Source organism: Sylvia atricapilla, chromosome 10 (assembly GCF_009819655.1).
Source record: "Sylvia atricapilla isolate bSylAtr1 chromosome 10, bSylAtr1.pri, whole genome shotgun sequence".
Lineage (NCBI taxonomy): Eukaryota > Metazoa > Chordata > Aves > Passeriformes > Sylviidae > Sylvia > Sylvia atricapilla.
The window spans coordinates 6180157-6324335 of record NC_089149.1 but is presented as its reverse complement, the minus strand read 5'-3'; the positions used below and the strand labels follow the sequence as shown (position 1 = coordinate 6324335).

Below are 144179 nucleotides of genomic sequence, written 5' to 3'. Positions count from 1 at the left end.
AAGCGCTGTTGGTGTCAATTACCTAAACTCTGTGAACGTAACTCTTCTAATTTCCTGTTAAATCAGTAATGTTACCAATCTCAGTCTATTATTTTAATTAGGACTGTGACTGCAGTTGCTAGGAGCTGAGCGAGCGCAGACAAATGCGAATGTGTAATTAGTCCCACAAACGAGTGGCAAGTTGAATGTGTCAACATCCTGGATAGAGACAACATGGGGTGCAGCAGGAGGCCAGGCCATTTGGGCCAGATCCTGATCGCACTGGCCTCAGCGCCAGCCCAGCAGACTCCACAGAGGTCAGCAATATCCCAGACATGAGCTGGGCTCAGGGAATCCAGATCTGGCCCCTGGTCATTGCATCTTCTTGGAATTCACCCTGGGTTATTTTTAAAATGTCTGATGTCCCACCTTGTTTGATTTATTTTATTTTTTTCCCCCTTGCTGTAACGCCTCCTCAGAGCCAATTACCGTGCAGTGAGCACTGCAGTCAGGTTAGCTGAACGTGGGTGTTCCCAGCGCCAGCCGGCATCAGATTCCAGCCCTCCCAGGGGACCGGAGCTCCTAGGGTGGGTATGGAAGTGTTTGGCTCCCTCCTCTCCCTTCCTAGCTGTGAAAGAAACCTCTCAGCTTCTGTCACATCTGACTGCCTCATGCATCCCCAAAACAGCCGCGCTTTGACAAGGGAGACAGGCGTTCCGACAGCAGAGCAGCGCTTGCTACCAACCTCACCAGAAAACACAAGCTGAGCACAGAACCCCTGGCTAAATATAGAGCCCAGCTGGGAGAGAAAACAATGTGGCGTTGCAGCTCCATCAAAATTAAGAATGAAATGCTGAAGGCGCTGCTCAGTGACGACCCCCGGCTGCTCCCAGCCAGCGCCGTGTGCCCAGAGGTCCAGCCCGCCGCCAGCATCCAGCAAGGAATGGCACAGGAGGGAGAGCCCTGCTTTTATTAGCACTTGGCCATCAGTCAGCACTCCACACTCCACAAATAAATGAACGGGCTGGGTGCATGTCATCCCAGTTCACGTGTTACAGAAATAACGCTGGACTGGAACCAGAGTTAACACAGCTGAGATTTGGGATGTGGCTGATTTGGAGAGAGGGCAGGTGGCAGGGCCTCGCTGGGCTATACCTGCTCTTGGAGGCAGACCTGATTTACAGCTCCATCCATCTTCTACACTCTTAATTTCCCTGCTTTAGTAGGTCGTTCTCCTGCTTCACATGGTACTTCTTTTGGAACAAATAGATTAGGAAAAAGTCAAGGGTTTGGTATATATTGGACTGATTTAGTCACCTTTCCAAGACAAAACCATTACAGAAATAATATGAAAAGGTAAGAGAACCCTGAGAGTGTTGTGTGAAGGTTATTCCCAGGGGACCTGAGGACCAGGCAGTGATGCTGTGCCAACATGAGCACTGCAATGCCTTAGGTCCTGGTACCTTATCTGGCTGTGGCTTCATGCTCTCACTCATGGCTTGTGTTGGATTGGATTTTTCCTCCTGTCTCGTGACATTCAAGCAGAAGTCAGGCCCTGTTAATTGATGCATTAAGCATTGAGCCCAGTTCCTCAGTGATGAAGCCTCTGCTACTGCCTTGCAAGAGCTGCTGTGACCTTGCAGAAGGTGCCTGATGCCCTTGTTTTCTTCCCACTTACTTTCCTTTAGTCTTCCAGGAAACAGCTTTAACCAAACCACATTGCATGTACATTTTATAACAACAATCCACCGTTACTGTCACTGGTGGGTTTTCAGACCCTGTCCTGACATGTGTCCTTGCAGCAGAAAAGCCAATATCCCTCCTGGGACAGAGCCAGGGCTCACCAGTCCTGATGACTGGGTGCCTCCTCCATCCCTGAGACAGCCCTGGGCAGGGTGGCTGTCACCTCCAAGTTGTTGCAGGTTAATACACTCGTCTGAAGAGCCCAGGGGCTGGCAGAGCTCCCCACTGCCTCCACTTGAGATGCCTGTTTTGTGCAGGAAATGGGGAGAAGTGCCATTCTCATGCCCTCGTGTTCTGATTCTGCAGCAGCCCTCATGCTCTGTTGATCCTTACTCCAGCTTTCTGCAGGAAGAGAGGTGTAAAGCACCTGTACCATGCCAGCTCCAGGCTGGCCAGGCAGGTTCCTCATCCCACCATGTAGCCTCTGAGGTGAACCCCTGGATTAAAGTCTGTGTGATATCACAGATGTGCACAGATACCCTTAGCTGTAGGATTGTGCAACTGGCTGGTAATGTGCATGTTAATAAGGCTATTAAGGTTTACAAATATTCTGCTCTTCCTTACAGTTTATAATTTAATTAATTGCCAGTTAATTGTCTTATTTTCCCCCTGTGATTGATGTCAGTGAGTGGGATTAGGCAGAATCAGATGACAGAGGAAGGAAGAATGAATGCAGCATCCTATGATGGTATGAGAGGAGATGTTTTTATGGACAAATCCTTTCTGACATGGATGAATACCTCAATGAGATATCACAGAGTATCAGCTCAATACATATTGTAATGGGATCATTAGTGGAGGTACCAGCTGTGTGAGGTTTGTATTCACAAGCCACAAGTAAGTAACGGGGGAATATTGGCTCCTTGGAAATGTTTGCCAAGCATAAATCTTTCCTGTTTTTACTGAGCTGGTGCTCAGTTTACATAAACTGGGAAATAATTCTCTAAGGCTTGTGGGACTGCTCCAGCTGCCCCTGAAGTCGGTCACGGCAGGGCAGCTTTGGTGAAGGAAGAGAATCCAAACACAGCCCTGCTGAAGCAATATTTTTCCATGGGGAAAAATTAAAGAGGAGGGTTTGAGGAGGGTCTCCCACCAGGGTGTGCAAGGCAGGCTGTGGCTCTGTCCCTAAAACAAGAGGCATCTTTACTTCTAAGCAGGGAAGGGAGGATGGCTGAGCAGACACTGCATCTCTTTCTCTCTCAGGATTTTGAGTCTCTCACCAGGCTTGTTCACACCCTGCCCACCCCCGATTGCCTGCTTGATGGACAGGTCTGTGCATCACAGACGTGCTGGGAATATCATTCCTTCAAGATCCCGTTGTGCCTGCAGACATGGGCAATGTGCAGCCACAAGGGCCAAGTGGGTCACTGAGCTCAGGCTGATTCTCCACCTGGAGATGGTGCAGAAGGAACTTCAGGGCTTTTGCCTTCCCCGAGTCTTTCTGGGTGACCAAAGGCAGCCAGCTCTGTGGGGGAATTGCATTCCTTCAGCTCCAAAGCCTGCAGCGGTGCCAAGCAAGGGGATCTGGGGTAAACAAAAACTCAGGCGACTTTTGACCAGACTTTGATCACATTTCAGCAGAATAAACCTGGAGTGATTCCAGTGGCTTTGGTGTGAGTGGGATCAGACTGTGAAACTGGGCTGCACGGCAGAAAGCCTGAATGTTCCTGCTGGGGTGGGTGTGCAGTGTGGTTGAACCTCTGCTTCAATCGGCACAAACTAACAAGGTCATTTCTGAGGCTGCAGCCCGAACACGGAGCTGGCCAAACCACATCTGTCTCCTTCAATTCATTCCTTCCATTTTGGGGACTTAGCCTTTAGGAACAGCTATCGGTGATTACATAAAAGAGATTAGCCAACAGTTGTGCATAAATCAAGGCCAGTGCAAGATGTGTCCTAAGTGCATTGCGAAACCTGGGGCTGGTGGAGGACAAGTTCCTCCTCCCGGGGAATGAGGCTCCCCAGCACGGGGTCAAGGACTAAACCTTCCTGCTTCTCCAAATGGCCCTTCACACAAAAACCTCTCCAAGCAGGGATGTGCATGGTGGGGCATGGTCTGCCCCAGGGCTGTCTGGTGTGGATTTTTTCACCAAAGGAGATTTCCTATCCTAGATCCACAATGGAAACAATGAAAGAAAGGAAAGGGCTGGAGAACCTTATTGTAAACCAGATCCTCATGTGTGAATGCAAATAAATCTTGCTGCTGAAGGAAAAGCCAAACCAGAATGTGTTACATTTTCTCTTTTAGCACAGTTGCTAAGAAAATATCTTGTTTCAAACACTGTTGGATGACTCAACAAATCTTTTTTTTTTTTTTTTTTTTTTTTTTTTTTTTTTTTTTGGTTGGTTTTATTTTTTCATTTTGAGGCAATTTCATCATTTTTCCCTTTTATTTTTGTCTGTTAACATACAGGGTGAGGTTGCCCCAAGGTCAGGGAGTTGGAATTTCCCTTCCAGTGTTGTCTTACTGCTCCTCTCCTTTTTTTCTTGCTTTTTTTGTTGCAGGTCACAGCAGATCTATGGTGAGGTTGGTGGGGGAAGGCTCAGCCCTTCTCTCCCACTCCATCTGCCCTGGATATTGCCAGTCCCTTGACAGGAGAGCACCTGGCTGGGCATTGTCCTTCCACCTCACCATCAACATGTCTGCATCACAGCTTCCCTCGTGAGCTTTTAGGGCAAAATTACCAAAAGCACTCTGGAGTTTTTGATGTCTTCATTTTTGAGGAGCTGAACATGAGACACAGCAGCTGAATTTCAACAGAGCTGAACAGTAGCTCCCATTACTGGCTGAGCACCCACTGCTGCTTGAAAGCAGGCTTGGAGTGTCTTTAATTGTAATTATTGTTTAGAGGAGAATTGTGCCTAAAACCTGAGCAAGACCTGGGGGAAATTGAAGAAAAGGGGATTTACACTCCTCTGGTAGGAAACTGAAACAATGTGCAATTTAAGATCTGCCATTTAAATGTATGTTGGCTCCTCATGATGAAACCACCTACCCAAAGGCATTTACAATTATTTTTTTAAAAAGCACAAAAATGCTTATTTCCTATTGAAATGTTCAGCAAACACATGCTCAGGAATAGAGCTGAAAATGAAGCTGGTTATCTTTCTACATCCTTTGATCTCTAACATCTTTCAAAATCTGGCCTCCAGGTAAAGTGCCCAAGGATGCACGAAATCAAGGGCTGAATCTTTATCTCCTGCACTTGATCATCTCTGCACTGCAGTTCACAACACAGCTACATTGCTCCTCAGAACTAGCCCTGGCTGAGGCAGCCAACAAGACTAATCCCAGAAACACAGGTCGTGGATGGGAATTCACAAGTGCCCTGCACAGGCCCCCTCTCTGTTTCCTCCCATCCAGGTCGCAGCTGCATTTGGCCCATGGTTCTCCCCAGATGTGTGGTGAATTTAAATATCTATCCCAGTCCTTGACCTACATGGAGGAGCACAGAGTCAGTCATTTCTGAACCAACAGCCATAGAGAGTCTGAGGCCTTTTCATGCTGGAAATACCACGGGGAGGAAGGAGAGTGCCTGCAGACAGCAACTGCCTCTGTAGTGAAGGGAAGTCTGAAGTTCCCCCTCTGCTTTTTCGTGCATAACAGCATCTGTATGCCTCATTTCCATCTTCACAGCTCCTGTAATTTACATAATGAACATTTGCAAAGCCTGAGATCTGGGTTCACTTTGTACCACATTTACTGTAGATGACCTTCAGCTTATCATCAGAAAAGTTTCCCAGGCAATTTTCCCAAAGGGTGTGAATGTGAAACCTAAGATCATCGGGGAAGGAGGAAAGGGGAATGAAAGCAGATTTCTGAGATATGTCATTCAAAGATATGTTTTCACTTCTACAGCAGAACAAAAATATTTGAATTTAAAAAGAAGGGAGTTTTGTCTTTATAGCAGGTGTTAGTACCAGGTCCCTCAATAAAGTGACTTTAATTAGGTTTGCCTTCCTAGATCTGCAGAAAGACTATTTCCTTGATAAAAATGCATTTAAAAAATATTAAGTAGAGGGGGGAAAAAACCCTCAGAGAGACAATTTTATTTGCATTTCTTCCTAAGCAATGGCTGTAAAATAGGCTTAACCACTTTGGCCCCCTGATCAGGTAATGAATCTGAAAAACAAAAATCTGGTGACAAATAACTGGCAATCTAGCAGAGACTCAGGACTGAGGAGGAATTCTGACCTCGAAGGATAGGAATAGGACATCGGGGTGAGAACAAGCAGCTGAAGCCACTTATGGCTCCTCTGAAGGTGTCAGCTGCAGCTCTGATTGCACCTCCTGATAGTGCTCCAGCAATCACAAAGTGATAAAGCAGGAACTGACCCATTTTTGCCTCTGACACCCATCCTCAATGAAGTGTCCTTTTCAGCCCCAAGTTCCTGCAGAGATCATCTGACAGACAGTCCTGGGAAGCTGCATCTCCAAGATTATATTGAACTTTATGTTACATTTACATGGGGCAACAGGGTAGACACTTTTATAGGTGTTGGCTGGCTTCTGGATACGCACAAGTTAGGGATTCTCTCTCCTCTGAGAGGTGCTTGTGAGCCCATGTTTTGTTTGCTGTTTGGGCAACAACACGGGTTATTGCTCACTGCAGCAATTGGAGGATGCTTTGAAAGAAGAGATTCATTTCATAACTGACTCAGGACTCGTGTTTGTACAGAAAATGAGCTGAAGGCTGGAATGCAGAGCCTTATTCTGATGATGAAGAAGGGTTCTCATATCAGCTGTCATAAGACTCTTCAGACAGAATGAATCACAAGCCCACCATGATAGGCATGCTGGAAATGCTCACGTAGATAAACCTGACACCGTTCCTGTTGCTGTAGGCCAGGCATATATGAAGTGTTGCTTTACATAATAATCTTGAGAAGGCAAGCAAGGTTTTTAGATTCCTTTGTGCTTTGAAAACAGTGTCCTGTATGCCCCCCTCTTGCACACTGCCAGGCAATTACAATGTGATGGGAATTAGCCTGTACCTTCCTACTTCTGGTTTGTTGCCACTGGTTTATCCATATATCCTTTGGGATTGATGTTACAGCTGTAGGGCCAGTGTATGGGTGAGAACTGGAACTGGGGTGAATCTTCACCAGCTCGTTTCTTTTAGTGTGGTCTGGCTCTTGGACTCCAGTCATTACCTTGGCCTGCAGGCAGATAATTGTATAATTAATTATTTGGAAGATGGGCTGCACGTTGCAAACTTTCCACCATGGGACCAAAAAGGAAGGGGGGTGGTTTGGAGGGAGAGGAGAAATGCTGCTGTTTGACAGGCCCTGGAAGGGAGCTCTGGTCCTCAGTGGTGCTGTGTGAGGCGCAGCAGACAGGGCTGGAACAGATGAGGTGTCCAGCATAACGACATCCTGAGCCAAATATGGGATCTGTGCAGCTCCCCTATGCATTGTCCTAAAGTGACATGAATCTGCCATAGTCACAGTTCAGGGCTGCTGGACCTTCCTTCTGGATTGGGAGGGCTCTTGCTTTTAGCCCTAAAGAAAGAGCATGCATTTTTTAGGCACATGCTGGGGCTGTGAACAAATGGTTAATGTAGCTGCAAGGCAGCCAGAGAAGCTGTTCTTTGGGCTTAGGAATGTTTCCTCCTTTCAGCCTGCCCTTTTTCTATCTTTCTTTCCTCTTTTTTTTCTTTTTTTTCCTATAGTACCATATAGTGTTTAATAATTCAATACATACATAATCCAAAATAAACACACTAATTAACCTTTGTTTTGAGAAATTTAATTAGTTAATGCTTAGTCTCTGTTCAGCTTCCAAACAGTTTGGAGTGGGAAAGGTGCCATGGGGAAAGCATGGCAAAATATGTTTAATGCTGAGCACCTTCAATTATTTAAACAGTAACGTGGGCTGGACCAATTAAAAAACGTAGTTGTTATACAGGCATATACATGCTGAAATATCTTGATGTAGTGTTCCCAAACTCCAGCCTTGCTGCAGAATATGTGGTGAAATATATCTGTGCATAAAGTAACTGTATGGAGGAGGGAATCTGGTGGCTGAGGAGTGATTCAGCTGCCTGCCAGGAACCCCAGGACTTCCCTGCTGGGCTCAGGGTGCAGCAGGGGAAAGGGAGGTGCTAAAGCTGTTGTGGTGGTGACTGCCCATCCTGGCTGGGGGAAGCTGGAGGACAAATCTTGCCCTGTGTCCCAAATAGATGATGAATTTTTGGAAAGGTCAAATGCTGTGCTCTGACTCACTAGTACTAGTCATCCACGGCCCAAGTGCCTTCCTTCAAAATGTTACTGTAGGGTAATAATTTTAGCCAAATCCTCAAGCTTTAATATTCTTCCCCAGCTGAACTGTAAATAAAATTATTTCCTAAGAGCACTTATTTGAGCTTGATTATTAAATACATTGCCAAAATCTGGTCGGTTAATATACTGCCTGCTACTTGAGCTGAAGTATCTGAAAGACAAAGAACGAAGTAAACGAAAAGGAAATCAACATTTTGCTAAATTGCATGTTTTTAAAAATCCTATAATTGAGGCTGCTACTTCATTTCCATTTGTAAAACAGATTGAGTTCCCCTTCCATCTACTAATGGATCTGGTTTATCTCGGATACTAATTGCAGCATTTGCATGGTTTGCACAGGCTGCCGGTGACAGGACGTTGGGTAGGGAAAGTCAAACAGCTCCTGCTGAGCTCTGGGCTGTCACTGAGGAGTGATACTTGGCACCGAGCTCTCGAACTTCAAGCCCTTGTTCTTTTCTCCTATGGCTCCAAAGTCTGGGTCAATCAACCAAAATAAACTTGTTAATTCGTTTTCAGGATTCTGTGCCTCAGGTCTCACTTGAGAAGCAGTGGGAAGGCTCAGGTGATAATAAAGCAACACCAGACAGTCTGGATGTTTAATTAAACTTGTCCATGCTCTCTCTGACCTAGTGACTGGACTGGAAATGGCACCAGGACAAAGGTTGCTCGTAAGGTTGCACTTGGTCTTTCCTGCTGCACAAAAATGTGGGGAGACGTGGGGGGTTGCAGCTCTTTTCTCATTCTTTCAGGTTATTGGTGGAAAGGGAATTATGCTCCGAAGATCTCAGGGAAAAGAAAACAAGTTTGGGTTACTTTAGATGAATGAGCCTTTTCTTGGGCCCTGCTCTAGCGGATGTGTTGGCACACACCTGAATTAAGCATTTCTGGGTGCTGGGTCTGGTGAAAACATGCCTGGCTCCTAGTTAGGAGCTGTTCAAGAGCTCAAGTATTAATCTCTTACTGCTGGGGTGAGGAGAAAGCAGCTTTTCAGAGGATTGTACCCAGGAATGTATGCTGGAGACCTCTGCTCCCCCCTACCTATTGGTCTCTGCAGCCCAGACACTTTTCCTGGTACCCCTGTGCACAGATCTATGATGAATGTTCTGTGAGGTGTTTCAGCCTCTAACATCAGTATCCACACCTGCAGAAGCAAGCTGAGGATTCACCCTTTGCTGTCCATCCTTTCATTTTGCATTTACACAAAGAAATTTTTTTTTTTTTTTTTTTTTTTTTTTTTTTTTTTTTTTTTTTTTTTTTTTTTTTTTTTTTTTTTTTTTTTTTTTTTTTCTTTAAGGCATTCTGGAAAGTGATCCACTGGATTCCCAGCATGGCAGAGGGAGCCCTGGCTACACAGTGGCCTTTGTGGAGCAGGTCTGTGGGCTCCGTGCCACCAGCACCACGGGGGAGCTTGTAATAACCACACCAGCACAGACCAGATGTCTTGGAGAGGATTTGGTTTCAAGACACATGGCTGCAAGTTCAGGAGAACGTGGAGGGGGGAAGGGGTTCTGCTCTAATATACATAATTTGTTTAAAAAGTTTGCAGGTGTTAGAATTTTTATTGAAGGCAGGGAGCTGAGAAATCCTATCCAGTCAGTGAGGTAATGGTTTCTCTACTCGGGGAGTGCACAAAATCTGCATTAAATAAAGGGCAGCTGTGTTGCCAGCAGAGTTTTATATATATGTGAAAACTAATCTGAGCCATACCAAGCCAGACCTCCGCTCCTGCAAATCCTGGGAGAGAACAAGAAAATCCACTGATTGCTCACAGCTTTCCTCCAAAAGCTGCTGGGGACTTGTCCCGGCTGCCGTCACCCCAACCAGCTGTGGGGACCAGGGATGCTGCCATGCTGGAGACATCCCTGCAGCTCATCCCAGGCTTTGGGGGAGTGGCAGCAGCTGCTTCCCCTGTCAGCTCCCAGCTGAAATGCCTCTGACTTGTGGTCCCACGGGGGACAGGTAGAGCCGGGTCCTCACCTCAGCTCCAGCTGCAGGGTTTTGCTCTCCTAAGCCAGAAAAGGAGAGTACACACCAACAGTGGTTCCCATGGAGCTATTCAAGGGTTGTCGTTTTCTGTTTCCTCTTTCTCTGGGCTCAGTTCTGCTATATGTTGAAACCTCAGTAGAGAAGTTTTTTTCTTTTCTTTTTTTTTTTTTTTTTTATAGACAGGTTGTAATGTCAGGATATGAGGTTGAAAGGGCAGGTCTGAGTCAACTCTCAGATGAATTCTGAGCATTTCCTTTCTACGTGGATGAGTTCCAAGAATTTATCTCAGTTCAATAAACCCCACTTATTTCTGATGCTCATTCAAACAGACTTTGAATCCCTTGCGCCCACAGACCAGGGCTGGTCATTTGGGTTGTGCAAAGCTTTTTCCAGAGAGGTCAGGACATGTGGAGTCAGTGGGGGGATGTTTTGGGGTGAGACTTAAAGTAGGTTTATTTTTATATATATTATTGATATTACAGATTTTAAATATATATATGCACATGTATTTATACAATCTACTGCCTGTCAGCATACAGCCTTAAGACTCAGGTATCATCTTTTCAGGTACTGCCTGCATCCAGTGTTTGGGGCAGCAGTCACTGGTCCTGCTCTAAAGGTGTGGGTAAAGGCTTTGTCTCAGCACAGCCCCCCCAGGAGTGTAGCACCTTCCCATCACACAGCAGTTACATAAACAGGGCTAAAATTAGAGCAAATGACACTTCACAGGCACGACATCATCCCCAGGGGCTCTCAGGGTTTCTAGCAGCTGGGGCTAAGGGAGGCACAGCAGTGGTGTGGGGCTCTGATGCTGGAGCCCCCACATCCTACCACGCTGCCCCCAACATCTTCCACATCCCTGAGCCAGGACTGAGCGAGTCCCAGGGGGTCTTTTTGGCTGCCTGAAGTAAATTTTCTCTTATTTCCCTCCAGGCTGTCTTTTCCCCTGTTGCTGAATTTCGCTCAGCATGATGATTTCAAGGGCACCATTTTCAATTTCCTCTGCGGAGCCAAAATTAATACTGAGTTTTTGCCACAGCATAGCAGCACTTTAAGCATCCACCAACAGTGTGCATATTTCACAATAATGTAATGGCTCCTAAACCCAAGTACTGCTTAAACCACCACGGTACTCCCCTGTAAATATCAGTAATTCCTGCCTGAACCACGGCACCAGCAATGAGGACTCTGTAGGTGCTGCTGATGTGCCCATTAAGATCCCCCCGTGATAACCATTTTATTAGCACCAGGGGCATGTTTGGATGCTGCTGCAGGGCAGGAAGAGGTGCTGGTCCTCACCTGGGAGTATAGAAAGACTCACAGCTTTCATTTTTCTCTTTCCCTTTCAGCATTGCCTCCACAGGGCAGCCCCTCTCCTCTCACTTCCATCACTTCCTATCATCGTGGCTCTAGGCAAGGCTTAGATCCTGACGAGAAAGTTTGGCTCTGTTTTCCTCAGGCCTTGTGGGCAAATTGTTGAGGTGAATGTTTTTAGTTGAGCTACTCCTTTGGTTTATGCCCTTCTGTTTAGGCCTCACCCCTTACAAGGGAGGTGGCCATAGGATTTTTGTTTAAGTAAGATATATATGTGGGAAGATTTGTCAAACAAACAGGTTCTAAGGGATTGCCAGGCTATGTGGATTGCCTGACCATGTTTGCTGCCTTGGGATGGTGATTTTGCCCGTGTTTAGAAAGGAGCAGGGGGATTACAAGAACCCGTGTGTGCAGAAGTACACAAGCCATTAATTACGGCCACTGCTGCGCGATAGAATCTAGCCAGAGCTAATGGAGCTTGAGAAACCTGTGGAAAATGTTAGCGAGAGCTGTCAGGATGTTTGTCTTAGAGCTGCTCTGCATGATCTCATCTCTCCGACGTTTCAGAGGGCGAGGGGTGTGCCGGGTCAGCTGTGCCGGGGGCAGGCACCCCGGCCTGGGAAACAGGGATGTGGGATGGGGGCTCAGCGTCTGCCCCGGCAGGGACAGGGGCACTTTCGGGGCTCCACGGCTGGAGATGAAAAATAGGGATTGAAAGAGTAGGGCTTGAGGGCATCTGGAAAGCATCGCGTGGTGGCTTTTCTTCCCGCTCCTGTGAGACTGCCTAAATAAAATGTCACTCGGTTTGCATAGGAGGGTGATACAGGGCCTGGGGGGCAGCTCGGGGGGCAGCGCTGGAGCCCCAGGGGAGGGATGTGACAGGGATGGGGAGCTGATGTGCTGCTGCATGCAGGGCAAGAACCACCTCCCAGGGGAATTCCTGCTGCTCCCAACCCTTCTCCACGCTGTGCCTCGCACAGACTACGCCTCGAGGACCAAGCGATGACAAACGGGTCAGAAATGGTGGCTTGGCGATGCCAGAGCCGGGGGTCAGCTCGCTGTTCTGATTTGTAAGAGACATGTCTCCGTGTCCCAGGGCTGCCTGGGCTTTTCATTCATGCTGCCCATGACGAAGGGCCGTGCTCAAGCAGCATGACCGTGCTGGCACGGGCGGCTTTCGGGAGCAGGAAACCGCTCCCTTTATCCTCGCTTGATCTTTCGAGTGAAATACGTGCAGTGCCCTTGTCAGCAGTAAGAGCCTCCTAAGGAAAGAAAGAAAGGTTAGCAAGCAGAAACAGATGTTTACCTTTAACTCCTGGCTTTGTGTGGACTGGGGAGGCTGGGGGAAGGAGGTTTGCAGGGCAGGAGAAAATGTTCCCTGGAAGCCTGAGAAAGTCCTGTCGGATCGAATCTGCCTTTCCCTTGATTTTACTGTGGTTTTTATTTGGCCCAGTGTCCTTTCATCATTATTGTTATTATTATTTAAACACACCATTGTCTTAAGGGAAAGATAATTGCTTTTTCTTTCTTCTGCCTGAGCTTCTCAACATGATTAAGATATAGAAACCAAATGCCTGGACATGAGGATGATCTAATAGGCACCGACCAGGCCGAGTCACTGTGGCCCAGTGTAAAAACATGGCACTTTTCCAGAATCTATTTGTTTCTCTTAATATGGTGATTTGTTTTTCTATATTGCTCTCTATAATTATCACCGTGCTGTGTATTCACTGGCTCTAGGCTCAGTGTAATATAAATCTGGAATTAGTCTATTGAAGTCAGTGTCAGATACATTTCCTTTAACATCCAAACCAGGTCTTAGGCCCATTTATCCTACTGTAGCTGCAAACTAACTACACTGAAATAAATACACACCAGTGTTTTTCAAAAAGCCTTTGCCATGGTCCTTGGCTACACCTTCTACCCTAAGGCCAAGCCTTGGGCTGGAGATTAGAAAAATAATTTGTCAGAGAAGGTAGTTCAGATTAAGTATTACTGCCATTTTTTAATTAAAAATGTGGTGAAACATTGAAATAAGTTGCCCAGGGAGGTGGTGGAGTCACTGTCTCTGAAGAGTTCAAGAGGCCTCTGGATGTGGCCATTTGGGGGACATGGCTTAGGGTTGTTGTGGTTGGCTGGGTTGATGGTTGGACTTGATGATCTTGAAGGTCTCTTCCAACCTTGATGAGCCTGTGATTCTGTGAAGGTCACAGCTGGGGCATCTTGCTGTGCCTTCAGAATGTGCCTCCTTTAACCCCCCACTGAAATCTGGCTGCGCTTGCCCTTGATGGAGAAGGGAGGGCTGGGAGCCAGTGCCTGCCCCTGCACTACTGGTGGTGGGGTTGGTGTTCCTTCACCACTTGAGTTCAGCCTCCCTCCAAAATGCGGGATAACCCTGGGCTCAGGCTGCTCTTAAATCTGCTGCTTGAACCTTTTGTCTTTCTGTGGGCTGCCAGGGCTCGAAACTCCTTTTACAGGACCATGAGATCCTGTGGCTTGTCCCCACACATAACATCTCCCTGGTCAGAGCTGAATTAGGTCCAGTATTTATCCTTCCCAAGGTTGTGTTCAGTAGCTCAGGCCTTGGCACAGGCTGCCCAGAGAAGCTGTGGCTGCCCCTGGATCCCTGGAATTGTTCTGGACAGGACTTGGAGCAACCTGGGATAGTGGAAGTGGGGTTGGAATGAGATAGTCTTTAAGGCCCCTTGATGTTCTAAGAGGCCTTTTCCAGCCTAAATGATTCTATAATTCTATATATATGGAAATTATCAGGGAAAATATTATCAGGGTTGCTGTGCTGCACACACACATGGAGCTGACCTGCCTTGAGTAGAGGGACCACAGCTGGTCCTTGCTCATTCTTCAGAAGCAGCCAAGTGCTTTTCTGCAGACACTGGCAGACATTTCTTTAAAATAAAATTTAAAAAAGAAAAAAAAAACACCCAAAAAAACAACCAAACAAAAAAAAAAAAACCCAAAAGAACCTTTCTTCCAATTTTAGATTCTGATAATCTGGAGAGATCCTGATATATCTGAGGGATTAAGGGCTTTTTTTTTTTTTCTTTCTTAGATGAAGGCTGTGCACATCAATGGGTGCCCAAAAATACACCTTGTGTTTCCCAGTGTTTTCCCCAATTTTTTTCTTCAGTTGCTGCACAGTGAATGCACTTCACAGGGCTGTGCTGCTGCTTGATAACACAGCTGGAGAGAAGCTATTTTCTGATTTTCAGATACCATGGTTTATCTCTAATGTTGGTTTTCACTGGCAGTTTAAGAAGTTCTTAGAAAACTCTTCAACTTCCCCCTTAGTACTGAGATGGTAAGAGCAGATAAAACTTGTCGTTTAATAATAACCATCAAAAAATTTAGAGGTTTCTTTGAGATAAATTCAGGAGCTATTATTTGGTTTTTAGAGACAACACATGGCTCACCTCTACCCCAAGAGAAAGGGAAGTTATTAACTCTCCTTTCTACTGGACCTAAACAAACAACCACCACCACCCCCACAAAAAAGAATGTAGATTTTTTAAATTGAAAAGTTGAAATGTGAAGATCTGGAGGCAAACCTTTCATTTCAAAGCCAAAAGTTGTGAGTGGGAGATTTTCTTTCTGGGCAGTTTTGTGGGCCAAGACACACGCCCTGTGTCACCATGTGATGCCCTTCCAAATGGGAATCAAGATGTTCCTGGTCATGGTGCCTCACTGGGGATAAGGTTGGGCTGGGAGTCTCCCCAGCAGGAAAAAAAAGAAGCATGTTTTGTTAGGAAAAAAATTACTATTTTCCACAGGACAGCAGACCTGTTTGTGAAGATTTCTGTTACAAACCCACCATTTTTCCAGAAAACATTGTTCCTGCTGGCTATGTGAATCGCTTCAGAGCACAGAGAACCTTCTGGTCCTTTCCTAAAGCATCCCCCCAAATCAGCAACATCCAACCAGCTCCTGCTCCCTGTCAGAATTCAAACCACAGCCTTCCTCTCACTCCTTTTCTCAGATGACATTTAAACCTGTCAGCAGTTACAAACTGGTGTCACGAAATCTTTGCAACCAGAGTAAAAATTGCACTCTGGCTTCTAAAAAGAGAAAAAGGAAGGGGATGGCTAAGAATGGACATTAATACTCCAAAATGCCTGTGTGCTGCTGTCCTTGCTGATGGCCTTACAGTGTTTCCGTCACTCCTCTCCTTGGAAAGCAAAATAAATCAGGGCACTGGTAAGTAATAACATGTAATAAGCAGAAATGAGAAATACATTTATCAGTGGCCAAATGACACGGATAGTGTGTCACCCCTGTCCCCATGCCACATTTGATGGCACCTGAGGGTCTTTAGGGATAAGGAAAGAGTGCTGGGACATGTCTGCTGAGAAGCTGGAATACAATTCCCATACAGCAGCTGGAAGGGGATCCCCAAAGGGATCCTCAAAAGACTCCTAAAGGGATTCATAGAATCGTTAAGGTTGGAAAAGACCTCTAAGGTGCTGAAGTCCAGCCATCAGCTCAGCACCATCTCCATGTTCACCACTAAAGCAAGTCTTCAAGTTCTGTATCCACGTGTTTTTAACACTTCCAGGGATGGTGACTTCACAGCTTCCTTGGGCAGCTTGCTCCAATGCTTGACAACCCTTTCTGTGAGGAATTTTTTCCTAATATCTAATCTAAACCTCCCTGAATTCTGTCATGGGCTCTGGCATTTCAGTGCTGAGCTGGTCAGAACACAGCCATGCCTCGATGCTGCCTTGAGTCTTGAACACACATGTGAACCATCCTAATTGCTTTCATCTGGCCCAAAATGTGGCCACTGGTAAGCAAAGACCTGCTGTTTATGTAAAGTACAAAGCAGGCCAGACAGTCCTCTCGAGCTGTTTCCGTTTCCCCATGATTAATATATTCAAGTCTATAGTCATTTGTTTTTACAAACTTCACAAACAAAACCTTGATGTTTTGGTACCAAGCTCAAATATGGGAACAATTTGGTTCCCAGTGCCAGCATTTCTGATGCAAGAACTGAAAGGCGTCCAGAAATGCCGTGTTTTCACTGAATAGTCTTCAGTCCCAAGATATAGCATTTTTAAAGCATTACAGAAGCAAAAACAATCCCAGTGCCTTGAAAGCTTTTTACACTGACTCTGCTTCATGGAAACACTGACTCAGGGCCAAATGGCTGATTATGTCGTGTGATGTAAGAAGGAGTTAGAAAGCTTAGCAGGGCATTAGAATAATGCAGTGTGTGTGTCTGTGTCTGTGTGCAGTGAAGGGGGGACATGGCATTTATTAGAAAGCTTTAAATCTTTTGCAGCTCCACGTTAGTCACTTGCAAAACAGTCTCAGACCCAGCTGAAAGCGATGGGGATGTGATGTGTGACAAGCTCTAAGCTGCTGAGCTGAGCTCCTGCTCCAGATCTTTTCAGTTCAAGGCTGCAAAACCTTCCTGGCTGGGGTGTGGGGGAAGCAAACGCTGCTGCTGTGCAGCCAGGGCAGAAAAGGACTCTGATATACTTCTGGAAGGGGGGAGGTAAACTGTGGCTTGGCTTCTGTTGACACACTGAACTAAGGGTGGAGATTTGGGGATGCTGCAGCTCTCCCCAGTTCAGATGCTGGCAAAGAGAGGGTTGTGATGTGAGGGGAGTCCCAGACCTGCCTGTTCCCTGCTCTGTGCTGGTGGGAGCCACTTCATTGGGGAGGATTTTATCATTTACTTTATCTCACTGTCCAGAGAAGCCATTCATTGCAAACGTGAACTTTGAGACAAGTAAAAACCAGAGATGACCCAAGTGCCTGGAGGCATAAAACCAGCTGCTGAATTGTTCAGCTTGTTGAATGAAATGGAGCAGTACAAAGACACAGTTCAAGTACAGATCTGTATATACAACACTGGCACTCAAACAATTTATGGAGCTCGCTGCAAATTTAAGATTGGGAAACCTGGCTGGTGTCAGCTGTTAGGAAGAGATTTGGAATAGAAAGTCCTATCAGAAAAGCTGCTCTCGCTGTAGTGCTGTGACGGCAGAACAGGAAGGAGTTGGGGATGTGCCAGCTCAGAGCTGCTGTGGGATGTCAAGGGGAGCTGCTGCTTAAACCTCAGGTCTGGCTGCAGCAAAGTGCTGTTGTCACCTTGCCCTTAAGCGGTGACTCCCTGCAGAGCCAGAGGTAAGTCACTGTCCCCCCTGCACCTGCAGGACAGACTGAGCAACGAGGCAGATGTGCTGCAGTACACTCCTGTTTTCTGTTTCCACTTTACACACACACACACACAGAGAGACATACCACAGCCATCCACGCTCTTTCCTTCCCAGCTACTCCAGTTCCCAGCACTCTGACTGTGAGTGTGCAGCTGTCTGTACCTACTGCCCTCTCTGCCCTCTATGCTTATATTGCCCTCTCTGCTCTCTCTGCCCATACTGCCCTCTCTGCCCTCACTGCCCATACTGCCCTCTCTGCTCATATTGCCCATACTGGCCTCTCTGCCCTCTCTGCTCATACTGCCCTCTCTGCCCTCTCTGCCCATATTGCCCTCTCTGCCCTCACTGCCCATACTGCCCTCTCTGCTCTCTCTGCCCATACTGCTCATATTGCCCTCTCTGCCCTCTCTGCCCTGTTTGCCCATACTGCCCTCTCTGCCCTCACTGCCCATACTGCCCTCTCTGCCCTCTATGCCCATACTGCCCTCTCTGCCCTCTATGCCCTCACTGCCCATATTGCCTTCACTGCCCTCTCTGCCCATACTGCCCTCTCTGCCCTCTCTGCCCTCTCTGCCCTCACTGCCCATATTGCCCTCTATGCCCTCACTGCTCTCTCTGTCCCCTGTGCCCTCACCCTGCTCCCTGTGTGCCCATGGCACAGCCCCGTGGCCTCTCCTGCCCGGGGGCAGCTGTGATGGCTCCACACCGTGAGCACTCCCAGCCTGTTCCCGGTGTGCAGGGTGAGTAAGGCTGTCTCATCACGCTGCTCCCACCTCCAGTGAGTCATCGGCCAAGAGGAGATGCAGGCACCAAACTATATTTGATGCCTGTTTCTGAAACACTGGGTTCGAATGACTCTGCAGGTCATTAGATCCCTAATTTCTTCTTTAATGGATTTTCTAATGCATCTGATGAATAAAGAGATGCTCAATAGTAAACAGAAATACCATTTGCAACCTTGGATGAGAATGGGGCCATAATGTTGCGTGTATTATGTTTGCCCAAGGGCTGTGGACCTCACAGAGGTGGAACAGTGTGAACGCTGCAGTGACAGGGGCTGGGAGTGCACGGCAGTGCCACTCAGGGCTACTGCCAAAGGAACAACTTGCGTGTGCGCAGGGCTTTGGGGACATGAATGATCCCTTTGACTCCTGATCCACTGCGGGTACGACCTGGCCTGAATGGCTCTTGTGTTTGCAGGGAGAGATGGCCCAGAAGGACCCAAGAACGATTCCAAACAGACATTGCTCAATGCTGTTTTGTGTGTGCACGGTGTGTCCTACCCCTGGCTGTGACCCCTGATGGGGGTCCTGGGTGCCAGCCTGCCTGAGGTAGTGCTCAGGGAGGAGGTGGCATGAGCAGGGTCCTGCCTGCAGCCTGAGCAGCTCTGTAGGCTGGACTGACCCCTCAGAAAGGCTCACAGTCCCTGCCATCCCTCCTGCTTGGGAGGGAGCTCTGTGCCCCACTGGGTGCAGCGATTTGAGCCTCTTGTTTCACAAGTGCCACGTTGGTGCGGAATAATGTGATTATACGTCCACATCCATTTGTGTAAAGCTGGCAGCCTCCTCTGCCAATATTTCTGTACCTCCAGTTTCTAAATGGCATTTCTGCTAACAGCCATGTATCATCATTACGAGCAAGGCTTCGGAGGATGCACGAGCAAAGTGTGATATTACTTAAACCTCTGCAAGTACTGTCTGATAATTAATCAGGCGTGGGTTGGTTATGCTTTCACCTTACTCAGTGAGGAATAATGCAATGCAAGGGAGCAGAATTTTGGTTAAAATTCTGTGGTGAGCCGCTCCCCCAGGTCAGGACAGCTGTCTCCCTGTGTGTGTGTATGAGGGCACCACGGGCCAGAACACTTGTCCAAAGCTTCTCCTTCCTCCTGAAGCACCAGATAGCCACTGAGTCAGTGCCAGAGGTGAGAGCTGAGCCCAGAGGAGCCAAGGGTCCTATCCAAGACTGCAGACCCCCAGCCCTTGCTGGCCCAGACATCATTTGATTTTTGGGGTCTCATCCTGCAGCTATTTCTGCTGTGGTGTTTTCTCCAGTCGTGCCATTATGTATTAATAGGGGATGGAGCTGGCAGCAGGAAAGGGCAGCAGAAGCACACATTTGTCTTGCTGTCCAGTAAGCCACATAACAAATAGCGATGCCAAGTGTAATCCTGCTTCAGTTAAAACTGTTGCTTTGGTTTGCCATCATTCATTGTTTGCACTACAGCTGCTTAATGACAAGATGTGGGAAATGAAAAGTTTTTTATGTCCTAGGAGACTTTTTAAAATAAAAATTCCTGAGTGATGAAGGGGAAGAAGGTGCTTGCATGGAAACTCTGGGTCTCAGCACCGAGAAACTGCCTGGATGGAGTGAGCCTTCCCCCAACAAGGCTCAGGAGACGGAGGTTTTGCTCTCAGCTTTAAAAATAACCTGCTGTGTGAATCCAGGCAGTATCTGTGCCTCAGCTTGCTTTGCTTACATTATACATCTGGTGCAGCTGCCTCTGCCTGATGCCTTGCAGAGCAGACCCGTGTTTGAAAGGAAGAAATTAAAAATAAAAGACAAATGCCATGGATCTGTGTGGGGCCACATCTTTGCAAAACGCCCCATGGCCAATTAAGTTAGCAAATGTTACATATTGAACCTAAATACAGAGGAATGGTGAGAATTTATCCATATGGACCATGAGGAAAGAGATGAAATCTGAGGTGGAGAGGGCACTTGTAGAGGAGACTTCATTAAGCCAGTAAGGAAAGAGACAACCCCAACTATGCCAAGACCAGGGGTGCATGGAGATTACTTTTTTAATTTCTTTTTTATTTTTGGGTACGTTTTAGTGATCTTATTTTCATACAGGTCACCATGGGGCCACAGTGGGGCTCCACTCTTTCTGCATGTTAATCACTTTTACCTGACAGTGCAGAATTAGCAGTGAGTGCATGACCTTTGCTTCCAGTGGGAACTCTCCTAGATGGATGCACTGCACATCAGTAAGCAAATAGGGAAAGTGATGGGTTTGGTGGGAGATGCATTTCATTTGGGCTTTAAACTCATTTCTGGCAAGTACAGCCGTTAATAATTGCTAGCCCATCCCCTGCTAGCCCACCCCCTGCTTTACTCTTCCTCTATTAATAATTGCTAGCCCATCCCCTGCTTTACTCTTCCTCTAGAAATACTCTCCCTCCTCTTCTATGTATATTTATTGAGTCATGTCCTGAACCATGTGGAATCAGTGTGGAATTTGCCTGAGGTTCCTCTCTGCTGGCCCAGGAATTTGCCTGAGGTTCCTCTGCTGTTCCTCTCAGCAGTGTGAGCAAAATTAAAGGAGGTGCTGGGGTTGGGATGAAACCACTCTTGCTTATCAAAGAGAGAGAAAGAGACAAGTCCGGGAGCTGTGCTCTCTGCCCTCAGTGCTGCAGGAGGATTGGGGAGTGGCTGAAATCCCTGTGGTGGGCTTCCCACATACCTGGGATTCTTCACGTTTTACAATCTCGGATAAATGTCACTTTTTTTTAGGATTATTTGATATATTCTTACAGGAATCTATTACCAGCAGATCACCACTATGCTCATCACCACTCTCTAGGTCCAAAAGTTGGTTTTTTTTTCTGTGTGTTTGCTTGTATCCCTTGAAAATTTCTATTTCCAACAAGCCTACTGTTATCTCACTTTTGCTATTTTAAGTTCCGTGGCACAAAAAGGCTGACTCACAGAAAGCCATGTTGTAGGAAATATTGGCTCAGCTGAGGAAATAATTCTCAGTTCATTCTTCCACTGTGAGATTTGGGGAGGTTTTTCTGCCTTTTTTTTTCTTTTTGTGTGCGTGTGTGTTGGTCTCACATTGTGACACACATCGAGCACTGTGAAATATTGACAGCTATTCCTAAATGCACTGCTCTACCCAGTCGGATCTCTCTCTTTGTACATACCCCAAAGTGTTTTATGTACCTGCTAGGAACGTTACACAGGGATGCTCACACAGCTCATAAAATTTGGTCTCGTACTGGAAATGTTTTGTGGGAATGTGGTGCTTAATCTACTGCAGCCACTCACAGTTACTGTCGGGAGGGGGTGAAGATTACAGCCGGCTGGGGGAAGTTTGATACCTTATCAGAACTCCTCAAGAATAAAACTGAAAAGAAGTGGATGTTCAACAAAATGTAGGTAATTGACTAAAAAAAGGGGAAATATGGCAGGCCCCAGTGAAGTCATTCTTCTGGCTGGATTTGTGCTGCTGTCAGTTCCCTCTGAGTACCTGCAGTCACCCTCTCGCTAAGGGATTGAGTGGGATAAATCCTGCGTGTGCTTTAATTGAGTGTTAAGCACATCAGTGATGTGCAGTGAAAGACAAGGCTGGAGATCCAGGATGGAATCCTTGCCCAGCGGGGTGGGGAAACAAAAACCACCCAACAACTACAAAACCTCTGTTGACTTCAAGGGCTTTAATCACTGGAGCAAGTTTTCTAATAACATAGTGCAGGGTGTGCTTTGGCACTGCCATCTTCATCATGCATTTTATACCTAATATGCTAGAAAACAATGTTTAACATCTGCTTTAAGTGGATATAGCATATCTGTCTACGAGAAAGCAGCTGATGCAAATAATTTAAGAAATAAAACCAGGGGCCTTCAAGTGTACCTATTGATTGTTTTTTCCTACACTTTTTTGACACCATCATTAGCAAAACCTAATTAGAAGGTGGTTTTCAACAATTGGTGCCCTCAAGACATAAAATATAGCCCTCACATAAATAATATTATCATCTAAAAAATACTTCATAAACCCTAATTTACCCTCCCAATTTTCTTGTGAGATAGATAATTATGTGTTAACAATAATATAATCACCATTAGTAGCCGTGTTAGTCCTCTCTTTTTATAGATAGAAGCTCATGCCCTCATAATAAACAGCTTGCTGAAGGCCACATGAGGAGCCTTTCAGGACTCTGATTAGGGATAGAATCAGTCCTGGCTCTGTCCTTCCCTCACATAAAACCCAGAACAATGTTGGTAAAATGAAAGAAAAGAAGGGCTTAAGTATGGGCAAGAAAGAGAAATCTTTTTCAGGCTGGCTGGATTCTTAGACTGACAGGAAATACTTTAAAAGTATGTGACAGAGATCAAGGTAAATAACAAATATTATACCTTTTGTACTTGTGCCTTTATTTACTCTGCAGTAATTACACCAAGTAATGTAGATTACATTATGAATCACTATGACGCTTACAAGACTGAATTTTTTGCAACCACATCCTGAGCCTGTGAGATAATCTGTTTGATGTGCTACGAGGACCAGATACATCTTGCTTGAAACTTCAGAGGTGTGCAAGAGCAGCTGGGACACACCCTTTTTTGTAACTGTATTAAAATAAAACAAGTTTGGATTTGCTCAGCCACTGTGGGACGTAACATCTGACTTACAAGCCCGCTCTGAAGGGAGCTTTGCCATAACCTCAGAGTTAACAGGGGACTCTTCAGTGTTTCTGTCTGAGAAGTAATGTTTCCTTAACATCTTAAAAAATGTGAGTATTTACATATGCAAAAAAATCCACCAAAACGAAACAAAAAACCCAATACTTAGCAAATTATTAAAGCCAAAACACAGATTTGTTCCCATGCCTGCAACAACCCCACTTCACACTGAAGCTGCACCTGCAATAACTAAACCCGCTGAGGTCAGCCTGTGTCGCTTCCCAGAGTGAGGTCTGTATCAGCATCTTTCCATGCTCTTCACTCATTTTTCTCCTCTGCTTGTGTGAAAACTCCACCAATCCTCCTGGGGTTGGATTGTGGATAGCAAGGGATGATATTCAGCTTTTATTTTGTCCTCTCTCATGTGCAAGGAGCCACAGTGGAAACTCAGGTGGGCAGGGACATTCTCTGCCCCAAACAACAGCCCTCCGTGGGACTGGGACCGCAGCAACAAATCCAGTGGTTTTTCTCTCAAAGAAAAGGAAAAAAAAAAAAAGGACCATGTAGCCCAGTAGAAGCCAAGGTGCAGGAAAATAGTGCAGGGGGCTTGAAGGGGCTCAAGCAGAGGACATATCTTATTTTCCTTTAAAAATCCGTTCCTCTGGCACTGATCTGGAAGCTCTCCTTGGTGTGACATGTTCACACACATCTGTGTTTCTCTTACAGCCTTTAGGGAATGATGGGCCTCTGGGTGGGAGGTGGGCAGCAACAAAACAGTGAGGCCAGACTCTGGTAGGTATCCCCATCCTGCAGCAGTCCTGACCTTGGTCACCTGTACATTTTTGGGGTCCTGTGGTAGATTTTGAAAATAGCAAGGTGAAATTGCCCCTGTGCAGAAGGGCTAGGGCCAGCAGAAGCTCTGTGCACCAGGGAGGTGCTGAGCAGTTCACATGCCTGGACATCAAGTTAGAGCTGAACATCCTCTGAGCAGCACAACTCGCGTCCTGAAACTTCTGAAAGAACCACATCATGGCTTTGGATCACACAGTTCATCAACTGCCTGCGAATGAGGGGCTGTTCACCTGGCCGTGCTGTTCCTCTGCTCTTTATTCTGGGAAGCAGGAGCCTCTCAAATCGATCTGGTAAGTGTCTCAACGAGATGATTGTTTTTGGATTGACTCCTCCCTGGCTTACCGAGATCTACAAGGCGATCTGTGTATGTATGCTTTAAAGCAAGTGACGAAACTAGTGGTACTGGGATGTTGATCTCCAGTGTTGGACACTTTTTACCATATATGATCAGTAAATGATGAATCACCAATAAATTTAAGGTGGGGCAGAGGATGCTCCCTACTCAGCAAGAAGCCCTTTTCCAGCATGTCCTCTCCTGCAAAGAGTCATTGTCAGCAGCCTCAAAAAGAATAAAACCAGTGCCTTCTAACCACTGAACTTCTATTTCCTTTCTCAGTCTGCACAATATAAAGTCAAGTAATTTAGAAGGGTTTTTTTGTTTGTTTTTGTGGGGGTTTTTTTTGTTTTTTTTTTATTTTTAGGGGGTGTTGTTTATTTGAGTTTGTTTGTTTGTTTCAACGTTGATATCTCCCTCAAATTAAGGGGAAAAAAAGCGTTTTTAAGAGTATGAAGGTCTCCAGGCCTAACTGTTCAGTGCTGCTGATCCTGAGCTCGCTGTCACAGGGAAGTCACGGGGAAGTCTTGGTGGAATTGTTCCAGTGTGGGTGTACACCTGCTCATTAGGATTAAAGCGCCCTTGTGGTTCTCGTTAATCCATTTTGGGATGCAAACTGACAAAAGCATCTTTGTGGGGGTCGGTCGGTGCTCCCGGTGCCTCCCCTGCCCTGCCGAGCCCGGAGCTCCCCCGTGGGAGCCTGATGGTTCTTCTGTTTAAAAATCAACAGGGTTTTTAAGTCCCGCTGGTTTAAATATCAGGTTTGACTGGGGCTCGCCTGCATATCAAAGGCACTATGGTAATTTTTACGAGGGAAAGTGTGGAGGGAAAGTGTTCGCCTGGCGCTGCCCAGGCTGCTCCCTGCCCTCCCCGCTGCCCAACGCGGCGCTGAGTCCCTGCCCCGGCTCACCTTCCTTGGGCAGCGTGGAGGAGCCCCCGCAACCAACCAAAATCTGAACAAACAGAAACCTTCCTGCTTCGCTGGTATTTATTTACTCGCTGCCGTGCGTGGCGAGCTCCATTCTGGCACCTGAGCTTGAGCTTTCCTGGAGCCGGCCACCAGCTTCCTGCTGATGTGCCTCGCTGTGCCTGCAGTCTCGCTCGGATCTGCGCAAGATTTATGGATGGATATTATATAGATTTAACACAATAGCGTGGGTTTTATTATTTGCTGGAAAACGTTAATAAACCCCAAGTATTACAGATGCATTTTAATCCCTGAAGTGATTTTTGAGTAGAACGCATGAATTATTAATTGTTGTTATTGTTATTATTGCAGTGCATACCTACCTCACAGGGCATTGCGAGGATTAATTAATTCTTGTAAAGATGTAAAAGGCCGTATAGGTGTCAAGGGTTATGGCTAAAGTGCTTTGAAAATGGAAACCACTCTGCAAGTGCCAAGTATTATTATTTATGGAGTCCAGGCAGTGTGCTTGGTGCTGTGCAAACACTGGCCCAGTTATTGCAAATATTTGCTTATATGTGCTTGGTAGGCCGAGCACTCCCTGTTACGAGTTATTCCAACTATTTTAAGGATGCACCTTTAAAATATGGGTGTGAGAAGACTTTCCAGTCATTGGGATGACAGAGCCACTGGCCATGAGCAGCTGTGTCACTGAAGAACTTCAGAAGCGTGAACCAAGACCTCAGAGCTGCTCCAGCTGTACATCTGAAAGTTAGGGTTTTGTCCAATCCTCCTCGCTGCTTTGGGAACAGAAATGTAACAAGAGTTATTGTTTAGAAGTGGCTCTCCCAGCAGGCAAAGCCAACTCCCTGAGCTCAGCTCACTCACTGAACAATCTGCTGCAAACCACAACCTGCTCAACTGCCCTGTGTTACCCAACATCCGTTCTTGGAAACCTCTGAAAGCGAGAGCCTCCTTCCCATATGCTCTGAAAGTGTCCCCTGTAGCTCTGAGTCCAGCTGCACATTTGGGCAACACAACTGCAAAGGCTAAAGGTCATGACAGAGTGAGAGAGAGAGGCCTTTGTGCAGTCCTGCGGGGTGTTTGCCTTCGTGAAAAAAGGGAAACCAGAACAAAATGGATGGGGAATAACTCTTAAAGCACAGATCTGCTAGGATGCACTTTGTAGATCCTGCAGAGCAGAACTTCTCCTTGGGAAATAGCCCAGTTGAGCACGTCATCGTGTTCAAAAAGAGAGCCTGGCATCCCAGAGCTGCGACTGAACATTTGGAGAACACCAGACCACGGAACCCTTCAGCCAGATGACTTCAGCTCAGCACGTTGTCGCTGCTCGGCAGATGGATGGGAAGACAGTGTTTGTAGTTCCTGAGGGCCAAACAACGCACACTTCAGGGATTCTCCCTCCCCCGTTTCTCACACACGCTTTCTGAACCTCACACCTCTCACTCCCATTTCATGGACTTCTCACATATCCTTCTTTAGGCCCCTGCTGCCCCCCAGAAGAGTTCCCTTTCCTCTTGCCTTAGGCTATGTGCATATTCCCATTCCCCTTCCTCCACACAGTTACTGCTTATCTTCTTTCACCTGGGAAATAAATCATAGTATCAAGAGGTCAAACTCCGTTAGAAGCACGGACAGAGCTAAGATTATAATGCGTGAACGTGTTAATGAGTGCCTTGCCACTTTCCCTTCCCCTCTTCAATTTCTTGACTTTCAGCAAATTTGGAGCTGGACTGCATATAGTCTTCAAAATTATCCCCTTTACATACCTAAAGCAGACAGCTTACACACCATCCGTGAGAAGACAAAGATACCCACTTGGGCCACCAAAATCACCTGACAAATAAATGCTGGACACCAAGTGATTTGCAATTACAAATATGCTTCCTGGCTTTTCTAGAGAGATTTAGGTTTCCTTACATAACTCTGGCCTCTTCAAGCGAATGGTGTGAAGGCCTAGGATAATAATATAAAATAATTTTGCAACGCAATGCAGTGCAAAAAAAAAAAAAAAAAATCTGCTTTCTGCAAGCATTAAAATCTTTTTCTCATAAAGGAAGGGAAAATGCATGGGTTTGACCCTGAAGAAAATTAGTGCTATGAGGGGATCCTACACCCAGGGACTCATTCTCTGGCAATGTCAAGTTCTATCCACAAAAAAACCCCCAAACAACAGAAACAAAACAAACAAACAAAAAAACCCCCAAAAAACCCACAACCAACCAACCAAAAAAACCCAACACCACATGCATGTCCATTTCTTTATCCGCTGCCAGCTGCAGTGAAATCGAGTTCTGAAATTGAGTGTGGGGATGTGGATGCCCTGTTTGAGCAGCAGCAGAGCTGGGCTGGGGTGCACGGAGAGCCTTGGAATGAGCTGGGATTACATCAGATGTTGCCACCGGATCCATGCAGAGTTTGTGGTCATTGGGACTCTGCACGGGTGCCAATGTCCGGACATGAGAGCGCTGGACCATCGCCCAAGAGTGCGAAATGCTGTTGCAAAACCATTTTAAGATGGAAAGGGCTGCCTGGTGACGAATGTGGTTTTGATTAACAAAGCTCGCTTTCAAAAAACAAACAACGCGGCCATATAGATGACAAACAGCATTTCAATTGTAGAAACGAGCAGCGCCCAGGTAGGACATTGCATCGGCGCTGCGGAGGATTATTGTCATTCACTGGAAGCAGAGGGCAGCGGCGGTGGCGGGGCGGCCGCACAGGGCCGGGTCCCGGTGCCAGGTGCCATCGGACCCGCGACGGGCTGCGAGCAGAGAGGCAAACCCACCATGTTACATCCTGCATTTACATAAGCTCCGTTGGCAGCGCAGTTTAATGTCTTTCCTAGAAAAGCTCCGCGGCCTGGGGCCTGCCGTGCCCGGGCGGCCTCCCCTCCCTCACCGCCGGGCGGGGAAGGGTCAGGGAGCGGGTCCCCCTCCTCGACCCCCGCGCTGGGCTCGTGTGGCCGGCCCGGGCCGCTCCTCCTCGCCTGGCCTCGCCTCCCGGCTCCGCTGCTTCCCTTCCTCCTTCCCTTCCCTCCCTTCCCTTCCCTCCGCCGGCGCCCATTTCGGCGCGGCCGGGCACCCGGAGTGTCTGCGGGCCGCCGGCTGCTCCGCGCCGCTTGGCTCCTTCCCCCAGTAACAGCTCCCACATTCCGCCCCGATCCCTCCTCAATCTCAATCACACACACACATATTACTTTTTTTTTTTTTTTTTTTTTTCCCCTCCTTCCTCGGGACTTAATCTCCAGTCCCCCCCACCCGCCCTCCCCACCCTCCCCTCCCCCGGCCCCTGGCTCGGATATAATTGAATATCACAGCGCTACGCGCTGGGTATTTTTTTTCCTTCCTCCTCCTGTGTGTGTGTGGTGGTTTTGTTTTTTTTTTTTTTTTTTTTCCCCCCTGGTGTTTTTTTTTTTCCTCCTCCTCCTCTCGGTGTGGACACCTTAAAAATACATATATTATATATATATATCTCTATAATCGATAACTCTACGCGTGTACACACACACACACACACACACTCACACAGGCAGGGATGTGCGCGTATATACACGCGGCGGTATAAAACACACGGGAGGAGAGGAGAGACAATCCAGGGTGAATTCCTCGTGCCTCCATTCCCCGGGAAAGGGGGGAGCAGCCGCTGGCAAGGTAAGAACCGGGGGGCTCGGAGCGCCGGGGGCGGCAGCGGCCGGGGATGGGGGTGGGGGCGGCCGCGCTGTTTGTGTCGGTGGAGGCGGGAGGGGGATGGGGCCGCGGCGCCCCTCTGACCCCCGCTTTTTATATATATGTGTGTATATGTATATACACACACAGACACGCATATATGTACATATTGACCCTCTTCCCCTCCCCCACCCCGCGCGCGCGCCGGCTTCCCCTCCCCCACCCGCCTTCATTTTTTTTTTTTAATTTTTTTTTTTTAATTAAAAAAATAAAAAAAAGGTTTAATGGAGCGGGGGATGGGGGGACACCGGCCTCGGCAGCGAATGGCACACGGGGAGCCATGGCGAGAGGCCTATTTTTAGCCCGATTTGTGGGGAAGAGCGGCTTCCCCTCCCCCCCTTCCCGCATATTTACTTTGGGGGGAGGGGAAGGGGGGGGAGGGGAGGCGCTGCCCCTCCCCCACTGCCCGGGGTTCTCCCCCACGCCGCTCCCGGGGCGCCCCCGGCCCATTCCCGCTGCTTCTCCCCCGGAGCCAAGTTATTGATCAGTTTTCCGCCCAAGTTCGGGGCCGAACAGGCGATACCCCGCCGTGGCAGCCGGCGGGCCCGGGTCGGGCCGTGAAATAAGCTTTTATTTCCCCATTTCACAGCGGCTCTCCTTCCCAGGGCATATCCCTGTCCGAAAACCTGGTGTAAATTGTGTGTTGCATCAATTAGAGGGGCTCGCACGGTTGATGCAATGTGTGCTGTTTTCTCGGTGGAGCGTTTAAGACCTAAAATAGGTGGCTTGTTATTGTGGTACCCTCCAAAGGGTTAAAATTTATCGTGTTGTTCTAGGTGAATTTAATCTTTCATCACCGAATTTCCTTTTAAGGCAGCTTGACAGAATAAAAGTCTCTTCCTCGCTTGTCTTTATCCCCAGAACAGCAAAACTTTGTGCTTTATGGCAGGGGCTGGTTGCTGCAGATGACACGTGAGTCTGGAGGAAAGTTTGGTTTGTAGGTCGCTGTGTAGGAAAGTGAAGTTTGCTGGTGAAGTTTTTACTACTCTCCAGTGTGCTCGACTTCCTCGTTTTCCTGTCTGTGTAAATCAAATTCCTAACTGATTTATGGGGGAGGGGATCACAAAACATATTCCTTCCTTATGGTTAAGGCATGGGAGGCATGATCAGGAGAACCAGGTCTTTGTTGCATAAAAAAAGAGAGTGGTGTGGGCTTGTCTGACTCGCTTTGCCGTCCTTTCGTGCTAAAATAAATGTCTGAGCACGTTGTGTGCATTAAGAAGGTTTTTGCTGTCGGTGGTCTCTACCCTTTGGGTGTTTGAGTTGTGCTCCTTTAGCAGCGAGGGCACCATGTGCCAGATTGGTGTTTGGGCTTTGGTTGTACCTGGGCTTTGGGGCAGTTTGGTGCCCCCGTGTTGCTCTGAGTAACCCAAAGGCTTGTCCATGTGAGGTTCACACTGGGTTTGGGGCCTTCCTTCGGGCATGTGTGTTTACAGGCTTTTTGGAATACATTCCAAAGGAGGACTGGACCTGCAAGCTCCTGTGTGTGTCCTTAAATTTAAGGGAGTGGGTATGTGCTTGTGGATCAGCTGTGAAGGGTTTTTTTTCCATTATCCATTGAAAAAAAGGGGCAGGTGACAGTGTTTAGGGCACAGGTGGTGCCCTGTGATTGATTGAAAAAAACTTTCTGTGGTTTCCTCTGGTGTTTTTTTTTTATTCCTTTGTTTTTGTTTAAAGGTCTAATGGAATGGTGTCATTTTGTGTTATTTACCTAAGGTCACTTGAGCCTGTGCACTGTCACTGTCTTAAGTTTTCTTGGGAAAAGTTGGATTTTTCTCCATGAGAACCTTGTTTTCTGGTACTGTGTCTGGGGAGTGTGGTGGCCTGCCTCCCAAACTGTTGTTGGGAACACCTGGAGAACACTTAACTCTCATTCCTTGAGGATAGCAGAAGGAAATGTAATTTAAATGTATGAAAGGAGTTGGGGTTTGGCTTTTGGGCTTTATAATTTATTTTTAAGGCTGTGCAAGAGTGTATAGTTTTTGTTTGTTTGCATGTGCACAGCCATAAATGTGTGTGTAGCATAAAGAACACAGTAATTACAGAAGATTCTTTTGCTTAAGCTTTTTTCCCCCTTCAAACAGGTAGTTAGGAGTTTTTTTTTTTTTCCTGTGAGTTTCTTTTTTAATATGAATACTTCTTTCAGTTTTACTCTATATATGGTAATTATTGATGTTTGTGTAATGCTTTGAAGTTGTAAGGCAGGGTATAAGCGCTAAATACCCAACAGCAATACTTCATAGTCATTTTCCCAGCATGAAAGAGTTTGATGCTAAAAAGTGCTACAGCCCTAAGCATCAAGAGGCTCTGGATGGATTAGGGGAAATGGCCAAAATTGCTGATGATGTTGTTTTCAGATAATAGTTTTAAGTTAGGAAGCGCAGATCTGAATAACGTAAAGCAAACTGAGTTATTTTACGTAACTTTGTTTTCATCTGGAATCTAATAGAACGGGGACTTCTCGTTTGAGTCAGATTGTGTTTGCTGTTTCAAGTTTTGTAGTGGCAGTAAAGACCCACATCCTACGAGGATGTAGTGGTGCAGAAGTCAGGAAGTCCTGTGAAACACAGAGCTTTGTGAACATCAGCGCTCTCGTTCAGCTGAATGAGCTCTGCAGCTGTCTGTGAAGCTGCTCCCAGAAGTTGGGTGTGTTTTGTATTAGCGGTGGGCAGTAGGATGTGAATCTTTGGGAAGGCTGTGGCAGGTGTGGCACCTTTTCATCACTAGTTCCTCTGCTCATTGGGAGTCCCAGGTGATAGACACCTCTCCAGTTTTTGCTTGCTTTGCCTGTCTCTTCTGTCCCCCTGGTCCCACAGCTGCTGAGGATGGTGGTGCCTGTGTGAATTCTGACACCTTGCTGGCGAGGACACTGCTGGCAAGCGGAGGGGACACAGACACAAACCTCCTGCCATCTCTTCCCCATCCCAGCTGGGATAGGGTGGTGGTGAAGTGGTCTGGATTGTGCTTTGGAGAGGAGGGCAAGGACAGGGTGTGCTGTAGGTCGGTGTTGTGTCGATACTGAAATATTGTGGTACTGAGATGTATCATACTCTAGTGTGATTCATTCATAACCTAATTCACATTGTTCACATTCAGTGATGTGGTGCTGGTCTGTGTGCTGGCCATCCTCACTGGGTGTGTGTTTGCACATGTGTGCACCCGGAGTTCAGGCCGTAATAATGACTGTATTTAATGCCCTAAACATCTCATGCAAGTAGCTGCAGGTTGGGAGAGAAGTAAAAGTGTTATGTGTGCACACTCTGTAATTATGCATGTTTGGCTCCTGCAAAAAGTAGCTGCTCTGAGAATATACTCATTGCATGCTCATTTTTAAATACAAATTTAAGTGTTTGTGTTAGGTGAAGAAGTGTCAGTAGCTTCCCATTAAGGAACTATGATTGACAGCTCTTCTCTCTTTTTGAGTTGCATTGCTGCATTAATGTAGTAGCTTCAAATTAACAGGTGATGAAGAAGCCATTTCTGTGTTCCTTCTGCTGATTTAGCTACCCCTGTCCCAAATGTGCTCAGTTTTTTAAGTGCTTAAGTATGAAGTTAGATGGTCTTAATTTCTGTAAAGTCACTTAATGACAACTGACTTTACTAGAAAAAGGTTCACCCAGTGATCCCGAGCAGAGTAGATGGAGACCGCTTTATTCAGTTCATAATTGGTTTCTTCTGAGATAAAGTGTGACAATGAAATGAGGAATAAGGAGTATCTTTTGATAGGAAATTGTAGGGGAATATATTGGCTTTCCTTTAATTTTGCAAAATTGAATTAGCTAACTGGAGGTAAGAAGCAGTAAAAATGAGGCAGCATAGCTGTCACTTTTGGAGAGTTGATTGCTTGACTGAAAAGGTTTGGAAGTCTGGTCTTTAAATTGCCAATTTGTATGAAAAGCGGCTAAGTTCTTAGGGTTCTGTCTTGTGGTATCTAATCCAAGATGAGAAGGCCTTTTCCTTCCTTCTCGTAAAACAAGACTGAACTTGTTTGTGCAGAATGCCCTAGAGTTGTAGTGGCCTTGTTTGAGTTCAGGTTAAATGTTCCTTTGATTTTGAAGGATCTACAAGAACTGTAACTCAGCTTACACTCTGAAACCTTTGTCTTTAATACCTTACCACTTACCTTTCTGTGACATCCTTTAGGCTTAACTTTTTATATGGATAAGGAGCCTTAAAAATAATTCTGCCTTGATAAGAAGTAAGTGGTCGTTCCAAGCTGGAGGTTGTGTAGGGGAAAATGCTGTTGGGTTGGGTGTTTAGGATTTTGATGACTTGGCTGGCCAAGGAGTGAAATTACTGCTGTTGCAGCTCACCCCTACTCGCTCGCTTCTTGGATGGGCTGATTCTAGGGAAGAATTCCGAGTATATTTCCTTACCTGTAGAAATAGTAATCAGAAGGTCTGGTGAATTGGTGTAGCTTTCTGAAAAACTGACTGAAAGAAGCTCCTAAGTGATGCTGGGGAGCGTTATGGAATGGTCTTGGCCAAAATATGCAACATCTTCCAAAGAGCGTCCTTTTACTTTGGATGTGGTTGTGCATGGCCAAACTCAGTGCGAAGTGGAGATGCTGAGGTCCTTTGGAATATGTGTGTTAGCTGGAATGCTATAAGCAACATCCCTAGGTATGCTATCAGCCTAACACGCCATTTTTTGAGGATGAGTAATGCAGGCAGGTTGGGTGTCAACCTGGTTGTGTGGTTCAGTGTCTGCCCGTGGCCGTTCATGGTGCTCTGTGTATCCTGCTTGTCTCCAGGAGCTGGAGGTGTGCTGGCAGTGGGGATCTGGTTCCTGAATTTGTGCTGTAGTTGTGCTTGGTGGAAGCATGACTCCTCTTAAGAAGAGTATAAGCTGGCATCTGTGTCTCTAAAGTAAGATATTAATAGTCTTATTTTCAAAGATGCTGAGTCCCTGCAGTTGCATGTGAAGTTGGCAGTCTCTGTGTGTGCTTAGCATTTCTAAAAATCAACTCTTGTGTGTGGTTTGCCGGCTTCTGCAAACTCCCGTGAGGGTGTAGTTTCTGTTCCTGGGAGCAGTATTAGTAAAAGGCTATGTTGTGTGCTCTGACTTGTGTTTATTGTTGTAATTCTGAAGTCTCCATGTTGCAGAGGAGCAATCTTGCTTACTAGTAATGTCTAGCGGTAAAAAATCGGAATCATCCAGAGAAAACAATTGTGTGGGTTTTTTTTTGTTTTATGATCTGAGGCTCTGTTCAGTGTCAGTGTGTTACAGACACTCTCTACAGCCGTGTGCCATAGGCAGACACGCTGGGTGTCATTTCAGGTGGCTGGAGGTGCATTTGCTGGAAGTTTTGGCTGGTGGGATGTGGGTAGCAGACCTTCCCTTCCACTTCAGCGGGGCAATAGTTTTGCCAGCCTGGCAGGGCAGGCCAGCAGCTGTCCCTGCAGTAATGCTGGTGCTCCTTTTAACCTGTTGGGGGTTTGGGGAATGATTCAGTCACTTCTCTGGCTGTGTGCAGAGCTCCCTTTCACCCCACTGACGTCAGGCCTATGGTAGATTTTTGTGAATTGAGGCTGTGAAAGTGGAAGCTTTTCTCTGTACGCAGCTCTATGTGCCTATTGGTGGCGACCAGAGAGCTGCAGAAAAGATCTCTGTGCAACCTATTCCTGGAGCATTTTTCCAAGGTTATGAGTTAAGGGTCAAATATTTACTGTTTGTGAAAATGTAGTGCTAAATTCGGTGCCTGGTGCCAAAACCACAGAAATTGTCAAGGTCTAGAGCCCTAAATAGAACCTGTCCTAAAAGTCCCATCCATTTGACATGAACGATGTTAAAAGTTCAGGCTCTTCACTTGGGTGACTTATAGCCAGCAGACTGAGTGGGGAGTCATGGATGGTGAGCACATGTGAAGCAGATTTCAGTCCCCTGATGGTTCCCTAAAAGTACCAGGCAAAGAGGAGACAGTTTGATTTCCTGGAATAAGTTGCCCAGGCTGGCTGAGGAGTGGAATAACAAGTTTCATAGCTCTTTAGTGGTTTTTGGACAGACTGATTCATGCTCGAGTGTCAGCATGACTTCTGAAAATACAATTTTGCTTTGTAAAAACAGTATTAAAGAGATGCCATTATTTTTCATTTATTATTGATATGGGTCTAACTTACAGCCTTCTTGGAGAAATGAGCATTTTGCCATTAATTTCAGCAGTTGAGAAAGGAGCTTACCTTAAATACTGATTGATCTTAAGAGAGATGAGTGAGTCTGACCCTCCCCCACTGCTTCCTGGTCTCTCTAGCTCACAGTAAGCATGAGAACTTTTCCTCTTTTAGGTTACGTCTAAATTTGTGGGGAAAAAAATAGTTTTGATATTACATAGACCTATGGGGGAAATAACACGAGATCTGGGTCAAAAAAGTAGGACGTGCAAGATTTAGAAGCTGTTGAAGTGTATTTATTTGTCCTATATTAGGTTAAAGGAAATATTGGTGCTCTCAGTTTGGCAACGCGTCCTTCAGTCTGCGGTGTGCTGTAAAGGGAAGACAACTGTTAAACAATGATTCACCACTAATTTTTGTCTGGATGTCCACATTCTTCTCTAGTGCAGAAATTTCTGTTTGTGTATCAACACAAACACACTTTCCTAAATACAGACTCTTGGAGATAATTTTAACTGGGAAGTGCTTTGTAAAAATACAGATTTTTGTCATGATGATGTTTGTGATTTTGTAATGTATTTACTTTGGGGTTACATTCAGATTTTATACTTTTTAACGCACTTATAAAGTGAAGTTAGCATGAACGTGGATGGAGGAAAATGAAGGACAGTGTTATCAAATCATCTATTAATGTTGACATCAAACAAATTGTGCTAGAAACATATCTTGTGTAGCAATGGGTTCGTTGTTTCCCATTGCTAGAGCAACAGATCTGGGGTTTATAGAATGGGGTCTGTACTTGCTGAACAGCATAAATGTTTTCCTGATGCCGACACGGTACCTGATTTTCCACTTTATTTTGAATGCACAACTAAATTTCACAATCTGGTCTCTTGTTTAGACTGTGAGTATCTAGCATTGTGGGCATGAAAAAAGTCAGCAATTTGAATCTTCAATATGTTGAGTTGTGACAAAACTTGAACACAAATACAATGAAACAACCTACTAAGCAGTTTTGGTGAGCTTGATCTGATAGCAGGAACGGATATCTAAATGCAGCTGATTAATAGAAACCAACTTATTTTTCTTTTTTTTCTTTTTTAACAACTTTTGCCTTTATTGTAAATATTTATCACAGTTATTTGAGTTGTAAGAAAAATGCTTTGTATTTCTGTGAATGTCTTCCAGGGCAGATTGTGAATGGCCTTTGATTACGTTAGAAATATCAATGTTATCTTGCTGTTGGCGAAATCCATATTAGTTGGTTCTTCTGCTGTCTACACATGCAAGGTTATTTTGATATGGATTAGTTATTCCTAGTTCATCAAGTGCCTTTGTAAGATTCTTTCTTACGGTACATATAATACACATTAAATACGTTAGCAATTAAGTTTTAAGAGTCTCTCCTATTAAAAGAAAATAAAAAAGCCCTATTGACCACTGGGTCATCCTGTTGAGGTGCCTGGGCACCACAACCCTCCCAGGTGTATTATTTTCTGGTAAGATGGGCATTGCTTTTGTCTTGAAAAATAGACCCTCTCTCTGTGTGGTTCTGTGGGCTGCTTGTGAAAACACCAGATTCAATTTTCCTATCAGTCTGCTGTTGTCCCAGTGCCTGGAGCACAGCTGGGGTCTCACGTTAGAGAGATACTCACTGCTTGCATGTACTGAGGGCTTTTAGAGATCCTGTGCGTATCGACAGAAATGATGGGGAAAGAATTAAAAAAAAAAACCAACCAACAAGAAAGATAAAGGCATGGAAAGTTTCAGAGGTAGCCAGGGAGAAAACACAATGGATGTGTTTTGACTCGCTCTTTGACGCTACGGGTGACTTCATACGCGAGGCTCGGAGAGTATGTGAAATGCAGTGTCAGACTCCGGCTAGGAGAGCGTGCCTTACGTAGGCTGAGGTTTGTCTGTTGTGCCAGCAGCAAGGCTCGTGTGTGTTGGACACTGCTGCCGAGCTCCAGAAAGCTCCATTGATGGTGTTCGAATATGTGAAATTTCATTTGCGTGCTTAATGTGCCTCCCGCTTTCCCAGCGGTGGCCTGTAACTGCCTGCTTGCGGAACGGAGCTTTTTCAAGGTGAAATTAAAGAAATGCGCAGGTTTTAAAAGCACATTCAGAGATCAGGTTAGTCAGATTTCATTTGTGTTAATGTTCCTGTAAATGGTGAAAGTTTGGAACTGCAATACACTTCTGTGTTCCTGTTGCTGCCTACTTGTATTTGTTAGTCTGGTGCTGCTGGGCTTAGTGCCGTTCTGTGTAATTTAAATAACCCCCCAAGCTTCCCCCTGTGTGATAAAAAGACAAGTGGTGCAAGATTGTGCAGCATTTTCTTTCTGAATTAACCCTTTCCAGCATCAGGGTGGCTCTGTCTTCTCTTCGGTGTCCATGCTGTAGTGGGAAAGTGGCAAATAAGTGCAGTGAACTGGAGCGTTTTGTGTCCACCTTGACAGTTTGCACTATTTTATTCTTACCCCTTCTTAAGACTTTATTTGATTTTTCTAATCATTCCTCACCTGTTTTTTTTTTGTTTTTTGTTTTTTGTTTTTTGTTTTTTTTTTTTTCCCTTGGACTTTATCTCTCCTTTTTGTTATTTTAGACTTTTCTTTTGCGTTCTCCCCATCTGTTCTCTTGTCAGTCCTTTAAATCAAATTGGTACCTTTTTGTTTCTGTTCTCTGGGTTTTCTCTGCTTTCTTCCTCTTTCTCGAAATGTTGGTTAAGTTTGTATACAGAACTTGGTCCTAGTTCCACCCCTCTTGAACTGGAGGGGTTGAATGGGTTTGGATGATGTAGCCTGAGTCAGTGGTGGAGCAAAAACCTGCTGGGGGAGTCTCATTTTCCTGTGTGTTCCCCTGGCAGTGAGCAGGAGGTGAGCGAGGGGCCTGCCCACGGCACATGGGTGGTTGGGATGGGCACACAGGGCAGGAAATGCAGAGGACAAATTTTGGCAGTGCTTTTATATGATAAAAATAATCTTGGCTCTAGGCATAGCATTGATCCAACTCTTGATGAAGTCAGAGGGAGGCTTTGGAGGGAGTTGGCGTGGGCATTTAGCACAGACACGAAAAGCCAAGGAAGTTGGAGTGAAAACCTCAGCGCGAGGTGGGGTTGGCCTTGGGCTTTTCAAAATAAGGGGTTTTATGCAAGAAGTTTTTTATTGACATTGTGACTTAAAATTAGTGAAAACAAAGTCAGTCATCGTGAAATCAGTGGCAGCCTTATCTTATTGTTTTTATTGTGGGTAGTGTTGACAAGTCACATGCCCCATTGTTCTGGGTGAACAAACAGGGCTTTGAGGCTGCGAGCTGGGACGTGCGCACAGGCGCCTTTGTCCTGTGTGGAGCTGCGACTTCAGAGTTGGGAGGTTTGTCTTTAAAGAGTTCACATCCAGAATGATAAAATACTCTCTTGCTTGATATTGAAGCACTGTTTTTGTTTTGGGTCTTGTTCTCCAGAACCTAAGAAAATAAACACAGGCGACTTGATGGATCATAAACTCTCTCCTACCTCGTTGCCCAGCAAAACCTATGGATAGCAGGCTTGTGCTCTGGCTCTGGAGTGGATATGCTTGGGACAGAGAGAATGCAGAATGTGCTTTTGAGAAAGTCAGTAAAAGATTTTTGCTTGAAAGCCTTCCAGGTGTAAGTCCTTTACCACGGAGCTGGTGACACTTGAGACAATAATAGTGAACCTCATCTCTGCTGAAGTCACAGTTTTGTGGATCACCTCTAAATTACTCACACCGTTTATAAATCCTTGTAATCAGGATATGTGTAGTGTAACTAAGATGGATGCAGTAGAGACTGGCTGCAGGAGCAGACTTGGCACGTGTAGGCTGTGGATGTAGTCATCCAGCCGTATCTGGGGGAGAATTCCATTGAAATTGCTGTGAGTTTTTGCTTAAGGAAGAGCAGAAAGATTAGTCTTCCCTGCCTACGGTGATTTTTATTATGTTGTTGTTTTTAGTACATCTTAACAATGCCTGTGTAGCTCATTGTCTGGTCAAGAATAAATGTGGTGCATTTTTTTTTCCTTTTTTTAATCAGCTTATAGTCTTGCTTTTTCCTCTTGAAACCGGTTGCTTGTGTTGCGTTTCATACCTATACAGGACTGTTCACCAGAATGATCTTGAACTGTCAGAGCTCCACAGTAGATATTAGTAAGCTGCTTTCATATGTAATGGTGTGGAAGGTGGTAGAAACTTTCAAGCTGGTAGAAATTCTCATAGCAATCTTGACTGAGTGTCGACAGTGTCAGCTGTGTGTCCATCTGCTCTCTGGTATTAGAAAACTTCCCCACTTTGGGTGGTTTGCAGGCAGTCTGTAAAATACTGCTTTAATTTCGACGCAGAATGAATGGCAAACTTTTGACATCCTAATGTGGGTGTAATAGAGCAATGGAATATATTCTGTAGATTATTGCTCAGGGTTTTCAGACTTTTTTTTTTGAGCATGACTGCAGTTTGTTTATAGTTCCCTTCATGGGAACTGCTTGATAGAGGGAATTACGGAATTATTTCTGGTTATAAATTCTCTCTGTGCATTTCCACAGGCCTGTCTAGCTCTGTGGTGGATCCCCAGAGACACACCTCCACTCCCCACACCCACAGTTTTGCTTTTCTGAGTTGACCTAATATACAAGTATGTAACAGATAACTGTGTTTGCTTTATTTTTCATTTACATCACTGAAGATTTTCTGTCCCCATAATGATTGGGACAGAAAGCTGGTGTCAGGATTATCTGTTATTTCTGCCACCGTGTGACCTTAGCAGATGGATTAACAAATTTACCCATGCACCAGTGATTTAATACTTAACAGGAGCTTTTTCAGACCAGTTCAGTGCCCTGAGATCTTCTGGTGCTCTCACTGCTCTGTAGCAGTGTAAAGTGGCTTTTGTTTAATTTTTCAGTCTCTGCTTACTTGGAGTTTTCAGTTTAAGCAAGTACTCCGTCTTTATTTATAGCTTTTATGTGTGCTTTAGTTTTCTTTTCTGTTGGACAGAACATAGTCCTTAACACTGGAAATATTTTCTACCAGTGCCAGGCAGGATATGTTGGAATTAGGCTACTTGGTTCATAAAGTTAGGCATGTTGGTGTCCTTATGCATGGAAACGCAATCTTATGTGAAGTTTTAAGATGCCTGCACTTTTTCTGGATCTTGGCAGTGTTTTGGGGATGAGGAAAGGTAGAACTTTTTGGTGGAGCCACTTCAGGAATGGGTTTTGGAGGGTAGCTACACAAGCAGCCACTTACCCCAGCAGTGGAGGTGGGAAAGGGTGTGGTGGGCGCCTTGAACTGACCCTGTTCTTGATGGAACAAAGGCACAAAAAAGTTTGTCCTCTAGTGTGGTGTATTGAGTCTTCTGCCGTGCTGAGACAGAATAATGGGTCCTGAAAACATCATCTCTGGAAGGATGTGTTAAACCCAACAGCTGTTTTGGTGGGGATTAAAGTCCAGGTAGTTTTACAGTGCCAGATTACGGCCTGACTCCACAAACGCTGGCATTGCTGTTGAGAAGGCTGTGGCTGAACCATTGCAGTGAACACGGGTTAGGTAAGGGTGGGCTGTGGATTTGTTATCTCAGCTTTGCTGTCAGGCAGAATCTCCACACAGTGCAGTGGGCCAGCTGCTAGCTCAGCCACTCTGTACATACAGGCTTGTACTGACTGCTTGGGTTCACCCGTACAGAAAATAGACATAAATCTTTGTCGTGTGCGTATAATTTCATTTGGGCGAGTCTTCCTTTATAACTTCCGACATGATTCTTGTTTATAAGTTTAACTATAAACTAATTTACAAGCTTTTATGAAAATCTTTTTTTCAATGCGCTTTCCTAGGAGCCAGTGGTGTTTTCCTGGTCTGAGGACATTGATTTCTGGCTGTCAGTGTAGGTGTGTCCTAAAGCACATATTGGTCCTGGCTGTCACAGCTGTGCCTGTGGCACTGATGAGAAGACATTTGCTGTTAAATTATCTTATTTTTATATGTCGTTTGGAAATTTTTCTTCTACTGCAAAAAAAAAAAAGATATTTTAGGGAATGTTTTAATTCTAGGGAGTGTCTTCCCTTTGGAAGTAGTACTTAAAATTGTATACGTTTGAGTTTTGCTATTATAAATTGTACTTCTGTATGGTGACTTTTCTTCGTTTCACTATACTCTACCCTGAGAACTATCTAGTTAATTTGAAAAGTAAGTCTTGCTAGCATTTTAATAAATACCTTAAAATTTGCAAAAATATATTTACACACACTGGCAGCATGGGTTGAAGTTAAAAGTGGGAATTTACAGTACTCACACATTTTTTTTGGAATGACTCCAGGAAGAAAGTGTCTCATTCCTGTTTAGTGCAATATATATCTATATATCAGCTGATATAGCTGTTGGTGTAGTCAAGCCCTAATTGTTTAAAAAAATATCACTTAAGTGTGATTCTTTGGTATATTTAGAAGAGCTGAGTGAAGCCCTTTCTTGGTTGAACCACTTTCTTGTGATCTGAGGCAGTTTACGTGTTCTTCCTAGGAAATATATTATCGCTCCATTGAAGTCAGTTCAGGTTCTCTGGAAGTAATCCAACCTTCAGGAAAGAAAAATATTAGTGTGCATGTTGAGGGAAAGAGTTTCCCTTTATTTCGGAATTTGCTTGTCATGTGTAGCAAATAAGCCATTTTCAGACACATTAAGGCTCTGTGAAACTAATTTTCAGCGCTGGCAGTTTTCTAGTCCTGGGTTAAGCAGAAAGATTTAAATTTAATGTTTCCAATTTTTTTTTGTTTGTTTTAAATAGGAAAGGATATGTATATTTGCTCAGTTATAATTTGAGTGCCCTGAATGTTTCAGGATAACAGAAAAATGAGCCATTTGAAATGCTGAGGACGACGGGGTTTTTTTTTAGCCAGTCATTTGTTTCAGTGTCTGAAATGTTTTGTTGCCAGTTTAAATGTCGGAATTTACAGAAGTAGCCTTTGCTTGGAAGCCTTAAATATTTGCAATATGTTGTTTATTTGGTTTATGAAGTTTTGTGCCGTTTGAACGCTGTTTTTTGTTTCAGCAGTGAGTTTTGGCAGAGCACATTCTAGCATATGTAGTCAGTCATAAACAAACTAGAGACCACTAATGCTTTAGTCCTGTGGCTGTATCAAAGCACGTAAGGTTAAATTAAGATTATCTGTCTGACTTTGCTTCTTTGGGCCTGTGCTCCACTGAGACCTTCAGGATGCTCATGTTGTAATTCTGCGCCTTCTGTCATTAAAGCAGTGACTCTCTTTATGTTTTTGCGACTTCAATCTTTTAATCAGGGAGGCGTTTTCAGGTTTCCAGGTTGGTTTGTGAGTGAAGCCCAGCACTGCACCCGCAGCCTTGTGCGAGTTGGGCGCCTGTTCTCCAAAGCCAGTGGAGCTCCAGTGGTTCCTGCAGGATTGAATGTGCTTTCCGAGGAGGGCAGGGGCTTGGCAGAAGCTGCCCTTCGGTAGCTGTGTGCTCTTGGAACTTCCGCAAGCTGGGTCATTGATCCGGGCTGTGAAGTCTGCAGGAGGGTGGAGGTGAGGAGCAGTCCCAGCACGAAGGACTCTCCTCTGCAGGTTGGGAAGGAGGTGTGGACACTGTCACCCCAAGGGCAGGACACGGGCAGGACACTCAGGGTGTCCTCTACAGGTGTCAACAGGAGCAGAGCTTGGAGCCTTCCCCTCAACACAGGGCTTACAGAGACTGTGCTGGACCGGCCACCCTCCGCCCCGGGACCCGCCACCCTCCGCCCCGGGACCCGCCCTGGGACCTGCCCTTCATTCTGTCCTCAGATTCCGCCACCAAACCCATGGCATTCCTCCTGCACCTGTTCAAAGCACTTCTTTCAGACTTGCTTTTGAACCAAATACTGTCTTCACTTCCCTGTCATTGCAATCATAGAGCGACAGTTTAGATTTTTTTTTATTTTTTTAGTGTTTGCACATATTTCAGTCTGTTTTCCTAAATAATTTGTTTAACACCTTAATGACTCAAAATCTCAACTAGTTTTGTTCGGAGCTATTTCTTCCTCAGGCAGAAGTCAGACCTGAAATGTTTTTTTCCTAAAGTTTGTGAAGATAAAAAGCTCTCAGGTAGCATTTCTGAGTTGTTGAGATTAGCTCTGAATTTCCAGATAATGTAATTTTCTTTTTTAAAAAGAGGTCCCCTCCCCCCTCCCCAGCAGGCCCTAAAGTATTCTTTGTGTGAATGTACTATATGATCTCTAATTATATGATCACATACCATTCCACAAATAGTGCAATACAATAGCATAGAATTATTGCTAGATCTGGTAGAGGTCTATTCACTAGACTACCTTAAACCCTGAGCTTGCAAGTTGTTTTGTGTAAATTGACTCCTTCGCCTCCCAGAAGCCCTGTTTACTGTAGCTCTGCCTTAAGCCCAGGTTCAGAGCTTGTTATGGAATCAGGGTTTGGGATGTCAGCCTTGAAAGTTGCCATTTAACTGCTCTTACACAGCACATGCATATTAAGCAGGATAGCAGAATAACAGTGAAATTGCTCACCTAGGTCTGCAGATGAATTACCATAATTAACTGCTTCTTCCCATGAATTGCACCTAACGAGGGCTGTGCTGTTGGCTGAAAATAAATTGCATAATGCATTGCTGTTGACTAAATTATTTACGTACCTCAGAGAGGAGATGGTATAAAAAGGCTGCAGAACAAGTGCTGGACCATTATGAAAAAGAAATTGGGGGAGGGAATCACAGCTAGAAGGCGGTGTAGCCTGCCTTCTCCTGGGTCACCCAGGAGCTCTGTGTCCTGTTTGCAACACAGTGTGTGCCTCCATGGTTACATATTTATCACATTGCATTGCATAATGTATGTGTGGAGAAAGCAGAGTTAGGTCTGTGCACACAGCCTTGGGCCTGCTCTTAAAAAGAGTGTGTAGTTATAAATTGCTAAAAATGACTTTTTTTTTTTTTTTTTTTTTTCCTGTGTAACTGGTCCTGAAATATCTGAAGTCAAAAGCAGAATGTGGCTTTAAAAAAACCCCAATTATAAACTGATCTGGACAATTTTTGAAATGCTTGCTGTTCTTTGTTTGCCTGAGAAGTGTCCTTTGTATGCCTGTTGTGAGGTGGTTGAAGATTAAGCTATATCCATTATGTTTTTTTCTTAACAACTTATTTAGCCAAGAATTGTTTTAAAGGAGGTGTATTTGGATCTGCCAGCATTTTGTTGTCTTGTGGAACCCTGTAAAGCCCTATTTATTACAACTTACTAAAAAAGATGGCTCTACTACATTGAGATTACTTACACTAATTTACCAGAGGAGTCAGACAGTAAATTTATATCTGAGCTGCTCCATGCACACACAGTGGTAACACCAAAATAACTGCAACAACTGACCATGGGCTCCATCAGAGGTGGTGTTTTGGGTTAGAATTTTCCAAAATAAGGCTCATCACAGCTTGTGTTTTCCTTAGGTAAAGCCCAATCTGGATTCGTAGATCTCAATTCCTAATTTTCTGAGGGGTTTGCTTTGGTCTGGGACTTTGTTTTGGGCCTAATCTTGATAAAATCCTTGACAAAACCTGGAAATACTTCTTTTTTTTCCCCTGTGCACAGGATTGTCCCTCCATCACAGAGGTGGTGGCTCAGGATGGACGAAGGAAGCTGCAAGTGGGGTCGTGGCCCTCTCAGAAACTCAGTTGTTTATGTGATCCCTTCTGGTTATGATCCCAGTGGAAATGTGGTTGCAGTGGGGAAAAGCTTTGTAAAAACAACTCTGCTTAGGAAATTGGATCACAAATAATTTTTTAGAAGTAGGCCAAAACCTTGTGTGATAAGGTTTGTATTGGGTAGCCTCCCTTCTCTTGCCAAATTAGCCGGAATACGTCAGCTTTTGTGATAACAGCAACAAGAAAAACTAGTCAGTTGTTTTTTGGTTTTGTTGGGTTTTTTTAACCTATTAAAATTTTTTCTTGAAAAGCTTTATTTCCTGTTTGAGAACGTGTGCTTGAAGTTTGGCAAAGATGTGATCTTTGTGTCAGCGGGGGATATTTTTGGTTTGGTTTTGTTTTGGATTTGTTTTGTTGGCTTGGGGTTTTTTAATGTTGGTAGGGCCATTCTGTAAAACATAAATCTGACATAGGCAAACTTAGCTTTTTGCATTTCTAATAGACTGTTCAGGCTGGTGAACCACTTGCTGTGGAGAGGTTGTGTTGTAGTATTAAAAAGCAATAAATGACAAAACCCCATTAATTGGTATGCAGGAAAAAGTGTAAAGATAGCAGAACAGGCTTGGAAATAAAATGTGTCAATGCTATATAACATTTGTGGCATACCTAACAAATTATGACGAAACATTTTAACAAACACGGTTCTCCAAAATTTCAGAATGCTTTCAAACACTTCACACACAGTTCCTGCACTGTACACTTCATAGTGATAAGTGATTAACACTGCTGCAAATAAAACCTGTCCAAAAAAATGGCACAGAGGAAAATTTGGTTTGTGTGTGTAGGTTTGGGGGGTTTTTTTAATATTAAGTTTCCTATTTATATTTTTAGAGAACGATCCAAATTTAATTTATGGAAACAAATGGGAGATTTCCACAGAAAGGTTTTGAGATTTGCAGTGAGCAGAAAGGGAATCTGCTCCTGGTTATTACAGTCCTTCAGACACACGGTCGCACGGTGAATCTTGAAATCCCTGCTGAAGGATGGAGCCTTTTCTGCTGTTCTGTTGTTGTTTGTCACTGAACTTCGGAGCTGTTATGTAGGAGAGAGGGATGATCAGAAAGGACAGCAAAGACCTTGGAAAACACCCTGCCAGAATTTGAAATCTGAACTGGGGTGTTGTAAAGGCATATTTCCATTTAGAGGACTGGAAGAGACCAGGACCATAAGAGTGTAGAGGAAGGGGAGAAGTAGCATTAATTCTGTTTCTTCCTCCTCCCTTTGGAGCCCTGATTCTGTAAATGCCTGAGCTCTGTGCTTTAATGTGGTGGGAACTTCACCAGCTTCCTTGTTCTGTCTGTTAACAATCAACTGATTAAAGGTCACGAGTGTGTTACAGTAAATGGCCACCTGACGTGGCACTGCCTATTGCCTGTGGGACAGGGACCCATCACTGTTCTGGGGTTTAATTGTGCCTTATTGTGTGCAGGTAGAGCTGCAGTGAAAAAATTGTGCAGTAGGGAAGGGACATAGAGAGAGGAAAGTGTGCCCGGAATTACTGACGCTACATTGTCTGGGAGGAGAAATGGTAATTTCAGAATGTGCCTTTTTGATGTGTTGGATGAAGATTTTTGTGTGTTACTGAAAATTTTGAAGAGAAAGGTCACAAAGGGAATAAATGAACAAATTTTGTGTGAAGCCTTGAGGCAGTGAGAACCTGCTATGAAGCATGAGTGGAGGGGGAAAGACTTTACTTTCAGTGTATAATTATAGGTATGGAACAATTGTAAATTTGCAGGTGAGAAAATGCTTTGCATCAGGCTTTCCAAGTCCCAGTTGAGCAAGGATGGTATTTGTCTTGGCTAACATCTGTTCCTTTCTGGAGTAAGTGGCTTTAAAGGAAGGCATGAAACTTTAATATGATTTCTGGTTAGCTCAATCTATCTCTTTCTTTGTATTTTCAAAACATACTTTATTTTATTAGATTCAAGAATACAGGTTCCCTATACAAACTGCTGGCTCCTTACATAAATAATCATATGATAAATGCAATTAGATTGAAGTTCAGCAATATTGAAATCACTTCCATAGGAAGCTGGCTGACTGCCCAGACACCTGACGTCATCTAGGAACCACACTCTTGGTCCTGGACAAATGTCTTTGGCACAGCCCTGTGAAAGTCACTGTGTGGTTGGGATCTGGGTGGAAATAAGCTCTGAAAGGCTGTGTGTTTATGCCTGATGCCTTCCCAGGCGTCTCCCTCCCCTTGGACGCCTTCCTGCACACCTCTGAGGATCCCTGCTCTCTGCAAGGCACAGGGAGGAGAATGCCAATCCTTAACCATTAGGAATTCTTTCATGTATAGCAACAAGTTTCCACTCAGCCTTCCAAACCCTTGTTATGTGCTCTAATAATGTGGGAGCAGGACTTCGTTGTGGCCAACGTAATTCTTGGTAAACAGCAACGAGGAATGATGTCTCATTAAAAAATGTAGTGTAGCAATAGGAAAATCATGTTTATTACCAGTTCTAGAGTTGTATAAATAGAGATGTAAGACATCTGCTGAGCACTGCTGTAGTAGAAACACTGAAATCATGTTTTTTCAAGTTAATAAATCTCAGAGCTAGGAAGGAGAACAGTGGAGTGAGGGCTAAGAGCAAGGCAAATGAAATGAGCTGGGGTAGTGCAATGATGGGAGACTTTTTCAAATGTATTTTCCCAAGGAAGTGGTTGTAGAACAATGTTCACTCTTTTAGGATTTGTGTCTCCTTGTACTTGTTGAAAAGCAGGACAGCCTGGGCATAATTAGGAAAATCCTTGCATCAGACCATTAATTACCCTTGTATTTAGGTGGTGAGTGTGTATTGGGCTGCTGGAAGTGAGAGCATCTTCAGAACAAGTGTCATCATCCATCCCAATAGTGGGGAGCTCCCTGTGTTGTTGGGATTGTTGTAGGGGGATACCCGAATTTTATAAGGTTTTTGTCTCCTCCTCACAAACCTGCAGGACTTGGCCTTGAAAGATCACTAATGCTGATGATAAGTGTGGGACTTGGGGTTTTCTTGGTGGCCTTTCTTTGTTCAATTGGCTATTTACTTAATATGTCTCAATGAAATTATAAAAACTGAAAAAAAAAAAAAAACCCCAAAAAGCCCCCTCTTTTTGTGCAGTGTAGTTCTGAGCTGCTAAGGAGCAGAATCATCGTTTAGATTTAAAGCCAAAAGTAAACAAGTAATTTATTGCCTGTTAAACATCAGCAAACAAAATCCCAGTATACTGAAGAATGTTTTGAATCTGTTTTCACAGGAAAAATAGACAAGAATCTCTTAAAATTGGTCACTAGTGGCCTAAACAAAGTAATAGTGTCTGCTGTGTGGCAAGTGTGTGTTGTTGCAGGATCACTGGTTTCACCTATTGGAGCAAGAATATAAATAGAAGATGCAAGTGCCATAAAATGTAGTTCCACAAATACCTGCCAGTGTTTCTCTTTATTACAACAGAATTGGTTGAAATAAGGAGAAACTTAGAAATCACGTCAGGTGTACTTCAGACTGGTTTAGTAGAATTCTTATGTTTCATTTTGTTGTTCAGTTTTGGGGGTTTTTAATACTCTGAGGTAGACTGCTGGATGTTTTTCTGCTGTATTTATGTACTGAAATCTGCGAGCTATTCAGCTGACCACCACTTCTCATCTTATGAATGTGTTTTCAGGATTTTTTTTTTTTTTGTATCTTTAACAAAACCCCCATAAAATAATGCTGTGCTGTTTTCTACTCAAACCCCTCCTTATTGCTTGAGTGAAATTGGTTTTGATAGTTGTAATGTTACCTCAAGACTTGTCCTCTCCCTCTCGAGTGTTGACTTTCCTCGATAAAAACCCATTCTTTGTCCATTTCCAATTTAGCAACCAATTCCCCGAACCCATTCAACTTTATCCAAGTCTGATGCCAAACCAGATTCTCTGTGGTATAGAGCATCCACCAATTTCTGCATTCTGAGTGTTAGTATGATTATTTTCTTAAAGGTAATTGTTAGAAATTTTATAACAAAAATCAATTGTGAACAGCTCAGGAAGAGCAGGGCAAGACTTTCATTGATTTTTTTTTTTTTTAAATTCATTTGTACAATGTGTATTTTGAGGTGGAAAAATTATAAGATTCTGAATATTGTCCAAACAGACCTGAAAACTTGGTGACATCTTGACTGCAGGCTGGATGTCTGCTCTCACGTTCTGTGGACATTTGTGTGTGTCAATGAAATGGTTGCGTTCTGTTTAATTTGAATGGTGGAAATTACTGTAGGATTTAGTGAACCAGTATGATTGCTGGAATGGGGTGGCATGGGGAGATTGAGGGACTTCATTATTTATGGGGCAATTTTTATTTTGTGGTTCATTATATTGACTTGAAATTAATTCACTGTGAGGTTCCTGTAAAATTGCTTTGTGCGAAATAGTATTTACTTTACCTTTTAATAAAACGCCCTGACTTCTATGAAAGGCATGAAAATAATTGAAATAAATTATATGCAAATAATTATTTAAATAGTGTGGAAATATCATGTGTGGTGCAATTAAAATTCCTGGACTCCCATCAGTCTTCCTGAGTGAAGTCCTCATAATAATGGTGTTTTTGAGCTGCAGTGTGTCCACGTGAAATTCAGCAGCGGGCTTGGGTCAACCAGAGCAACCCTTTGCATTAGAAACATGACCAGGATTATCTTGGGAGTGATGACACAGTGAGGATTTTAGGAACACCTAGACAGAGCTGTTCTCTTTGCTGCCTTGATTTAAGGCCCCAGAGGTTTAAATCTATAACCCTGCTGGGCTCAGGAGCTGGACTCCTCATCAGTGCTGAGCAGGGCAGCAGCCCCAATTGCTGTGTCCAGTGGGGGGAACACCCAAATCAGGGTGTTGAGGTGGGGTCTGAGCTACACAGCAAACTCTCACTGGGATTTGATACACATAGGAGTAAGGAAAGCTCTTTAGGACCCTGGTTTTAGGCAAAAATTAAGCTATAACCAGATCTGTCCCTTTCTTGGGTGTCTCCCGGTCTAGTTTCCTCACACTGCTGTGTTTTCTGAAGCTCAAAATAATGCCTTGTTCTCAAGCGATATTAATCATCTTGCATGCATTGAAGTGTGGATCTGACTGTGACTCAGAACAATTTAAAATCAGGCTTCATGTCTTATGAAAATAAATGGCTCCCAGAGGAGAAAGGACTTCTGTTTTCATTTATTGCTTGTGATGGTGAGCTGCGCCTCAGTTTGAGACATCCCATCTTGCACTGACTTCCTCCGTGTCCCAGTTCACGCTGACAATTCCATTGGCCTTGATCCCAGCCTTTACTGGGAGAAAATCTTGTAATAGTTTGGGTGGCTTGTGGACAGATCTGATAAGAGAGGGTTTCTGATGTTTCATCAGCAGGTCAGGCAGGGATTGACAGAAATACGACTGGCGTGTGTTTTAAGCATGGAGAGGGAAAGGTACCACTGAAGGGAAGACAGCTCATGGGAGGAATTGAATTGGCTTTGAGAACAGCCCTGGAGCAAGGAACTACTGAAGTAAAGGCTGTGAAGATTGATCTTTTGGGGGTTATTGCTGGAGGGGATGTGAAACATTTTGCTAACATTAAAATAAATCGTATTTGAGCGTTTTCTAACTGGTACCTTATCTTTACCCCACAATTGAAGGAAGTTACTTTTTTGTCCTTTTGGATTGTACTGGGTGTGTGTTTCAGGGGGTTTTAGCCAGTTTCAGGGGGATTTATTTTTTTTTTTTTTACTGGGAATGAGTGGTCTAGATTGGTTACTTAAGTAACAGGTTTCAAAGTGGGAAGGGAAAGTTAAATTTCCAGCACTGTGTTTGCTCACAGTGAGCTCAGCTGAGAAGAGCATTTAATGGTTTCATTGAAAACTGTCGAGAGCTACGGGAATATTTGCCTAAATTAATTCACCACATTAATTTCTAGATGACACTGGGTAGTGTGGGTATAGAGGCTACACTGTAGTTCCACCTTTGGGCATGGGCTGGTGGATTTTTTTAAAGCATCATCTTCTCCATCAGAGGCAGCATGGAAGATTGGTTGCCCATTTGTCAGAAATTTAGATAATCTAAGACAGAGTTGCTTTTGTAGACAAGTCTATTTTTAGAGTATGTTCTGGGAACAGTAAGTCAGGGTGGCAATTTTTATTTATGTTTTGGATGGTTTCTCATTGTCCTCATCCTTGTCGAGCTGGACAGAATGGTTACATTTTAAGGCAAAAAATGTAATCTGGTTTGGGAGCTAATGCACTGCATTATTCAACAGCAGCCTCCACCCAGTTAAATGTAGTATTGACAGTTGCAGTACCACGCTTCAATGTATTGAAGATTAAAATATGTGTGTGTATTTGTGGGAGAGCATTTCTGGTGCTTTCTGTTTGATACACGCAGTCATCAGTGCCCATTTGTCATTTATCTGTCTAGCTGGAGACACGTCACACCTGTGATCCTTCAGACAACCTGTGATCAGTTATATTTACTGCAAAGGCAAGAGGCTTTTGGCAGTCTTCCCTTAAAAAGCATGGACATTGGTGCAGGTTTGGAGCCTGCAGTGGGATTTTGTGTTATCCTGTATAGCTGCCATGGAAGTTTGGCCTCCTGCTCATATTTCTTTATTTTATTATTTCACTTAGGAAACTTGTTTTATCTAACACTAGTGAAAGCAAAAATTTCAGGAAGCTGTGCTGAATGGCTGCAGTTATTTAAAAAAAAAATCAGAATGAAATTTACCTTCCTTTTTCAGCAAGCAAGAACACAAGAATTAGTACTGATTAAGAGCTCCTATGTCATCATCTTGTTAATTATAATTTTCAGTTATGGCTTAGGGGGAGGGGGTGTGTCAGTTTACCCAATGAATTAAGGAAAGAGTAGCAGGTGGAGAGCCTGAATCTTCGTGCTGTTCAGTCCAGCAAACAAAATCATGTGTTTGAATGGAGGGGACTGAATTAGTTCTCCTTGCTTGTGACATCTGGTTCATCTTGTGCAGCAGCCTGTGGTTGGTTTTGGGGCAGGTGTTGGATTTGTGATTGGATGTGTTCTTGATCAGCGACAACTTTCTGTTGCATTTCACTGAGCTGTGCATTCCTGGAAATGAAAAGCTCTTTGTGGCAGTGGGAGATTCTGGTATTTTTTTGTTGTCTTGAGCAACATCTGCAGTTAACTGTACAGTTTCAGGGGCAGGTATCTGAGAACTCCAAATCTCTACATGACAGTTCATGCTTCCAGCAACAGTAGCCTTGTACGTGGCCAAATGGAAAATGAGAATCCTCTTTGCGTTCTCTGTCCTGTTTTCAGTCTGATGGGGGGATTTAGATACTTTAGTTACCTAAACAACATAAAAACCCCAGCAAGACTGGCCCTAGGCCAGAGCTCCATCTTTGTGCCAATGGGTGAGTGTGCTTTTTGTATCTGTGAGTGTTACCAGGAAATCAGCAAGGGCACGACTGATGCCCTGCCTTTGGAGGAGCAGTAGTGTTTGATCAGACCAGGTGTGTGCCAGATCACAGCTGCTCCTTTAGGGCTTTTTATGTGCAAATCCAATCTGGCAACCTGATTTTGTACCAGCTCATCCTTCTGCCTCGTGTGGTGGTTTGATGTGGTGTTTCATTTTCAGCCCTTGACCTGGTTTAGCCAAAGTCCTTGGTGTGGTTGCAGAGAGAATGGGTAAAGGTTCACATCTGTAACAAAACCCTGAAATCCTTGCAACACAAGCAACAGTATTTGCCATCCTAAGAATTTCAAATTGTTGTAATGCAGAGTGTCTCAGAATTTGTCTCTGGTAGTCAGTACTGGAATAAGATGCATTTCTCCAGTATCCTTCTGTAGCTGTTCAGCCTTCAGACACTAAAGGGAAAAGCATTTTGAAGTTTATCCTGGCAGTTACACTATGGTGGACCCATCTGCTATTGTGGATTTGATGTGTTGTTCACAAGTGTGCTGGGAGAGGTGTATTTTAGTCACAACCATGGACCATGTGCGCTAGGAGCAGTTCCTTTGTGTTCTAAGCATGCGTGGTTCCAAGCTCCTGTGGATTTATCCGCTCTCCTCTAGAACCACAAGAGCTGAAACAACTTCCATTAAACTGGAGGATAAGTACAAGGAAGTTTGCTTAGTAAAGAAACAAACTCTGTGATGATTTCTGGATGTGAATTTCTAACATAGGAGCGTGCAGTTAACATAATTTTGAAGAAATGAAAGTTATTTTATGTGGATGGCAGACTCTCACATCTCCAAATGATTCCCTCATTGGTTCCCCTGTTGGCAGTTCACAATCTGTCCTTCAGGCTTGCACTTAATGGGCGAGTGTTTGCTGCATTTTCTGCTCCTAGCTACCACAGGTGCTTATTTGCTCCTCTCTGGTCAGTGGCACTTACAGGTATGCCTCTGGAGTGAGGAAATGAGGAGTCAATTAACCAGAGGAAACTCAAAAATAGCTTGCTTCAGGCAGCTTGTTGCAAGGTTGTTTAGTGTTATTTTTTTTTTCTTAATAGCAGAACAAAGCCACAACAGTACAAATGTTTTAAAGGCTGTTTCCTCACTGCTGTGACTTGTTTGTTTCTTTTTTTAAATTCTCTCCCCACCATGTCATATTATGAAAATTTTGGGCTGTTACCTTACCATAGCTACAGCTTTAGCAAAGATGAAAATAGTAACCTGAGTAATACCATATGCCGGGGATGGCAGCGACGCTTCCGCTGCATGGGTAGGTGAAGTTCTGGCTCTCAGGTTTAGCCTGGGATAGGTGTGGGATAGGTGATACTTTGACCTCTCCTCCAGGTTTTGGCCCTAAATCCAAGCTGGGCATTGTCCCATGGGCCAGGGCATTCAATTTCTCCCTGCAGACATGTGGTGGGCAGCAGTGGCATTACCCTGTGGCAGCTGCCAGGCTGTGCTGGGTGGGCAATGGCACTGCTGGGAGGAAAACTATGTCCAGGTTAAGAGCCAAGGCTCCTGTTCTTTGGGAGCAGCTCTTGGCAGCACAGGAGCTGGATTCCCACGTGATGGTGTTGGGGATGCTGGAAGTGAGGAGCAGTTGGTTGGAAGGGGGGACCTGAGTGCTTGGGGCTGCCAGGGAGAAGAAGGTGTCACCACTCAGGATAAAAAGCAGGGAGGTTTCAGGCATTTGGGGTGGCAGGATTTGAGAACAAAGGAGGTGGCGGCAAAGGCCGGGGAGGGAAAATGGCTGGAAAGTGTCAAGGCAGTAGACAGAGGTGGCAGAGGGTGAGTAGCTGGCAGAGGAGAAGCTTGTTTCAAAATGACTGGGACCATTTGGTTTATGTTAACACATTCTACTTCACAGTTTGGGAGGAGTGCAAATAAACTAGGTCAGCTCATGCAAGCCTTGTTAAGAGAAACATGAAGAAATGGCTAAGTGTAGTGAGAGAAACTATGGGAAACGTCAAAGATAAAATTGTTTGAATGATTTTATAATTTTAAAAATGATTATTTTTATTGGATGTGCAGTGTTAACTTAGTGAGGCAGCATGGATTTTATTTTCCCTGCTGCTGTAGTTAATGATTATCTTGCTTCTTTTGGAGAGTGAAAAATAACAGTGGTCTAGTGTGGCTGGAGCTCTGGAAATATCTGTGACTCAGTAGGCAGCAGTTCTGTAAACAGATGTGAGACATCTCAGAAAAGGATATAAAATTATTAAACCATAAAGCAGTGAAACCATAGACCCTTTCAGTGTGTTTACCGAAGTTCTTATAGGTTCATGCTCAAAGGAAATAAAACCACTGCTAGAGAATCTCATTAATTTATGTCTCAGTCAGCTTCAAATCTGTACCAAAAATGCATTTCCTGACTTAAAAATATGACTTTATTGGGACACTACTGCTGTGCTGTGGGTATCATGGGGAAGTTGCTCATCTAGTAAATTAATAGAGGCATGTGTGTTGAACTTCCTTACGCAGCCATTCCCTTTTGCTACCCAAAGCAGGAACTGATGACTTTTTTCCTGCTGTTGCAGAATAAGGAATTGGACCAGAGGCAGATTAGGCTCTAACAGCAGTTGGGTTAGAGCTGCTGCTGAAGTGCACAGAACCAGGTCTGCAGCTTCCCTGCAGGTTTCTGGTTCGTCACAGCCACCTCGTCATCCTCAGTCAAGTCCAGCCTTTGAGAGAAAATCCAATTCATTTTTCATGGCAGTGAGACGAGGCGTGGTGAGGGAATAACCGAGCAGTGGGGGAAGGATTGACAGTCCTCAGTGTCCCTCGCTGCCTTTCCCCTTCTGCTGCCATGATCTGGGTGATGTGGAGCATCTCTCTTTTCTGGCAGCAGAAATCAGTAGTGCTGACACCTTTCTTTGTACACTGGACTCAGCATCTGGTGTCCTTGAGGCAGAACAATTCCAGAAGCCTGTCCTGCTAATGAGAAAAAAACCCCAAAGTGGCTTCTTTCAAAGACTTTTCTAGAAACTTAGCGAAGTGTCTGTGTGGGTTTACAAGTTGGGTCATCCTCACAGTCAGAACTGGCAGTGGAAGAGTTTCATTAGGCAGTCGAGTAGTCTCCAGTTTGAGTGGCAGAAACCCATTAACAGCTGAGGGAGGGGATGGGAGAGATTTTAAATTGGGGAGCACTGTGGTGAAGATAATTAGGAAGTGATTGCTGTTGCTCTAATGCAAAGACTAAAGGCATCAAATGAAACTAAAAAGTGATATCCAAAATAAACACAGGTTTTTTTTTTTTTTTTCCTAGAATATTCCTGCAGAACTTTTTGCCTCAGGACATGGTAATGCTAAAAGTTGACGTGAATTCAGAAAGCCATTATATATTCATGGAAGAAAAATTGACCTAGAGCTATTGAACACTCAGTTTTTGAGCTGACATGGAAAGGGAGACTTTTGAAAAGGGATTGAAAGGAGACTTGTGAATTTAGGAACAGCTCTCATAATGAGCAGTGTGTGAGAAAGCATGCAGATGCTCATCAGAAAATACATCAAGTGCATCATTAGCCATTTGGAGGGAGCTGAAGTTGCTCTTTGGTACCAAATCAGTGATAAGCAAAGTGCAAAGGCCCTTCTTGGCTAATAAAAGAGAATCCTGGTAAGTGTTTTATGTTTGAGGCATTAGAAGGTGAAGCTGGTGCAGGACTACAAAGAGACATGGCAAGACAAAAGCCAGTCACCTTTTCAGAAGGATTTTAAGTGGTTCTGAGTGGGGTGAGACTGCCTGTGCCAGGAGCAGCGTAACCTCAAGTGTGAGATAACAAAAAACTTCAGTTGGATGTATGGATGGATGGAATAGGCCATGTTTTAGTGGTGCTAAGCAGAAAGAACTATATAGCATAGTTAGACTATATAACATAGTTAAATCTATAGTCTGTATAAAGACAGAGGCATGTACACCAGTAAGAAATGTGGGGTTTTGATGAGTGGCATTGTGCATCTTGTATATGTACTTGAGCATTTTGAAGGTGTAGATTCACAGTCTCTAAGGCTTTGGAAATGCTTTCAAAATAAGAATACCTTCGGTTTTTATTGCCATTTACTTAAAGTATAAGGAGCCCTGGAATGTACACTGAGGCTTCAAGAACTAAAACAATCTTGCTTTTCTTTGTGGTTATTTAAAGAGTAAATTCTCTGACTGTGCAGGCTTAGTTAAGAGGATTCTTTGAAGAGCAATAGAAATGGAGTGGTGGTGAATGTCAGCCTTTCAGCTAATATGCCAACTATATGCTTTAATTAATCTTTTTTTTTCCTTCCAAAATGATCGTTATGAGATTGTGGTTACTCTAATACAAAGACTAAAGGGATCACATGAAAACAGAAGGTGACGTCCAAAATAAACACAAGTATTTTTTTCATAGAATTTTCCTGGAATCTGCCAAGTATTGCTCAGATACATGTCATAAAGTCTTATTTTTTAACCTTGATTTGTGAATGTTCATTTTTTTTTCATGTTTTTATGTTAGGAGATCAAGTTTTATTGTAGGAAGAAGTTCTATACTAAGCAGATACGTGGCTAAAGGGAGGAATTTTGCAGGTATTTCAAAATTCTAGGAGCACTATAAGCATCACCCTACCAAATTAAATTTTAACCTCAGGATGTGGTTTTAAACCTTAATTTTTAAGAGAATTCCTTTTAACAACTTTTAACAATTTTTATCTACGTAAAGCTTTGATTAGAAGCCTTCTGCTCACACAATTAGAATATGTCACCATACAATTAAAATGTGTCCCATGTGTGGTGGATGTTTCATATTTGAATATTGGCAAGGTGAGATGGGATGAAGGTAGGGCTGCTGTTCAAGCTTCGGAAGACAGTCATGTTAAAGTTTCTTGCCTCTTTTTTTTCCTCCTCGATGTTAACAGTTTAATCTCAAACTTTCTCTCTGTGCAGCTGCTGTTCTTTTTCTTGGCAGAAGATAATTTGGAGGTAGCCTTGGTTACAGTGTGGGTGCACGTGTTTAGGTCCCCTGGTATTTAGGGGAAATGAAGCTGGGCTCGTTATGTCCCCACCATGCTTTGCTTTTCACATTTCAAAAATGTGCTTCTATATAAAATATTTAAGAGTGTTTGTGCCTATATACATATATATAAAATACAGTGTTTATATGAACACGCTTCTTGGATAGATTTGCCTTGGTTTAGGTTAGAAATAGCAATTATGTGCTAACAAATTGCCTATTACATATGCCCAGTATACAATTTTTCCAGTAAATTTGTAACAGTTTGCTCAGTTCCAAGCCTGTGTGAGTTTGCGCTGCCTCTCCAACCCATTCTGGTTTTTGAGTGTGGAAATAAATTAATTTGGTTTTGCATGTTAAGTACTGTATTAATGAAAACTCAAATAGTCACATGTATTTATGGGACTTTGCAATTGCTTGACTTTCAAGATGCTTGATAACGAATTAGAATTAAATACAAACTCAAGGAGCTCCTTTGGCAAATAAGCAGAGATGCTCATTGCACTCATCATGTGGCAGTTTTTCATGCACACAGTATTTACTTTAGCAGCATGAACTGTAGAATGTGCCCCTTAAAGTGCCAATTGTGGCTTAATTATAGACGCAGAATTCACAATTTTGAGTTGTTTTGCTGAAGGCTGTGCACTGGCTCTCTCTGAACCAAAGTGCACATTTTGGGAACAAAAAAATCCTCAACCAGCAGTACCTGCTGGAAATGGATGTGCTGGAATCGTGCTTTCTACCAGGGTTTATTTTATAAAAGTACTGTCGAAACCATGTTATTAAGGTTCCAAAGTCAAATATCTCAATGGTGGTGAATAGACAGAATAAACCATTGTAGGACCCACGATGTCCAAGAGTACACAACACCACTGGCTGCTGCTTGGCCAAGACCCACAGGTTCTTCCGAGCTCTGAGTCCCAGCCTGGACTGACAGAAGGGCTCTTCCCTCCCTGGAGCAATGCCCTGCATTTGTCCTTGCAGAATTCCAGTGGGTTCCTGGTCTCTGGATGCCAGCTCTGCTTTCAGGCGTAGCTGCTGGTTGTCCCCAGACTGGTGTTACCTACAGGCTTGATGAGAGTGCATTCCTGGGCTTCCTCTGAGTCATTGGTGGAGACATGGGGTAGGTCCCAGGAGAGATGGCTGCTCTATCCCAGGGGTTGCCCTCCTCCACAGAATGGTTTGTGTTGGAAGGGACATTAAAGACCATCTTGTTCCAGCTCCAACTTGGCCTGGAACAATTCCAGGGATGGGGCATCCATGTCTTCTCTGTTCAGTTCCAGTCACAGTTAACAATTCCTTCCTCATATCCAATCTAAACCTGCCCTCTGTCAGTTTAAAGCCTTTCTCCTTTTTCCTGTCACTATGTGCCCTTGTACGAAGTCCCTGTCTATTTTGTTTTAGGTCCCCTTTAGGTGTTGGAAGGTTCTCTGAGGTCTCTTTGAGGCTTTTTCTTTTTCCAGTTCTCTCAACACAGTGTCACAGCAGTGTGTTCCAGTCTTCTAAACAACTTTGTGGCTTCCTCTCAGTTGCTGAAGGACCCATTAATTGATGTGTTGTTTGGAGCCCAGCTGTGTTTCCACCCATCTGGTGGTCATTCATCCAGCTGGCCTCATCCCGGATTGGATAGGTCCATATTGTGGGACATAAATTGGGGTAATACCCTCTGCTGCTCTCCCTTTTTATTTGAGGGTGGCAGAAAACCTGCCTTTCTGTAGCCATTGAGGACCCCTCAGTCTCCACGAGCTTTCTGACATGACACTGGTGGCCTTGCTGTGACCTTGGTTTTCTGCACCCTTGGACACAGCCCATCTGGTCCCATGGGTCAAGATCAAATAATCATTGATAAGAGCCTCAGCCTTATCTCCCATCTGCTGCCACTAAATCATCCACCTCCTTCAGCAGCAGGCCCACTTTTTCCCTGTTTAGCCTTTTACTATTATTTGCAGCATTAAACGTCAAACTATTTTCTGAGCATTTCCATGAAACGTTGATTTGAAAAGTTTTGGTTTATCAGTGAAATGTAATGCAGCGTGTGTTACATCCCAATTATATGTGCATTAAGCGTTCCCATAAGAAGTCTAAACTGAATTTTGCAAATTTTTATTTAATTATAGACTTACATTTCAGGATGTATTAGGCCACCCACTAAGTGTGAGGGCGTTCTAGATTGCTCCCAAAGAGCTACCGGTTGCTTCAGGAAAACTTAGTTCTTGTCAACCTGATGAAGTTTACAGGAAATCTTCCTGCAAAAATGACAGCAGCTCTCCTCTGACTTCTCTACTGTACCAAATAATTTAATTTTAAAACCATAAAATCTAGTATTTGAAATAACTTCTTGTTAGTGACAAGTATAAATATTTTCCACTTTTATTCGATATTTGGAATAAGTGCCGTGACTGTTTGTGTATGAATGTGTGCATTTGTACACTGCATAGAAAAATACTGAACATTTATGTGTGCTTCATTCATTTTACTGTTATGAAAAAAACCCTTGTATGTCTAGCCAGAACAGAATTTTACTGTAAACTTAATGCAGTGTGCTCATTTGTATGGGTTGCTGCAACTGGAATTTTTCAAATGCATAATGTGGTGGTCATGATAATGTGTTTACAGAGTGTAAAATTTGAGCTTGAATTATGATTACTAAAATAATTGATCGTCAGCATTTGTGCTTTGCATAAGAAGAGTTCAGGAAAGCTGAATATTAAATAAACAGCATGTTGGATGAACAGCATTTCTCTTTCAACTCATCAAAGGAACAAAAACTAAAAGAAGAGCATGTATTCTTATTGCCAATTACTGTCCAAGGAGGATAATGATGCAATCTTTATGACCTGCTAGAACTGTGTTCTCAAAATAAATTTCCCATTACATTCCTCTCAGTGTTCAAATACAGTCTTTCTACCAGCAGATAAGTTGTGCCAAAAATAAAACCAGAAAGGTCTCTCATACATAGTTTCTGGTTATTAAATAATGTGCACTCTCCCTATCCCTTCCCAGCAGGATCTTCTGGTTTCTCCAAAGGCTTAAGGAGCTCCTGCAGGAACTCAAGGAGCTGGTAGATGCGGGGGGTGAATGAACAAAATTAAAGTTCTCTCCTGTACTTCTCACTTGTTTTGATCATCTTGCAAATGAGTAGAAATGTATGGAATTGCTTTTTGTTGTAAAGCAATATTTACACTGTGTCTCTGATACCTACAGAAGAGCTCTCAGACATCAAAGGGGATCTTCCTTTTGTGGGAATTTTATGTTCTGTAAGAAAATTATTAGAGAAATGGTTAGGATTTAGAGGTACATAATTAATATGTGGGAGTCAAATGCGTTGTGCATTCAGGGTGTTTGATCAGCCCGTATTCTGAGAGTGCAATCTCTCAGAGAGGCCCTGCAGTGCTGTGTGGTGTGTGTGGGCCAGGGTGAAGGATGGAATAAACATCTCTGATCAGAGCACAGGAACACGCTGATTCTCCTGCTTTGTTTGGATGCAGAGCGTTTGCTGCTCCAGGGGAAGAAAAAACAGAAATAACAGAAACAACGCTGTCTCAGGGCTGAGGCCATGGCCAGAGCAGGCAGAGGAGAAATCTTTGAGGAGATGATGTTTTAGTCTCACGGAGATGTTTACACCCCTGTGCTGTTGTTTTCCCGGAGCCCTGTGCTCTGGCAGTGTGGGAGCGATGCAGCTGCTGCAGAGCCAACAGGTTGCAGGGGTTTGGATGCAGTGGAAAAAAGGGCAGTCTGTCTGGCATAGGCAAGGGGAATACAGGAATATACACCCCCCCCGCAGCTTTTTGGGTTTTGTTCCCTTTGGCAGTCTCTACAGTCCCTGGTACATCTCTGTTTGTATGCTAAAATGATCAAATCAGTAATGATCATTTTCTTGGGGATTTTATGTTTTTTCTTGTTTCTTTTCTGCAAGGACTCCTTCAGGGCTTCTGAAGATCTCATTTCTATTCTTGTGATAGCAGGTGCCTTTGATAATCTGTTTTTCTCCAGTCTTGATTATTCTTTTTCTGTGTTGTTTGTTTCTTCCTTTTGGCAATTACATCCTCAATTTTGGATTATTTTAGATTTCTATTGCTAAAATCAAAACATAGTCACTAACCGTCTTTCTGCATTTGCTGATTTATTTTTTTGGGCAGCGAGGCCCCTGCTCCTTTGGCATCCTAGTTGTCTGCATATGGTAATTTATATTGTCTCTTAGCTGCAAGATATTTTTTGTTCGGCAAATTATTCGTGTTTGTTTGCAGTTGATCATTTTTGTTCAACAGCATTTTCTATTCCGTGGCACAGCAACGTCCTGGGAGAAAAGGATTTTCTGCGGGTGCTCTAATGAGTTGTTTTCTTAACTCTCCCAAATGGTGTCCCATTCTTAGAAACAGTCCAGCAAGTGTCCTCGTGGTGTGGATGTACAGCAGGGCTTGGCAGGTTCGTTCTGCCTTGTTTGGGAATTTCTCAGGCACTGAAGTGAATCAAAGTGAATCCGACGGGATTGATGGAGCCAGGGTGACAATTAAATGCCAGTCCAGGCTCCTAGATCCTTCTGAGCTCCACAGGGGAATGACTCGGCAGAACACGAATCTCTCATGTTTCCAAACCAGGAGTCATCTGAAACGAAAGTTTTGGTGCTATGATCAAAAGAATTTTTCGCAGTTTCCATGAGTAAAATCCCTCCAAAACTAGCAAAAGGGTTGTATCTGCTGATCAAAGGGTCCTTTGGCATTCCCCAGCCAGTGAGATTCAATGCAAAGGGAATTTTCAGAACGCTCATTAAAAATTAACAATTCTGGGGGAGAGAAAGCCCAGAGATAAATCCTTTGAGATCGTGTTCGTTTAATAGAAGTTTTTACTTGAAATGAGAAATACCTGAATGCCCACTAGAAAACAAGTTCTGTAATAAATTCTTTCCACCACATTCCCTATTTGAGGGTATGGGAGGTTTATAAATTCTGGATTTATAACCTGTTTTGTTTCTTGTATGGAGATCTCTTTGATTTATCTCAGTGTTTGCTACTGTACAATTTACCGTATTAAAAAGAAATCAAATTATGGATTTCTGCACCTTAGATTCTTATGAGTTGTATTGATCTTTCAGGGCCTTTCATGTTTTTGAAGATAGTGTGAGATAGTGAAACCTAAATTCAGAAGGTGTTTCTGAGGTTTATTTTTTTATAATATATGTAGTTTATATTATTGATTCCTTATTTCCTACTGTACAAATGGGAACAACTTTATTATTCTTCTGACATCTCTTGTAGTTAAAATCAGCCCTCTTGGTCCAGTGTTTGGTGTTTCTTACTGATGTTCCAGAAGGGATCCAGAGGAAGCACTGTCAAGAAACTTCTGGATGAGATGTACAAGTTAATTGTCAATGAGCTGAGATTTTATAATCTCCACAGTGAGCTTGTGGGGAATGCTTCCCTGCAGAAGCAAATGTGGCACTGCTGGAGTGAATTAGAGAAGTGAAGTGTAAAAAAAGCTTAGTTTTGAATGCATACTGAATACAGAAGTAATTACAGGCACAATTAAGATAGGTGACTTCCTGTGGCAACTGCCCTCTTATTCTTTCTTTCTTTCTTAGTGTAATTACCTGAAGAATACTGTAGTCTGGATACAACTTGGTGGTTTATTTCAATCTATTTGCTGGTTTCTATTCAATGGTTAAGCTAAGCTTAAAAAAACAAAACCAAAAACCAACCCACCCAGGACTGAATGATTAAATTTCCTTTATTTGTTTGTTTGGGGCTCACTGTTCTACCTCCAAAGGAGCACCAAGCACCTCAGGATGTGGTTGTGTCCAGCTGGGGTTTTCCTTGGATCTGTTTTCAATGACTTGCAGCCAGAGATAGAGGGACTACCTAGTGCTGTGTGCTTTTGCTGCCCTATTCGAAATCTTTTTCTTTTGAAAGCAGTGAATATTAAGGCTGATTATGGATGTTGTTTTAAGGGGGTCTTTTAGGCTTTAATTTACACTTTGACTATTTAATACCAGAAGAAATGTCTGCTAGGCCCAGGGTGGATCGAAGGAAAACAATTTAATCCACTGGTAGACGCCCTTGTTTGAAGTAATTGATTGTAATTTTGCTTTGGATTTAGAGAAATCAAACTTTGTCGAGAAAATAACTGTGCTGCAATCTATTTAAAATGTTTGATCTGCTACTAAGATTGAATTGTTGTGGTAGGAGTGCTATTTATTTTGCTAAACAGGCTGTTTTACTGCTTTGCTCTGCTTTTGTTAAATCACATAACCTTTATTTATCCAAATTATTTAAGTTTTTATGACTTTTTAGGAAGTTGCGTGTTGATCAATAGCATGTTTCTAATTTATTGTGTCAAACTGCATTTAGAGGAAGGCGTGTCTCTAAAGCACGAAATCTTCACTTGGTGTACCGTTGCAGTGTACTGGATAAAGAGGGAAACTTCTGCATTTCAAACTAGGGAAAAGTGCTCTTTTGACAGTAGTGGAATAACCTGATTTTCTTGTTCAGTATTTTGGAATTAGTGGGGGTTTGTAGCCTCATAACTGGCAGATAAATTTCTTATCCTTGAGTCTCTGGAGTACATACAAAGCACTGAAGCCACTTGAATGGAAAATAGTTGTGGTATTAAAAAGAATTTCTATGCCACTGTAAAAACTGGCTACTTAACACTTCTAGTCCATGAACACTCTGCTTGTGATTTCCAGCAGTTCCACTGATTGTTTAATTTTCTTCAAACTGTAATATATTGCTTGATTATTTCATTGATCAGATTTTTTTTCCTAGTGGCTTCAATCAGATTTTGGTACAGGTTGCCAAAATTTTAAACTGAATTTGAAATTAAAATCTAAGCTCAGTTTTGACGTGATATTTCTATAGCATCTATATCTGCAGTGGGTTCTGTTGTCAAAACACTGAAGAATTTCAGTTAAAAGAATTGCAAAAGGATTTTTTACTGGCTTTTTTTTTTTTTTTTTCATAGCAATTCTTTACAAATATGAAAAGAAACTTCCTGTTTTTGAAAGGAATAAACAGAACTGCTTCTGTGGTATTCTCTCTTCTGCTTCTCTGGTGCTGTGAGGCAGCAGCTCTGGGGGCCAGTGGGGATACTGCCCTCCAGTTCTCTTTGGGCACCATCATTTAGTTGTGTTTTGTGCTAGTTGGTTAAAATACTAAGCAACAGGGTTTAAAATTTACTGTGTGGTATCTGTAGGGGTTCGTATTTTAATCTTTCTTAATTCTAAACCTATTTAATAATAATATGATGGAAGTGTCCATCTTATTTACCAGAATTTTTAAGTTCGCCCTGCCTCATTTCAGGTTTTTTGGGTCTCTCTGGCCGTGAGTAACTCATCTTGGGCAGTGCCTACAGTTTTTCTTTGCAAGAGATTTGGTTAATTTAAAAGAGAAAAATGAAAGTCTCGGGAGGGTTTGGGTGGAGTGCCTGAGATGGGGCTGCTGAAATGACCTCACCAGGTCAAGTCTGCTGGTGACTAAGGATGAGCAGGAGCATTTTTCTGCTTTGTTAATCAGAAGAAAAGGAGACGTTGGCTTTAATGCTTTTGCAAGTACGCCTCTCTTCCTAAAATGTGTCACATGAGAGAAGTGACATGTGTTTGTGCGTGGAGGGTGACATGTGAAATCAGACTGCCCCCTTGGCAGTTTTCAGTGCCACCAAACCCCAAGGAGCTGCCGCAGTGTTCCATTGCACAGCGTTGCTGGAATCCAGGCTTATTTCCTTGTCCTTCCCTTTATGGCTCTGCAGCCTGTGCTGGGACAGAGGAATTCCACGCGGTGATGGGAGGCTTCCTAGATCACTTCATACATGTGTTCCTGACATTACTGACACTTGACACTGTCACTGCTTCTCCGGCGTCAATTATTTGCACTGTGTGTCTGCCTCCACGCTCATCTTTGCCCTGTGAGCCCAGGGATGGTCTCTGCCTGGTCCACCGCCTTCAAAATTTGGAAAGAATGTTTAGCAGGTGCTGTTTTGAGGACTGGCAATTGTTCAAGTCACTTAAGAATTTTGTAGTTAACTTGTTACATAATGAAGTTATAAAAATTAACTCTTCGCGTGCAGGCTAAAATAAATGAGCGTAGTTTTATTTTTACTGCTTTATGGGAAGATACTAGGAACAGAAAGATGAAACTAGTGAAGTTTTCTGAGTGACTGAATTAACAGATTAGCTAAAAATGCCCTGAGGAAATTATCTTAACTTGACCAAAGAACAAATAGTGCTAATTGCTTTTAAGCTCAGTTTGTTTAGTCTGCAGATGTTGCTAGCAAAACTGCATCCTTTTTGTTTTTGTGGCAGAGGGAGTGTCAGTGTGTAGGTGGCGAGCACACCCAGCCTGCTACAAGCCCAGGAGGGTCAACGAGACTTCTCTGAAAAGGTGTCAAAACCAAGACCAGCAATAGTATCCCTGGGAGAATATGGCAAGTGGATTCATTTCTGGGTGAAGTTGGTGTAAAAAAGAAAAGGATATGTTAAAATGGGTCACAAGTGCTAGTGTTAGAGATGTTTTTGTCATTCCAAGATTTTGCTTGTTCCTTAGGCAGTGATAAGACACAAGAAAAAGTCTGATAAATGATTGCAGCTGAACCGTGTCATAGAACAAAAAATATATATATTGAACCTTGTTTTTATCTGATCTTTTAAACAGTCTCTTCTGAAGTGCAGCAGCTTGTAAACCTGAGTTTTTATTACTTGTTGGTGATGGAAGATGCATCGTTATTGGGCTGCCAAGCCCTGTGCATTTATTACTCTGTGCTGGATAGGGTCTGTGTATTTATTAGTGCTAAATGCCTCATACTGTTCCATTTCAACATTCTGCCACTGACTTGGAAAAGTATGGCATAAAAGAATCCTCAAAAACCCAGGGAAGAAAAGCCCTTAACTAGGTGTGACTGAAATAATATGTACAGTGTTCTGTTTGGAGATGAACCAGACCCCAGTATTTGGAGTTTGACACTGAGGGGAAATACTTTTGCTCGGTGGAGTATTTTTGACAAGTGTGTTTGATACTCCTCCCCTGAGCATGTCACTTGCTTCCTTGGTTAACCAACGTATGTTAGCATGATCACAAAAGAAAGCAGCAAAATTTACACTTCAGTTCATTCTCTATCAATAAAAAAAATTAAACAGCGGTAGGTTAAAATGGAAAATTGAGGCGCCTTTTTTTTTTTTTTTTTTTTAAGTTCATAAACATTCATCACCTTTTTTTCGTTTTAAAAATGAAAACTGGGCTGGTCTGTGGATGCTTTAGTGAATCTGTGTCAGAGCAGCAAAAACCACATCAGGAGCAAATCACTGCAGTGATGGTACATACTTGGCATATTTTAATATTAAGATGTGGGTTTTTTAAAAAAATTTCTATCTTTAACAAGTTGAAAGATTAAGGAAGCTTTATTTCCCAAAGGCCAAGAACAGAGGTCTTGAGTTTGTTAATTTTCCCTGACCAGTATAGTAGATCACACTGATAAATGTGAGTTGACTTAAAAAATAAAAGAAAACTCCCAAACCCACCAGCTTCATGAGGCCCTGACAGCACTTACAGAGAATGAGAATTCCGTAGGTGACTGCAGAGGCAGAATTCTGTAAATGAAATCCCAAATGGTGAAATCCTATCCCCAGCCTATTCCAGTTTGAACAAGATTTGCAGGATGCACAGCTCAGCCAGTTTCAGATTCCTGGTGTGAAACAATCAAGATAAGAATCAAAAAGTAAAGAAAGGGAAAAGCCCTGTTAGATCAAACACTATACACTAATATTTCTCCTTAGGCAGAATTATTCCTTCCAGAGTCCTTACTGCTCTTGTTTAAAATAACAGAATCCCCATGGCACAGAGAATTTTCTCTTAACTCTTCACCTTCACAATATTGTTACGGGGAAGTTTTTTCTGGTTATTTAAAATGTATTTGCAGCTATCCAATCTTCACCAGACAAACCTCAGTCTCCTCCTGCCCTGGACATTTGCTCCTGTGAAACTGTTGATTTTTCTCCTGTCAGTGATGTTGCATAGCTGTGCTTGAGGCTGATCCCTTAACTAATACCAGCATTCTTTTTTCTGCTTTTTAAACTGTTTGTGAAGTGGTGTAGTAGGTTATCTAATCCCACTTTCCACTTGTTTGTAGGATAAACACTGCTGTGTGTTGCTCTGTATGTGGAACACATAAGTTCAAAGGTATATAAATTGAGCTGTACAGCTGCAATGACCATAGGAAATCCAGCAGAAAATATTTCCAGTGAAACAAAAATATTGACTTCATTCATTTTGGCAACAAATTAAGTTTGCTTAGGGTTTTTGTACATTCATTTTCAATAGGGGAAAAGCGTTTTCCTACAAGCAGGAAAACCAACATAATTGAAATGTTAACGTATGGAACAGTATTTATAGGAGAAAGTGGTGTGGGTTTTTTGTTTGTTTGTTTGTTCTGTTTTGGGATTTTTTGGGGGGGGGGATGTTGGGTTTTTTTGGGGTTTTTTTTGGGTTTTTTTTTGATTTTTGGTCTTTTTTTTAGTTTTAGGATAGACTACTTAGGTCTATCCTGGAGGTACACAGTTTAATAGTTCACTAAATAGTTCAGCTAAACCCTCTTTACTGCTTAAATAAGGGCACTGTTAGGTTGTTACCAATTAATCCTGCCTAGATGATCTTTGTAAGACCTCTCTGCTGTGGTTTTGCTTCCTGATGCTCATCAGTTCTTTTGAATGTGTTGTCTTTGATGAAGCAAATACATGTTTTCCTTGGTCATGCTTAAGTCTTGTTGTCAGAAAAAAAAAAAAAAAAAGGCAAAGAACAAGTGGCATGATTATATTAGTTTAATAGGCTGCTGTTGATTAATGACTTTAGTCCATTTATTTAATAGATGCTGTTCTCCTTGACCATAGTGCTAAAGTAAATATTTTGCTATGTTTCTCTGTCCTGTGAGCTCTTTATTCTTTGGAACAGGTTTTGGTATCTCTTACTCCGTGTGCAAGTCTAATATCAATGCGACTATTTTTGTATTCACTCAGTGTGACAGACAAAACAGCTCTGGTATCCTAAACGGTTTGAAAAGACAACAGAATAATAAATACATGTTTTATACAGTTAGTGTCTGTGCTGTTTCTGGTACAGCTCACATCATTCTGTGTTTGCTGAGAGCTTTTTGTCCTGGGCTCCCTTTCGCTGCCCAAGGCACCAGGCATCCTTTGGAAACCTGGATTTTGATGATGGAGCTATAGGGCAGTGCTGCTCCTGCATTTCTTCCCTTTCAGGGCTGAGTTCCCTCTTCTTTCTCGAGCCAGTGCTGTCCTCCTCTGACCCTGCAGTGGGATGCTTCAAGAGCCGAGTGGAAGAAAACTGTTAATTGTTTTTTTAGAGGAAAGGAAATGCGGAGAACACCCAGCTGGGAGAGGGTAGATGAGGGTAGACTGAGGTCTCCCCACGCAATAGCAGTTAGATCTTGGCTAGGATGTGCCTTGAGCATAAAGCTAAACCAGAGCCCTCAGGTGAGCCACACCTCTGAGCTCTTAGGGACAAGAGGCAGCTCATTTGGGAATGAGTGTGCTGTCCCTCTGCCTGCTGTGATTTCAGCCCCTGCTGCAGGGAAATCTTCCCTTCCCAGGAGGCAGGAAAGCTTGCCATGGTAATGAGAAGCACGGGCTTTTTTCCTTTTACCCTGTTCTGCAATTTGTCACAGCTCAGTAGCTGCTGTGTAAGAATAAGTTGTCCTTTTAGCAGGGATGGCTGGATAACCAGTGCATGAACAAGGGCAGCCCTCTCAGGTAGGTTTTAACTCTTTGTGGAATCAGAGCCCTCACGTGAGGTTGCAGAATTGCTCTGTTGGATAAGTGATGGGGCCATGGAAATAGCAGAGGCCAAAGGTTGTAGGAAAGATGGTGTTGTCTCTACTGGTGGCATGGTGTGAAGATTTGGAAAAAGGAAAAAAAAAAAAATCCTTGTGTTGTTTGGTCTTGGGCAGTTTGTCTGCTGCTTAGTCACAGGGTTTACCTGTGCAGGAGGAACTTCATCTGTAGGTTATTTATGTGAAAATATGACTAAGACACAGTTGTTAGGAAAGGTGATACAACTGCCTGAGTACATTGTGCTTCAGGCATCACTCGGTTTTGAAAGTTCCTGGGGAAAGGGGAAATGGTGGGGACTGTAAGCAGAAGTGCAGCAGCTTTTGTTGACCAGTATTTTGGAAAGAAAAAAAAAAAAAAAAAATTCCTTGATGCATTTAATTGATGATTTCAGGGCATTCAATGTTTCCTTTTTTTTTTTTTGGCACTGTGAGAGGCTTATGTTTTTCTCTTTGCACAAAATAATAGTAATAATAATTTTAGTAAGGATCTGGAACACATTATAAACACCTTATTTTAGTGGAGCTGTATCCCAGGAACATCTGGAGCGTATGAGCCCAAACTCCGCCTCAAACTTCGCTTTTGGTCTCTGGTATGACTTAAGGTTTTCAGAAAAATGTTTTCATACCTGTGGATTTTAAGTGCTTTTGAGATTTAAAAGCAACTCATAATCTTGAGGGCTATTTTGAAGGAATTCTTGGATCCTATGCTACTACTGTCACATACCCAATATCACAAGCAAGGTAGATTTTTAAGAACGTTTTGGAGTACCTTTGTTTTTAAACCTGACCCTTTGCTGCAAGGGCAGTTATCCTGGGAATCATTCCTGCAGTGGGCAGACAGAAGGCAAGCAGCTTTCCTACTGTGTCCTCGGACAGGGAGAGTCACTTCAGCACCGCCGGGTGTTCGCAGCGTTCGGGGTCAGTGGCCACAGCGGGACAACTGGAGCCTGTTGACGTCAAGCTGTCTGCAAACACCTCTTGCAGCAGAAACCAAGCCCCACTGCATTGTCTGAATGACCTCAGCAGCTCCTCAGCTTGGCAGAAATGCAGATCCGAGCTGTTTCTGTCAAAGAATGCTCTGTTTGACTTCTGGGTGCCCAAAGAACTAAAGGTGGTAGTGGTACTGAGGGGAACCCAGCCAGGGCTCCCATGGTGGTTACACTCCTTGAGGTTGAAAATAACATGATATTGTCAAGTCCTTTTCTTATTTCAGGGGATTTCCTTCTTTAAACATTTTGAGCCTATTTCCAAATGTGATGTCGGCGTAAAACATGTGTCCCACCTCCCTGAATCGTGGCATATTTGAGACAGAATTTTAATTAATTCAATAAATTAAGCTTGCCGTAATCTAGATAAGTTCTTCTGCAAGGCTACTGAATCCCAAAACTGAATTTCAAAACAGTTTTGAAAACACATTATCTGTCTAAAAACACAGATGAGGCAGGCACTGTTAGCAAAAGAAGGTGATTTTCCCAGGAAAGCCATTTGAGCTTTATTCCATATCCCTGCATTGGAGACCAATTTAAAAGTCCTTCTAACCTTGCAACTATCAATTCCCTGCAAACACATTTCCGTGTTGACAAAAGCAGCTGCTGCCTTCGTTCAGCTGTGAAGGCTCATGTGAGTTAACTGGGTCTGAGTGGAGAAGGGAAGGATTCTCACCCACCAGTGCAGCTGAGTTGATTTAGTGAGCTGGAGAAGGCTGAATTAATGTCATGGGAAATACCTCTGTTCTTACTTTGAGGGAAGGGAATGGGAAAAACAATTCTGATTTTTTTAAAAGTTTCTTTTCTATGTTTTTGGACATCTTGTTTATTTTTTAGGTATATATTTGAAGTCTTTAATAACAGAATGGCCCCTAAATGTTACACATCAGGTTTATTTTTTTTTGAAGGAAAAATCTTTTCCCCTTTCCTACTTGAAGTGAGTCCGCTGAGAGCACCCAGCTTGACGAACTGTTTTAGCTGATTAATATTCCAGTGATGAATTGAATTTTAAAACTCAGTTCTAGACTAAAAACACAGAAATTTTTTTTGTCAATATGCCACTGTTTTGCTCAATATGTCAGTAGTCATCACGTCCACTATTTTTGGAAGAAAAACTCCACAAATTGGAAACTACCTTGAATTTTCACAGGTGGGTCCCCATCCTGCAGGTAGCACTCTGTGAAGGTGGAGTTATTTATGAGTGTTTTAAAGTCCTTTGGCATAAGAGTGCTTTGAGTAATAGCTTTTTATTCTCCTTCCCAGCCTAGACTGGGTTTAACTTCATTCTCTAAGACCTTCTAACTTCCAGTTTGTGTGAATTGGATTACTTGCTAATGAATTTTATTTAAATGCCTTGCAAGTGAAATGGTGCTGCAGCACTGCTCACCCTCCTTCCCTTGGTAGCAGCTGATTGGTATTGACAGGATTACTGGGGTGCTTTATGGGTTCCTAATGGAGCTGGCTGAGTTGGTTTCCTCTCCAGCTATTCAGCTTCCTTCCCTTTCAGTGGGCTATGAGCTGTTTTCTGTGATTGCCTCAATTTTTGACTGTTACAGAAATTGGTTTTTAAACTCATGCACTATTCTTTTGCTCTGGTGGGACTTGTCCTGTGTTTCTCATTGCACAGTGAATCCTGTTTCTGTGGGTTTACAGTCAGTGGTTTCTGTATCTGGATGAACCTTTCTCCAGAACGCTGCTGTCTGCTTGCCCAGTTCTTATTCTTTATCCTCTCAGATACCCTTTGTTTTAGCAGTTGATTCACATGTGTCCATAGACATACAGGTGCTTGTTCTATATAAGAGTATTCCTGAAGTGTGGAAAGTTGTGCAGCTTTAATGTGATATGAATGTACAAGTTAAACGTTTCTTTGAAACATCTGCAAAGTCAACTTACATCGAGGTTTTTTGATGGAACAAAGAGCAAAGATTAGGAGATAAAAAATTCTTAATTGACAGAGAAGAGATGTTCCAGGTAGAGTTCAGGGATTTGTGTGGATATGTCTCTGGGCAGGTCTTAAATACTTTCAATGCTTCATGATGAGGTTTCTTGTAAAACATCCTCGCCCACGCCGTGCTCCCAGAGTGAAGTACTGGAGCAGTCTGTGCCTGTTATTTTGTCACTAGGAACCCTATTGCTACCTACCAGTTTCAAGTAATGACAGTTTTTAACCACGTCTTGTGTGTGGTGCTGATTCCCCCCACACACACTTGTACGTATTTGTTTCTCCTGAATTTTCTGAGTTGGTATTTGTCTCGGTTTAGCCTCTCCGTCAGATCTGAAAAGCAGATGTTGTTTTAGATGTGCTGAATTGCTTAAAAAAATTGCCATACATCGCTGTGGAACTGTGATTAAAAGAAATAACTTCGGTTTTCTCTGTTTATGTTCCAAGCACAGAAGTGGTAGAATCACCATTAGCTTTGTATGTGCCTATTAACCAAATGAAAGGAAGGATTCAATAGAGTGATTAGTTTTCAATTTAGGCTTTTAAAATTATTGTCTCATGCTTTTTGCAGCCTAGTTACTGAGGGGACTATCCAGGATTTAGTTATTTTTAATTCTATCTTGATTAGGAAACTTTTTCCAGATACTGAATCCAGATAAAAGCAGGATACTCAAGGATGATTTAGAAGAAAAGATACTGTGTCCTTAGAAGGCTTTAGTGATTCAGAAAGCACAACATCTAATGACTAAATTTATTTGTTAGAACTCAAATAGCACCAAAATCTCAGAAAGTTGTATAAACAGTGTGATCCTAAGAGGATTAGAAAAAAACCAGAAGTGCACAAGTTCACAGGGGGAACAGGAGCAATTCAAAGCTCACGCAAAAAGCACTGGTTTAGCCATAACACAAACCCAGTGTAATGTCTGGGAAGGAGAAAGTAGCACCAATAGCAGCATTTGTGGAAGGAAAGGGTTAAACACCTCTGCAAGTAGCATTTAGAGAAATCCTTGCTTTGAACCGACTGTGTTTGGAAACAGGTAAAGACTAACATCAGTGTACATCTGGTGTGTGTGTTTATAACCAGATCTGTCACTGTGTTGGTGCCAGGGTTGTTTTTATCTGTGGTTTCCTTTGTACCACACAATTATTACTTGGTTGATAGCAGCAGCCCAATCTGTGCAGGCAGCCTGGGATGGGTATTTGCTGCTTTGATGAAGGTGGTTTGGCATGGTAGTTTTAGCCCTGCAGGTGGGAACTGCCTGGTCTCTGTACACCACAGCAGGATAGGATGCTGTTCACAGGGAGTTGGGTGTTGTATTGAGTGTTTGGCCCCGAATCTCCGAGGGACACGGGTGTCAGGTGTGTCATTTTGTGCAGAAAAAGCTGGTGTGGGCAAGGCTGGTGTGTGAGCACTGGCTGTGAGCACACGTGTGTCAGTGCACACATGGCAAAATCATCTTTCTTTTCGAGTTGTGGGGAGAAGTTTTCAACTGATGTTGAACACGTCAGTCATCAGACAGTGGTGAGCTGTTCATAGCCTCCCCAAGATCAAGGATCCAAACTCAGAAGCTGCTGTGCATTCCCAAGGTGTGCCTTATCAACTTAAAGGGCATCTGGTGGATTATTTTTAAGTGTCACGTAGTATAGCTACTGCTACCTCTGCGCACCCGTTTAAATCACCGTAACATGTTGGAATATAAAGGTGAGAGGTAGTCTGAAATCAATAAATTATAACTGTCACCTGCATTGTTTCAAGGTACATGCCAAAATCCAATAAGATAAATTTGGAAAGAAAAGAAGCTGCTGATAAGGCGTTTGTACTCAGCAATTGATTCTGAAGAAGGACATTGCAGAGTTTTCTAAATGTTTACACGTCGCTTCAAGCGCCCTTATTTAAAACTGGAGCCTACAACCAATTAACATTGAGTGAGGAATGAAGTGAAGTCAGTGAACCCTTTCTTTTCTCATTCTCTGCTCTCTTGAGTCTTTGCTTCCAGCTTCTTTCCGTGTCACTGCCCTGTTTAGATGTAAAGCAAAGGACAAGAAGCCTCTTCCACGGATCAGGCAGAAAGGTTTCCCTCTCTGGCTTCGATGATAAGTACTGCACTCAAGATTGCACAAGGGCAAAGAGGTGTTGGAAGGAGAGAGTTTGGGCAGTGTGTGCTGAAGAAAGCCTTTTTTTCCTTGAAGAAAATGGCTTATGTTTGTGCAATCATCCCTTTATTTATGTTTGCAATGTTCCTTCCCAAATGGAATAACCCAAACCAAGCATTGCACTCAGAACGGGATAGCAGGGCTCTCCTCTGCCTTTCTCTGCACACAGCTTTTACCATGATTTAGACTGTTCTCAAAAGAATATTGGTTGGTTGCTGTTTTGTTCTGTTTTTAAGGAAAAGTCTTGTTATAAGCAAATAATGTTTTTATGGGGTCTGCGGAGCGGGTATTAAAGCTTTCTCTTCTCGGCTGTGGACAAAAAGCTTTCTGAGTAGCCTTGCATAGAATACTGTACCTCTTGAGAAGTGGAGTTTCACTCAGCCTATTTACATATTTTCTGCAGCACTAGTACAACTAAGCAAGGAAATAAGAGCATGTTTGCAAATTCTTTCAATTCCCAGCATTCCTGCATTCCTCAGCATCCTCTGCAGTGCCTCTTGCACTGTGAAGGTGATATTTCTGCCTGCCTTGTGGGATCTTCTAAGAATAAAATAAGCCCAAATGCTGTAGTGCTTTTTTTTTTTTTTTTTTTTTTTTTTTTTTTTTCTGGGTCCAGAAATGGCTTTATAATGAATGATTTCCTGCTGGTTGAGCTTGAAAATTGCACGTGAGAGCCTCGTGTTAATCATGAATCCCACAAGCTCTAGTTATTCTTTACTCATAGTAAAAGTTTTTTGACCACAGGTTGCAGATGCTTGGTAAAGAATTTAATCTAAAAATAGTCTGGTAATACTTCATTAGTCACCCATGTCCATCTGTCACCCTTCCTGCTCTTTGAGTGGGCGATTAGATTATGTCCTAAAGAAAAGTCGTCTGGCAAGTATTTGTATGGAGGACAACCACTCAGGAATATTAGTGTGGATAAAAATCCTTTGTCACTGCTGAATAAAAAGGAATGTTGCAGTGGATGGAGTTACCTCATATTTGGACGTCAAAAACAGTGTGCTTATACTTAGTTATTCTATTGTTGGGCACATAAAATTGTTACTGACATGTAAAGAAAATTGCTAAAATGTAGGAGAGTGTGGATTTGTTTGGATTATGTTTTTGTTTGGGTTTTAAAGGTGGGCAAGATTTCTCTTGAATTTTGTGCTGGGAAGATTTCTGTTATTTACATGTTGTCAAGTATTGCTGGCAATTAGTGTGAGCTGGTGAAGTTTTTTAATTACTGAGGTCACTGCTGGAGTTGGTAGCTCTTTGGGCTCATAGGCACACCTGTGTATATAAATTGAGTTATTTAGTGCAAGATGTGTTAGGAAAACAGATTTATTTTTCTTTCACCATTTTGGAAGTCATACCACTGGAATGTTGATTTTTGTTTGAGGCTTTTCAAAGTGTTTAGATGTCCGTAGCTGTGGCTTATTTCCAGAAGAAATTTGGCAGGGGCAGATACTGTAGGTTACCTAGTTGCCTTCCTGAAGCTTTTTGCTGAGAGCTGAAGCAAAACGCAGACATCAGGATGCTTCTACCCGGGTTGGTGTGTGTGTGTGCTCCTGCTGAATGGCTGCAGCCATCCACAGGCCTGGAGGTGCAGGTGTTCATTCAGCAGCAGTATTTGGTATTTGTTCAAAGCTCTGTGTGCCAGGCTCCCCGCAGCAGCCAGCTCTGTGATGTGGGGAGCAGAGGATATGTGCAGAGTTCCAGCGCTGTGCTGTGCCTGAGCTCTGCTCTGGGCTCTGAGCAAATGGGAGCAGTGGGAACGCTCAGCTCCAGGATCTGAGCAAGCTGGGAGAGCCAGGGAGGTTAAATGATAACATTTTACTGTGTGTTAACAACACTTAAAAATAATAAATACTAATATTGCCTATTTTGTCTCCTTATTTCCCTGTCAGCATCACCCTTCTGTGGCAAGAGGCGCCCGAAAGGAAAACTTCTGCATATCAATGCACTGCCAATGGTAAGTACCTTTTTAACTGACTAAAAGTGGTGTGGTTTCTCTCTGCACACATGCCATTAGCAGGCTTAGGCTGCAAAGAGTATTTTTAGAATAGCTACTTTTTAGTATTCAGGTGGATTATTTTCATTTTTGAAGGAACATCTAGACCATTATGCTGTTTGACAAAAATATTACAATTGCACCTGGTTTTATCCTGTGGAAAGTAGGGCAGCATGTTAATTTTGAAGTGAGAAGTGTGACTTGACAGTAACATAGCTCATCCTGTTGGTAACTGGTGTTGCTTCCTCTTTTGGCTAAGAGCCTGTTTGGGTGAGCTGTAGCCAAGCCAAGTGTTCTGTAGCCCCCACTTGGGTGCTCTCTGCAGTTTGTTTCAATACTAACAGCTTTTCCCAGAAAAAAAAAACCCCAAAACCAGCTCTGCGTTGTCAGGTGTGTTTTACTTCAGCCCATTTGTCAGTGTAAAGACCAGTGAAGTTAAAATCTTAGCTTTTGTAGAAAGGGGCAATTTTCTTATTCCATCTCTGGAATGTTAGTGTCACAGACTATTGCAAATTCATATTTTCAGGCTGTCCTTATGGTTTGCTGGTGCTTCCTGATAGCTGTGCAGATGGAAAGCAGAGCTGAAGCCTGAAGGGAAGGACTGCAGCTTACTGCTTCAGCTTTGATCAAACAACCTCTTTTTAGCAGTTTTGGTGTCTTACATTGTCACAGTTGAGTTGTACAAGAGTGGTACCTTGAGCATTATTAGCCTTAAGAAGTAAAGGCATAAAGTGCCAGCATTGAGTTCTGTGTTTGAGGCATCTCTAGATCATTGTGCTCAGTACAGAAGTTAAAGGGGTAATAGTTTGAACTGCTTGCTTTGAAAACTCGGTTTTGGATCTGAGAGCTGAGCTGGTTTCCTTTGGTTTGCACGTGGAAATGGATCTATAGAATATGTAAATCAATTACAGCCTCGCTTATACCTTTGCAACTCCATTGTCTTTGTCCTGTGAGGAAAATTATGCTTGAGAGTTTCCTTTACTTTGAGGCAGTAAGCAATCCTGTTCGCTCCCAAAGACATTGTGGAGTGAAATGTAATACATTTGTCAAAAAGTAAAGCAATTATACCTCTGAGATCAGAAGATCTGCAACAAGCATATATGTTGTTTAATAGTCTGGGTTTTAGGCTCAGAGTTGATGTGAGTAGAACTTACATTAATTTGGGATAAACTTCAGCTGGTGGGAATGGATTTGTTGAGTGAGAAAGACCAGTGTTTACCTGGTCACTCAGACTGGTGTTTTGACTTCTCAGTCCTGATATGAACAGTGCTCTCAGCCTTTTCTAGTATTGTTAAATCTTCATTGTTGTTGTTGACCTTTTTCCAGCAAAAAGCTACTCTGTTTTCTTTTTATTTCATAGTGGTTGAGTGTTATTTCAGTTATGATTTAAGATACTGATCTGTATTACTGCCTCTCTTAAAAACATGACTCATTTCATATTAACCTAGTCCTTGTACTTCATAAAATTTTAAAATACTGTAAGACTGTACTTGAAATGTTACTGCATTTTGTCCTAATTCTCCCCCTACAAATTATATTAGAAATTCAGAATTGCACAGTCTCAAGGGCATGGTAGTTGTTACAGTGATCATAAAACATACTCAACTGTTACTTGCAGTGAAGTACTCCCCACTCTTTTTTCTTTGAGGGCTGTTTTTGTGCTATAAGTTATTATACTTTAGTATTCAAGAGATTTCTAAACCATTACTCACCTGTGATTAACTTTGAAATAGTTTGAATGTAGATTTAAGAGACAAGCTGGACACATTTCATACCATCCCCAAAGTAATCATAACTAAACCTGTACAGTAAAAAATACTTCTGTAGGTTTTCATTATGTTTTTCTCTTTGCTGTGTGTAACCTAAGTGTGGGCCAGAGGTCGCTGAAGAAGGCAGGTTGTGTAAGTTTCCCAGACAGGACTGGCTTTAACCAGGTTGCCCAAGTCCAACACATATATTTGAATAAGACATTAACTTCTGATTCCTTTGAGAAATGGTTGTAGCATTTTTGGCCGTGTTTTAATCCTGATTTTCAGTTCCATTTCTTGTTATTTTGGTTTTTTTAAATACTAATTTACACATACTTCATCCTCTTCTATTGTTTTCTTAGGTTTTCAGTTTTCAAGGTAATTAAAAGAAGCTTATTTTTTGCATCATACTGTTATGATATATATACATATGTTATGTATATGTTAACTGATTAACCAAATATGGCAAAATACTTGTTATTCCTTAAAACTTATTGTAATTGTTGGCAATTCTTTGGAAAATTAAATATTTATATTGTGATATAGTGTGGCACTGTTCAGTGGGTGTAAGTTCTCCTTCCATTCTTCCAGCCAAATTTAATGTTCCTCACAATGTTAAAGGAAAGATGCAAAGGCTTAATGAAAAAGGCCTCGTAATTGCAGGAAAATAAGTGTCTACTGCTACTTTTCTAGGATTTTGAAGGTTCATTTAGAGGCTGATAACTGGGTGCTTAATCTGTGGTCATGAGAATTAATGTGTTGGAAATAAAAATGTAAAGTCCTAGATCTTTGGTCTAAGCAAAAGATGACATCAGGATTTCAGCAAGGGCTTTAGCAAATAAATTTTCTTATTGTTCATGGAACAGGTAGCTTGCCCAAGAGAGATTTTCCATTGTATCTTGGAAGGCTTTTTTGTGAGTTTTGGAAGCAAACCAGTTTGCCTTTCTGTCTTTGCAAGTCATTGAAGCAGGTTTGTGTGTGTGCACGTAAATACGTTTGGGAATATAGGAGTGTGCTTGTCTGTGCATATATTTATATACACATGAAGACATATATCTAGATTTAGAAATACAGAATGGCCCAGGAACTTACAGAAAGGTGGCAGCTACCAGCTTGTGACTCTTGTATGACAGTTGGCTGGGATGGGTTTAATTTTGCAGAGGTAAAAGGGCTGTGGAGGACTCAAGCAGAGCAGCGTGGTGGCCTTTTTACAGGCATCCTGGAAAACACTGTGTCAGGGCTCTGAGCCTTCACATGGATGGTTTGACAAAGATTGACACCCTGATCAGTTAAAAAGGTCTCAATGAAGAAGAGAATAGAGGATGTTGCTGTGAATACAAAATTACCAAGTCCCCAGGCAAGTCCTCACAGTCTTGGTGGGAGCACCAAGTAGGTGATTTATATCCAGTCCTTTCAGTGCTGCACACTTTTAGGTGAACACATTATACTGTGTTTTGAGGGTGTAACCCACCTATTGTGTGTTACATCAACTGTTCCTACACATAAGAGATGTGACAGGACAGCTCTGCAGGCACCGAGTGTCTTGGGCTGGGAAATTCCATGGATGCATCATTTCAGTGTAATTACCTATGCAAGGAATCTAGCTCAGAAAACAGCAAGGGGGCTTGGAGGAGCTGGGGAGAAGGAATAAGTCACTCCAAAATGAAGGGACTAGAAGATGTCTGCAAAAATTTCCCCAGGACTGCAGCGAGTTGTTTTTAATTTGAATGCCTTTGTGGTGCCTTTAGGTGCCTCCTGTGACCTTACCGCTCCTTAGAAGACAGATGAATGAACAAGTGGATATATCTATTAGCAGCAGCTAAATCCATCCAAATACTGATCTGCCAGGGCCATTGTGTTAAAATGCTTCCATGCAAAGGAAGACAACCAAGGGAGGGGATATGAGCTGGGGAATTTGGTTTAGTAGGGAAGCCTTGTCTCTGCTGGCACCTGCCAAGGACAGCTGGAGGTCTGTGCCTCTAGCCCCAAGGTTTTTGCAATGGAATTGCAAAACTGGATTTGTTTCGAGAGGAGCTGAATGGCATCTCTCAACTGTAGGTGTATAAAATGAATATTTTCAAATGAGCAGCTCTTTGAAAGGTGGTAGAGCTGAAGGTCAGTTGTCATTATACCAAGAACAGGGACCCCTGCTTCCCAGAGTTTATGAAACTTGACAGTACTAAAGATGTTGCCCTCAAGAGCCTGGAATAATTGATTTAAAATAAATAACCCTGCAAGACTAAGGCCCTTATTCTATGAAATACAAATGTATGTGTGTACAGGTAACTTCTAGTGTAGGAATGGTTCTGAGATACAAATAAGGAGCACTTGCATGCATAAAGCTAGCCAAGCTTAAAGCACTTTGAACAGTAGGGCCTGAAAGTGCTCATGAAATTTATTTTTCAGTCTGTTGGTTGTACAGTTTATGGGGTGCAGCCTTGAAAGAAAAAAAAATTAATATTTATTCTAGCAGGTTCTGATATAGTCTAAAATAACTGACAGCATGAAATTTTGTACTGTTTTGCTGTTTCTGAAGTTTGTGGATGCTATTATCAATGAAGGAAGGTGAAGTGCAATGTATTTTGTGTGATAATTAATTCTAGCTAAACAATTATTTTTCAGAGTATTCATACATCAATTCTTTTTACTGGATCAGCATGAATTAGCTAATCTAGTGGTTTATATGTGGAAGAGAAAATACTACTAATAATGTGATACAAAAGAAAAGTTCCATCGTGTGGTAGGGTGCAAACTGTGATAAGCATTAAAATTGTATGTACACTATTCTGAATCATTTTTGGAAGGGTTTTTTAATTCTCTGTTTCTTACAGAGAGCAAGTTAAGCAGACTAGCAAGATCCCTTTTTGACTGAGAGGGAAAACACCCCTTTTCTCCTTTTTCTGCCATTAAAGTTCACCACTGAATGAATCAACTGAAACGGAAATGAGCGTCCTTTAAAAAAATCTAACTGTTGGCTCTGTTTTGAAGTAGCATTTGTCAGAGAACTTTCTCTGCTGTTTCTCTAAGCATTTTACAGTTCAAAAATAAGCTTTGACTAAGAATTCTCGGCAAAATCATAAATATGTAATTATCTAAGCAGCCAGGATATTTAGCCCCTGGCAGGTGCCCAGTGCAGTTCAAAAGCAAAGGGAACTGGGCCAGTATCTCAAGCTAGAGAACATCTTCTGAAACAGGGTGAGGGCCATTGCTATTCCTTATCTACCGCCATTCTTAGGTTTTAAATCTTAAATGTACCTGAAAAGAGGCTGTTGCTGCTGCAGTAGGTTGTCTTCTCTTACAGCTGGTTTTTTCGTTGTTGTCTTCCTCTGCTTCACCTCCCCTGCTTTAGGTTTTTTCTGTCTTTTCTGCTTTATACTGGTGTTGGTTCAATAGATAATAGTAGTGCAGTTAGCATTAGATTATATCTTAGTTGATCAGCATGCCATCTGCTTTAGAGGAGAGGGAGATTTTGTGTTTCTGCTCTGGGTTCACTGCCATATGCCCGTGGTGAAGTTGTATAACCTGAGCTGACCCCTTTCCTGCTTCGTTATATGAAAGAATTAGAAATACAGTGTAAAGTCTTCTTGACATTGACAAAGTTTGTTGCATAGTTAAAAAATTAAACTGACTTCTGGGTGTGCATGAAGTAGGAAGTTGTAGAGAAAACCCAAGGACAGGCTCTTTTGTGTCCCAGCACATGAGTGTTGCCATCTGCAGAAGAGAAAGGCTGATTTCACAGGAGACCATGTCAACGTGTCACTTGTATCATCAGGCCTTGATCCTGGTTTCCTTCTTGTCAACAGAAAGTTGGTGTTAGCTAAAGTTAGCAAAAATAAAAGCTGCCCTTGGTTTTAGCAGCGCTGATGCTGGGAGATAATGAATGTTGCTGCAGAACAATAGGAAGTCTGTAGGCTGTGTGGAATGACACTGCTGTTGCGGGCTTTTATTTACTCAGGAGAAACAGAGACCTGCTGGCCTTCAAAATCCAGGACCCTGGCATGGGTAGCAGCCTCTATTTGCTTTCCAACTCTTTAGTTCACCCAGGGATTAGAAGCAGAAGTTGTAGTCAGTGGGTTAGTGCACCCATATTTGTAAATAAAAGTCATGTGTCGCATTCTTATTGTAATTTAGTGAACAAATATAAGAAACTATTCAAGCCAAGGGATTTGAATCCCATACTGAGCATATGTACGTAGGATTGGCATCCATGAATTTAGTATTCACACAAATGGAGAGTATTGATGTCAAATGTGAGCCATAATTGGAATCTTTGACCTCATTAATGATATTCATGGAATCTTCCCCTCTTACTTAATTTCTTTAGGCTATAGATGGACCATATTTTATTACAGTCTACAAGTGTTTAAAAAATGTCATATCGTGTTCAGATGTTTAACTACTGTTAAAAACAAAAGCTAAGTCCAGTAGCATAAGTTAAATTCAAGTCCATCATAACAATGGGAAAAGGAGAGGATTTGAATAAAGTAATAAGCTGGGCACATCGTGTGACTTGGGAATGGTTCTGTGCAGGGCAAGGAGTTGGACTCAATGACCTTTGTGGGTCTCTTCCAACTCAGCTGATTCTATGATTCTGTGAAACTGGCAAATGAGCTTTTACAAAACCAGCCGTTTCACTCTCTTGTAACTTGTTTTCTCTTTTAGCTTAGTTGACACTTTTTATGAGAACAGCCATGCACTTCTGGTAAAGAGCGTACAGTAAGCCAAATAATAGATACGTGATGGGCTGTAAGAAGTGATTTTAAGTGTGTGCTTACTGATGAGAATCCAGAGTACAGTCACTGGTGGTTAAAGTGAATAGAGGGCTGATCAACCATCAGAGCAGAGTCTTTTTTCATGAATAAAAGAAACAAATGTAAAACTATCAGGTACATAACACACAAATTAAGGGGAAAATAGATGGTCAAAGGTTAAAGAGGGAATGAAAACACAAGTTTTATGGTCACAAGATCAAATGAGGCATTAGTTAATTTTCCTTTTTTTGGTGCAGTTCAGCAGGAGTTCAAGTAATTCAACCGAGTGATTGAACTGGAACAGGAAAGAGTGCCAGAAAAACTGGTTGCTAATAACATAAACAGAAAAAATAATCAAATGAAGTTAAGACTTGATGTCAGCATTTCACATTAAAATGCATTTGAAAAGGCTGGAATTCCATCCTAGTTCATGGAACCTGATCTACATAGAAAACAAATTTGTAACAAATATTTTAACAGCTGATAAATTATTCTACTAATAAGCCGTCAGAATGGATTTAACCAAGAAGTGGCTGAAGCTCAGATGGTGTTTTCTGCAGACTGACCATCTGGGAAATTGGGAGTAACCTGAGTAGTAAGTAAGGGTATTTGAACTTTGAGGAGGTGACTTAATTATGTAAATAGCAAATGGAAACCACATTAGGGTTTTGCTCTAAATAGAAGATAAAATACAATTTAATATTTCCTACCATCGATACCCCAAGGTGATGTGCTGCTTTTTAGGCAAGATCATTGCTGCCTTTTCTTGTACACATTTCATACTTCTTATGATAAGCAAGTAACTGGTATGTGTTTGAGTTTGTGACTGCGAATGCAGCTTAGAATAGATTGTTGGCATACCTTTCCACTGGCCTAATTCCTGGCTTCTTTTATATTTAACTTTTTATAAAAACAAAAACCTTTTCTGCTGAACCATTCAATTTTGGTTATTATTAAGATTTTTCCTATGCTGCTGCAGTTTACGAGGTTCCTGTTTTAAAGTCCTCCCCAGTTGGTGAACAGACTTTTGCATGTCCCAGTTCTTGGCTCAGACTGGGAGCTGTAGTGAATAGGCTCTTGTGGAGCAAAGTTGCTTCCACTGACCCATCCAGTTTAGTTTTATCATCCTTTTTGCTGAAGCTGACGGGAATTTCTCAGCAGATTGGCCTCCTCATTGCCCACAGGAACAACTGTTGCTGTTCTGTTCTTTTGTTTAGTGGCTTGTGTTTTTCTTATTCACACGTGTCTCCATGATGGTCTGTGTATTTCAGTTGAATTTCCTTTTTATCATAATGCAAACTAAAGAAACTCCCGATTGTTTTGTCTATCAAAATGCCCATGTCAAGGCAGTTGCAGGGATTATCCTGTTGAGGTTGACTTGCACTTGGACTGTCTCTGTTAAAGCTTCCCATTTTCATCAGGTTGCTTTTCAGTCTGTCCGCAGTTGGATGTGGATTGTGGCATATTTGGAAGAGGAATGAGTGTTATATGTGATCCTGTGAAATGTCTTAGTCCTAACATCCAAGTACCTAAGATAGATATAATCTCATGGAGTTCATGGGAGCTGGGTCATGAAGGAGCTCAGACATGGATTAAAAACTGTAGCCTGAGAGAAAACAGTGTAATGATCAGAAATATAGTTTAGCAAATTCAGCAGCACATAAGCAAGTTCTGGAGTAATTTTTTGTCTGATTTGGAAGACAGTTTAATCCGTTATGTAAATCTTTAAATTTATGCTTTGAAAAAGGAGTGTTATGTGCGCAAATTCTAAATCATTCTGTAAAGAAGTAGTGGCGTCTATACATAGCAAACCTATGGGGGAAAATAGTCATTTTTAGGGTTCCTGAGGTTCTGTTGTTACCCCAAGATAGATATGGAACTTTTTGCAACTGCATGAGTGGAGAAACATCAGGGAAGGCAAATCTTGAGCAGAGTGTTACTAGAAGTGCCAAGTTACAGCTGTGATGGGTGACATCAACTTAAAAAGATGTCAGCTATGCAGCACTCATGAGTTAGGAACCTCTGGACCGGCTTTTGAAGAAAAAAGCATTGCAGCTTAAGTGAAGTCAATTGTTCCACATATTTTTGTGACTCGTAACTCATCTGGTGAAAAATCTGCAGTGGTTTGTAGGCATGGTGGTGTGAGTAGGGGAGCTTGAGGATCCCAGGAGGAGGCCTGGGGCACAGAGTAACACACTTCCTTACTTATTCTCTTTCCCTGGCAGCATGGCATTTGTGTATTTACAGTGCTGTATCCACAGGAATCTTCCACTGGAAAATTAATTCATGTCAGAGAAATCATTTAGTTAAAATAAATCCAGCCTTGCCTCATGCATCTCTCTGGCTACACCCATGAAAATTGCCAAGGGGTCAACTGAAAAATTGCCTAGAGGTCAGCTGGAAGGGCCTCTTTGGGAGGTGGGTGAATTCACAGTCCTCCTTTGGATGGTTTATGGGAGCTGAGGAGCACTTAGGACAATTGGGAATATGTTTCTGTGGCTCATTTCCACAAGCAGCTCACTGCACACTGTGTCAGGGTTGAGGAATGACAGTGCAGTCTTACCGTGTGCGTGGTTTTAGGGGGTTTGAAGAGCAGTTCTGTGGCTACCTCAACTTTAAATTCAGTGTGATACACAGTGCCTCTGCCAGCATATGTTGAAATTCTGTATGAGTGCTATAATTAGGGATGTTAGGCTTAGTTGAAGAATTGGGTGAAGGAAACACTTGCATTCCTTAAGTACAGAGGACTTGTCAAAAAGCAAAGTGTTCCCTAACTTGCTATGAATTCCTAGGAGGATTTCATGACAGACATCTTGGGTTAAATGAAAAGGAATATACTGAAAAGGAGGAGGGGGACAATTGTTTCTGTTGTAATGTGTGAATGCCATAAAATCCTCCAAAATGCAGCACTTTCAAGTAGGGGTTTTGCTTCTTTTTCCTTCTCTCATTTTATCTTAGTACAGGAGGATTGTAGGATATGGAGAGCGTGGACTTCACTGTAGGAAGTGCATCTATTTATCGCTTCGAACCAAATGGAAGCGAGCTGTATGGATTGTTTCAGTAACACCTAGGGAAAAAATAATTTGTTTTGGGAACCTTAAATTTACTAAATATTTGCTGAGTGAAGAAAGAATTGTAGCCAGGCAGAAGTGCCTGTGTAACGTTTTGCCTCACACTAGGATAATGGCTGCAGATTTCTAAAGCTTCAGCTGTTTAATAAGGCATTCCCTACCTCAGCCCAACAGCCAGAGCCAAGAACAGAAAAAAGTGCCTTTTCCTGTGATGCTTTTACCTTCCCTCTCTCAGTATGTTCCTGCAAAGCACTTCCCTGCTTGCTCAGCTCTGGTGTAGCTCAGTGCCTGTGTTTCTGCTGGCCTCACTGGGGCTGAGCAAAGGAACTGCCTGTAGGAGGCTGGTTGCTATATGGTTAGAAAATAAGAGAATCCCATTCTCTCACTGTTAGCTCTATACTGTTTGGTTTTTTCCAGACACAGTTAGACTTGTTACACAGCTCTTTATCCAGCTATTTTTCTAAAACAAACCAAGGGGGCTAGCATTTAAACCTCATTGCGTGCTACAAATATTTTATTCCACTGGCCAGAGAAGTTACTGAATTTAGATAAAGATGACTATTGTATTCATTGTATTCAACATTGTATTCAACTTAACTCAGTAACAACTGGCACTTTCAGGGATGTCTAGAAAAGCTGTGTTACATCTCAGCACTTGCATTATCATTGAAAACTCTTCAGTGTATTTTGTGTCCCACAGAAGAGGGATCTTTTTTTTTTTTTTTTTTTTTTTTTTTTTTTTTTTTTTTTTTTTTTAATGGGTGTGCTAGGAGGACAGATCTGGCAGCAGCATTGGTACTGACTCTCTGGAGGACCTCTCTCCATTAGAGAGAGTAGCAGATGGTCCAGGGGAATGTATATTAAAACAAAACAACAAAAGTCTTGGACAGGAGACTTTGTTGTTGACCTTTGGTGTTGTTTATTGACCTTGTCTGGTGAGATTATGATCTCTTCAGCACAGGAACGAAGTCCTACGTGTTTCTGCAACCTTAGCACAATGGGGGCCCCATCTTAAAAAGAGATCCTTTGGACGGTGCAGTTATTCAAATAAATGGTGGTAATAATAACGTTCATTATGTCTGGTTTTATTGTTGTGAAGGTTCCTTGAGCAAAGAGAGATGTGCCTGAAGTAGAACAGCAACATTTTAAGTGAAATGAGTAAAATCCCCCTTGCATGTGTTGCTTTTTAATTGTCTGTGTGTTTTGTAGATGTTTTTGTGCCACTCTGTTTTATCCAAGTGTATATAAAACCACATCAGAGATTTTACAAGGGTTCGTATCAGTGCATTTTGTGATTTATACTCAGTAGTAAAGATGATGACTGCCAGAGGTTTTTTGGTTTTATATAATCCTGGATTTACAGCCTTGTAATTTGCTTGCTGTCTGTTTTAGAGTGCAGAACAGTGATAAAAACTTTGCACATAGACTTGTTTGACTTTTCCTTCTCTACAAGTCATGGAATCACAGTGAGGGGTTGGCCAACCCTTCTTTGCATGGTACCTGCTCGTTTTCCTCCCAGGCACTGATTTCTGGTAGCCTTGGGTTTTGGTTGGGGTTGTTGTTGGTGGTGGTTGTTTTGGTTAGTTGGTTGGTTTTGTTGTTGTTGGGGTTTTTTTGCTTGGTTGATTTGGGTTTTTTTGTTTTTTTTCTTCTCAGATTTCAGAATTACAAACGGAATTGAGGGACAGGTAAAATAGAGATGAATTTGGTTACATATGGCTGTGCTGTGAAAAATGCAGGTCGCTTGTGTCTAGAAAATGGGTCAGGTTTTAATTGCATTGTCAAGGGTAGTTAATGCTTAAACAGTTTACTTCTCAATGTAAAAGGGAACAAAAACAAATCTGCTATTAACTTTATAAGGCATTTCTAAAATTATGGTGTGTGTGTGTATATATATATATATAAATCTAAAGCACAACAGGCCTAGAAAGCCCTACAAACCTTTAACTACTTGCAAGTAGTTAAAGTTTTCTGCAGTTTTCTCAGTTTTCTTCATGACAAAATGAGCTATTTTTGTTTTTCAATACTGTATCTTGTGTCATATCTACAGTGAGCCTCTTCTCCTCCGAGTGTTGCTATGCTGAACAGACAGACCAGTTCGCATGACCTGAGGCACAAAGTAACATTTTTGGTATATTTTGAGTAGCTTTTCTAGCAGATGAAGGAGCTGAAGTTCAAGTCCATGATCAGTTGACAGTGCTGCCTCATCCTCGTGTCTCTGCCTGCCTTCCATACCCTGTACCCCACGTTTGCCCTCCAGAGGCTGTGCTCATGAATAACCCTGTCTGCTTTTCCTGCACAGGGTCATTGGATTGTGCTCCTTTCTCAACTGCAATTCAGGTGGAGAGCACGATGGCAAAGGGTCTGTTGTTGCTGTGGTTATATAACGGGATAGTCAGTGACAATAATTTCAATTAATTAGGTTAAATTCAGCGGAAAGGCAGCTTCTGTGGCGTCTTGGAGGGAGAATCCTGTTACCAGGAGATTCACCTTAGGCTGGCCTAAGGTGGAAAATTCATTCCCTGGTGGAAATTCATTCCCTCAGCAGAGTCATGGAACCTGTGGGATATATAATAGCAGTCTGAAAATATACTATTTAAATATACTATTTACAAAAGGGTGTTCATCTGTCAGCAAAAGGGGTAAAGTGTCCATTATTTGCTTGATTTTTCTTTTTTTTTCTCCCGTGATTTGAAAAACTTTTGGTGTGGATTTTTTGAGTGATCTGTATGAGGCAGGACTTAACAGAAAACCACTTGTCTTCATCTCCATAACATACCCAAACCTCTACATTCTACCCCCATTTCTATTCTCTGAAGATTAAATGAAACCATAAAAAATAATGTTAAATGTCCTTCCCTCTGTAAAGCCAATTTTGCCTAGGGTAAGTGTAACTAAAAAAACTCAAACAACCAAACAAATAAAGAAAATGTTTTCCTACTGCTAATGGTGTTTGCAAGTTTTAATATGAGTGTTGCAAGTAAAATGATTTGGAATAGGAGAAAAATTGGAAGATATGAACTAAGTCTTGACTTGGCCCTGGTTTTATAAAAAGCAGGAAGCATGAGCGTGGTTGTGATATTGTGGTGTTAGCTACAGAGGCAAAACTACTTATTGATTGCTGGGCTCCAGTTTTTATTCATAACTGTAAGACGTGGATTCCTACTGCTGTTGCTTGAGTGAAATTTCCTGATAATAGAGACTTTTACTTAGCTGGTCAATCCCACGCTAATTTTTAAATTATCTCCTTAAGGTTTAAATATTTTTAGTATATATAAAGAAAAAAAGCCTATCAGGGGATAGATGAAACCACATTTATGTCTTCTTTTTTGCCTTCTTTTTGAGTATCTTCAGCTTTTTTGCTTACAAATGAGGCAGTTATTAAAAAAATAAAGTGTACAATGGATATAAAAATAGCCCACATGATGAAAGTGGCTTTGAATCCCAGCTAGCTTTGTATTTGTTTCTTGCACATTTTGTTTCCTTCTCCTGATTGTTTTATTCTAGTTTTTTTTTTTTTTTAATAGTTACGATGTTAGAGTGAATTTTAGGCTAAGAAGGAAATTTAGGAAATGGAAAACCATAGACAATCCTGTTTCCAGACAGCAAATGATGATCTTAACCCAGGATTCTCTTCACTCCCCTTGGATTTAAAGGTGAATTGGCAACGTGCAATATTAGTTAGAGCTACAATTGATTTCCTTGTACAAGTACTTTGATATGCATAAATACATGAGAAATTAAACAGCTGGCACAGGCCTTCTGGTTTTGTGTAAATCTTAAGGCTAGGAGGATGAATTTTTTTTATTTTATTTAAGATTCAAAGAGCTAGCTGTAGAAGGAAATTCTGTAAATGGCATTATTAGGAGTGTGCTCCTGCAAGCTGATGGGAAGTGATGTGATTTTATAGCAAGGGAAAAGCTGAGCAGCAGTGATTTCTCTGTTTCTCTTCAAGTCTATCTTTCCAACATTTCTGAGTATTCCAGATTATTTTACTGTACAAATTTCAAACTGAAATATTATTCACTAAAACATGAATACAGGTCACCTCTTGTTGATAGGGTGGTGTTCCTTAGTCTTAAGTTTGTTTCAAGGGCTATTTCTGTGTAATTTTGTCTCCATTTCTGTTTTCTCTCCACTGCACACATACCTGAAACAATGAATCCTACTTCTCTCTCAGCAGAAGGCTTGAGGCAATTTAGTGTGTGTTGGCAGGGTTTCTCCTGCCAGCTTTCCATCTTCACTGAGCATCCTCTGCAGGATGCTCTTTTTTCTGCTCTTCAGCAGATAGTGTCAGGCATCTGGAGAGATAAAGGGAGGAGAACTCCCTTTCAGGGAGTTTTCAGGGCAAATCACAAAACCTAAACTAGAAGAAAACTCAGTGAAATAGGTGATATTCTTAAAAAAGGTAACTCCTCTTCCAAAGTCCCTAATGCAGTCAAGTTTTGCCAGAGGAGTTTGGAGTTTTTCCCCTTTGGTGGTGACTCTTCCATTTAAATCCAATCTGAAGATGGAGTAGTGTGTTGTGTTTCATCTCACGGTGCACTGCTGGTGGTACTAGCAATCAAAGCTAGTCTTTCACTGGAAAATAATAAAATCAGATCCAGGAATTTCTTATTACCATCTCCTGGACACTCACTCCTCCAAGCATCACTGCGTCCACTGTCCCACCCAGCTTCGTTCTAGTGTATCACTTAACTCTACTTTCTTTTTATTTTCTTTTGCATAGACTTTAGCTGGAAAAATGTTTGCACCAGGTTATGTGATGTAATAAAGGCTATTAAAATCCAGCATGGCTTTTGTATGTATAGTTGCCTGTAATGAAAGTTAGGTATTAATTTGGGAAGGCACACAATGGGGGTATTGTAATTGAGCAGTGGCTGACATGTCGCTCAAAACTCAAAGTAGGTTGTACTATAAATATAGTCTCTTGTTTTGCAATTGACATTTTGCTAGTGGGTGGCTAATTTGAAAGGAAATAGACCAGTGATCTAATATTAATAACTAATTAATAGTTATGTGGCTATTTTAAGTCTATTTTTTCTGCTTATTTATAGGCATATATTATTCATCTATGCTGTGTATCCTTCTCTGCGTATACATTTAATACTGAAAGTTTTGCTTCAGTAACACTCAGGTTTTGCAATCAAAAGCTTGAGGGCAAAGTTGGTGTGTTCTTCAAACCCACTTTTTGAGGATGACAGTTTCAAAGTAATAACATTTCAACCACCGAGGGAAGTCTCCCTCTTGAAGCAAGGCCTAGGAGGAAAGTCAGTGATGCATTGTCTGCATCTCACCTTAATTTGGGAGTCCTAAATCAGCATCTCTCCTGTATGTTTTCCTGTGTTTGAAGTAGAATACAGAGAAGTTTTTAGGCTTCCATTGAAAGCATGTAGCTCATAGACAAACTGAAGAGGAATAAAATAAGAAGGAGCATCTCACAGGCAGCTTGGTCCTTTGGGATCAGAATAAAATATGCATTCAAGTGCTCATTGCTTCTCGCAGCATGTGTGTTACTATACCAAAGAGATGAGATGTTTTTGTTTGCTCTGGTGGGACAAACTTCAACATAGGGTTTCGTCTCTTCTACCTATTCCCCCTGTCTCCTGCCTTCTCTCTCACACTCACATTCAGCTGTACATTAATAAGCATGTGAGAGACTTGTCCTTTTAATGAATTCTTAATTGAATTGGTAATAAGGCAGGAAGACTATGTGAGAGATTCATTGTACTTTGTATATGCCTGATATTTCTAGGTCTGTTTTTTCACGTATGCAAACGTTTTTAAATGTATTCCACCAAACTCCATAGAGCAGTGCTGTGATTTCTGGGCCTTGACTGTTAGCTGTGGAATTTGTGTGTGTTGTCTTTGTGTCTCATCCCTCTTGTGTGAGTAACTGGTGTGAGTGCTCAACTCACAGGGAACAAAAATTGTTTCCCACTATCTCTAGAGTTTGCATTACTCATTTAGCTACTGTCCTAGGAGGTTTAACTTGTGTCCTAGAAAGTGTTTCCTGTTGTTGGATTAAAACCCTGCTGAGGTTACCTGTGGAACTCACCTGTTAGTGGAAGCACCCCATGCTCCTTCAACTACAGGCTGCATCTTCTGCATTAAGGTCTTCTCAGCATTTGTTGGAGATGATGAGAAACAGCCCATATTAACAGCAAATGTGTCACAACAAGCAGATACAGCATTCTGCCTTTTAATTCCCAGCCCTGCAGAGGGTGGCTGGGGGTTGCAGCTCTTTGCTTGTTGCAGGGCATGCCATTGATGATAGAGGAACCATCGTGGGGCTTTTAGCTTCTGTGCCTTTGCAAAGGTGCTGATCCCTTTTATGTTTGGTCTCTTCAAAGCTGTGTCTCTGTGTTCCAGCATAATTCTCAGTGTCATCGTTGTGAAACAAACAGCTGTGGGTACACAGATCCCTTGGAGCAAGCTTCCTCCTTCCATTTTCTTACAGATATCCAGGGATTGCAATTTCAAAGTGCTTCTGTTTGGTTGGGGTTTTTTGGGGGAAGGGAGTGTTTCTTTTTCCTGGCTCTTATGTATTTTGCTGTGCAGAGAGCTCTGGGCAGAGAACCAATCCCAAAAATTTTGAGTCTCAGATGCGGGGATCTTAGCGGGGGAGGTTGGTGTTTGGGGCATCGCTTGGGCCATTTCCAGAAGTGCTTTGAGGCTGTTGTCCATTGATAAAATGCAGCTGGCAGTGTTTGTCCAGCCCAAAGGCCAGAGCTGACCCCAGCAATGCACCCGTGTGGGCTGGGGGTTGTGTGTGGGGGTAAATGAGGCTCACATTTAAACTCTGCAGGACGCGTGAAGTTTGATTTCTCTGATTTCTCTAATTTCAGAGTCAGTTTGAGGCATGTTGGAAGTGGCTGTCAGGGGGTTGTTTTGAAGTCCCTGTGTATTTTTCTGACTTTTTTTGTGTGACAGTACATGTTTTTATTTTCAGTTCCCTGTGACTCAGGGAATCTTTTCTCTGTAGATACGCTTATTGCAGGATGTATTTAACATAGTCCTGTTGATTCTCATGTAATAATGAGAACCCATTACAAAGTGCAGTCTTAATCTGCCAAGATTTACAGACATTTTGTTACTCTATAGCAACAACAAAAAAAATCTCTTAATACTTGAAAAATTTGCAAAAATTCTCTTGTATGTCATGTCTTGACACAGTGTTAGGTTGTAGGTTGAACTTGATGATCTCAGAGACCTTTTCCAACCTAAATGATTCTGTGGCAACTTCAGTGTTTTCTCCTCTGTAAAAATCTGCGCCTGGGCAATTCTGCTTGTCCTTGTAATATTTACGTTTTAACTTTTTGTATTAAAAATTGTAAACCATGTTTGGCAAATAATGTAACAGGTCACAACACTTCAGGCATCTTAAAAATTACTTGTCAGTCCTGGTAGGGCACTGGAAGTGTCTGTCAGACACTGGGAATATGAAGCAATGGTTCCTGTGCAAGGTTTTTGTGTCTTGAGCTGCTTCTCATCTACCAGTAAATTAAAGTAACTTCACATCTGCCTTGTGAAGGGTTGTGAGCAGGCGCAATTAACAATTTGTGTGTCGGTTCTCACACACACATTGAGTTTTGAATTGTGGATTTTTTAATGGCTGGGATCCTTGTTTGGTTTGGATGTACAGAATTGACATACAGTCTTCCATCTGAATGGATTTTTGACTGGTTTTGTTTTAGTTTGTCTTACGTTCCATAAGTATCTCACTAGTGTTGCTTTGGTGTTTTGAGGTGGTGTTTTCCTACATGAGCACACAATTTTCTGAGTGGCACTACAAATAAATGTCCTTTTGCAAACATTTTTTCCCCCCCCTCATATTATTAAAGGCCCATTGAGTCTGAAAATTAAGTAATGTAGCTTCCCACAAACATGCATATTTTTCAGCATAATTGGAAGATGTTTTGGATTACAGTCTTTAGGCCTGTGGAGCCAAGAACCCAATTATAGGCATGGTTAGAACGCGATCGTGTGCGTTAGTCAGATTATAACAAGATTCCAATAATGTAAAATTGCTGCGCCACAAATGAGTTTGTATAGTTTTGACAGTTGTTGCCTTTAATAAACTAAATTATTAAGCAATACACAGCTGCAACGCTTGCAAAATTGAAGAAAAATAGACTCTTATTTCCCTGTCAGACTCTTTTCCACAGAGCAGGACCGCAGGCGTGCGTTGGTCTGGTTTGAGTTCTTCAGTTGGCTTTGTGAACCCATCTGTCCCAAGATGATTTTCTCTCTGAGTAGATGAGGGACAGGTTACAAGAGCTCCATGGAAGACTTTGTCAGGCACCTTGTTTTTACTGTTAGCGCTGGCAGACACGGTCACAGTCTTTTGGGCTGACACTTTTTCAGCTAAGATTTTTGAGGGGGTTATTTGTAATTTATGGATAAATGGTGACTAGTTTAGTGCTGCCTGCTTATTTTAACTACAAACCTGAGCCAAGAATTTACCTCAAGTCTCCTGGCAGAGTGCAAGAGCCATTACGCGGTAACTCCATGTACCGATTGAATTGGATCTCTGAAATCCAAGAACCTGTCCTTCCCTGGACTAAGGTGTTACTGCAACACAGCAAAACAAACAAAAAAATCTACAACATTCTACAATCAGGCTATTCAATCAATAGCTTTTTTAGACTTTTCTGTCCTGAGCTATGTTCCAGCTGCAGGTTTGAGAACCACTGTGCCTGCCAAGTGACATTTGTATCTCTGCTGGCAAGTCTCTATTTCAGTGATATGGACTTTAATTAGATATGACATAATTATGATACAGCCTGCTTTTGGTCCAGTTTAGGACCAAGTCCCACTATTTTTATATGCATTTCCAAGCAAATTAAATCCCACTTTGAGGTACGTGCTCCATCCCAGCCACTTGATATCTGTTCAAAAGCGACTGAGACTCCAGCAGCACACGGTCAGTGCCCTGCAGTTTGGAGCAGTAAGGGCAGACCTTATTTCTGCGTGTCCTTGGCTGCTGTCGCTTGTGGTGTTTCAGCTCTTGCACTTCTCTCCTGGGAGAACATGATGGCACTGACTTAATGGGGGTAAATGGAAAGATGAAGGCTGCTCGTTTTCTGTGCGTGGTGAGGGTGAATCTCTGGTCATGAATTCAGAGGCAGGCACAAAGCACGGAGCAGCTTTCTGCTCTCGGAGTGCTGACAGGGATATCGGCTGATGGAGTCAAATAGAGGGATTGGCAAGGATGAAAAAAGGACAGAAAAAATATACTTATTTACCAAATTCTAAAATGGTAAAATGGAGGATTTTCAGGAATGAGAATGATGACCAGCTTTCCAATGCTTTTGAATGGCTAACATTTTGAAGGGTGGGTTTTTTTGGAAAAAGAGCTGCAAGCTCCAGACATAATTTTTAATGAGTATGCAAAATAGTGACTGTAGTATTTGCAGCACCAGTAATAAAACAGTACTATTGGAGGCATTCTTTAAAAATTAAATACTTCTGCCTTCCAGTTTTGTAAAAATGATTCCTGTGTTTGATTTTTTCATTAAGCATATCCTTATAAAACTTAAATGCTTTAGGCCAAGTAGTGTGCATTATGATCCGGCCAAAGAATTGGGATATCTCTCAAATAGAAAGAATGAGAATTTCAGCATCTTGTTTCCAAAATAGTTGTACATACTTCTTGCTTCCTTCATGTGCCCTTGGCAGTCAGTCAGCTATAAGGCTTTTTGAACACCATTGATGTACTCTGAAAATATCCTCTGCACTTTGTAAATCGTTAAGAGGATGAATTATGGAAATGACAGTGGATAAGGAAGAGAAGCAAAGATGCACATTCACTTGGGACATTGCCTTGAGGCTGTGTCATTTGTTGGTTGGATGGTGTTTGAAATAGAGGCATTACAGGGAATAAGTTGTAACGAGCAGATCAAATATCTCATTTATAGTCATACTCATCGCACAGAAAGAAAACAACACCAAATATTATTAACAGGTGGTCTAGTGGGAAGACAGCAGTAAACAATACTTCCTAAAAGTGGATGATTCCTCTCTCCCTGATGGGCCACATTCAGTTTATAAAATGCACATCAGTATTTTTTTATGGCCACATAGTTTACTTTTTTGTCTAGTTTTCCCTAATTACATATGATTTAAAATCAAAACAAGCAAAACCCTAGTCAGTCATTATTTGAAAAAAATTTACTCATTTGTTGAAAAAAATCTTTTGATTTTTTTTAGCTTTTTTTTTTTTTTTTTAATTTAAAAAAAATTGAACAGTGGTAGGGATTTCATTTAAAAGAAATGGAAGAGAAGAAAAATCAAAAAACGTTGTGGAAAAAACCCCCAGCAGTGGAATGGATAAATGGGCTCCATGCTGATCAAGGAGCACGCTCTAGTGGCAGGTTAGTCCAGCATGGGCTTCTTGGGTGCCCATCCTCCACCTTCACTGATATTAATCAGCTTCTTCAAGAAAGTGACATTTTCACAGAATCTTTTTAAACTTACCATTTCTGTTGCTCTCCAGTGCCAAAGCAAGTGCAATGTGTTTACATGTGGCATCATCACATGTATTGGTGGCAGTGAGATGAAATTCTTGCTCTCTAATTAATTTTGCAGTGGGGAAGTGGATGTCTATTTTTGCAGATGGTTTTTAAATGCACAGATATTTTAAGCTGCAGAGGGAAAGATTTCATGCTCACGATGCACATATTCTTATGGAGTGTGAGCATTTTAGTAACAGACACAGTTGTTAAGCTTGCCTGTTAGCATCACGTAAAATGTTGGGTTCTTAAAACCTTGCACATTTTTGCAGTGTTTTCTTTTCTAGTCCTCTTCCTCAGGCTGGAAAATATCTTTACTCCTTCCTCTCTCGTTCAACTTTTTTTTTTTCTGTAATGAGACTGTAGGTTTACAGTTTCTCTTTGGATTTCTGAAATACACGTAGATAGAAATCTTGTATGAAAGAAAAAAAATGCTAAGTAAGTAACTGTGAAGCAATCCACAGCTGAAGAGTAGATATAGTAAGGGAAATTATGCCCTGTGATTATAGGTGAGCACCCTGAGATGTGCTTCATTTCATCAAATCTCTTGGTAGAAATATAATTAAATGTGAAGTTCTTATCCTACATCCTTCACTGTATGTATTTTTTTTTTTTTGCTACCAATTCTATTCACATCACTAACATACATTAAAACCCCCCCACAAAAACATATAATCTTCAAGTAATGTGTCTCTGCAGCACGTGCAATAATTTTTATTTATTAATATGAAACAATTAAAAATATAATTTAGAGGATTCTCTGATGGTTGTGTTATGAGCTGTAAGTGCCTGCAGAAGTAGCTGACTGCCAGCATCCATCTGAAAAATTTCTTCTGTTGCTTAGTCATTCCTAAAAGCCCTGCTGAGTTAGGCCCTGCATTTAATTCTTGCTGTTCTCTCAGCCCTCTCCATGCCATGGCTGAGGTAACTGGGAACAGGTTTCTGCTGTTGTAGGGATGCAGTGGTGAATTTCTGGTGTTCAGTGTGTTTTGTGTGTGTGCTCTGTGGGGAACTGTGGAGAGGAAAGGAATTCCTCTTAAAGCAGCTTCTGTGGAGGGTGTAGTGATTCTCTGCTCTCCTTCAGGGCCTCCGGGTTCTTTCTCTTCTTTGGCATCATTTTGGGGGTAATTTCAGTTATTTACTTGAGCAGAGTTTGTTCCAAATGAATGAAAAATCCTCAATGTAAACATGAAGTGTACAAGGTTCAAAGCATAGAAGTTGAAACTTACTGCTCTGTCTTGTTTGTTCAACCAGCAGGATCAACATCCCCTTTTAATGACCTTTTGCACTTGGAGTTAAAATTTTATAAGCTTTTTAATCTTTGCTTCTGATTATTTTTTCCAGATTAAATTTTAGCAATGCAGTTGGCGTATACAGTTAGGTTTGTAGAAATGATCAAAGCAATACATAATAACCCAGCAGAGAATTAAAATTACATTAATGGAGGGTCAAGACCTTTTCATTTAGTTCTTGTGAACTACTGTCAGTGTTACAGGGAGGACCAGGACACTTTTCCAATCCAGGGTGGTGATAGAATGGTTTTTGGAAATTATTGTCCGTTTGGCTGTTGGAGGCTTTTCAGGAGGGAAAGAGGAGAAGTTTACTTGATTCTCTTGGGAATTTAAACATGGAAAATGGTTGCTGACCAAAATACCCTGAGGTTCCCCAGTCAAAAGAGGAAAAAATATTTTCAACTCTTATTGAGCTTAGCAACAGACTAAATAGCAGAGTGTCTCTTAGAGGTCAGTGGTTGCTTTTAGGATGATGGAAAGTCTGAAATACTAAGTCCTGTTTGAGGCATGTGTTGCCTTCCTTGGTTTTAATCCTAGTATTAAGGAGGTGCTTGGGAAGTTTTAGTGTTATTTGTAATGTATTTTGTGAGCCTTTGTAGCTGAGTTTAGTACTTAGAAACTTGTCTGTTCTTTTCCAGGTCCTCTTCCAGAGGGCAGAGTTAGCTGTTTTACTATTGAGTGAACCCTGCTTCAAACAGCTTTTTTTTTTTTTTGACATGTGGATTCTTTTCTTGTGGTGCCCAGTGTTTCTGTGCTTCTGCCTTCAAGTCCTCTCCTTAATCCCTTAGTTTACATAAAATCACTTTCTAATGATTTAATCTGCAATGAATATTGGTGGTAGGAATCACCATGTTACACAAATAAAGGATCGGTAATTATTCTGATCACAGGTGCCTAATGTATTCCTTGGGACTGTTTAAATTTTGAAGTTGCCTATAGAAATTAACTTAATGAGGGTATTTTAAGGATTGTTCAGATAACTCACTCTTTAGAATCTGTTGGTGTGAAATTCAGCTCCTGAATGGTCACTTGTGAAAACACTGGATGGTTTGATCAAGGCCTGTGTTTCCTAGTTTTTATCTTCCTTTTGAATCATTTTAGTATGTATTGGTTAACACTGCAATACCTATTGCATCAATACTTACCCCTTGGTAAACTTTTTCTTGAGTCTCATCAAATTCCCCTTTGTCAATGTGGACAGACAAAAGGAACAGAAATTCCTTTGAAGCTAATGTGCTGTTCTGTGGTGGGGATTTGCTTTCAACTAAAAGAGTGACAAGAGGAGAGAGTTGAAACTGTGACTGTAATTTGTTTATTAAATAAATTCCATGTAAATAATCAAAGTCTCTAATTTTTGTTTATTTTCTTAACTAAGCGTACATATATTGTTATCAGTAGGAACTGAATGTTGTTTTAATTCTTTCAGTAAAAAGACTGGTAGAAAAAATAGCTTTTATCCTTTTTTCATCCTTTAAAATAAATATTGATAGAAACTATCATAATATGGTTTGTGTTACAGGTGGTGTAATACCAAGGGCTGTACTGCTGCCACATCACAATTTTGTGGGGTTTCAGAGAGTAGTTCTGGTAAGGACACTCAATGATTTATCTCTTTATTTGTCATAAAAGCAGACTGTAGTTCGGTACAATTTAGTATTACGTGCATTTACAGTATTTGTTAGGTATCAATTTCTGCAGTTCACTGAATCCTTACATTAAGTGTTCTTTTATTCAGTGGTTTTTAACAGCTCCTTTTGGAGCTGTTAGTGTTTCGTGTAAATCCGTATTCGATTTGTTGAGAGTTACAACGCATCAATTCACAGTATGGAAATATTAATAAATAGACCTTTTGTCAAAACACATTGTAAAAACTGTATTGTCTCCTTGAAGTGTGGAGTCACTATTGCCTCAGTGTGTATCAGTTCTTTAAAAAAGGGTGTAAAATTACTGTGTTTTGATTACAGGATGATTTTTTCAAGTGCTAAAGTCTTGTCTTCCTAAAGGAAAATACAAATGTGTGGTTCAGAGGGCAAATATCCAGACTGTGTGCTGTTATTAGTGTCTTCTTAAATGCGATGTACAGTCATGAGTTTGCAGTTGTTTTCTTTAAATGTATGTAACTGCAATCCCTGTATCATTTCTTTCGATTTTGGAAACTTCCCTTAAATATATTTTCTTATCTCTTGGCTAGAGTTTCAAGGGAGATGAGATTACCTCTACTTATTCTTAGAAAGGGAAAATTCCTTGTGCACCAGGCCACCAGCAGCCGTGCTCAAGTATTGTGCTACAGCACAACTGAGCATTTGTTCTTTCAGCAGGAGATAACTGAGACCACATTTGTATCTGTAGAATTTTTAATATATACCATAATTTAACAAATGTCTTGTGGGTGTAGCAGATGTCTTTTCTTTCCCCAGCACCTCCCTCCCTTCCCCCCCCTAATTTTATTTTTTTTTTTAATTCACAATCCCTTAAAATTTTTGGCAAGTTCTCTTTGTGCGCTGTCTTAGGTCATTAGAAGGCCCTCAAAAGATAGAGGGAATTTGTTTTAAGGAACTTTAGACCTCCACAGTGTAGAGAAGGATATTGCTGATGTTCTTTGTGGCCTTTGCAGAGTGGTGTTGTACTGGCTCTGCTCCAACACGTCACTTAAGCAGTTGAAGGCAGTGGGGCTAGAATATGTTTAAGTATTCTTCTGGAGTTATCTGTATCCATGTGTAGCTTTAAAAACAAGGTGGGCTCCACCAGAACTTCTCAATGGGATTTTCTGGTCAAGCTAAGAAACAAATAAGGTCTTTATGTGTTGGAGATATTGAGGAGAGAGAGGGGTGTCCTTGCTTGAGAAGTCTCTGGACTGATAAATGAAGGAAGCAAAAGGTGTTGGAAGTTGTGAGTGAATAAAGACTGGAGACATTTTCCCTTCTGCCATTGCATTAGGTTGGTTTATGTAAAATAATTGGGCATGGTACTACTGACACTGTGTGATTTCCAGTCCTGTAAGTAAGTACCTCAAGCATGTAGGGTTACTTTTAGAGTTTCTAAGTCTTGGAGTGGCAAGAAAATGGGCTTTCAGATTTACAGGAGAGAAATGGCTTTGGAAAGGTTTGAGTAGCATCACTCAAGAATGTTAAATGGCAATTCTGCAAAGTAAAAACATCATAGCTTTATAAATATTGTAAGAAAAGAAAGATGATGGGAGCTCTTTGGAGTCTGAGAAATACTGAAAATTTTTCAAAATGTTGTGAGCAATTTGTGCAGTACTTATTAAAGTATAATGTCATCTGGAGAAGTCATGGACTTCTTTCTCTCTATCATCTCTTTATTTTCAAATAATGCTCCCATTACTGGAAATGGGTGAGCAGAATTTTACGTGCATAGAATCTGTTTGAGGTGAGGCAAAGATAACTAAAGATGGTGAGTTTCTTTTTGTGAAAATCCATCCTATCTAATTTGTTTGACTCTGAACTAGCAGAAGTAGTTACTGTGATTGGTTGATTCTGTAAAAAGCAGAGTAGAGGTCACTTGTGGGACAAGCTGCCGACCATTTCAGTGCAGCTGCCTGTGTAATAGTGGCCTGCAGTTACAAGACAAGGGTGTATTTCCATCTCTGCTAATGTTTGAGCTTGACTCAGCAAAACTGGTTTTTCTACACAAAGCTGTGGTTGTGTTTTCAACTGCATCAGTGGAGGAGCATTTTTATTCAAAATAGCACCTTCTGCTGGAGGGGGGTCCTCATCAGACAGATGAGGTATTGTCAGGTTTTGAATAGTTTGCCTCAAAGGGGATTAATTAAAAAATTAGTGAGAACAGATGTCTGATGTTGGCCTGATCAGTCAGAAAGAAGAGGAAATGTCCTGGGTTTGAACTTTTTATCTTAATTGGATCCCTTGTGACTTTCAGCCCATTTGATAAGAGTTTCTTCAATAGACTCTCCTGCTTCCACTGTACAAAGCCAACAGCTTTAAATTTTAAGGGTTTTATGTGTGGGTATAGGCACTCAGGCAGGTTTTTGCATACAGCTTAGGAGGATGATTCCTTCACAAAACAAAAACTTTATATACCACAGGCTGCTTTAGTATAGCTTTTGTATATCCCATGTGCTATACAGAAAAGCAAAATAGTGTTCTTTTAAACTGCTTTTAAATGTGTTTTTGAATGTCATTATATATTCTTCTACAGGTGTGTTCAGGCTCCTTTTACCAGTTAGACCTTCTGTAGAGTGCCAAATTAGCAAGAGGAACATTTGGTATGCTGCTTTAATCTTCTAAGATCAACAATGCAATTACTTCTAGAGATGCAGGTGGCTTTGCAATGTGTAGGAGCCGTCTGGGGCTGTGTTATGGCAGGCACGATCATCCAATCTCTGGGAATTTTTCCTTTACGATAGTATAAATATGCCTTTAGACTTAAGCACTGATGAAGTATCAGAACTTGGCATTTATTCAAAGTTGTCCTCAGTGTGGGATAATTTGAGTTAGGCAAAATATCCCAATTTCTACAGGCAAAGAAAGAACAGTGTTTTTATTTTTCAGGACTTTCTGTAAAAGAAAAGACTTCTCTTGATGATTCAGATATTGGAACCGTTCCCAGTTTAAAAAAAAAAAAAAAGTATATTGCAGGCTATGGAAAATCTGGCTGATGACACTTGACAGTGTCGTGTGCCTTTTCCATGTATTATAGGCATATCACTTCAGCATACATGCTATTCCTAATATTCTGTCAAAAGACCCTTGGTACAGTTTCATTTTGAGGAAAAAAATAAAAAGCAGATACTGAAGGCAGGAGGGCGATCAGCTTAATGTGCAGCCAATTTTTGGAGACACGAGTGAGTTTTTCATCAGATTACATATATATATATATATATATATATATATATGCTTGAAGGGAAAAATCAATACGACTTCTTATTGAACTTTGGGTACAGCTAATATGGATGGAGATGTCTCTGCCAAAATACAGAGCACTAATACCTAGACAGTAGAGGTTTTTTTTCATGAAAACACATGAACGAAAGTTCCACAGTCAGATTTGAGGTATGGTACAGAGTAGGACGTGGGGGTGCAGAGATGAAATGTCTGCACTGAGGGTGGTTCCTGTAGCCAAAACTGAAAATTGTATAAATTAAGGGAAGAGATACTTGCAGGCTTGAAAAACAATCTATCCCTTGTTGCAGAGCTCCTGGGGGTGAGGTGTTTTTGTCAGAGCTGCCTGAGCACCCACCGGGGTCTGGTGTTGTGCAGTTGGGTGTCCAGAGTCACAGTGGGGCTGGACCAAGGGTCACTGCCCCTCCTGTCCCTTGGTTGTCACCCCGCTGCCTCCTGAGCCCTGTGCAGGAGGCAGTGGCAGCCCTGAGGGGACCATGATGGCAGAATGGTGGCCCAGGAATGCCCAGTCTTTCACTTTGTAGAAGTGAAGCAGCACTCTGCCCTAATGACTGTCCCTACCCCACCTCTGGGCCACCTTTCCCAGAGCTGTCTCAGGAGCACACTCCTCCATCCCTGGCAGCTCTGAGATGTTCTGGGGTTTCTGTGGCCTTATTCCTCCATTACTGCATGACAGATGACACCAGTATTGCAGATTGGCATACAGAGCAGTGAAAGAAGAAATGGGAATTTTTACATTGGTCTCACATTCCTGGTGTTCTGGGTTGCAAATGGAAAACAGGCTCCGTACCGTGACGATGCTGTGTCACCGCCTAGGACAGTGAATCAGAGCTGTCTGCAGCTGCAGTTGTTTGTGTTCATGAGTGGCCATGCCCAGTGTCTGTAGCAGGGCTGAGATCACAGGTATGAAACCCCTTCTGTATTATTTCATTTAAGTTTTAACAAATAGGAAGAGCTTGCCTCTATCAAAAATAACGTTTGTCAAAAAATGGGGTTTTTTTCTTAAATTTCTTCCATGGGTTTTGGGAGATGGGACTCGGTAGGAAGTAGCCAATAAAGGCAAGAGCTTCCCATCCTGTTCTTCCTTAGAAATAATTCTCATATGGCATCTAAGTGATCTAGGGGCTCCTGGGAAATTTAGCTGCCTAACTTCAAAGTTCACCTGAAATTGAATCTTGAGTTGCCAAAGTGAATACAGTCTGTTTCTGATCCACTTCATAGGCCCTTTTTCTGAAATAAATTTATAAGTGTTAAATTTAATTTGTACATTTTTTTAATGAGGAATATCTGATTTAATTTCTTCCCATGCTAATTGGTCTTTAATTATTAAAAAAAAAACTTGAGTGAAGATGGTTTACATAGGTCCCCTTTGCACCTGATGTTGTTTACACTGGCAACTGATTTCTGTCATTTGTCCTCAGACGCTGCAGATTGATTATTCCTGAACAAAAATGTGCTGTAGTTCTAAGATGGCTTCTTAAAGACTGAGAGCTGTGGTTTGCACTTGTTAATAGTGGCGTTGCTTTTGGTTTTATTTAAGAATAAGATGGTATTGTAGGTGGCATTGGTGGAGGAAAGGAGGCTTTTTCTGTAGATTAGCAGCCAGCAGGGCAGGGATAGTGCAGGAGTGTGGGAGTACACATAGCTCTTGGAGATTCACACGTATTCTGGTTTTGCATTCATGTGACCAATTGCAGAAACACGTTATCTGTGACTTTTGGGTCTGCAAAAAGTGGAGAGGTTTCTGCTTTTTTAAAGATCCTGCACTCATGATGGTTATTCACCTGCAGATTCCCACAGGCTCATTTCAGGCTGCTTTACTGAACAGAGGTGGATGTGAAACTGCTTGGGCAAAGCAAAGAGTGGAGTTTTTAATCTGAGGGTAAACTTTCTTAAGCTTTCTCTAGAACTTCATTCATGCATAATGCTGCAGTCAGTTGTGAGTTACGTGTCTTTAAATCTCTTGAGGTGAACATATTGGGGCTAGAAGAACTTGTCAGTTTACATTTAATTTATTCCAGGCTTTAGGATATGTTTCATGGCTGTGGAAAAGTTTGAACACTAAATATGATGAATGTTAGCCTATATTTTCAATACCAAATTCTGCTGGCCAACTGCATTGGATTTTTAACATGTTTAATACTGGGTCAATGGAGAAAAGCTTGTTTGAAGTGCAGTGTATTTCTGCTATTAATGTTCACAAGTACCAATCTACCTGTTTGCCATTAATCCACAGCTCATGAGTAATACTGACCTTGTCCTAAGAAGTCAGAGGTATTCAAGGCTTTTTTTTTGTTAAAAAAATGCACAATGAATCCCTGCATTGTTAGTATGACTAATTAATTGTTTTCCCTGTCTAAAGAGCACTCCCTTCTTTTTCTTCACCTCAAATTGAAAAAAATAGATAAAGAAATCTGACCTCCTCTCTTCAGTAAGTAGCAGGTTCTGATATAGCTGCTCTTGAGCTCACTCTGATTAATGACCACTAAAGCTGGAAATTATCTTTCCTTGTTAACAGTTCATATTTTCTTGACTTGAAATTTCAATAAATTGTAACTAAAGGATCTTCTCTATGTCCTGTGGGGTTGTTAGCTTGGATTTTTCCTCTTTTTTCACCCCATTATGATATTCTCTCACAGGGGTTTTGTGTTTCATTCCTAATTTTTCAGAAACCCAGGACTCTGTGCTGTTACTGTTCAACAAGACATCTGCCTCAGGAAAAGAATTGGCAGCTTTTATGCATCACAAAGGAATTTCAGAAAAATTATTTATTCCCAAACTAGATTCTGCCAGAGTACATAATTCCAAAAACTTCTTTTCTCATGGGAAAGGCATAAAAGACTAGGCTTAACAATGGGGAAATAAGCTGGGTTTATTTGCGTTTAAAATGGATCAGAGCCTCTTTAAGACCTGTTCTGTGCACTGAGCACCTCATTACTGCCTCTCTCTTTTTCATATATTTGTATCATCAACACTGCTGAAGCTGTACTGTGCCTGATAATCCCAAATCTTTTCTAAAATAATGCAGGAGTCAGGAAAGGTGCTCTCACACACACACACAGAGCATCCTTCCACTCCAGGAAATCCTTCTCCTGCTCCATTTACATGGTCTGTGTTATTTATGGAGTAGTTCTGTCAACTTCTTACACTGAAAATGATACCTGCACTTGCAAATAACTTTGTAGGTGCTTAAAAAGCTGAGGTGAGAGTGTTCAGGCTAAGATCTGAGAGGCAGGGTTAATGAGGGAGTGGATCCTTTGTTGGAAAAGGTCACATTCATGAAGCTGTCTGTGCCCAGACTGATGTGTGTTTGTTTTTTAGTTTTAATTTGGTTGTTCACTAGGAAAGAGGAACCAGTCCCAAAAGACCTGCAGAAATTTAGTATAGTTACCCAAGTAATGATACCAACCTTAATAAAACCCAAAAATACAGTGGTTTGCAAAAAGGCCTATTACAACACCATCAGGCAGGAGTGGTCAGCAAGGAGTGTTTCCAAAGCTGGACTCTGGCAGAGTTCACTGCTGGGCAAAGGCTGTAGGATCTCTGCAGGCTCAGCCTTGCAGGTCCCCAGTCACACCATGGAGCACAATTTGGAGTCTTTTTGTTTTGCTGTTGGTTGTGCAAAAATTCTAGATGCGCAGTATCACACTGACTTGAGCAAGGAGGTGCCCAGCCAACACGTTGTGCTGAGTTGTAGGCACCAGCCTGGGGCAGGGAGGAGGTGCTGGTGGGCTCTGGCAGACCTGCCCTGGTCCCAGTGTCTGCACCTGCTCAGGTGCTGGGAGCACAGAGCAGTGCTGTGCTTGGTTTCTCTGTGCAGGTGTCACTCCCAGTCACCTCGAATTTGTGTTGTTATGGCAACATTAAAAAAAAAAAAAAATCCTTCTTGAGAGTGAGGAAACCCATTCTGGTAAATAGGCTGAAGTGAGTCAGACAAAGGCCTTTCTCCTGCAGGCACCTCAGGACATGACTCAGGGCACCAGGCTAAACAAACAAGGACAAATAAAATGAACAGGGTTTACTTGGACTAGAAAACACTGTTGTTGACGATGAATTGAATTTTATTTTTTTTTTCAAACAGCAGAATTTATTTGTGCAAATTGTTAGCAGCTTATATTGTAATGGAAAAGTAATGAAAGAAGGACATAGAAATGATTGAAGGGGGTACAGATGAATGCCCAGGAGAGCAGATGGAGAGATGGGCTTCGGAGTGCAGAGTGTGTGTAGGCAGTGCACAGTGAGGAGGTGAAAAGCAGGGCAAGTGTGTGACCACAGGCTTGAGATCGGATGTCAGATCAAGAGATGAAAGCTGGAAGATGGATCACCAGCTTGGTAAAGATAGCAAGAGCAATGGACAGAAGCTGCAAAAGGGTGACACTGCATGAAAAGGGAAAAGGAGCCCATGCAGCTGTATGAAAAAAATGCCCAGTCAAGATAGGGCTGCTGTTGTAGGAGTGCAGAAATACCTTCCCACAGCTGCTTCTGGGAACTATATCTGCTGTTTTATTACCAGCAGGTAGCAATGTAAATATTTTAATCATAACAAATAGAATCCATGCCAGACTATACAGTCGCTAATCACCATTCCGCAATAAGATTTACAGAACACACAACCCGCCCCCCCAAAAAACCACAGACAACTGAAAACTGACTAATTACAAAAGTCTGCCCAAACTTCAGCGGTTTTCCATGGAGAAATAAGTAGCATTAGTTGGAAATGAGTCTTCTTTTGTAAGCCATCAGCATCCAGCTGCAGCCTAGTGAAAAACTGTGTCACTGTTAGTGCACCAGTATCCATCAGCCCAAGCAATTGATGTAGATGTAATCACTGTCTCTAATAGAAATAAAGTCAGGGTAATGGAACATTGTCACAGGATCAATGTCTCCTGTTTTGAAAATAAACCCCCTCAGCTTTGCTTTTGCATTTATGTACCAGCAGGCGACCACATCATTCAATTCAATTGACACAGTCCCTTAGAGGCCTGAATGATCTATTGTGGGAACATCAGGAAGAACATATTGGAAAAAATGGAATGTTCCTGATCAGACTTACAGGCCATGTTATTTAATAGGTTTTCTAGCAGTGAAAATGAGAATAAATCAAATGTGAGAAGAAACTTAGCACGGTATGGAGATTTTTAACCCTATTTAACTGTTAATTTCTACAGGTTCTTAATCAAAAAGATTGAACCACAGGAGTTTATTATTATTATTATTTATTTGTAGTATTTATTTATTAATTTATTAATTATTATTATTATTTATTTTCAGTGGTGGTGTTCACAAATAGAAAAGCATTTTTGGACCTTGCCACTCCCCACCTTAGTCTCAGCAGAAGCCCTTGATAGGGCTCATTTTGACTGACTCAAGGCTCTTCTCAATCTGTTATTTTTTCAGAATTTCTTACACAGTTCAGTCCAAGCGAGGTTTAATGGGTGTGCTCCCACATTCATCCATAATTAATTTCTTGCAAAGGCTTCAATGCAGCACAGGAGATCAGCAGCCATATAGTTAAAAAAACAGGTGCGTGCCAAAAAGGAGTATAGTGGATTTTAAACAACGTTGCAGGAAAGGCTTTTTCCAGTTTTCACCTTTCTTGGACTTGATTCCAGCAGCTGTTCTGTGTCTAGATCCAGGCAGCATTAGCAGGCAGCTATTTTAGCACTTAGTAAAGCCACTGAACAATTTCACAAAGCCTTCTTGAGACAGGGTCTAAAAATTTGATTGCAGAAGTCTTTATTTATTGGAATTAGGTATTCCTGGAGGACTGACTGTAGCTCTGTCTAAAGGGGCATCCTTCTAATGGCCTAAGAATGGAAGCTGCAGAGCTTGTTTGATGTTACCACTGTTCCTGAGATGCCCCTCTAATAAGGTGATTTTCCCTTTTGAGGGACAGATGGACAGATGTCTCTCCCTGGAGGAATGCCAAGCGTTTGTCTGGTGCTTCCCTCTCCATTACAGAGATATATTTAGCACACAGAGCCCGGAATTTGGAACTTGCAGGTCATCTTGAAGTAATCCATACTGGCCAGACCTACACTAGTGCTCCCTCAGGTAATTCTGCTAATTCTGGTCATCAATCAGGACCAATCACTTTCTAATCAGTTTTACAAATGCCACGTTTCCAGTTTTGCTGCCATAATCATCTGTCCAGCTTAGGACAGTCTTACCCTGAAGGTCATCTCATCAAGCCACAGGTTCTTCCTTTCTAAAAATGCCTTTGGTCTGGATTAGACAATTGACCAAGGAACATTTCATAATGTGTAGCTGTATTTCCTGCTGTGTTCTGATAATTAAGAATTGAAAGAGGGTGGTGGTTTTACCTTTGAACTACTATGTCTGGACAGTTTTCCATTTAATCCCAGTTTGTCTCCATCAGGGAGCCTGAGCTCTGTGATTAAAAATCTTTCACTAAACAAGATATTTGGGCTTGGGATCTTGTGGGGAGTCAGGGACAGATGGTTTATGGTTTTCAAGAAGTAATCAAAAGTGAGGCAGAACTTACTGCTGGAGGTTTTACTGCATGTTCTGAGCAACTGAGTTTGGCTTTTAAGTTATAAAGGAACATATTTGCATCTGCAGAAGGATGTATCAGGACTAACTCCATTTCAACTAGGTTGTAATTGTCATGCAGGAGAGTTGTGCCTTTAAAGAGACGTCACAGAATGATTTGCGTTGGAAGGGAGCTCTGGAGATCCTTTAGTCCATCTGTGTCTACTTTCATTGTTACCCAGAGAATGGAAAAGTCTTTAAAATGCTAATAAACAATATGTCTTTACTATTCTGATACAGGAAATAAGGAGAAAAATCTTCCCCAAACATCACTTCTTCTGGTTTTGCATTGTAATAATGAAAACAATAAAAGGTTTAAGAACATAAAGTGGTGAATAAAGTGTCAATACCAGAAACAGCCCTGTCTCTTTGGTCAGCCTAGGGATTTACAAAATGTGGCTGCCAAGAATCACTGCAAGATGCCCTGTAGCTGTCCAGGAAGATGCATTTTCAACTCTAGAAAGCACAGAAGTTTGCAGCTTTGTAGCCATAGCCGTGGAAATGCAACAGTGGGTATGCTGTCACTTTTGTCTGTGCTGTAACATCCGGAATTCCAGCCTCCTGGGCCACACAGCGTATGACTTTGGGGAGGAGAGTCGTAGTTCAGTAATTAAATAATACTTTGCTCTAGGCAAAATCAACAAATGGGCTTAATCTGCAGCATATTTTGTAATTGTACTCAGGACTGGGCTGCATTTTTCAGATAAGTAGACAGTAACTTACTTTTAGCCAAGGTTTTGGGTGGTTTTGTGTTTTGTTGTGGGTTTTGTTTGGTGTTTTTTTTTTTTTTTTTTTTCCTTCCCTTTCAGGGTTGTAATTCTTTTTCTTCAGAAGATTTCAGACTGGCTTTGTCATCTTGTATTCTTCATACTCTCAAATTGGCATGGAAAGGCAGAGACTGTTGCCATAAATTAGGTCACTAAAGCTGAAGTACAGAATACAAATATTTATCGCCTGAGCTAAGGAAGGCAATTCAGATGAGGAAAGGAAAAGTTACTTTTTTTCAGTGTTCAGAAATTAAGCTGTATTCCTGAGGTTAAAAGCAAAGCGATAGAGCTAAACAATGAACATGAGAAGCATCTCTTGGTTTAAATTACTAGAAGGAAAACTAGCAAAGCTTGATGATATGAGAAATCAGTAAGAAGGTTCATAAGATAGAGTTACAGATAATTTTTATGCAACTGCACATTTGACATATTAAATCTTAAACAAAAGGGCATTTAGATAATAGCAATTTAGAGGCACAGGTAAAAATGCAGAAAATGAGAACACTCTTTTGAGATACTGCAGGAAACATTGGGCATTTAACTTGAAAAAAAGTTTTTATTTTAATTCAGAATACTAGAATTCCTAACTGCAAATCATCAGATAGTGGGAAAACTTTCTAAGGGTTCAGTTGTACTGAGCCCAGTACAATATTGGCCCCATTGCTCAAGTGAAGATGTGAAAGAGCAAATAGGAGTGATTAGAGCAAGTAGCTGATAAACTAGAAGAAAGATCAACAGTTTTTTTCTTTTTCAAGTGTGACAAAATGTTCATTTTGATTGAAATTGGTGTCTAAAAAATTCTTACACAGAAGGATGTACAACACGAGTCGTAGACTGCATGCTTGGTATAAAGCAACCACTAATTAATTTTTCGAGTTTTCCTTTGTAAAGCATTTCTATAGGGCTATGCAGAACCCTTCTTTGGATGTAAACTTGGAAATTTCATCAGCCATTGGGGATGATCCCACCATATCTCGGGGAAGAGCATTTGGAGAAAGCTTTAGTTAACAAGGAATGATGTTTTGCGGTTTAAATCTCCAGTTCTGTAACCTATGGTGACTTTGGTATCTGAATGAAATCCTGTTGAAACGTCACACATCCAGGAGTTTGTCAGGTCTGAGTGGCTGGATTGAAACAACACCCTTTGCTCTTTTTCTTTTAATCATCATGGCCATTAAAAACAAGACTCTTAAGCAACAACTGATAAAATGTCTATATGCACATATGCTAGCAAAATATTTGTCTGGATTTCTTGCAAGAGAGGGAAAAATTAAAACTCTAATGGCAATATTTCTGTTGTAGGGGGTTTATTGTTTCTGTAGCCAGACTTCTGTTTTCCATGGATAAATGTAGCAGCCTGTTTATGTCTGAACATTAAGCATTCTTCAGAGCTATCCAGAGCATTAGCTGCTTCCTTTAACATATCATATTTGGTATCAAACTAATGATTGGTATGTTTTTGGGAAATTATTATTCACAGCAGCCTGTCAGGTTTTCCTGTTATCCTTTCTGTTGGGAATGTGTTGGAGCCCGCCTACAACTGCAGAAATATCACTTTATTAGGCTGTTATTTGGTGATACAATAACTCAAATTTGAGTGTAACTCCAGTATACATTATCAAATGATGATTAAGAGATATCAATTAACAATCTGATGTATAAACTTTCTCTGCCAGTTCAAGTTTGTCTGAAAAAAAAACCCTAAACAACCGAAAATCCTATTAGGCCAGGAGCCACATCGGGCAGCATCTGTTCTCCAGCATTTGGCATGAACCTGGACTAGGAGTACAAAGCTAGCCCAAACGTGTGGAGTGGAATAATGATTTGTCAGAAACACAGCCAGGTTTGCACTGTTGGGCACTTAATACCTTGCAGATCTGGTGTTGGTGAGAGTGGAATTCCATCTCCTTTTCCATGGATTTTAGTTGTAAATTTTACCCCAGGTGTGAAGTGTGTGAATGCTCCTCAAGGGACAGACTTGTCCTGTGTGCCTTGGGGCAGGCACAGAAACACAGACAACACTTCTGCCAGGTTGGGAGCAAAGCCAGGGCTGGTGTTGTCTCTGGGATAAGAAACTTTGTTTTCTTTGAGAAAAGCAGCTTCCCAATGAATTTTGGTGTGATTCCTGGCATGGAATGAGCGGGCCAGTTTCTGAAGCACGGGCGTGTGTCTTGTCTGCTCCTTTTCTGAGTAAATCAAGGCCAGCATCTCTATGGACAGTTGACTTTTATGGCTGATGTGTGTTCTGCCTGATAAATTTGGGGACTTTAGGGACTTTCTGTAACAGCATTAAAAATTACCTGGGATATCTGGATGTTGTGCTGATTCTAACTGAGCCAGTGGTGTTACAAACCTCTGGCAAGGGAAATAAAACCTGGGAAGAGGCCAGCTGAAATGGACTTTCTTTTGAGCAAGGAATAATCAATCCTGGTGTGGTCCTGTGAGCAATTTGGGCATCTTTTGTAAGCTCTCATGCCCATCCTTTTGTTACCTCTCATGGAGTATTTTGTTTATTTATTTAATCCTGGTTTTACCAGTGAGGAATCTGCTTCTCATGTGCTGCGCCTGCTCCAGGGTGCAAAACAGAGCAAGTGGGAGAGATTTACTTTAAAAGCATAATTGGATCTAAAACAGCAAGTTGGGTGCATCATACTTTGCCATGTAATTCCACAGAATGTTTTGAGGAAGACCTGGAATGTTTCTAAGGGCAAGGGGGAAAAAAAAATAAAAAAAGGGGCCTTAAGGATCTCATCACATTTTTCGAACGGGTTTGGGACATAAAGCTGTAAATATTTTAAGATGTTTTTAATAGTCCCTATAAAAATTAGGCTACAAATCTAAGACTGCTAGGAATTACATGTTAACTTCTACTTATTTTTGTCTCATTTTTATGTGTCAAGCTTTGGCGATTTAATTTCTTTATATAAAGTGAAGAGCAACATTAGTATCTATTAAAGTGGCCAAAATAAGTACTTGATTGCTTGTGGAAAGAGTGAATTTGGAGGGAATTCGGCAGCATTGATGAAGCAGTGTTTTTAGGGTGTGGGGTATATGTGTACATGCATAGCTCCATTCTCACAAGCAATTTGAGTGTTGGCAGCGTGAGCCTGGTGTTAATTCAGAGTGTGTCAAAGGGAAATTATTATTGTATCCTCTTCTGCTGTATTTCCTCTTTAACGTGACGTTTTGCTTCGGGTTAGAAGGAGGGTGGTTTGTTGTTGCTTCTTGTCCTCACATCTCTCGTGTCACTTGGCCGTGGGTCACTTGTCCCCAAGCTCTGCCTGAGCCTCGGGCTCTGGGGTGGGGGAAACACAGAAAACACCTCCCAGAAAATTTCAATGGGGGCTGTTTCGGTAAAAACACCGGGGCCTTTTGCACTCTTTGCAGTTTGGTGCCCCTCCTCGGGCAGCGTTCCTTGGGGCTGTGTGTGTTTCCCTGGTGCTGCAGTGCCACCTCCCGATGGCCGGGCATCACCGGAGCTCCTTGTGCACAGCATCCCGAGAAATACGGCTCCTTTCTATTCGAGTGGGGTGAAGAACACTTTTGACAGCCTAGAAAAACGTTAGGGATTTTTTTTTCTTTTTTTCTTTTTTTTCTTTTTTTCTTTTTTTCTTTTTTTCTTTTTTTTTTCTTTTCTTTTTTTTTTTTTTTTTTCCCCTTCAGCTACCTGGCAAACGTAACAGGTGAATTGATGTGGCATCTCCACGGTTCTGCTTTGAGTGGGGAGCCCTCTTTATATAAATAATTCAGGACCTCTCTGTGTGACAAATAGCACTTTCATCAAGATTTCTGTGGTTTCATCTGTCGTTTTTGGTGATGCAGCAGGATTTTTGAATATTGGTGGCGGACTCATGAAACAAATACTGCCATTTGTGTGTGTGTGTGTGTACGTAATGTAAAAAACCTTCTTTATGAGTCTCTTTAAAGTTAATTACCTTCTCTTCTGAAGGAAAATATTGTTCCTCTTCCTACAGCATTTTTCTGTAAAAAACAGTCTTAAAGATAATTTGCACCACGTATGGCAACAACACATAGCTGAATAAAATCAGTGATTCGTCCTGCACATGGTGGAATCAGTTGCTAATGCATGAAACAGCTAAAAATGCCATTCATTTCACATTCTGCTCAGTAAACAAGTCCTCGAAGTATATATTGGAGTTTGGCAGGGATGTGTTGTATGGCTGAGGCAGGGTTTCTATCAATGTACCTTCCTTTACCATTTGTGTTGCACTTACTAGAAGTCATTGTCTTGGGGCAGCTTTTTCCTTTACAAATGAGAAGGATTTAAGTAGAACTCCAATTTTATTTTTTTTCCTTAAGAAACTAAAGCCATCTCCCCCCACAGCATGGCTGTGATCTGGCTGGCCACATGCCTGGGGTGGGTTTGGGGATGTCCATGTGTGGTTTCAGGCAAATAAACTCCTTTTCTTACCTGAGTTCATCCTTTAGCCTCTCCTCTTCTTGAGGGATTTAATTTGCTCTTGCCTTTACAACATGATGGTTCTTGTGGGAAAGTCAGATCCTGGAGGGTTGTTCCTGCTGTCCAGTTTAGCTGCAGTTGACTGGTAAAACTCAAAGTTATGTGATAAGAAAAACAGTGTGGTCGTTTTCTCCTGTTACCTTGGGAGTTCTTGCTAGGAAAAGATGCCCAGGGAGAATACACATGGCAGCCTTATGCTGCCAGTCATAACCTTGTAGTTGTTACTTTCTGTGGTATTCTGCACTTGCCCACTGGAGCAGCAGTGGCAAGTGGCCTGACTTTTTATTTTGAACAGTGTAGGAAAACTCATTCTCTAGTACTTTTTAACATCAGATCCCAGGTCAAACTTTTTCAAATAACAGTAGGAAAGTCACTTGTTTTCTCAGACTCCCGTTCTATAGGAGCAACAGTGGTGGTGGTCAGCTGGGTAAAACCTGTGGAGGTTTGCTGATGAAAAGTGCTGGACAGATAATAGGAACAGGAGGGGGACATTATTTCATCACATGTCCTGGAAGCTGATGTTTTCACTTGTTTACTTGGAAAGGTCAGAGTTTTCAAACATTCAGACATCATGAGAATGTTCTCAAAAATGTGACTGAGTTAGAAAAAATACTGTATTCTGGCTCTTCATTTAAAGACTGTTGCCTCATATTTTTGAAGTTTATAATCAAAAGCATATGTAGTCTGATACATCATTTGTCTTTTTAAATACCTGTCATTACTAAAATCAAGGAAAAATTGTGTGTGTGTAAATATATATATATATATCCCATTAATATTTTTGAAGCAATGACTGAATGCCTAAAGAAATGTTAGGAAAAATGGACTGTTTAGTTTTTTTCTAATGTAAAGAATTCCTTTTGCAAAGCCAAAAGGTATGGCTGAGATATTTTCTAATCTTTAGCAGGATTAGCTGGGCTCGCTTTGAACAGACACCATGTTGTAGCTCATACTGTTCTGTACCTTTTCACTAGAGCAGGAGTACCTGAAAATTGGAGTAGATTAGAATGTAAAAGTGAGACCCTACCTGGATGCCAATGTGAGACCAAGTTCTTGGTCTTTGTTAACCAGGTGGAGAGAGGCCCATGTTACAGAAAATGTGTTTCATAGCAGTAATGTAGATTGCATGAAACTTACTTGATTATTTTTTAAAACCTGTGAAATGCGGCCTTTTTAGCACTGGTATTAAATAGCAGAGTTCCCCAGTCCATACCAACTTGTATCGTATGAGAATCCGGCCCTTCAATATTTAATTTACTGACCTTTATTTTGTGGTGAGACAAATGACTTCTTAATGACTCCAGCAGACTTATTTGCATTAAAAAATAAAGCCATTGACTTTGCTGCCAGGGAGCTACTTACTTTATAAATATAGCATTTGTTGTGAAATACCTATTAGGTACTAAAAATATTTAATTGACCTACTTATTTTTTTATTTGCAGGGTTGTGTCCTTTGTTGTGACCTCATGGTTTAACTGGGAATAAAGATGAGTATAAGCAGTGATGAGGTTAACTTCCTGGTATATAGATACTTGCAAGAGTCAGGTGAGTTTTTACAATTCTGGTTATTAAACAATGCATAATTTATTTGATCTTCATCTGCAACTGGCTTTAGCAAACACAGGCTCATTTAATTATTTTGCCAGTAGGCATGTGCTTCTGTCTGAGCTGTTTCTTGGTGTTTCTTCTCAACAAGAGAATGAATTCCTGCCAAGTTACCTTCTGTAGCTTAATCAGATTTAGTCATTTGGAGTCTTCAGATGGCAGTCAACCAGCCAAGGACTCACTCCATTGCTAAAATGCATTTTCCTGGAGATCACTTCTCTGCAGGGTGATGATGGCACTTTGCACCATTTTCTTCAGGGCTGCTTGAAGAAGAAAATAGAATGTTCAGCAAAATACTGTTTTTTCCTGTTGTCCTGGAGTGGTTGTGCTCCTGCCAGCCAAACTTGTGTAGCCGAACTCCTTGCTGGAACGACTGTGGGAGGGCAGATGTGGCTGTGTTTCAAAGGAAGAAGTGACAACTGTGACTATGACTTGTATCACTCGACTCTAAATAGAGATGAACAGATTTTTTTACAGGAATAACTCTTGGGGTTCCCAAAAGCCTCCATCCCTGCAGGACCTTTTTTTGGAGGATCTTCTCCTTCTGGATAGCCAGAATCTTCTGCTTCTTAGGAGAAAGAGCAAAAGCCACTTGAATATTGTCAGACTCAAAGAGAAACCTTCTCCCTGTCATATCCCTGCACGCTGACTGTGTGCACAGCACAAGAATGCAGCAGTGCTCCCTTATTTTTAAAGCTTCCCCACCCCAGTGGGATCAGCAGTTTGTGTTGCATGTTTGGGTTTCTAGATGCAGCCATATGGCTGCAGGGAGTTTTGTGGTGGTGCTTATTCGTGAAGCTCTGTAAGAGACAACATCATCTTTTACTCACAACTGTGATATTGATTGCTTAACACAGCCTACATTTAGAATGGGAAGATTTGACTGGAAGTCAGGGCATGCCCCAGTAAACGAACAAGTGATGATTGTCAGCTGGCAGGAGGGGATATGATCTCAGCAATACATAAAAGAAGTCTGCATATTAAAGCAAAAAATAAACTCCAATCTTAAGATAACTGTACGAGATTAGCTTTAATGTATATATACATAGATACATAAGAAAATATACTCATATTGTACCTTGCTCTTTCAGCGTTTATTGATTCGTAGTTTTTGTTTAGTGATTGCTGATGGGTGGCTTCAGGCTTGTTGGAAATGCATTTGACTGATGCAACATATGTCCACTGATCATGGACTTCCCAAACTGAGCCAGAGAAGCACCAGAAGCAAGGGTAGATGTCAGACTTCTACAGTTTCTGCTTGTCAAAAGAAAGCAAAACCTCATTTTTCGGCCTGAATTTACTGAAAACTATTACACGTTCTTGTTCCAGTTGCAGATTGTTTTTGTCATAGAAGCTGAACTTACAAAATTGCTTTATCTTCATTTGAAATTTTGCAGGCAGCTTCTTGCTTACCTGACAGGGAAAAAGGAAAAAAAAACCAAAGTGGTTTAAGAAAAAAGACATCATGACAATAAAGTTAATTTGCGGAAACAACTATTTTTTCTTTTGCTTAAATTCATTTTTTCAGGGTGATCAAATAAATAGCAAGCAGCTGCCACTGCTGCATCATAACATGTTTGCCACTTCTTAATCAGTGCACACAGTAGCTGAGTGTAGCTCTAAATGCCAGAGCATATACAGTTATGGCAGCACTGTACCTGAATTCTGTTCACATACAGATCCAAAACAGCAAGCGAGTCTTGTGTCTTGGATATATTTATTTTATTAACTACTACACATAATACAATGCTTATGTGTAGTTTGTGAAGATATAAACGTGTTTAAATGCTATAGTGAATTGTGTATTTTATATTGACTCGTGCACAAAAGTTTTGTCATTGATACTGTAATAATTGTTGTGTTTATATATGAACTTTGCTTTTCTCTTTTTGTACACTTAAAGCATGAGGGAATTGAGGTCTTTTGACAAGTTTTTAGTAGTTCAGAAGCATGCTATAGCGCTATACTTTGTATAATTTGCTAAGGTTTTAAACAGAAGGTCCTACCATGGTACAGCAAATAGCGTTGTCTGTCTGTAAATCAATTCTGATGTCTTTGCCTTGTCTTTAGGGTTTTCCCATTCAGCATTTACCTTTGGTATAGAGAGCCATATCAGCCAGTCTAATATAAATGGTGCTCTGGTGCCACCAGCTGCTTTGATTTCCATCATCCAGAAAGGTCTGCAGTATGTAGAGGCAGAAGTCAGTATTAATGAGGTAAGGAGGCTTTGCCTGCAGGAGCATTGTGTCCTTGCTTGCAGTAAGTTTGAATGTTAGTATTTTTTTCTTAACTTTCTTGTATCCTATTTATTTACTTTTACTTCAGATTCCTTACTGCTGGTGTTCACCATGACTCCAGTGGTGGAACCAGAGTGGAGTGACATAACTCTGGGTGGGGGTTCTGCCCAGTGCAGCCACACACCACCAGGCATGGTGTTCTGGCTCATTGCTTAAAGGTCCGTTGTCTGTAGAGTTTTTACCCTACTCTCATGTTGTAGTGCATCCAGACAAGTGTGGCAGGATAATAATTGAGACCAGGAATCTCTTCATTTTTTGGTTTCGTAGACTGGCACTAGGGAGGTGGGAGAGCACTGTGCAGCTCTTGTTTGGGCTCTTGTGTCATCACAGTGAAGTAATGTGAGCCCAAAGGCAAGGTTTCCAAGGAGAGAGAGAGAGTTTGAATTTGTGGCAGGAAGGTTGAAGCTATATGCTGGTTTGCCTTTTGCCTCTGCTGGCTAATTCATCTTGAGCAGGATCTGTTAAATTTGATGTTTAAATGGTTATTCCAGCAGTAAAGAAAGCTATGTATCTTCCTGCCTGATGGTGCAGACACTCTCCCTCAATTTCCACTCTCATTTGTGCCTGGAAGGTGAGAAGCCTTTGTGTGTGTCAGTTAAATTACAGAAGGAAACTTTTTTTTTTTCCATTAATTCTGCTCACTTTCCAGTCTCCCTTATGTCTGCTGTTTGTGTGGTTTTCACAGTCCTAGTAAAGCAAATCCTTTCCCTTAGAAAGCCTCAGAAAAATAACACAAGTGATAGGAATAGAAGAAGATGACCCTATATTTATTGCAAGGAATCCTTCTAGTCCCTAAAAATAGATCCTTACAAAGCCCTAGCATATGTATAAGGGTATTTTTAACTGGGTCTTGTCCATTTCAGGATAAAATTCTTCCTTGTTGTTTGAAAGCATGCCAGCACTGTTTAAAAAAAGGAAGAAAACTAGTCAACTCCCCAGATAATATGTTTATGGAAAGTATTAGTCTAATAAGACTATAACTTCACAAGTCAGTGACCCGAGCTGCAATGTTTGCAGCTCTCTCTTCAAACAAACCATTAGATTTTGTTGCAGCCACTCATGTTTGAAATCATATTCATAGATAGCTTACAGAATGTTTTGCTTTAGCAGACAATTCAGCAAACTCGAAACAAACAACTTTTGATTCCACAGGCTCTCCCAGAGGCCTGCAGTGGCTTTTTTTGCATATTTATGGTGGCCACAACTTTAAACTAAATTTCCAGTCCTGACCACAACAATGATGAGCTATCACTTCCAGCACCATATGTAAACTGCTTTATTATATCAAATCAAAACGTTTTCTTTAGTTTTGCTTGGAATCTTTGCCCGTAATGTTAATTTGTACTTGGTGTTATCTTTTTTTTCCCCTTTTCTCCCTGTGCTGTAATTTAGGATGGTACCTTGTTTGATGGTAGGCCGATAGAGTCTCTCTCACTGATAGATGCAGTGATGCCTGATGTGGTACAGACAAGACAACAGGCCTACAGAGACAAACTTGCACAACAGCAGGCAGCAGCTGCTGCAGCTGCAGCTGCCACCAACCAACAGGGATCAGCGAAAAATGGAGAAAATACTGCAAATGGAGAGGAGAATGGAGCACACACTATAGCAAGTAAGTTGAGATAGAAATGACTGGGAGCTGGGTTAGCATTTCCTTGTTGTTTATCATAGTATGAGCTTGTAGACAATGAGGTAAAAATGTAGAGTTTGGAGTAACCCTTCAGCTTGCAGAGTATTCCCTCAGCACAGGTGATAGTTGAACAGATCGTGTCTCACCTTTGGCTGTCCCCAGTTTTGATATCTGGGGTTGCAGGATTCTGAATTCATTAATTCACAAAATTCCCTTGACCAGTCTCACTTCCAGTACTGCTTCTTTTCCATCACTTGAAGGTTTTTCACAGGGCCCTTGCATAGAAAGAAAAAATAAATTGAGACATTCCTGTACAAGGAATGAGAGGAATCTCCCAGTCCATGGCTGGTTAAAACTCAGTATTGCTTGTGAAGCTCTGCAAACTCCTTCCAACAAGTTCTGTAATTCCCATGGATCCAAGAGCTATACCTGACTCTACTAGTGATGTTGAGGTCAGGCTTGTTGGGACAAGCCCTGTGTCCCTTGTCTCTTTAATCAGTATCAGTTTTCATGATTTGCTATTTCAAATTGCTTGATGCAGCTGCTTGCAGGTTTGCTTTATTCCTGAATTCCATTTTAGTTGAGATTGGTGAATAAATGAATTCTGTTTGTCATCACTGGTCAAAGGAACGTAGTTTATAATGAGGCTTATGGAAAAGTTTGGGTCAGGAATTAAACTGTGATTTTGAAAATACTCTTCTGGAAGTCTGAATTGCATGTGTGAGCCTGTTCATTCTGTAAAAACACCTGAAGAAATGACATTTTTGAGAGAATATTGATATTGAGCCATGTACAAGTTTTACAGCCTGATTTTGCTAGGTTTTTTTCATTAGTATATATGATAAAAAGCTAGAAATAAATTCTTTGGCTGAAGCAAATGAAGGCTCTACTTTGACGCTTTCACTTAAAAATCTCAGAGTATTTACTTGATAACTGTGAACTGGATAGAGGAAGGGTAGACCTCAGATCTCAGCCCTGTTAAATGTGATGTACCAGCAACCCCTGCTGGCTGTTCAGGACTTCAGACTGGCATCGATCCTCTCTGACTGAAGCAGTCCTTTATATGGTGCTCTTTCTGAAAAAATACTCATGTTTTAATAGCCTTTTCTGTTTTCTCACATACACAAGCAGTGACAGATTAATGCTAAATTAAGCAATAGCTGGGAAATTATTTCTTTAACCAGAGTGAATAAATATGGAACAGGTGAACTGTGCAGCATTTCTTACATTCTGCATTTGCACTCATCATGAATTTATTTTTAATAATAGAAAATGATTGTTGGTAGATGCCAAGAAAACTGTTTTGTCAGTTGAATTACCCCCAGCATGTTCTGCAGAACAATATGGTTTCAAGCTCACTTCCGTGCAGAAAGTTACACTGCCATAATTCCACGGTAATTGCTGATGAGAAGTTTGAGAAGCTTGGTTATGTTTGCTCTATCACCAAATGTGATTATATTCATTAAAGTAATTTTGTAAATGGAGTGTCGGAGATGTAGATTTAAAACTTGTTTCACTGCAACTGGTGAAAAGAGAGATTTTTGAAAATGAATGTGTTACAAATGTATTCTTATAGCACAAGCTAGACTAGTAACATATTGTACTATGCAGTATTGGGCCTGAAAAACAGAGTACTTTTAACAGCATTTATTTTTTAGCATAGCAAAAAATTAACTTCTGGCCCTAATTCTGAAGCTCCAAAATTAAATCCATTTGGATGTGAAGGTTTACAGGGGCGAAGAGCTTTCTCACATTTTTGAAATTCCCCATCTGTTTATAGTGCTTCATTAATTGGAACTGAAAAAATAAAAGAGCGTGACAGCTTTGTCAAATTTTTGAATCACATAAATTGTGAATTCTCGCACTCATTGCAGAAGAATCTGAACCAGACAGGAGTCACAAATGTCCCAAAATACTAAAATCCACCTCTCTGTACTGTTGTTTCCCATAATGCAGATAACCACACGGATATGATGGAAGTAGATGGCGATGTGGAAATCCCTCCCAACAAGGCAGTGGTGCTGCGTGGCCACGAATCCGAAGTGTTCATCTGTGCCTGGAATCCTGTTAGTGACCTTTTGGCCTCAGGGTATGTGCCCTGCCCTCCTGGGGATCCTGCTGGGGCTCACTGCTGCTGCTGGGCAGGGGACACCTACCCCAAAGTGCCACGGGGCATTTAGAAAATGGTGCTGGTAAATGGAGAATAACAACAACAATAACAATAATAATGACGATCAGGTTCAGGGAACACCTGACCCAAACATCAAGTGCCACGGGCCTGTTTAGAAAATAGTGCTGTAAAATTGATATTATTATTATTAATATTAATAATAATAGTAGTAGTAGTAGTAGTAGTAATAGTGGATGAGAAGGGCAGAAGGCTCAGGGAACACCTGCCTCAAACATCAAGTGCCAGAGAGCTGTTTAGAAAATGGTGCTGTTAAATGGAGAATAACAACAGCAACAACAACAATAATAATAACAACAACAACAATGCTAATAATGATGATGATGATGCACGGGAAGGACAGAAGGTTCAGGGAACACCTGCCCCAAACATCAAACACCACAATGTTTGTTCTTTAGAGAATAGTGCTTTACATTCAATCTGTTATTATTATTAATTTATTAATAATTAATAATCTGTAATTAATATATTATAACATACTGTTTTACTGCATAAACACATAAGTATAATTATTATCTATAGGTATAATATACAATCAATATATATTATAATATATGTCATATATAATATATTGCACAGCACATATATATTGCTATAGACTATATTCTCTATTGCATACTGTGTAATGTATGTAATACATATAAAAACTATATATAGTGTTTTATATACCTATATATAATACATTATGTAATATTTTACATGCCATGTATTATAATATCATACAATACTAATATATTGTATACTATTGGTATATTGCATATTGCGTATATTGGTATATATGCATATTAATGCTACAGACTGTCCCTATAATGATGTATGTTAATATATAACATTGCAGGCTGTACCTATAGTGATGTATGTTGATATATAACATCACAGGCTGTCCCTCTAGTGCTGTATGTTAATATATAACATTACAGGCTATCCCTATAATGATGTATGTTAATATATAACATTACAGGCTATCCCTATAATGATGTTCATTAATATATAACATTACAGACTGTCCCTATAGTGATGTGTATGTTGATATATAACATTACAGACTGTCCCTATAATGATGTCTGTTAATATACAACATTACAGGCTGTCCCTATAATGATGTCTGTTTATAACATTACAGACTGTCCCTCTAGTGATGTATGTTAATATATAACAATACAGGCTGTACCTATCATGATGTATGTTGATATATAACATCACAGGCTGTCCCTCTAGTGCTGTATGTTGATATCTCCATGGCACAAATGGATGTCCATGTGTAAGCAGCAGGGTTTCTGTCCCCACGGGGTGCTCTGCAGGTCTGGAGACTCGACGGCGCGGATCTGGAACCTGAGCGAGAACAGCACGAGCGGCTCCACGCAGCTGGTGCTGCGGCACTGCATCCGGGAGGGCGGGCAGGATGTGCCCAGCAACAAGGACGTCACATCGCTGGACTGGAACGTAAGTGCCACTGCCAGAGCCCCCAGTGTCCCAGGGAATCCTGCCGACAGCACCTCGTGGTCAGGTTTGCAGGGACAGCAGCCGTGGCCTCCGTGGCAGCGCCGGAAATATTTCTGGTTTGAGCGGTGTTGTAACTTCTTCTATTTGTAACTTCTTCTGTTATGCTTCAGGAACTTCTTTCTGATAAGTTGCAATCAATGCAATAAATGTCAAAAATCTTATGCAGATCTATTCTACCTCAAATTTGCTTTAGGTTTGACTTAAGCAGTAAAACTAAATAAATGAATAAATAACCTTTTTGCTGGCAGAGTGAAGGTACACTTCTAGCAACTGGGTCTTACGATGGCTTTGCAAGGATATGGACTAAAGATGGTAAGCAAAAATACTTTTTACTTTACCATATATTTTCCTATATTGTGGCTCACGGCGTAGTTTTTTATTTTTTAATGTATTCATATCAATATGAATTTTCAGGTAATCTTGCCAGCACCTTAGGGCAACATAAAGGTCCTATATTTGCGTTAAAATGGAACAAGAAAGGAAACTTCATTTTAAGTGCAGGAGTGGACAAGGTGAGATAATCTTTGGTAAAATTAAAATTCTTTCCTTCACCGTTATAATCTAACTGTAAGCAAAATAGCAAAACTATGCGAAGTAAGTAAATGAAACTAAAGGCATGGGATGTAAATAATGTGCTTACAAATAATACAAATAATGTGCTTGTTATGCTTAGCTATCTTTCCTCGGGTTTTATAGTAGTTTATTGAGATATTTTATTATCCTAGATTTCAGTGTCTGTGGATCTCTTCCCATTTAGGTTAGTCTGGGTTGGAAAATAAGTGTATTGAAACCAGAAACACGAAACTTTTGTAAAACCAAACCATCTAAATTCAGTGAAGCACTTCACTCAAAGCCTCAGGAAAAAAAAAATTGTACCAGAGGGATAGGTTCAGGCTGAGTTGAGTATCAGTCAAACCTGAGAATGATTATAAAGGTTAGAGCTGGAACATAAGGAAAGCTGATATAGCTGACTGGAGAGGTGCCAGTTGTGTAATGCCATGGAGCTCATTGTTTGACTGTGTTTTATTTCACATCTCTAAACAAATTCAGGTTTACAAGGTCTTTCAGTTCAGAGCTGCTGTTAGTGTGAGGGGTTTATGTATGAATGGTAGGAAGGGCACAGAGTGATGGGAAATGTACTTAAAGTGAATTCAGAGAATCAAATAGACTATTTCAAGAGTAAGGAGAGTTGATTTTTTTCCCTCTGTAACTGATTCGAGGTGCAGAAGTCAGCACAGGTTTTAGTGAGAGTGGCAAACTGCAACCTCAGTATAACCACTTAAAACTGGCAATGTCACTGTAAAGTAGTAAACTTTCTCTTTTATTTTTTTTCCCCCTCCATGCATTTACTTGGTTTGCTTTAATAGCCAGCTTTATAAATGCTTGTGCTGGCACAAAAGAAGGAAAATTTAATGTCTCAAAGCATGGAAAGGATGTGTTTATTCTTTTGGCATCTGTGATAGTTACACCAGTTTTTAAATATTTGTGGAGGTGCAGCTTTCATTTGCAGGAAAATAATTAAGGAAGAAATAGAAACCTCATTCCAGTCAATAAAACTTCTTAGACAAACTGAGATTATGCTTTGAAAAATATTCTGCTTTAGCAGAGAGAAGGACTCCTTTTCCTTAATTAATTTGTGTGGTCAGTTCGTGTTTCCATTGAATTTGGTGTCAAAATTTTCATTGATCATTGAGGTAGGGCAGGAATGTTGGCATATAATATACTGATGATAAGATACTAATTTTGTCATGTAAGATTTCTTTAAGCAGAAGGTTATGAAAGTATTGGCAGAGAAAAAAAATAGAAGGAAATTACACCCTTAAATTTTTCAGTATGTGACTAATTGTTAATAACATCTCCTTAGGAACAAGTGAGTAGTTGATACTACAATTTGAATATAGAATTATTAGAAATTAAAATAGGTGTGTGGAGTGGATTACAAGAATATAAATAGGACTAAGGGGATAAAATTGTTTAAAAGCCCAGAAATTCCTTCTTCCCTCTAGACCCCAAAATGTTGTGGTTAAACACCTTTCTAATACAATCTTAAATTTTCTACTGTTTTCTGTACATCTACTACTATTTCTTTTAGTACTGGATCAAACTCTAGAAATGTATAATCAAGAGCAGGTTTGGGTGATGGTGAGCAGGGTAGGTATTCTCATACTTGTGAGTGGTGGTAGTTGTGGGGAAATTACCAATTTGCACAAGTTTGTTTATTGTTTATTTATCTGTTTAACACAGACCACAATTATTTGGGATGCCCACACTGGTGAAGCCAAGCAGCAGTTTCCTTTTCATTCTGGTAGGTTTTCATTTCATCATTAAAATTTGTCATCTGAATAGACAAAAAGGTGTTACTTTTTAAAATAAATTTAAAATTCTGATGTTCGTGGTGCTTGTATGCATCATTTTAAAATCTTACAGGTAGTCTTTGGTAACTGAGTCTCATATTGGAATTTTGAGAATGTAAATAAAGATAGATTTGTTCTGATTTATAACTCACAGTTTTATTGCAGTTCCATGAAAGTCATAAGAGAGGAATAATCCAAGTATTCCTGACTTGCTGTAGTATGGTGGCAGACAAATCGTGTGGGTGGGCCACAAGGGATTAGTGTTTATCACCTCAGGATTGCATTTGTCACCCTCCTGATGCAGCGATCCCACCCCATATCCCATTGTTCCTCTGTCCCCAGATTGTCTGGCCTCAAACCAGCTGAAAGCTGTTCACTGGCCAGCTGGGGTGGGAGTGCAGGAGGTCAGACAAATTACTCTGTGGGCTGCATGCTGAGCAATCCTGCCAGAATCAGCTGGAAAACAGAATGGAGAGGATGACAGACATGTCATTGAAGGGCCTCCAAGAAACGTGTCCCGTTCTCACTCTTTATTCTGCTCATGCCACATTTCCAGTGGCATGACAGCAGTCAAAAATGTCAAGTCAGCATTTACTCCAAGCAGTTCTCTCTGCTATCTGCCATAAATAGCGGGCTTGATCAAATGGAACATGTTGCCCATGATTAAGCTTCAAGTCACCACGCTTCACAATGCTGGAATTAAGAAAGGAAAATCCTTACCTTTCCCTGGCTGCCATCCCTGAGCAGGAGCTGCTGGTGGAGATGGGCTCATGCATGATCCTGTGTGAAGTTGTGGGAACCTGTTCCTTTTGCTGACTCCTGAGATTTGTTTATAGATGCCTTAGTGACAACTTGATGTCTTGCTGCACCTGTCTTCTGTGTAACTTTTTTCTCAAATATGCTCCGTATTATGATGAATTATATTAAATTTGTTCCATTTTCCCTAAGACTTGTTTTGGCTGCATTTCTTACTGCTCATAGTGTTTATCTTCAGAACTGCTGTAAAATTAACAATTGCTTCCTGTTGGCTTTTGTTCCAACGTGGTGCATACTAAATTTGCACATCAAATTCTTGCAGAGCGTGTACTATAGCTTTAAATATCTTTCTTTTTCTTTTAGCACCAGCATTAGATGTTGATTGGCAGAGTAACAACACATTTGCCTCTTGCAGTACAGACATGTGTATTCACGTTTGTAAACTAGGACAAGACAGGCCCATCAAAACCTTCCAGGGTCACACAGTAAGTTCTACAAAAAGGGGGTTGCCCTGTGATACTTTTATTAGTGAGAGGTTGGGGGCTCAGTAAACTTAGCAGGACCCAGCACTTGTGTAATGGTTGGTCATTGGCTACAGGCAGTAGATGCACACATAGGTAGTTGTGGTTAAGGACTTATGGTAATCACTATCTCTGTGATTATCAGAACAATTTTCACTCCCATGTGCAGCTTGTTTTACCAGTGCCAGGGTGCAAGAGTGAGCTTTAGAAGAAGCAGCTTTGATAACTTCAAGATTTTGCCACCTGGTGTAGAAGAATGCATGGGAAATGTGATAAATGAATAGAAAAAAGCTGTTGTTATTGAAGGCAAAGCTATGAATAAAAATTGAGTGTTAAAATCCTGACAATTATGCAAGTGCTCATAACTGCTGTCCAGCTTTATCTTTATCTTTAAGCTGTCATTTGTAATGGAATGGAAGACTCCAACTTACTCTCACTGTTCACTTTTAGAATGAAGTAAATGCAATCAAATGGGATCCAACTGGTAACCTGCTGGCATCCTGCTCTGATGACATGACTCTAAAGGTAATGGAAGTTCTGGGCTGGCCCTTGCCTTTGTAGGACTCTGGAATGCACTCCATTAGCCTGGACATTCAGGCAGTATCACTGTACTTGCTGTGTTGTCCAATATTTGTTCTTTTTTAATATAACGAGGTTAGGCAATCGTAGAAATCCTTGTTAATCAAGGCCAAGCTTTGGTCCAGAGAACTTGTTACAAGCTGCCAGCCTGAGACTTGGAGCATGATTTATTAGGTCCTTTTAGCTGTTTACAGAATCAGGTCATTAATCATTAAACTGTCACGCTTGATGGTTGATTTTGGTTAAAAGAAAAAATTGGAATGCACATCAGGTAGCACATAAAAGAATGTGTGACTTGCTCCTTTCCTGGTTTTCTTCTGCTTACCCCCTTCTTTCTAGTTAAAATCTTTGGCATGTTGTTTCTTCAGAGGCTGTGTGCCCTCCTGGATTTTTCCAGTTCATCAGGAGTCATTCTGCGATTTTCACTCACACCTAGACTTGTCCTCCAAATGATTCACAGCTACATGCTTTCTTGTAAACTTGTGAGTGCAGAGGACACTTCAGGGCACTCTAGAGATCCTGACAAACCTGCCAGCAGCAGGAATGAGGCTGTTCATGCCTGACAGGCCAGTGCTGCTTCCATGGTACAGATGCTTTTCATTACTCCTGTACTGCTTTACATTCACTGGGACCTTCAGCACTGTGCTTGGTAGAGTTTCAGGATACATTTTTTTACATTGCCAGCACTGTCCTGCTAGTAGCCCTTGGGACAATTAATTCCATCCAGCTCACTGTTATTTAATCAGGGAATGCCTGAATGAGGAGCCACATATCCCTCCTGCTGGCACACAGTCAGGTTCTGGCAAGGGAAATCACCTTATCTAAATACAAACACATAAGCATTAAGCCTCCAGTCTAAAACTGGATGTCTAGACATCTCCAGTCAGCACTGTCTAGCAAGTTATCCTTTCCTAAGTGTCTTAAGTCAAGTGTGATGAGGAAACCCCTGAAAGCATCAGTTGTTCTCCACTGGCAGAGGATGGAGTCAAAACAGCCAGCTTCAGCAGGTATTTAATACTTAAACAGCTGGAACTCCAGGGTGATGATGAATTCCAGGCTGGAGCTGGAGCTGTTGCAGCTGCCTCTCTGTGAGTAGAGGTGACAACCAGGAATGTGTCAGCATTTGTGGGATTCAGGCAATTAACTTTTTGGTGGCTGTTTTGAATGGAGCCCAGACTGGAAAGAATATTATTGTTTTGTTCAGGGTTAGCTCAAACACCAAATGCTGGAGGATAAGTCTGCACATCACTAATCACTTGTGGATCACTTGCTTTTCAATGGCAGGAGGAATAAACGCCAGCTTTGGAAGCACATGGAAGGTGCCCAGTGATTTATTTACTTGGTTAGTTTCTATCTACAGCTCAATGTTCTCTAGGGCAGTTGATACAGACTCTTTCATCTGTGCCAGTTTTGGGAAGAGAAGCTAGATTTTGATCCCATCAATTAAACTGGAAATACAATTTCAATTCTGTCTGCACATTGAAAATCAATTTCCTCTTCAGCAAAGCAGCAATTCTGAAAAGCACCATTTATTTACACATGCACCTCAATTGCATCTTAAATACAGTTGGGCTTAAACGTGTTCCTGGTAGCTTTTTCTAACAAAAAGTGTGAACTAAAAGCATTACTGAGAGAGATATTATTAAAAATAGCATTCAGGTGGTTATCTGCCATATCCAACTTTATATGCAGGAAAAAACATAAAAGCCTTGCCAAATCCCTTCTGTAGAAGCAATGTAAACTCTTAATGGAATAAAGTTATTTTGTTTCTTGAGCATGATCATACAGGAGTTGGAGTCCTCTAATGACCTCTGTGAAGTTCTGAACACTGAAATCTGGCAATGCAGATTCTAATAAGTCAGGAAAATGCCATAGTGGTATTTCTTTCCCTGGATTTGTATGAAAACAGAAAACTTCTCTACTATCCCTTTATTTCACTCAGTCTGTGTAGCAAGAAGTTCATTTAAAAATAGGACCGTGATATTTTAGCAACTCAGACATGAACATTTACATATTGCTCTTCTCATTTCAGCATCTGCTCTCATCCCTGCACTTTTCAAGTGGTTTTCAGTTAACTCAGACAGTTTGGTTTCTACAGGCAGCACCTTTGTAACTCATTAACCTCACTGGGGGCTTAGAACACAAAGAATGAAAGGTCCTGGAATAAAACTTGGCATAATTACTCTAAAAACCAAGCAATCACAGCAAATGTTTTGAGTGCTCTAAAAGGTAACAGTCAGCCTGCAAATGATACAGAAGAAACATGTATAACATGTATTTTAGTACAATAGTGTGCTAATTATTTGTGTTTTCCTCCCTTTTTATCACAGATCTGGAGTATGAAACAAGACAGTTGTGTCCATGATTTACAAGCACACAACAAAGAAATTTATACTATCAAATGGAGTCCTACAGGACCAGGAACAAATAATCCAAATGCCAATCTTATGTTAGCAAGGTACTATTTAATCCTGGTTTTAAATTCTTGTTAAACATTATTTTTACCTCACTTTCTATGAATGTAAGTTCACAGAATGCTTTGAAGCACATAAGATACTTTATCATGTTCTGTTTGTATTGGCAGCAAAAAGATGTTGAATCGAGATGTAATTAATCTGTTTTTTTCCCTTGACAGTGCATCCTTTGATTCTACTGTTAGGTTATGGGATGTAGACAGAGGAATTTGTATTCATACTCTGACAAAACATCAAGAACCTGTGTACAGTGTAGCTTTCAGTCCTGATGGCAGGTACCTGGCCAGTGGCTCCTTTGATAAATGTGTACACATCTGGAATACACAGGTATTGCTCTTCTCTGTGCTCAGAAGTTTGTGGTCTTTTCCATCCCTCCAGCCTTTGTTTATCCGTCATACTTCAGCCACAAAGAACTGTGTCATTCCTAACACACTGGTTTTCTCTTTGTTCTGAGATTATTTCTTTTAATGTTAATCTTTTAATTTCTCGTACATTTAGTTTATCACTTAAAATGCTTTGCCCTATGGTGAAGTAACACTTTACATTGTCTTAGCAAAAAACCCAAAAAGACAAAAAACCAAGCAAACCAAAAAGACTCAACCAAAAACTCACTGACAAAACCCCACATGGAACAAAATTTCTCCAAGAACATATTTCATCCAAAAATAGTCTGTGTTAATTCTGAACTTTAAATTCCTGATAAAACAGGGGCTTTTGTGAAAAAATGAGGAGTGGGTGGGGACATACTAATCTGATTGGATGATTCATCGAATTTTACTGACAAACAAGAGAATGCAAAATGAGTGAACATAATGATGACAAAGTATTTCTGTGAAACTTTCTCGAAAAGGACACTACTACTTGTTCTGTATTTCTGGCAAAAAAAAAATAATGTCTTGTTGTATTTGAAAGTCTTGTCAGGCATGATGCAATCTCTGGCTACTGGGCATTGGGTATTAATTTCTGAAAGGCTCATTTTAGTAATTGGAAGTAGTCATGAGAATGGTTGTACCACATTCTTTAACAAGGTGCTGAGACTGTCCACAAATCTCTTCTGGGCCACTTTCCTCTGAGAATTTTAGCTTTTAAAAGCAGTGGGGAAATTTTACATGTACAAATTGTGCTTGTTGACTTTGATTTTGTTGTATTAATTACTTTTTTCGTCCATTTTTTTAGACAGGTGCCCTAGTTCACAGTTATCGGGGAACAGGAGGGATTTTTGAGGTTTGCTGGAATGCAGCAGGAGACAAAGTTGGAGCAAGTGCTTCAGATGGTTCAGTAAGTGTTGCTTGACTTGGTTGGTGTTCTAATAACAAACATCCTCTGGAAATCTTTTAACCAACAAAGGAGACAAAATTTCCTTCTCTAGCTGAAGGTTGAATACAGCCAGCTCACCTGTAGGTTTTCAGCTGTAACCATGCTGTGGTAAGGAGACTATCTCTATTCCAGTCCAAAAACCTCAGAAGGTGGAGATATCTCCAATTTATATTTTCTGTTCCTTCTGGGGCCTGCTGTGTCAGCCTGTTCAGTGTGGCTGGTTTAGAAACAAACTTGATTTTTTTTCTCTGCCCTTTTTGAGTGAAAATGCGCAGTTTTAGTGATGTTACTATAGTGCATGACAGGAATGAAATACCTTCTGCATTGCATTCAACAGCAAAACAAAGTGCAAATTTCTAAATGCTTGTAATTAAAAAGTTCCTAAAAATGTCAGCAGCTATATATAAATATCAGTCTGCTCTACTTTTCCTTAGGGAAAGCAGGGAATAAAATCATGTTTAACTAATCCTGAATGCCCACAGTGTCATTTCACTGCAGGGTGGTGGAGCATCACCTCCTGGCTGCTCTGACACTGTCCTGCAGGGAGCTGCAGTGGGATGGGAATGTGCAGGGTCTTCGTAAGGAGCACAGTCCCAAGGCTTTTGCTTGCTTCTGTCTCACCAAGGTTTGCAAAGAAAGGAGAGGAGAGCCTAGGGAAAAGCAAAATTAAAATAAAAAAAGACTGATAAGGGAATTGTGTTTTGAAGTGCTGCAGCTTCCTTTAGCAAATGTCAGCAAAATCAGTCCTGGCAGCTTAGTAGTGCAGAGTCTCAGGTGGTATCTTAACACAGGTGCCAAAGCATTTCCCTCCTGAATGCTTCTTGCTGGTAAGTAGGGTTGTTTTGTTAGAGTTCAATTCACAAAATAGGAAGCTCTAGATTTTAAGAAGCCTAAATTCTAGAGAAGTAATTTGGATGAGTCTTTATATCATTTTAGTCTTGTAAGTATAGGCAATATCATAAAAGGACAAAGGCTCAAGGCATATCCTAAGTAGAAATTATCACTCCCCCCAGATGACCCTATTTATACATGCTGTGTAACCTTTCCAGTCCTCCAATTAATTTAACCCAAGAGGTTGATTGTACTTGGAATAGATTTGGCTTCATTTAGTTTCTGATATATTAAAAAATATTGGGCTTAATTTGTTCTATATTGTTGACTAGCAAAAGCTTCTCATCCACTCTGTTTTAAGTGTGCTTGCATCTGTGGTGTTATCTTGTGTGTGGTTGTATTTTACTAATAGATTTCTGACAGACCCAGAAGCACTACTTAATGGAGATTCTGGGAAGACTAAAACTGGAGTTTGTACACCATTAATTGTTTTGCTGATCTAATTTAGTACTTGTCCACGTACTTAAATTTCATTTTATGATTTTACAAATCAGATTCGAGTAAGCTCTCAGCCTCACAGTATTAAATATCAGGCAAACAGCTTACATAAGATGTTGTTGCTGTTCTGATAGTAATTTTGGAGGCAGCAGTGCCCCTTAGCTCTGGGGCTGGCTGGGGGTTCATCAGGCGCTCACTTGGTTATTTTAATATTACCTAATCATTGTTAATAGCTGTAACGTTAAGCTTACACAATCCACGTGGCAGGTTTTGCTGTGATCCTTCAGGCAGAAGTGTAAAGCCCTGTGGTGCTGTGCAGCTGCTGTACCTGTGTCTCTCTCTTTGCAGGTTTGTGTATTAGACCTCCGGAAATAGCGCTCTTAGTTGGAAGCCATGGACCGACTATGAATGTGTACATAGCCAAAATGACTGTCCCTGACCCATGTACTGCTATAGTCCCAACGAACCATGGCCAGTCCACTACAGCCAAATGTAAAAGAAATATATACATAGACTGTATATAAAAAAAAAAAAAAAGAAAAAAAAGAAAAAGAAAAAAAAAAGGAAAAAAAAAAGAGGAGAAAAAAAAAATAAATTTACACCCTGAAGAGGATGACAGAGTTTTGTCACAGCTTGTGAATCCTGTTCACCAAGTGCTGGAATCTGCTGTGCCCCAAAATAACATTTAAAGGTTTTGGATATGAAAACAAGAAGAGAGCGAGCGAGAGAGAGAAATATACCATATACAAGAGCAGACCCATATACATACCAAAATCAGAAGATACTAATGGCAGCCTTCATTACCCCTTCCCCCATGAAATCCATTCTCACGTGGATTTGTGGGGTATTTTTGTTTTCCTTCTCAGTAGTTGAGCAGTTCGTGTGTACAGAGAAAATGGACTTACAGAAATCTGCAGCAGTAGTTTTTTTTTTCTTTGCTTTTAATCATTGGGTTTTCTGTTTTGTTTTGGTTAAGTTTACGGATGCATGAAGTAAGGGAGTGATTTAGTTTCTTGTTTATATTTTTTCACCTTGGAAAAAGAAAAAAAAAAAGCGTTTCTTTGAAACATGTTTTGATGCATTCTTTGAAGAGGTAGTTTGAACCTGATGATGTTTGGTACATTTTGTGGCTCCCAGAGCACAATTTTGTGAACAGAGGGAGGGTGGCAAAGGGATTAGGGAGAGAGAAGAAAAAAAAATCCTTCTTTGCAGCGTGATCTTTCACGTTCTTCTCATCTACAAAGTAGGATGGAAATGGGTATAATGCTATGTTTGATTTTCTGGTGACATGGCTGAAATGCAGTAATTTCTCATTTGGGACATAATTCTGCCAAACTTAAGAACAGAAGGGCACAAAAACAACAGGAAAAAAAACAAACAGGGATGCAAAAAAAAAAAAAAAGAGAAAAAGATAAAGAGGAACAAACGCATCTTCTGTTGCTTTAAGACCATAGCTAAAATATGGTTAAATTGTGCACTATTGTGAAAAGGAGCAAAGTATAGCTGGGGGGATTTTGTTTAAGAGGTTAAGATCTTTCTGGACAAGGGTTCATGCCACAGCTTCTTTGAGAGTTGCCCATCATTATTTGTAGGAGCTTAGATGTATAACTGTAACCAAACTCCAGTATTAAAAGTATTTCATGTAATTTTTCTTTATTAAAATAAAATCTTTGGCATATATTTGATAACACTGCCATTAAGAGGCAAAATGTTTACTACCTTAGATTTAAAAAAAAAAAAAAATCTTAAACAGAGGACTTGCTTCAAGTTTATTTTAATAGCAGTGATTCAGCTTATTTAAAAGATGAATACTTGCACTAATTCCCCTGCTGCTCTGGTCCTGCAGTTTATTGTATCTTGTGACTACATTTTTTTCCAAATATAGGGTAGATGTAAGCTGCTATTTTTTTAATAATCACTACTATATAGTGTCTTTTACTCTGTTTACAATATCAAGTATTTTTCTTACAATGACAGATGTATATGGCAAACCTTTTTCTGCTCATGTGATTAAAAGTATACTAATAGTGATTTTATTTGTAAATGATAGCATGAGGTTGTGTTTATGCGTATGTGTAGTCGAAAAGGTTGCATCATGTCTTGCATAAGATTCCAAGAGTGTAAATTTATAAAAAAGAGAGGTTGTCAAATTTATGTCACAGACATTTTACTTAAGGAATGGTTTATATTACAGAGCTTTGCAAAGTTATCGGTTTTATAACACTATTTCAATCACAATTAATTTTGTGGCTTATGATTGTTAGTCTCTAACCTATTTTTTTATTCGTTTGGGGTTTTTTTTCCCCCTCCTCCAAGTTAAGTATAAATTCATTTAATTGAGATAATGCAGCTTTGACATTTTAACCATTGTTCTTTAGGCATCGATTTCTGCTATTTCCATGAAATAAACACGACTTGAAGCAAGTCTGAGTTTGGCTAAGGTAGGGCAGCAATTTGCCAGTGGTAAAGTCAAGTCAACAATACATTGTTTATATACACCCCAGGATTATACTGCTATCATACACAGCATTTAAAACCAACACCAAGTCATATCCATAAAGACAGTTATCCCTGGTGGTTCTGTGCCAGCTATTTTTAGGGTTTTGGAACATATTGCAAATGTTTAGAACAATTACCCTGTGAGTTACAATATGTAGGAAACCTAATATATTGAGTGTCTGGCACTTGAAATATTGCTTTTATTGCTGGAGGTCCATGACTGTGGCTGACCTCTGTCATTTAATGAAAAAAAATAAAAATAAAAAAAAATTCTGTGCAATAATTTTAAACTGTGCTCCCAGGAATAGACACAAATGTTTTGAGTATGTTTAAGCTGCATTTTTTGTTTAGCAATGCATTTGTCAATTGCACTGAATTTAAATCTGAAAGTCAGAAGTGATTCTTGATAGTACTTTTGTATTTTAATATGGACAGTTTATTCATTTTCATAAAAGTTATTGGATGATTCTTTCAGCCAACCTAAACAATTTGTGGTGGAATTCTGTGACATAGCCGCAAAAATCACACAGCCATGTTTTTAGGGTATTGCCATTTTCCTCTTTCTCAATCATCAGCTGTTTTGGTTGTAATTCTAGTTGCTTCAGCATAGCATCACACAGTCAGAAGCAGAGGACACCAGAGCTTCAGGCCAGGGCCGTCAGGTGTGGGTCTGGCAGGAACGTCGGCTCCGTCAGCTCCAGCGCTCCGGGCGCTCAGGCACAGCCGCTGCCCTGCTGAGGGCCAGCAGTGCCCACTGCCCTGGGGCCAGCCCAGTGTCCCCAGGCAGTGTCCCCAGGCAGTGTCCCCGAGCCGAGCTCTGGCCGTAGCTGTCCAGCCTCGCATGCCACAGTGCTGCTCCTGCTCCCGCGCTCCGCACGCCCGGAGCCGCCGCGCGCCGGGTCCTGCCACCCTGTCAACCCCAAACCAGACAAAACCACCACAGAACCCTGGCGTTAATCACCTGTCTTTTATAGCACAGAGGCCTCGTGTTCCAGGCTGGGGTAGACTGTCCTCCTCGCTCCTTTCAAAGGGGAAGCCAAATGGCAGCAAAGCCCTGACTTCGTGTGCCGTGTGCGTACATGCTCAGTCTTTTACGATGGAGTCATTCCAATTTTTACCAGTTCAACACGGTAACAGGCAAATATCCAAACAGAGGATAAAAGGAAGGGGGAAAGCTGGGCTCAGAATTAATGATGGGATAAGAACTGAACTGCTCCTGAGTCCGCTGTCTTTCTGTGCGTCCATCTCGGAATCCCGTTTCTCATTTTTGCATGACCAGATCCAGGTTTCTGTAGAGTTCGTCTTTTTCTATTTTTACTTTACCTTTTTTCTGCATTTTTAAATTGATGTAAAGATTCCCAACCAGTGGACTTTTTAGTGTAGTTAAGAGAATATCTAGGTCTTCATAAAAGCTTTTTTAGACTCTTTGTAATGTTGATAAACTGAGTTTATTCTGGGACTACCATTGTGCAGGGTTATTTAGCATGTCTACTAGATGATTGGAAATCTTATATGAAACACTAAAAGTGCCTCTTTTTCTGGGTTGGGTGGAGGGGAGGTAGTAGTTACCAGAGTCAGAACGACATGGCATTTCGAAGCATGTTTCTTGATTTCGTGACACTTTAATGCATCTTGAGAGAAAGGCCAAAGATTTCTACCAATTTTAATTGATTTTTCATTTTAAAAAAAAGCACTCCTTTTTCCTTACACTGCTTACCTCATGCTAGGGCGTCTGCTGGGGCGTTGTACCTTGGGAATGTCCTTTGTGTTTAGGGAGAGCAGTGGGGGGCACAGGGCGGCCGTGCCAATGGGTGACCCCAGCAGCCGACACGTTTAATTAATTTAATTAAGGAGATTCTTTACCGCTGCAGACTGGTGGGGGGTTTCAGCCTGTAAATACAAGGTTGTCTGGTTTTGTCTGTTCAGCAAAGAGCTTCGGGAGCCGATTTTGACTTCAGCAGAAATGCCACTGTCACTTCACGAGGAGCCCTTGCCAGGGTGAGCGCTGGAGGCGCCGGGGCCGTGCCGAACCCCCCGTGTGGATAAAATGAGCCACGTCCCCATTGAGCCGAGGGTCCCCCGCTGTCCCCGGGGTTTTCCAGAGCAGGGCCTGCCACATTTAGCCCAGTTCCTTTATTTTTTTTTGGCTGATGAGCAGGGTAGCTCCTCCCTTCCCAAAGCCCTGTAGAGCCATTCCCCGGTGGGATCACTTCCACCTTCCCCAGACGCCTGAAGAAAGCAGAAGCAACATTGTGGCATGTTAGAAGCAAATACGGCTTCGGGAGACAGCAGTAAATCTCCATCGAGATCCCTGACATTTTCCGTAGGGAGAGAGACATGGAGCAGTCCTCACTTCTCCCTCTAGAGAAGGCTCTCAAATACCACGAGCTGTGAAAGTGTGACTGTCTTCACTGTCAGGCTGGTGGGAGGCAGACGAAGCAGGAAAATCTGCCCTTTCGAGTGGATTGCAGATTTAGTGTTAATAGTGCTTCAGATCAGTAGTTTTGAGTACATAATTCGCTTTCTCTGCCTTTAAGTTTGAAGCTTGACAATAACTTGAGGCATGTTTTTGTTTTGTTTTGGGTTTTGTTTTGTTTTTTTTTTTTTAATTTTTAAATAATCATTCATTTTTACTTCATAATGTTTTTTGACATTTGTGGGTAAAATACAAGAAAACAGTCTGCATGTTGTTGCTAGTCCAGTGTACTTTGCAATCTTGTCCTCAACAGACTGCAGTGTGCAGAACAGTAATTCTAGAATACAGAAGTAATTTTCTCTCTCTCCTGACATTGACATTGTAGTTGTAATGGTTTCATTTGGAGTTACAAATCCTTTGGGTCTAATTCTGTGAGCCTACCTATAGCACTGGATTAAAATGTCTGCATCATTTCTTCAGTTATCCAGTTAAACTACAACTGTTGTAAAAGTGTAAATCAGCCCATGACAGTTTTTTGTACTTGTTTAAAGGACTTTTATTGTTCAGTTTTCATGATTATTGTCTAAAGAAGACTGATATAGATGTTCTATACTGTCCTGGACCATGTTAATTACACTTTATGATGTATTTTGGTTCTACATCACAATGATTTGTCCCCAAGGCCCTTATATCCCTTCTAGGCACATTTTCTGTTGCAGTTTCCCTTTGCATTGTATTGCTTTGACAACTGTAATTTGAATCAGATCTGAAAGAGGTCCAGAATAAAATATATTTTGATATTACTTTGGCTGAATGTTATATACCAGTAATTTTAAACGCTTGGGATGGAAGATTTGCAGATCATTAAGCGGGGGAAGTGACAGACTTAAACACTATTTTTAATATTTAGTTTGGCACATTTTCACGCTAAGACAAGGTGCAAACAGCAGCAGGAGGAGCTGCACTGTGTGGCTGCAGGATCTTAGTGAGCACACAAAGATCTTTTGTGAGCAGATCCTGTGACACTGACACCATCCCCTGCCACCCTGTCCTGCTGTTCCATTGAGGGGAACTGATTTATTTCATGTTTTACATGCTCCATCGTCCCCTCACCCCTACACCTGTGGAACAGAAGCAGAGTCCAGTGGTGCCTGCAGCTGTGGCCTAGCTGTGTGGAAGATTCTGGAGGCGTGGGAGCAGCTCCTCCCTGGTGATGGGAGTCTCACGTCGGGGAGATCTGCTGTTACAGAGTGACTCAGTTTGGCTGTGCAGAGCAATGTCTGTGTTCCTGTGTTCTGGATGTGGGAAACCATTCCATGTGAAACAGCACACATCCCTCATGCATGTAATGGTCTAATTCCTTTAGAACTGTGGCTCATGTCGTCTTCCAAGTGAGGGAACATGGACAGTTTCTTTTCAATGTGTCCAGAACTTTATGGTGAAATTGCTGCTTTTTCTTGTAGATTGCTGATTTGCTCTAAATCCAAAAGCAGTAACTGTCTCAGTAGTGCTATTCCAATATTTTGAAACTTGATGTTGAAAAGTGCCTGTAACAAATTGAAAACAGAGGAGGGACTCTGTTTTACAAGTGTGGAACCAGTCTTGCCCTCCCTTTACCTGGAGACCGAGTGCATTGCGGGATTTCTGCATCACCTGGATTTTGAGGCAGCAGCGTTGGAGCAGTTTCATGGTTCTGAGGCAGACTGTAAGCTGATATTTCATTAGTGCAAATGCAGGAACCACAGAGCAGTGTTGTGTCATGTACATGTTGCTCTCACATGGTAGTGATGGCCAGATCCATCCTGTGAAGAGGAGACACCATTCCAGGTAGGTGCCTTATTCCACTCCTTCCCAAATCTGCCCTTCGGACTTCAGTTAGAGCTTCATTCTTAAAACTCTGTAGGAGCTTGTGGTCTCAGGTATTCATAAAGTCTGTGTTCCCTCCCTCCCAGGGAAATGATTTAATGGAAGTTGAAGCAATATCTTTGGTTTGCTGATGTCAGCACAGGGCAGCTGTAAGGGCATAATAATTTGGGAGGAATTTATTGATGACTCTGTAGAGAATGATGATGCCCCAGTTAGTATTTTGTCCTTAAGGAAAGCTGACCCAGGAGTTCTGCAGTGCAGGGGCTTTCATGGATATCTGACTAACTGAAAATTGGTGCTATAAAGGCTTGGTTGAAGGATTAATAAAGACAGGTTTTCTTAACAGATGTCACGTGAAGATGTTCTGCTTCCAGATTAATTCTTCAGTTACCGAGTCAGGATTTTGGACTCAAAAAAAGTCCAGACATCTCGATAGAGGTTGAGTACTTTCAGCAGACTATTTTCTTTTTTTCCACAGAGTTTTTCTGACTTGTTCTACATGCTGAGTTCCCTGATTTTAACCTTGAGAACGCTGTATTTTGAGCTTTCTGGGTTACATGTTCTTGAACATTTTCAAGACTCCACTGCACTGGTGACAGCTCAGACTGAGCCTTTTCTATTAGAGAATCAAAGGGCCCAGCTCACAGTGACGCTGATAGGAAATTCCCAATTACTTCAGTGCAAGCAGACCTAAGGCAGCACTTCTGAAAAGAGATGTTGGTGGATGAAGGATTTTTATTCTGACTTATCAAAAATCCATTAAAGGCCAAGTTTCCTGTGCCACTGCGCTGAAGTGCTCACACCACAAACCTGAAGCACCTTTTGCTCCTTGGTGGAAACCATGAAATCTGCAGGCTCCATTTAGTTTAATTTGTACCTTTGTCCTTGCTTCAAATGTTTTCTGCTGACAAGAATATCTGAAGGTGTGGGGCTGCCTTTAATCAATGCCAGGCAGAGGGGCACAGGTGGGGGTTAAGTCATGGCTGGGGGCTCTCCAAAGCTGCACTGGGTCTTCCACAGCCTCTTCCTTGCTCAGGGAGTTATGCTGCTGCAACATTTGCAGTTCCAGAAGCCACTTGGAGCACAGTGACTGCTGGCTGTTGGACTTGGGCTGTACTGGGGCTCTGTGTTTTATAAATACGGAAATACACCCTTTTTTAATGGCACAATAACCATGTATTAATACTACTTGGGAGCCACGGTAATTTTGACACATATCCCTTAATTTCTCATAAGTGATTAGTTTTTAAAGTAGCAAATTCCCACCACAGGACAAGAGTGAAGAATTGCACTTAGTTCCCTTCTTAAATAGTTACTTGAAAGTTTTGCAGTTCTTTCCCTTTCTATTTCTGCAGCCCATCTGTCTTCAGTTTGCTCGAACACTGCAGTAAAGTCAGGTGCTGATTAGGTGGATGGGAACAAACTGCTTTCTAGCAGTGAGTAATTTGAAGCCAGGAGCCAATTCTCAAGACGCAGAAGTAGGAGTTTGTGTAGTTTGTTGCAATTGTGTTGTTTACCATCTCAGGCTCAGTTCGGTAAAACTTGCTGTGTGTGCTGAATTAAATATTCTATTATTTTATTCTATTTATTTCTATCCAGTTCCTGCTGCTAATTCTATGAAAAAATCATTCAATATAGTTTTCATAGAGAACAAATTATAACTTTGCCCTGTGTGTTGTTCAAGCAGGGAATTCTCCGATACTTCTTGGAAATGTCAGCTGTGCAGAGGTGTAGTTTGGTGCTGTTGTCTGGACAGTGAGTGATCTCCAATTTTGGGCTTTAGGTATATGATTTCTTATCTTGAGCATTCAAGAGTGAAATACTTGCTGACCCATTTATTTATTTATCTCCTGGCTTATTACTGTTTGCTTGGCTGGGTGCATAAATCAACTCAGTGTTTCCATCAAATCCTTTTCTAGTTGCAGGTAAATTGCCTCTGAATTGGACAATAAGAAACAATAAGGATGAGAAATCTGTGCCCATGGTGCTCTGTTAGTTTAAAATCAGCACATTGTGACTTTTTTTGCATTTGCAGCTCGATCACTTTTTACATGGATATAGGAATCCCAAGAGTTCTGTCCAGCAATTCAGCCATTTCATTCCACTTCTTCTAGGAGGAGTTATAAATGAGCAGAGTAAAGGGGGATAGTTTTGCTTTTGGAGTTTCTGTTTGAAAATAATGGGAGTCACCAAGTGATGAGGAAGGTGAGGGGAACTGTCTGAGGCTGTAGGTGTGGAAGAACCTTTGGCAGTCAAGGAGCTGCTCATGCCCTGTCCTGCCAGGCTGCTCTCCAAGGCTTTCCTGTTGAAATACTGCAATAACCTTAATGGTAAAGCACTTCCCTCTCTAATCTGAACCTTCTGTGCAATTAAAAACTTAGCATCCACCCTGAATGTGGGGGGAGAAAAAAAAGCTGTTTATTGTTCGCAGCAGCCTTTTATGTCTTTTGAATCTAGTGTGTCTTTTCTTCTTTAAGCTGAACCGTCCTCAGAGTGTCTTAATCAATTCATCAACACCAGCTGCTCTGCTTGACAGACAATCTAATGAATACTGCAATAAGAATCTTGTTAAAAGAAATACAGTCCCTGAAACAAGGCAGGGAGAAACTGAAAACAAAATAAGAGTCCTGGTTTTGCTGTTCTGCTAAAATAACTCTTGAGAAGTAGCTTAGTGATTTATAGGTTTTTGCTTTGCTGATGTCCCAGGAAGGACCCCCCTGGTTTTTGGAAGTTTTACATAAATACCTTTTTTCTCTTCTGCAACCTTTGTGTTGTTGCCCCTTCCTGATTTTCAGCTAGTGACAGGTTTTTGTCCAAGGCTGCCTCAGCAGGTCTGTGGCAAAGCCAGGAATTAAACTCAAAATTTCCCTGAAACCCGACAGAGGACCAGGCTGAGGGTTGTATCTGCCCATGGCTTCCACCTGAGACCCTGCTCCCAAACCAACAGGGACAGAAACGTTCCAGAGACAGTGAGAGGGGAGAAGGGCCCCTGGGAAGCAGGGCCTGCACTGAAACAAGCAGAAAAGTGAATTCAGGAAATGCTCCAGTGATCTATTAAGACACTGGTAATTGTAACAGGGAAGAGAGAAAAAAATTTAGCTGCTCTATATTAAACATGCTTTTGGGCAGTAAATGCTTTTTAACACGATAAAAATGTATTTCAGATAAGGCTGCTTCTGTCTCATGGAGACCCACATACTCCTCCTACATATTCAGTGGTTTCTGACCACTGCCTGATGAAGGACTTCTTTTAAATACACCGAACTCACAAGGATGCAACAATATCCAAATCTACTGTGAATAAAAAGCTTTAAACACATACCATGTTTTAGAACTGGAAAACCCCAAGCACTTGCAGACTAAGTAGAGGCCATTGCTCAACTGAGACTGCTGCTGCAGTGGGGAGTATGGAGAAAATGCATCTCCTTTTACAGCCCTGTTGGAGAGAGGAAGGAGTTTTAAGGATCCAGCAGTCCCAGTAGTGATGGAGAGGGTAGGTGTGTGCTGTATTTTCAGCTGCTTCCATATCCCCAAGGAGAAGTGGGTGCCAGAAGAGCAGATTTTATTAGCACAGGATCATGTATCAATGGTACATGTTCATTAATATTAAGAAATTACCACTGCTGCTGAGCAGGAAGTATCTGCTATTTTTCCATTACATCTCTGCATCTCTTCTCTTTTCCAAAACTTGCAATTCCAGCTGGGATGGCTGCAGCAGTGCTTGGTTCAGGGTAAGCTGTGAGATTTGGGGGTTGTTTCCTTCACCCAGTGCTAGGGCAGGAGTTGAGCTTTGTACAGGCTCAGCAGTCACAGTCTGTTGTGAGCAGGAGCATCCACAGAGCAGTGCAAGTTCAGGAGCTGCTGCTGTCCCAGCAGGACTCACCATGTATTGTGTGAGAAACACAAAAACCAGCTTGGTCTGAACTAATAGGGCTGGATTTTAAGTTTCAGGGTGTGGGTGACTGACTCACTGAAGTGTCCTGGCAGCTCTTCTGTCCTCGGGTGATGCAGCTTGTACAGAATTATCCTGTGTGGGTGAGTGTGGAGACAGGCTGAAAGGGCAAGGTGGAGCTGCAATTGCTCGTGTAAACGGAACTGAGCTACAAATGGGTAACAGAAAAGTGTCTTGGAATGGGAGCAAGTGTAGTCAGTCAGACTCAGAGCATAAGTGGTGTTATTATTTCCCATTTCCTGCAAGCCAATTTACTGCACTTCCAGCCTGCCTTGCCATGGATACAAAGCAGCAGCCAGAGGAGGCATTAAAACAAAGCTCAAGGATCCCAAGATTGCCTTTAATTCTGATGCTTCGGTGATAGAAAAATATGTAGTTTGAAGAGAAAGCATGTGCAAGTACCAAACCTCCCCCAACTGCAGAGACGTGTGTCTGTTCAAACCAGCCCCTCTGTGCTTTAGAGGAAACAATTTACTACTTAAGTAAATAAACACAGCTGTTAAGAAGTTAAGATTAGCCTGTCAGATTTGTCCTCTGCTGAGTAAATGATGGTGTGCAGGCCTTCCCTGTCTGCAGAAGGGAAGATGGAGCATGCCTCAAGGGTGGAAAAAAAGGAGATTAAAAGGCAGATAAAAGAGCTGATGCATTGGGACCATGATCCTTCCAGCTGAAGGGTGGATGGAGTGCTCTTCCAAAGGGAATGACAGCAGGTGCAGGTGTCCGTGTGGGTGTGTGGGGGATGCAGGGAGAGGTTAGGATTTCAGGAACAGCACCAGACTGTCAGCTTTGCAGAGCAACAGGGAAACTTCCACAGGCACAGCTGGATGTTGGGGCTGGCTGCTGTGCACTTACGGACATTCCTGTTGTTTCTTTGCATCAGTTTGTCCTGCAGGAGTCAGAGTCCTGGCTCTTCCCTGTCCTGGCTCTTCCCTGTCCTGGCTCTTCCCTGTCCTGGCTCTTCCCTGACCTGGCTC

The 144179-nt window shown here is 41.7% G+C and overlaps 1 protein-coding gene and 1 long non-coding RNA gene across 5 annotated transcripts; one reads left to right on the top strand and one right to left on the bottom strand.

Moving 5' to 3' along the window:
* Positions 1 to 25051: 25051 nt before the first annotated feature.
* LOC136365738 (uncharacterized) lies at positions 25052 to 27866 on the bottom strand. Its single transcript, XR_010744401.1, has 3 exons — positions 27251 to 27866; positions 25626 to 25785; positions 25052 to 25188 (listed from the first exon to the last, which is right to left on the bottom strand). It is a non-coding gene; the product is annotated as an uncharacterized lncRNA (long non-coding RNA).
* Positions 27867 to 28402: 536 nt separating this feature from the next.
* Positions 28403 to 138190, top strand: TBL1XR1 (TBL1X/Y related 1). Of its 4 annotated transcripts, XM_066325748.1 has the most exons (17): positions 28403 to 28662; positions 75757 to 75821; positions 98756 to 98823; positions 115362 to 115464; positions 117595 to 117740; positions 119214 to 119433; positions 121408 to 121540; positions 122941 to 123082; positions 123391 to 123454; positions 123557 to 123654; positions 125387 to 125447; positions 126616 to 126737; positions 127224 to 127298; positions 129683 to 129810; positions 129988 to 130153; positions 131003 to 131104; positions 132821 to 138190. In XM_066325748.1, the coding sequence occupies exons 4-17, from the start codon at positions 115407 to 115409 to the stop codon at positions 132845 to 132847; spliced, it is 1542 nt and encodes a 513-aa protein (XP_066181845.1). In that variant the 5' UTR covers positions 28403 to 28662; positions 75757 to 75821; positions 98756 to 98823; positions 115362 to 115406; the 3' UTR covers positions 132848 to 138190. The 4 variants fall into 4 exon arrangements, with proteins under 4 accessions (XP_066181845.1, XP_066181844.1, XP_066181847.1 ...); XM_066325747.1 differs by lacking the exon at positions 98756 to 98823 and having other exon boundaries at positions 28404 to 28662; XM_066325750.1 differs by lacking the exon at positions 117595 to 117740 and having other exon boundaries at positions 28405 to 28662.
* Positions 138191 to 144179: the final 5989 nt, after the last annotated feature.

Bases quoted from the DNA above. Each gene is read 5' to 3' on its own strand.
- TBL1XR1 (XM_066325748.1), top strand. From the start codon at position 115,407: ATGAGTATAAGCAGTGATGAGGTTAACTTCCTGGTATATAGATACTTG. The intron at 123,455-123,556 runs GTAAGCAAAAAT...ATGAATTTTCAG, and splicing joins AAGGATATGGACTAAAGATG to GTAATCTTGCCAGCACCTTA. The intron at 125,448-126,615 runs GTAGGTTTTCAT...TTTTTCTTTTAG, and splicing joins GCAGTTTCCTTTTCATTCTG to CACCAGCATTAGATGTTGAT.